The sequence below is a fragment of the Protopterus annectens genome, chromosome 10.part0 (genome assembly GCF_019279795.1).
Source record: "Protopterus annectens isolate FY-2018-M chromosome 10.part0, PAN1.0, whole genome shotgun sequence".
Lineage (NCBI taxonomy): Eukaryota > Metazoa > Chordata > Ceratodontiformes > Protopteridae > Protopterus > Protopterus annectens.
Genome location: NC_056744.1, coordinates 1,526,192,284 through 1,526,336,462, shown reverse-complemented (window position 1 = coordinate 1,526,336,462; position 144,179 = coordinate 1,526,192,284). Strand labels below are relative to the sequence as shown.

Sequence of the window (144,179 nt, the reverse complement as noted above, 5' to 3'; positions counted from 1 at the left end):
GTGAGAAGTTAAGGATATGGTATAGTAACAGAGATGTTAGGAGAGCCTTATGATACTGCAGACTGTGAGGGAGTGAAATGTGACAGAAGAGGAGGATGAGGCTAGTGTGGAAGAAGAAGAAGAAGAGCTGAGCATTACACAGGCTTTATGCAGGGACAAACATTTATTTTTGAGATTTTTTTTTTAAAGAGGTGTTGAAGTGGGTTAGGCCAGGTAAAGACCTGGTAGCTAGAGGTAGTGAATTCCAAACTATAGAGACAGAGCATGAATACAGAGAGTGATCAGGTTTTCTTATAAGTTTTGAGATAGCAAAGAGATTCTTGTCTTCTGATCACAGGGATCGATTTGGTGTGTAAGGTGTGACTACATTGGCTAGTGCAGGGCAGACAGTAGGCTTAAAAGTAAGGTTGTGCAAGGTGGATAGCTGAATGATGGGAAGTTGGTTGGGGAGTTCAAGCCAGTTTAATTCTAAGGGTGGTTTACAGTAGTGTGTGATATTTAGAGTTTGTGGCAAACTTTGCAACTTTGTTGTAGTACTGTTCCATCTTGCTTATGGTAGAAGTTTATAAGTTAGTTAGGATAGGGCCACCATAAAGAAGGGAGGGAAGTAAAAATGTTTTTGCAAGGGTAATTCTGGTTGCTGCATTAAATAAATGTTTATTTCTATATGAGTCCCAGTGTTTGATGAGTTTTCTTTTTATTTTACTGTATATGGGGGTCGAATGAAAGTTTATTGTCAATGATAACTCCTAGAAGTTTGGTTTCCTGCACTATTTTTATGACAGTGTTGTCAAATGCAAGGATGTTAAAATGATCAGTAACAGGGGAGGTGTTTTTGTGATGAAAAGAGTGCTCATTTAGTCTTCTTTGGATTAAGAAAAAGTTGGGCATTTCTTAGCCAGGATTCAACTGCAATAAAGGACTGTTGAGTTTTTGAAAGTAGATCTGGTAGTGATTGAGCGTTACAGATTATGGTGGAATCATCAGCATATTGAATGAGGGTCCTAGAGTGAGAGGCAGTGTGAAGGTTGTTTGTGAAAATGTTGAAGAGTAGGGGTCGTAGAATGGAGCCTTGAGGGACTCCAGTAGGATTGTGGAGAAAGGGTGAGAGTTTGTTGGACCATTTCACTGCTTTTTTATGATCCTCAAGATAGCTCTGAAACCATTTTTCTGTGTTATGTGAGAAGCCTAAGTTAGACAGTGTGTTCAACAGGAAAGGCTAAAACACTGTGTCAAAGGCCTTGGAGAGATCAAGGAATACTGATGCTGTATCTTACATCCTACATCTCTGGCCTTGTTCACAGTGTCTGTAAATGATAATAAGGTTGTAGCTGTGCTAGTTTGGAAGCCATGTTGGGTTTTGGTTAAGAAATTGTTTTGCAATAGATATTGCATTACCTGGTGATGGATACCTCTCTCAAGAATTTTGGCTATGGGTGACAAAATGGATATAGGATGGAAATTGGATGGATCAAAAGAGTTGCCTCCTCTGTGGATGGGGGTGATGTGAGAGTGCTTCCATATGGTAGGTACTTCTGATTTGGATAAAGACCTATTTATAAGTATACTGATAGGGTAGGTGATTGAGTTAGCAGCCAGTTTGAGGTAGTATGGTAGAAGAGTATCATCTGAGGTAGAACAGGATTTTAGTTTTTGTAGCAGTTTCCTAATGGTGTTAGTGGGTATGAGCTGAAATGAGAATGGGGTTTGTATGACATTATGTTGAGTGGGCAGGTTATTAATGACAGGGTTAGAAGTAGTTGATGGTCTAGGGTTGGTGTCTGAATAGGTTGAAGGGTGGGGGACTCCAGGATTAGGGGTGTTAGTTAGTAGGTCTGATATTGATTTTATGAAGTGCCAGTTAAAGTTTTCAGCTGTTTGTGATGGAGGGGTATCAGAAAATATTCTGTGCTCTCTATTTGTTCCAGGGTTAAGCAGAAAAGATATGGAGTGCCAAAATTTATTGGGGTTGATTTTATGCTTGAGTTAAAGCTTGGAATAATATGACTTCTTATCTCTGTCGATTAGTTTTGTCACTTTGTTAAGTAGTGTTTTGAAATGAACATGATTTTGTTCATTTTTGTTCTGTTTCTAGGTCATCCAGCCTAGGGCTGGTGTTTACATTCCTTCGAGAGCCATGGTGCTGAGTGTCTTTTTGATTCTTTTCATACGAATGTGAGCTAGGGTATTAAGTATGTGAAGGAAGGTGTTATTAAAGTATAGTACAGCATCTTTAAGGGGTAGTTGTTTAAGGGATGTCCAGTCTATTTCACATAGGAGATTGTTGAATTTATGCTGACAATAATATTTGAGTTTCTAACTGATTTTACAGTGTGTACTCTTAGTTGTTGGGAGTTTGTTCTAAGGGAATAAGCTGGCAGATGATCACTAAGGGAGCCAGACAGTGTACCAGAAGAGAGGTAATTGGTAAGGTGGAATACTAGAATCCAGTCTAGGGTGGATTGACAGCTATGATATTTGCTGTATCTTGTTGGAGTTTTGATAAGCTGAGAAAAAACATACAAATTTATACTATTTGTGGGGGAGTTGGAAGCTATGGTTTGTCAATATATATTTATGTCTTGTAGATTATTTTTTCAAGGTTTATTGTTTGGGATGTCCAGGATAAAGTATTTTCCAACACTGGTATGTTATTACCTGGTGGGATATATATTACTATTATGAAAATTCTATTTGATATGTTGAGGTTCAAAAAAGAGATTAGTACCCCAGCACTAGTAAACATGGGTATATTACTGGTGTAGGGTGTGATGTTGAGCATTAAGGGATATAGAAGGGCTATCTCCCCCCACTTTTTTTAGATCTATCTGTTCTGGTTATTGCAGAATGTGGAGGTATTATTTCTGAGTCTATTACATTGGGATGTAGCCATGTTCGGGAAGGGCTAGTATGTCAGGTTTATTTTGATCAATCCAGGCAAGCATGGGGCTATTTTATTACATATACTTTTAAGGTTCAGTGGAGGTATCATTAAACAGTTAGTGTTGCTCCTGTTGTTAGGATTAGAGAGTGGGCCAGGGTTAGGATGTATGTCTCCACATTTGAGTAGATAAAGGAATGAGTGCCATGGAAAGTGTTTTTTATTCCTAGGTGATGGTACTGGGGTCAAGTGTGGTATCATAGGAGGTGAGGAGGCCAATTTGTGGCTTGAATAAATATGAGAGGGTATAGGGAAAAAGCTGGGAAGAGATATGTGAGAAGCTGTGTTGTTTACTGGGGAGATGGTTGGAGGAGGTTGCTGATGTATATTGGTGTGTGAGGGTAAGCAAGGATATAGCTGTAGTGAGGTTGAGAATTAAGAGTAAAGAAGCTAGGCAGGTTTGGAGGGGCATGTGAACTGTGATACTGGGTTTAACAATAGTAAATGTGCTAGAATGTAATATCAGGTATAAATAGAGATTATGTTATATTGTGATATGTGTGCAGCTGAAGGTAAGGTTGGAAATGTTTTGACTTCATGGTGGGCTTTGACAATGTGGTTAGGTGTTTTGCCTTGTGGTTTATGATAAGGAGGGGTGGAAGTGATGTGATGGTCAGTAGTAAAATTATGGTGCAATGTTATTTTGTGTGTATATTAGAAGAGAAGGTGAGAGGCATGGAGTTAATATAAGACAGTTTGAGGTGGTGATTGTATTGTGATGGTGAAGTAGAGTAAGCTAAAAATAATTATATTGGGGGGATGAGAATTCAAGGTGATGGATGTAAGGGAAAGCAGATAAGTTTGGTTAAATAAAAGTAGGTAATGAGGTAGAGTAAGATTAAAAGAATTATAGTAGGAGGGATGAGAATTCAAGGTGATGGATGTAAGGGAAATCATATAAGTTTGGTTAAATAAACGTAGGTAAGGTGTGAATGAAATGTGGGTGTGGACAAGGTAGAGCTGTATATAATTGGATCATAGGAATGAGGGGGAGTGTTTTGTTTTGGATATGAGTAGAGGTGGTGGGGGTGGGTGGGGTATGGGGGAAGGGCAGAGGAGTGGACTAAGCGAAGCACCCCCCAGATGGTTTACCACCATAAACAATCAGTGTAACATATCCCTGGAAAGACATTGAAAAGGCCATAACTATAAAATTAGATGCTGTGACTCGAGTCAAGTATTTTGAGTTCAGACACCTTGTCTTTGTAGCATGAACATTCTCCGCTCACTGATTGTTTATGGCGGTAAATGATTGGAGGGGGGAGTAACTGCTTTCCACTGAAGGAACTGACAGGTCTTTCTTGCAGCTCAGCTTGGTCTCCCACTAGTTTAGCCTTTGTGGCTCCAGACTCAGTCACTTCTCTACCCCATGTCCCATATGTTCTCTCCGCCCAGCTGTTTCACTCTACAAGAAGGTACATTGGATTTTTGTATTTTCTTAATAGTTATTGTTTATTTCATTTTGGTTCAACCTTGCACTAGAAAAACACAACTAAGATTTCACTGTTTAATTCTGAGTAAGTGTTGTGTCTTTTGCTGTTAGCGTGCAGTAAATATATCAGCATGTTTCTACTGTCTTTTTACTCTAGGTTTCAGTAGTAGCAGCAGTTACGTGTTGTGTTTCTGCTGTTAATGTGTGGCAATTATATTAACAAGTTTCTACTGGCTGTTAGTTTCACTGAATCCTACTGAAAAACAATCAATTTTTGTATTTGCTGTTTCTACTGTAGTCATTTCAAGTAAGTCTGTTGCCATGTGGCTAAATGTTTTTCTATTTTTTCTCCCTTCTAATCTGAAGTGCACATGTTTATGTTATGTATATATATTTTTACTCACTCCTAATGAAGGCTTCTATTGTAATATCTGATTTTATGTTTGTATGAACAGCACAGTTACTGGATATTGTAAGCAATTTTTAATATATGAGAGTTTCTGTTTGTGAAGAGTTTTTGTCATTGGCTAGGGTTGCTTCTCTTTTTTCTTCATATATGCTACACATACTAGCTGGTTGCCTTTTTTAAGTGCTTAAATATCAGATTTGCAGACTGTATGTTGTGTAGCAAAGAGTGGGAACTAACAGATAGGTGTACTACCTGTCCCTCTAACATGTGTAAACCTACATCTCAGGTAACCCCACACTTACATGCAAACACATATCTCTTCTTAGTTTATTTATTATTCTTTCTCTCCTTCCATACTGTGGAGGCCAGTATTACTGTTTTTAGTAATCACAAACTTGCACGCCTACAAATATGTCCTGTATGCTTTCTTATTGTCCTGTTAAAGCCTAGAAAGCTGAAATGCACAACTGTGAAATATAATGCACTACTCTTGTTTGCCAGACATTATTTAATGTGGATGAGTATAGACAAACAGTACTGTAGCAATCTAGTTCAACCATCAAGAAATCCTTATTAACTTTTTTTTCTCTCTCTCTCTCTCCCAGTGAATCAGGCACATGTAAGTCTGACTACTGCTGCTGTAATAGTTATCATATCCCACTCCCTAAAAAAACTTGCACAGCTGAATTTCACATGCAGCTGCAAAACTTCACAAGGAACAAATACACTGAGTCAAATCTATGTAAGGCAATTTCCAAGACTCGAACTAATAACAATTTAAGTCATGCACTAGAGTGTTCTGTTTGTAGAGTTGAATTTGCTGGAAGGATATACTCACCCCCACCTACTAACCCACATTCACAGGCCTTTTACTGCTGAAGATGAAGCTACATTAACACTTCAGTATATTTTACTCTCATCAGTATAATACAGCCCTGGGAAGACATTGAAAAGCTCATAACTATAAAATTAGATGCTGTGACTCGAGTCAAGTATTTAGAGTTCAGATATCTTGTCTTTGTATCCATGATTTGTTCCTTGTGAACTTTTGCAACTGCAGGTGAAATTCAGCTGTGCAAGTTCTTTAGGTAGTGGGATATGATAACTTTTGCAGCAGCAGCAGTCAGACTTTACTATGTGCTAGTTTCACTTCTTGTAGAGTGAAGCAGCTAGCTGGATGGCTAGAACACTTGGGACGTGTGGTAGTGAAGTGACGTAAAATCCTTATTTACCTATGTAGGAAAACTAAAACAAAAATACCCTACATTGCTTAGAACATATAATGTCACCTCCTATTCTGACCCAATTAACATTTCCAATATTTTAGTTTACAAATGTTGTGCCAGTGTCACCCCAGGGACTTCTATTCAAAACACTGAAACATCTGGATGTCCTACTTTCCCAATTATCATCAAAGATCATTCGCTGAAAGAGTTAATTAAGATCAAAAATACTTCCTCCACGAGACCAGGCAATATAATTGGATGCTTAATTAATGGCATTAAATATGCCCTTTCAGACACACTTCTCAAACTGTTTAACTTAAAATTAGCTACTGGTTTGGTCCCTGACAAATGGTGCACAACAGTTGTGATGCCCCTCCATAAGTGTCACCTTATAGCCGGCATGGTTAATTATAGACCTATCATCCTTACAAGTCTCTTGTAAAATGTCATGAAACATATTATAACTGTCTTTATAAATAATGATATGAAGAATTTTCTTAGACTTGGCCCTCAACAATTTGATTATGTGAAGGGTAGATCCTGTTTATTTAATCTGATAAATATCTTCAAAAGGGCTACAGAGATTGTAGATGGTAGCCATGCAATGCACATGGCATATCTTATCTTGGTCAAGGCCTTTGACATCATTCATGACACATAATGCAAAATCTAAGTGCTTCAAAAGTTTACCCTTATGTGATAAGATGGATTGCAAACTGGCTGAAAGATAGAACCCACACAGTGTGATTTACAGGACGCTCATCAAAAAGTAAGAAAGTGACCTTCAGAATTCTGTCATGAGCCCCCTATCTTTACGACATCACCAAAACCTTTACTTTTCTGTTTATTTAAAACCATCCATATCACCCCTAGCACTCATTTGCATAAATTATTACTTCTTATACCCACATTTTGTTTTTCCCAATTATTATAATGTTATCTGCATATGTTAACATAACTGGAATTCTTAACCCCCAGGTGTTATATGACCCACTTGTTCATGTTGTAATTTAGTTAACATGCTATCACATTCATAAGCTTATTGAATATCCCTGTCTTACACCTCTCTTCATATGTACCTCTTGGATTAACCAGCCATTTGCAAGTATTTTTACTTAATTATTACTATGAACTTGCATACATAATTTCCTAACTTTCTCACTAATATTCTTTCATTACTACCCATAAGATTTAATGTCCAATTGTGTCAAATGCCTTATTAAGATCTCCTATCATACTTTTATCTTCATAATATCATCCACAATTTCTCCAATTATCATTAATAATCATTGACAACCCTTCCTCTTTATGCTATATACTATCTTCCATAATATTTTTCATTTTAGTTTCAAATCTCTTTTGTATTGTTTTCATAAAGATCTTATAATCATTATTATTCAATAATATAGGTCTCCAGTCTTTTAATTGCCTTCTATTTTCTTTCTTACATATGAATTTAAGTATTCCAATACATAACTCTTTATACATAAAACCTTCATTTAGCCATTCCTTCAAAATCTTTAAAAAATATATTTTTTTGCTAGTCCCTTAAATTTTTATTCATTTCTTGCCCTATCCCATCAGGTCTTGCAGCCAAATCTATATTTAGTTGTCCTAATACTTTATCTAGCTCATTTAAAGAAATCACTTTTTCTGTTTATTCTCTGTTTCCTTTTCTCTTGTGCGTATTGTATTACACTATTCATAATCTTTTCCTGACCTCTTTCTATTTCTCTTTTTACATTTTTTATTTATATTGTTCCTACTATCTTCCTTTACTAATCTGCTTAAGTAACTTAAAACTTCTTGACTTTTTCCTTATAAAAAATATCTGTGCTCATATAACAATTCTTGTATTTTTATTTACTTTTGTATATTTTTTCTCTGTTAAAGTATTTCTATCATGTTTAAAATATTCCATTATATCATTATATGTTCTTTTATATTTTTCCTTACTTTTCTCACATTATATTGCCATTGTAAAAACATATATATTTCCTTAAATATCATCCATCATTCAGACCAAGTTTTATAAAATGTTCTCATAGTAATATGATATTTGTATAACTGTATTACAGATCACTTTCCTTCTTCATTCCATTAATTCTCATTTATCCTTTTTACTCCTTTGCCTATTTCTGTATGTTCATTGTTTTCCTATATCTCTAGCCATATTGCAAGATAAGAAAATAATTTTTACCAACCTTCCCTTCTCCTACAGTTAACCTTCTGATACTATAAAATAATCTATTTCAGTTCTAAACATACCCCATTTGTAAGTTCATGATTTTTTGTCCCAAAATTTTTACTTACCACATTTTCTTGTAACGTCTAACATTTTCTTGTATCATTTTCTTTCTTTTTATGCATGCCTCTTAAATCCTAATTAAAGTCTTCCATTATTACAAAACTCATATTTATTACTACATAGTGTAAAATCTGATGAAATAAGCTTTCCCCTTCTTTACAATTTGCATAAGCATGTAATGTTATAATTCTATATACTTGTCATTTCCATTTAAAATCTGCAATGGTTAATCTTCATATAGTTACTTTTAGTATCTTTACTATATTTCTACAGAACATGACTGTCAGCAAAGTGGCATGTAGAAGCTGATACAATTTTCTAAACATGCACAGTGAAATAGCCATTAAGAGTTGTACAAGGTTAGAGTTATTAAAAAGCATTTTCAAAAAGTTATGAAAAATATATTTTTACTGCTTACATTAATAATGCAAAATTGGAAGATGTGATGCCATCAAGTCTCAGATAGTGTATGCAAGTAGCGAGTATAAGAATACACTAAAAAGGAGAAGTACCTTTAATCCCCCTCTCTAACATGATGTCCTGAATTTCGAGACATTTACTTTAAATATAATAAGGGAAGGTTTCAATAATAGAAAAGGTGTTTCTGAACACAACAATTTAACTATTGAGGAAATTAATATTCTTAAATTGTTGCAGAGCAATGAGAAAATTAGAATTATGAAACCTGACAAGGGGGGAGGGGTAGTTCTTATGGACCACTGGGACTACACCAAAAGAATGCTTGAGATTTTGAATATGGGTGAGAGATACCAGATAGTATCCAGAAATTAATTGAATATATTACAGGAAAATGAGCTCATCTTGGAAGACAATCTTATGCAAGGTTTAATAGATTTGGATTTATATAATTTTTTGAGGGTCCCGAAACCGACCATCCCTGAGATATTCGGGATCCCAAAAATACATAAACAGGTAGAAAATCCACCATTGAGGCCTATTGTTAAATCGCAATGTTCAAAAACCCAAACTTTAGCAATCTATGTGGACACAAAGTTGAAACACTTTCACCGTGAATACCCGCACATTTTAATAGATTCCTGGGACTTAAAATTCAACAAAATTTCATATCAAGAAAACTACTCATTTATAAAATTGATGTCAAGGACCTTTTCTCCGTTATGCCCCACGATATAGGTCTTGCATGGTTTGAACAGATGTTGATTGAATTTATATTTTTGGATGGTATTGAATTTAGATTGGTCCTCAAAAATATGGAATTAGTTTTGAAAAATAATTTTATATAATTTCAAGGGGACATCTGTCATCAAATGGATGGGGTGGCAATGGGTTTGGCATGCGCCCCCATTTACGCCAACATCATAATGCTTTTTTGGGAATTGAAGTATGTATTCATTTCACCCTTTAAACAATATATTATTAATTATTTTCAATTTTTAGATGACATTTTCATTGTTTGGAATGGAACAGCCACCAAGATAGGTGAATTTATTCAATATTTGAACAGTACAACTACATTTCTTCATTTTACCTTTCAACACACTTCTGACCAAGTCAACTATTTAGATGTCATGATTAGTAAGAACAAAGCTAATAGAAATTATAAATCCAGGATATACAGGAAAAGTTGTTTTTCTAACTCATATGTTCATTTTCAGAGTGACCACCCACTGTTTTTGAAAAGAAATGTTGTGAAGGGCCAAATGATTAGGGTCTCCAGAATGACTAGTGACACCAATGAATTTATGGAGGAAATGGAAGTGGTCCAAGAACTATTTAGAGAAAGAGGTTACCCCATTAAACTAATTAAAAATATAAAAAAGGAAGTAGCGAAAAAACGTAGTTCGAAGTATTGTCCACTTTTGACTAGCACTGGTGATGTTAACTTTTTAACACCAGAGAGGAATGAGGATGGTGGTTGTGGCCCACAAAAGGATACAGGTGTAAAAGTGGTTAATGTCGAACCACCATGTTTGACCCAAACATATTACAACGATATAGGCTGGTTACAAAAGGGTATCAACGAAGTTTGGAATATTTTTTCGAGAATGGTTAGTGGGTCAGCTGTATTTCAACAGCCCCTTAGGTTTTGTTACAGGAGGAATACAAACCTTAAAAAGATTTTTGAAAGAAAAAAGGGTGTACAAGATGCTGGAGGAGCACAACCAAAGATAGGTACCCACAAATGCGGCAGATGTGCACAATGCCCATTCCTAACAGGTGGCAAAGATTTATGATTGAAAAGTATTGGACATAAATTTAAGAGCAACAGCTATTATAGCTGTTACACAAGAGGGGTGGTATATCTCGCATACTGTATGGTATGCTGGGCATACTATGTGGGGAAAACCGAAAGGCAATTAAGATCACGAATATATGAACATATGAGAGATATAAACAAAAAGAATGAAAACAATGCCCTGTTTAGACATGTTTTGAAATGCAAGAATGCTAACATTAAGTTTTGGGTTTTAGAAGAAGTGAAATTAGGTGACAGGGGTGGAGATTGGGAAACTTTCCTTGAGTATAGAGAACTTATATGGCAAATGAGATTGGATGCATGTTGCCATATGGGTATGAATGATCATATTTCCATCAAACCAGCATTAAAACTTATGGCCAACAATCCCAAATAAAACCATAAGAATATATATAACCACCCCCAAATTACTTTACCAAACTATAAGATCTTGGTGATGTACAGTACATGGACACAAGGAATGAATTACTCACTTTTAGTTATTTGTTATTTGATCATGTGCCTTTTTACTTACTCTTGTTTATAACTACACCTACAATTATATTTACATTAGCTATTTTAACTATGTAAATTAATATTTATTTATATTTATTTTTATATGGATATTTCTATTTACATTTATTAATTGACATTTTATATTTACAAGTTTTACAAACATTAGGATGTATACATGACATAGCAGTTATCTCAGTTTTAACAATTTTTAGCACTTCACTTTATTATTATTTCTACCATTGGTATTTTTACTATTGGTATTTACATTCTGCTGTTTTAGTATTAAACATTCCCTCGAGATTTGCAGCATCTACCAATATGTATCTATCAACTTATGAGGTTGACAGGATAAATTAAATGTACATTTATTATTTTTCATACATTATCTTCATATATACGTATACATATACTTTTTAATGGATCTATCTATGTATTATAGGAATCTATAAAATAACATAATACAATACAATAACATATAACTAGAGTAATATGACCAACCTCCGTATAGTTGCTAATAAAAGCCAATATGTATAGATTTTAATAACAATACAGATATAAATTTTAGAGTTTTAGTGAAGCTTTTTGAAATGTGGTATTATTGTACGATTTAATGACTCTCAGAAGTTCATTATGATATGTACTCATGACAGCAGGTTACAGAAGTATGAAAAAGCTTCTAACTGCGAAGTTTTAACTGTGTTATTAGTTAGAAAGGTTTTGTTAGAAGTGTTAGTACATCACAATTTATTCTCTTGCATCTTGAAGCACTGGCTATGACTGCAATTAACAATTATGTACTTAGTTTTCAATTTTTCAATTTGTTAATTATTTTTTTAAAAAAGTATTTAAGGCATTAATTGAATGACTTTAGTGATTCTGAAGAAGTCTTGATTGGTAAGATGAAAGCGCGCTCAATCTACGTTTGTAAAGTTTATCTATGTGAGTAAAGTTGGTGTCATTTGGTGTCCGTCTTTCATTAAAACAATTATTTGTTTAAGCCATTATCAGAGTGTGGCTTTTTTGGAGGACAACCCTTTATTGTGCAGATCAGCGGATTCTGTGATTTTATTATAATTCTATATACTTGTCATTTCCATTTAAAATCTGCAATGGTTAATCTACATATAGCTACTTTTAATATCTTTACTATATTTCTACAGAACATGACTGACAGCAAAGTGGCATGTAGAAGCTGATACAATTTTCTAAACATGCACAGTGAAATGGCCATTAAGAGTTGTACAAGGTTAGAGTTATTAAAAAGCATTTTCAAAAAGTTATGAAAAATATATTTTTGCTGCTTACATTAATAATGCAAAATTGGAAGATGTGATGCCATCAAGTCAGAGATAGTGTATGCAAGTAGCGGGTATACGCAAAATGTAATACTAAAACATGGTGGGTAATTGGGCAATGCAAAGTCATCCTGAGATATAAATACATTTTTAAAGGAGCTTTGACTATTAGTTGTATTTTTTTATAACTACTTTTGTCTCATTCCCCTTCAATAAACACATCACACCAAATAACATTTGACAACCTTTATTAAACTTCCATAAACATAACTTGTTAACCAATATTTATCAATTACAACTTAAGCATAGAATAGTTTATACTTATCACAGTATAAACATCCATGTAATGTTAGCCAGGACAACGTGACCTCTCTCCTCCTGACACAGTAAGCAGCGTCCATACCTCCACTCGCTTACTTTACTTATGAAGCAGGGTCCCATCACTCACTTCTTTTACCACTTATTGAATTAACATCCAACTTAAAAAGCAGCATCCTTACCTCTGCTCACTTATTTTACTTATCAAGTAGTGTCCAGCTGCTCACTTTCCTTTCCCAGCTCACTGAAATGAACATCCAACACCAAAGGGGTTACCCGATATAAACAAGAAAACATTTAATGACATCATAGCATTTGCTGACCAACAAACCACCCTCATAATGACTTCAATACATCCATAAAAGAAAATGCCACAGAACTGTAGCCCAATAACCCTCCATTACTAAATCCAACCCTCACAACACAGGCTATCTGTCAATCTTCACACTGTCAAACCTACCCCAACCCTTCAAACCAATGAACCACCGATTGGATTAAGTTCACATACCCTTGTTACCCATGTAACTATACTACTCATAGCTAACTCCTCCTTGACTAACTGAACTGCTTTACCTTGTTCCCAAGCCAGAGAAATAACCAAATCTTCCCCACCAAACTCCTTCCTACAAGCAACTGCATAACAAATGTAACCACTATGGGGAAGCCCTATTGTATGCCTTCCTTAACAGGTGCCCCACAGTCCTACAATCCAAATGTAACCACTCTAGCAATCCCCTACCCCAACCCTACCTACCTACCCCACCCCTGCAAACCAATGAACCCCTGACTAAAATTTAGTAAGTTCACATTGTCTTGTCACCCATGCAACTGTTATACTCTCAACTAAATCATCTTCTTCCATATAACCTGTTAGCAAATTCCCAACATGGATTTCGGCCAAACCATAGTACCACCTCTGCCCCTATATATCCTTTACTGACCACGTCAACCAACAAAGAAATCTCGGTAACTTAGTATCTGTTGTCTTCCTAGACCTGTCAAAGGCATATGACATGGTATCCAACTGCAAATTACTATCGACTCTCTCTGAGCTCAGTCTGGATAACTCCTCTCTACTGTGGTTTAAAAATTATCCTTCCCTCCGGCAACAAGCTGTTAAATGTCATAACTCTCTCACCCCTCTCCTTCCAATGGGACAAGGTGTTCTGCAAGTATCCATTCTTGGTCCCTTACTATTTTCTGTCTTTATCAATAACCTCCCCTCGGCTACCCAACAAACTAAGTATGCTGATGACACACCCTTATTTGCTCATCCCCCTGTCTACAATTACTCCAAGACAGAACCCAGGAAGCCTTCACTACTATAGAAAAATGGCTAAATTCCTCCCAACTCATACTAAACCCATCTAAGATCCAACTCATGATCTTCCACCCATCTAAAACTTTTACCCCCTACCTCGCCATTCTCAATAACATCTTCCAACAATACCCTTCTCACACCAGTAATTCAAGCCAAGCTACTAAGTGTAACTATTGACCAAAACCTAAAATTAGATAAACATAAATCACAAACAATTGCCAAAGTTCATAAAAAAACTAAGTTCACTCTACCGCTGCAAGAGCTTCCTCACACAGGAATCCCGAATCACTATCTCTCATACCCATCTATCTCCACCTTACTATACACTTCCACAGTTCTAACTAACCTAAACAAATCTGACCTTCTGAAACTATCTACTTGCTACAATAAAAATCTCAAAATTTGCAACCAATGCTAAGTTTTGTTCTCACCATTGCATCTCCCTAAGACAACTAGGATGATTAGAACTCCCTAACTGACTAAAATACAATCAACTTCTCCTGACCCATCAACTGCCAAATAAAATACCTGCCCTCTCTGGTCTGCTCACCTTCCATAATACTGTGCAGCAGCTAAGATATTCCAATACCGACCTACTAACTGCTACCAATTGCTTACATAGCTCAGGCCAATCTCTTTCTTCCCAAGCTGTTGCTAAGGTCTGGAACTCTCTACCCCCTGACATTAGAAGTCTAAATAGTAAACATACGTTCAAATCCCTACTAAAAGATCTCCTATTCAAAACTTGGATATGTTCCTGTACAGAACCAGACTAATTTCCCCTTTTCCTGACTTTCATCATCCCTAGATCACAGGTATACTGTATAGTTTCCATAATGCATAGTACTATGAACCAGGTGTTTAGGCCACCTTTATGATTTCTAACTTTTGACCCTGTTTGCCTATGGAAACTTATTTTTGAATTTATGTTCAAGCAATTGTATATTTGTTGTATAATATCTTATTTAATTGTTTCTTAATATTCTAACCACTGTATGCTGCTTCATTTGTAAAAGTCTGATTTTACTCCTTTTATATGTTCCATGCTCTTTGTACAAAATAGCTATGTTTATATAATTTTTTACTATGTACCTGGAGCTTTTCTCACTGGGTCTCTGCTGAAAATGGTCACCTTGTGTCCCGTTGGACTAACCCAGAAAACAAATGGAAAATAAATAAATAAAATTCCTCCTTAACCAGGTGAGCTGCCTTACCTTGTTCCCAAGTCGAACAAATAATTATCTTTCCCACCAAACTCCTTCCCCAGAGACAACTGCAACACAAATGTAGCCAATATGGCAATACCCTACCCAACAAGCCACAAACCAACCCCCCATATTCTGCCCCCACCATAACACCTCCATTCACATTTGTAAGCCAATACAAATCCCTAAAAACAACCCTAACCATCTGTATAAAAGGCCATTCCCTCCAAAATGCACCAAAAGGCACCACAATAGTAAAACATTGCACCAGCTTATAAACCCTCCCCCAAAACAACCTGAGTAAACTGGCCGACATGCAACTCTGGTAGCCCAAGAAGCTGAACAACACCCTTAATTCCCTGCTTGTTCTTAGCCTTCTTCTCAAAGCTTACATCCCATGTGTTACCTTTGCATCTGGTAAAGTATTAAAACATGGCCTACATGTGCAAGGAATCCCAAAACAATGCCTTGCTTAAGCCTTCTAATGTCTGCATTGCCATTGAGGCACAGAGTTCCTCACATATTCCCAAAACACCCTCATACCTGGAATGGTCCATCAAACCCTACCTACTTTTAATAGTCATACATATACCTAACCACCTCCTATCAACCCAATGTACCAGTCAAATGGTACTCATGGTACTCGCTCTAAAGACCATAACCTGGTATATGACAGTAATAGAACCTGCATGATGGACAGATTTATCACCAAGAAAATACCACTCCTTTGGAACAACCTCCACTTCATGTGAAACAGAACACCTCTTGGCCTTTTTCAAACACAATTTGAACAACTGGATTGGTAGCCATAAATTCACCCTGGGGGTTCCACCCATGTCCCTCTTGGACAAGGGCAACAGATGCTGCATGTGAAAATAAGGGTTGAACTTGGCTAGGTTGTAAGACCCTAACAGCCTTTAGCCTAGTAACTTTCTATGATCATGTGTTTGCTGTGACTCCACACTAGCAGTGGTAACCCCAGACTCCCCATAAACAATCCCCAACCCTGCTTTACCCTGCCCCCCAACATACCTCCTCCTCCTCCTCCTCCTCACTTGCCCCTATACTACCCAAACTGCACCAACTCTGGTGTGCCATAATGAGAACTGAACAAAATAAGATAACCTGTGACCTTATTGTTTGCCACTCTAGCAACCAGACCTCCACCCCAGCAGAATCCATTACCTTTCAAATCCACTTCCTTTAGACCACTGAGTGTTGCACACTCTGTACTTCCCCATCTGTGAAATCATTGCACACCATTGTAGCGATCAGGACATCCACTGTAACAGCCTCCATCACCTTTCGAGTCCGCTTCCTTTAGGTCACTGACTGATGGCCATGCTGCGCTTCCCACCTGCAAAAGAAGGAAAAACTGTAAACTCTTAGCGCACACATAACCACTTTTTATTGACTTAATAAGTGCTGCTAGGGACCTACCCTGTTCATCAACTGCACAGCCGCTACACTAGCCCACAATCCCCACCCACAAGAGAATGCAGCCTTGGCACCCTTACCACTAATTATCACTTTGCCTACCTTTTACCCTCTGTATTAAGCTATCTATCAGGTCTGTGGACTCCACATCAAGAACCCTGCAAAGTTTGAGAAATGGACCTCAGATATGATGTAAAATTCTGTCCATTCTGTCACTTGTGGACAACACCTATGACCGCGTATTGCAACTAGCCGTAAAGTGCATGCAAATCATACCTCTCAATCTCTTAGAGGAAAAATTGTGAACAAAGGTGTAAATAAGAGTAGAACAAAAGCCCAAAACCAAAGGGGAGTCACAAGTCCCAGCAACTACCTCCTCCTCCAAAAAGTATAGTAATAAAGATTTCAGACACTGCAGTTAGAGGAAACCTGGGCATAGGTTCATAAATTAGTGCTGAGCTAACTGCCCTTGTGGGCCATTTTAAGCCTAGCCAAATTGGCTGTGTTAGAATCAAACCCTTCACCTTGTGTCTGTAAGCCAAATATCTTAACCATGATGCCAATCTACCTCTGGAAAACAAATCCTTATGCCAGGTGTTTTAAATAGAAGATGCAAAACAATCCCCTACATGGAAGTAATAGTGTAACACAAGTATCCTACAATGTCCATCATTACTTGCTAACCTCAGTCTTAAATGATTAGCCACTAATTTTCCAGAAAACCCAATATTATGACACATGGAGCAAAATATGGACATTCAGTGAAACTGAGGGGTACGGACACAGAAAACCACACACCCTACCTCAAAGCACACAACCATGCACACCCTTTTTTTTTTTTTTTTTTTTATTACAGCCAAGCAGAACTAGATACTAGAACACCACCTATTTAACAGGAGCATCAAGCTACAAAGAAATGAAAGGCAATGTACCCATGTTTTAAAGCTGTCCACCAGCACATTATCAGCCTCTCATACCACCAGACTGTACCCAGATCCATGCCATCCTGCAATGTAGGGAAAGAAATGGACAACAAAACACTATGCTGAAATTATTACGTTCCTCACCTTAAGACACAGGGCCTAACATGGACCTGAAGAATGGGAAGTCTGAAGCTCAAATATCTGACCTTGTTTAGTGACTTTTATCCTCAATGATATGTCAAAACCACCACTTTAAAAACACAAGGTCTGATCAGGACCTCAGGAATAGGAACTCTGAAACTCAAATGTCTGTCATTATTTAGTGACTTTATCCTCTATGAGATTCCAAAAAGTGCAGAATTATTAATGTAAAAATTATCAGGCGACAAACTGGATAGCTGAACGGCATGTTCGTAATATTCACACATGCCCTCTGAGCACATTCAACAGGCAAACATGCTTTCTCCCCTTGCTTCTGTTTTTTTTTTTTTTTTTTTTTTTTAATATATACAAATATAGACCAAGAACTGCCCCAAATCCAACATTATGTGAACCCCCCAAGAAAATGAAATCTGAGCAAAACCAAGCATAAAGTGGGATAAAGGTCCAAGTAGGGAGAATTGTAAGTGTTGCTTGCACAAACTTAGACAGATGTTAGAACCACCGGTTTTGTCTTGGTGTGAGTATTCTGAGGGGTATGAAATGTAGAATGCAAATATCTGTCATTTTGTAGCTATAATCATCAATGAGGAGTCATTAACTGCCAAAAACAACAACTGAATGAAAACTGGACCAAAATTGTGACACCTAATTCTACCAGTTGCAACACGCACAGGATTCTGAACACCTCCATTTAGGTCTCACATGCATGTGCAGTACCTGCCCATCAGGATAACTCCAGCTTTCTGGCTGCAATGGTCCCCCCCTTTACAGGAATGCTCATGACCCACTGAATGCGGGTGCTCCACAGTGTGGGAAAAGACCCAGTGATAGCTGTAAGCAACCCATGAGCTCAACACTATGATAAGCACCAAATGAACCCAGACAGCAGGAGGTGACAAAAAATACCTCAATGCTGCAGACCTAACCTAACTAGCAATCAGCACAGCATGTGAAAAGGCATACTGATAGCTGTAAGCCACCCACGAAGAGCCACCAATTAAACCCAGAACTTAATGAACAGTCATCACTGCAACAAACACTGTAGGAGAACAGAAGCCACGCTGGAGATGAAAAACAACTCTAAACCACCAATAAAAGAAGAAAACAACTAAAATAGGCACCCACTGAACCCAGGCAGCATGTGGTAACAAAAACATAGCATGACAAACAGTCATGACATATGACCCTAACCACCAACGAAAAGCGTAAAACATCAACCTCAACAACAACTGTCCAACTAATATCTATCTTAACAATAAATTCACCAACACCCTTTCCCTAAACACAATCTATGCCACTAACAACATTAACCCTCCCCCGAAAAACTACCTGCTCCAACACCGGGGACAACGCACCCAAAGAACCACCATTCATCATCGCAATTAAGGGCAACATACGGAATCTGAAACAGGCTACACTCCCTCTCCATGCCATTCAGCTTACCATAACCTAATGCTTACCAACATCAGCCTAGCCAGCAAGGAGCAGGCAGAAAAAAACACATATATGAATAAACCACCCACCTATTATCAACCCACTACAGTTAACCTGAGGCCTACCTGTTCTCCAAAATACCTAAAGGTTGTCTCGGATGAAGCACTTGCCTTAGCAAGTTCACTCCAAAAAGTGACTCCTTACCCAGTTACACTTGCATAAACCCCTTAAGCCCCTCCCTACCCTTACCTCATATCCTCCCAGTCCTCCTTCATTCCCATTTAACCCTTTCATCCCCCCTACCCTCTTAATTCTCATTACTATATTTATCTAACCCCCCTTCTGAAGATGTCCCTGGACAAACTGGTTTGTTACCAAACCTCATTAATTTCATGAAAGTTGTGTAACCTACATGGGAACAGATGTTGCCATCTTATACAAAATAGTAAGGCACACAATGTTATTACTGATTAATGCCATCTAACATGTATGGTTTTATAGATCAATTTAAATTTTAAATATTGTGAACATATTATATGCATAATTGACACAGTTTCTGCAGTATAATTAAACAGTAGCATGCTACCCTCTATTGTCATACATGATTAGAAAGCTTCTGAACAGGTCAGAAATTCACCTCTGACACCTTGGATATACCTTGCACACACAAAGAGATAGAACCCTTTAACCATAGCACTGGTCATTTTGGCAAATAAAATATGTTCTTTCACAAATCTGCAATACAGAATCAGAATATACTGATAGACCTTTGGTAATGAAACAAATGTACTAGTAGTGGTTGTGGGATGAAATGGATTTTTCATGTGATATGAAAAGAAATAGGTGAAGAGCTGATATATGCCAAGGGATTCAGAGAGAACCCACCAATGGTGTTAAGAGTGGTGGCCAAAAGGACCTTTTTACATGATATGGCAAATTGCGATTTACAAACATAACATCGGCAATAAGGAAAAACTCATTACAGGTAAATCTGCATGTCTGTGAATTGCCATTAACTACTGCTGGTACAAATCAGCCCTTTCCTGCTGCATTTAATACTGGTGGCCTGTGTATGGAGTCAGCACAGGAACCTCCCACTCACTCTCACACAAACATACAGAAATTCAGACACAAATGCACACATACATGCATGCACACACAACACACACACACGCACACACACATGCACACACACACACACACCCACACACACACACACACACACACACACACACACACACACACACACACACACACACACACACACACAAGCACACAAGTGCACACAAACATACCTCTTACCTGTCCCTGAGATGACAGAATGTCTTCAAAGTCTCATCTTTTATTTTGCTCCTGCCCTTGTACATCGTGGATCCTTACAATCAATCATTAATGGCAGACATTACAGTTTCATTAATTTTATTGTTTGTAAAGTGCATCATCATGCTATACCTTTTTATGTGAATCTACCTAATAGTTTAAAAAAGCTTCCCTGGCATCATCTAGCGTTCCTCCCATCTTATCCCCAAAGCTTATCTCCACATGAGCACACCACAACCCTCTTCATTTTCCCTGATTTTACATGATACTGCTGCTGATAGTGTTGCCTCTTACACTGCCCTGTTCTTTCATGACTTACGGACCATTGCAAGTAATGAATAATTGGCAGACCCTGAAGTTTTCACACTTTGTATAACAGAAAAATACCCCACTACATTAATGTCTCAGTTAGTGTGGAGGATTAAGGCTCATGTTACATAAGCTGCTTTTTGCTGTAAAGGGTTCAGGGTTTGAAACTTTTCTCTAGCTTTAACTTTATTTTTTAAAGACTTTAAAGTTAGATGTAGAAGCATCCCTGGTGTTTACTGGTGGTGTACAGTGCCAGTAAATTGGTGCTGTCTGCTGAGAATCCAGGGTTGGAATCTTTTTATTCAGATTTCCAAGATTCAAAGTGTGCAGCCTAAACAAAATGTTGTACATCAGCTCCTTCTTGAGATTACAAACAGAAAGTAAAACAAAACATGCAAGTAAAGAATGAACACAACTAACATATTCAATCCCACTCCCAGTACTCATACAAAATAGCAGAAAAATTCCAACACTTGAATACAGAATATGTATACCCTCCCCAAGTTATAATAACTGCCCCATTTAAATAAAAGACACATTACAATTGCACATTGCCTGAGTTGTCTGTCTAATATTGCACTTGACAGAGACAATATAAATAAATATTGCACTTAGAATATGTGTGGCGTGGAGTTGCGGAGTTACTATGTTATATTATACAACAGACTACAGGTATTTGTGAAAAAGAAAGAAGCTGACTTAGTTAATGTCCACTTCTCTGGGACATATGCCCAAGTTCAGAAGTCTGACCACTGCTGGGTAGAAACTGATGCTGAATCTGGTAGTCCTGCAGTGGATGCTGCAATATCTTCTACCTGATGCCAGATGCATAAAAAGTTCATGCACTGGATGCATGGTGTCTTGTAATATTTTGGTGGCCCTTCTGATGCTTCTTGCAGAGAAATGTTATATCTATATAAGACTGGTACACGTTATCTTTTTTGTGACCCTCACCACTGTCTGCAGTGCCTTCCATTCTATAGCTGTACAACTTCCAAACCACACTGCAAAGTTGATTGGTGAAGATACTCTCAAGAGCACCTCTATAGAATGTGGATAGGACATGAGCAGTAAAGTACAGTTTTGTACCTACCATAAATGTAGATGTCCGATAGGTATGCATCTGCAGTCATCCCATATGGGTTGTCCTGCCTCAGGCAGCCCTTCGGTCAGCTGGATTCCAAAGTCTGGGTCTGGCATCGTCTGATGTCGCCCTTTCCCCGACGTCAGAGCGCCCGGGGTATAAAAGCGCCAGCCGACGCCATCTTCCTCAGTTTTTCTTACCCCAGATGCCAGGTGCCCTCTAAGGAAGGCTAAATTTGGAGAAAAGCAATAAATTCCAAACATGCACAGAAATATATATATATATATATATATATATATATATATATATATATATATATATATATCAAACAAATACACCATAATAGATAACCCCAGCTAGCTATGAGAGGGATAAGTACCCAATAAATACCACAGAGGGGAAGGAGGGAGGGTAAACCTGACTGCAGATGCATACCTATCGGACATCTACATTTATGGTAGGTACAAAACTGTACTATGTCCTTCAAGGATGCATCTGCAGTCATCACATATGGGTAGAATACCATAGCCAATCTGGGGGTGGAGGATCTATGTAAAGGATGGTGTAGCTAAAATGCCCTGCAGGACTGCCGTAGCAAAGCCTGCTCTGGATCTGGAATATAAAGGTAAATTGTAATGCTTGGAAAATGTATGCAAGGAGCTCCATGTAGCAGCTTCTAAAATGTCCTTGGTAGCCACCCCTCTTAAGAAGGCTGTGGAGGTGGCTGTGGCTCTGGTGGAATGAGGTCTAATGTTAGCTGGCACAGTTTTTCCATGAAAGGAGTAACAAAAACAAATGCAATTCCCTATCAATTTTGAAACTGTCTGTTTGGAAATTGCTTTTCCTTGTGCACCAGCGGCATATGCTACAAACAGCTGATCAGTTTTTCTGTAACTTTTAGTTCTGTCCAAGTAGTAGTGCAACTGCCTGTGTATGTCCAGGGTGTGCAGCAGCTTTTCCCCTTTGTTTTGTGGATTCGGGAAAAAGGTAGGCAGGTGAATAGCTTGGTTTAATGAGACCCTGGAAAGCACCTTTGGCATAAATGAAGGATTGGTTCTCAATGAAACTCTGTCCTGATGAAAAATAAGAAATGGCTGTACTGCCATGAGGGCCTGTAACTCAGATACTCTTCTTGCTGAGGTTATGGCCAGAAGGAAGGCAGTCTTCCAAGACAGGAACTGTGGTTCTGCAGATGCTGCTGGTTCAAAGGGAGGCAGTGTTAGTTTTTCCAGCACGAAGTTAAGGTCCCAAGTAGGCACTGGTGGTTTCCTTGGAGGACTGTTTTTAATTCCTCTTAGAAACAGTCTTAGGAGAGGATGAGAGAAGACAGGTGGATCAGTATTGTACTCTGCTGAAATTGCTGAAGCATGAATTTTAATGGAGGAGTAAGACAGGCCATTGTGGAGCATTTCTGCCAAGTATTCCAGAATATGTGCCATGTTCATCACTGTCACATCTAGGCCCTTTGTGGTGTTCCAAGTGTGAAATCTTTTCCATTTTGCTGAATATGCCTTTCTTGTGGAAGGCCTGCGAGCTTCCATGATGATATCCTTCACTCTCTTGGATAGTTTATCCTGTGGAGGAATCAAGGTATTTTCCAGGCTGTTAGTTGCAAGGTTTTCAGGTTGGAATGTAGAGTCTTGTAATTGTCCTGTGTCAGGAGAAGTGGCCATTGTGGAAGAGGCCATGGTTTCGTGCATGACATGCTCTTTAACAGTGGGTACCAGTGCTGTCTTGGCCAGTCTGGAGCTATCAGAATCACTTTTGGCTGCTCTGTCCTGATCTTCAGTAAGACCTTGGTCATTAATGGAAGAGGTGGAAAAGCATACACTGTTAGAGTTCTCCAGCTGAAAGAGAGGGCGTCCACTTTCCATGCTTGTGGGTGGTATGTCCTTGAGCAGAATTTCTTCAGTTGATGATTGTGGGGGGAAGCAAAGAGATCTATGTCCGGCCTCCCCCATGATTGTGTTATCTGAAGGAAGATGTCTGGGTGCAGCATCCATTCGTGTGCATCCATGATGTTTCTGCTTAAGCTGTCCGCCAGTATATTGTCCTTTCCTGGCACAAACTGGGATTGTAGCTCTATATTGAGTTTCAAGGAAAGTTCCCATAGATTCATTGCCAGTCTGCAAAGAGGGTAGGAATGGGTGCCTCCTTGCTTGTTTATGTACCACATAACTGTGGTGTTGTCTGTCCTTATTAGCAGGTGGCCTTGATGCAGAAAGAGTTTGAAGGCCTCGATTGCATGTATCACTGCCAGCATTTCCTTTTGGTTTATGTGCATGCGTAGCTCTTTTCGTGACCATAGTCCTTGAATGCATCTGCCCTCCATGTGCACTCCCCATCCGTGGTCTGAAGCGTCAGTTGTAATGGTTTGGCTGGCTATAGGTTTGCTGAAGGGCAGACCCCTGTTTGACTGGCTTGCTTGAGCCCACCACAGAAATTCCTTTTGAAGGCATGGAATGAGTGGTATCAAAGCTTCCAAGCTGTGACTGTGCTGAGTCCATAAACTCCTTAGGTACTATTGTAGTTTCCTCATATGCAGCCTTGCTTGTGGAATCAGAAGAATGCAAGAAGCCATGTAACCCAGGGCCTGCAGGATATTCCTTGCAGTCAGCTGAGTTTGTCTTGACAGATTTTTGAAGTAATCTGGTAGTTGACTTTGTTTTTCTTCTGTGAGGAAAGCCATTTGGGTGGTTGTGTCTAGATTTGCACCCAGAAAAGTTATTCTTTGGGATGGAACAAGTCTTGACTTGTGAAAGTTGACTGTATATCCCAAGGCCTGAAGTAGGTGGATGGCATAATTCAAGTGTTTTGCCAAAGTTTGTTGACTGTCCGCTTGTATAAGGCAGTCGTCCAGATATGGGTAAATTTGAATCCCCTGAAGTCTGCAGTGTGTAATTACTGATGCCAGGCATTTCATGAATACTCTGGGTGCAGTAGATAAGCCAAAGGGCAATGCTGAGAATTGATAATGCTCTGAACCTGCAAGAAATCTGAGGTGTCTTCTGCAACATTGTCTGATAGGGACATGCAGGTATGCCTCCTTGAGGTCTAGAGTTACCAGCCAAGACCCCTTGCCCAGCATGGGAAGGAGTTGCTGTAGAGTCAGCATTTTGAATTTTGGCACAATGAGATAAGTATTCAGTGCGGACAAGTCGAGAATAGGCCTCCATTGTTTTTCTTTTCTTGGAACAAGGAATAGTCTGGAATAAAATCCTTGGCCTTGTTCTGAGCGAGGAACCTTTTCGATAGCTTTCATTTGCATTAAGTTGGAGATTTGTTTCAAAGCCTCTGCCCTTTGATTCGGTGGCAGGTCTGGCATGCCTTTTCTTTTTGGTAATGTGTGAAAATGGAACCTGTATCCTTTGTCTATTATTTGTAGTGTCCATTTGTTCCTTGTAATACTGTGCCAATTTTTTGAGTATAAAGAAAGCTTTCCACCCAAAGGTGCTTCCAATTGAGCCCTGGTTGGCGGTGTCAAAGTAGAGTTATTGAGTCTGTCCTTGTGCAGCAGTTGTAGGTCCTGCACTACCTCTCTGGTTGGGAGGCTGCCATTGACGTCCTCTGTAGGAGCCTCTAGCTTGCCCTGTACCTCTGGCATGCCTGTTCTTGCCTCTCTGAAATCTCTCTGTGTCTGGAAAGGACCAATTCTTGGAAGGCCAATTTCTGCTGAATCTTGGTGGTTGAACTTGGAGAAAATCTTTGACCGTTTGTACAGATTTTGCCTTTTCTTCAAATTTTTTTAAGACCTCCTGAGCAGTGGAGCCAAATAACTTTTGCTTTTCCACTGGAGCATCCAGAAGCTTTGCTTTAACATGGTCTGGCAGAGATTGTTCCTTCAGCCAAGCATGCCTACGTATGACTGCACCTGTCATAGCTGACCTACATGAAGCTTCCAATGCATCATAACCACACTGCAAGAAATGGTTGCTAACCTGTTAGGAGTTATGTACCAGATCCTGAAGTGATTTGCGATCTAGGGGTTCAGGTGAAAACAGTTTTTTATGCAATTCATCTAACAAATACTCTTGGTACTGTATCATATGGAATTGACAATTTAGAGCCCTCATAGAATAAGTAGCAGAAGTATACACTTTTTTACCCCATCTCTCTAAAGCCCTGGACTTCCTTTCAGAGGGGAGTGGATTTTTGGAAGTGGCAGCTGCAACCCCTTTAGGGTCCTGGGAAATAGTTTCTGGATCAGCAGAGTGGGCCTTGTAAAGGAAAAGATGTGAGTCCGGGACCCTGTAGTACCTGTTGGGTTTGACAGGAGCCGGAGGAAGAGTGTCAGGGGTTGTGCTAGGCTCAGAGTACACATCATCAATGACATTCAAAACAGGAGGAATAGCCAAAGGTCTATGCTGAGGCAAATGCAAGAAAGTCCTTAATCTCTTCCTGGAATCAGAAAATTCCTGGCTCTGCCATTGGAAATGCTCTCTCATAGTGTGAAGTGTCTCCCCAAAGGACAGCTCTTCAGGAGGGGAGGCCAAGGGGATAGATTCCTCTGCATCAGAATCCTCGTAGGCCAAAAAAACCTCCTCCTGGTAGTCCGAGAGAGTAGAGCCATCAGAGGCCTCATCTGAGGAGTGGGGATCAGAGGGTTCAACCCTGGGCCTTTTATCTGGAGGAGGTTGAGAACCTCTGTCCGGATGAGGTTGTGAGCCCCTAATCAAGGAAATAAGGTCCTCTGCTAAACTTAGGATCTGTGAACCTGTAGTGGATCCCTGAGGAATAACCCTGGGAGGCAAAGCTTTGGAGTGTTTAGCAGCTTTAGCCCTAGAGAATGCCTTTATGGACATAGATGCAGGAGGCCTGGCTGCACCACGTGCTGGTGTAGTCTTGTCTAGAGGGATGGTGTCGGAAGGTTCCAGGACACCAGCTTCTGATGGAGATACAATAACCGACTCCATAGGGGCCTCTGGGGCCGAGGTTGTTGGTTGAGCGGTTTCGGTGGTCGGACGTATCAAGGACTCAGTTTCAGTCGAGATCGAGACACTCGCGGTAGGCCTGGCCGTGGTTTCAGCCGAAACAGCGGCCCGTGTGTGTCGGTCCTTGTCCTTCCGTTTCTTAGTTAAATGTGAAGTCGGAGTCTCCGACGGCATGTAGTAAGCAAAACTAGCCCCCAAAAATTCCTCTGCAAACTCTGCCCGACGTCTAAGAGTGCGTCGGTTGAAGGAAGCACAGGCTGAACAGGCCGAGACATCGTGGTCTGAGCCTAGGCAGGGGAGGCAGTAAGAGTGGAAATCCTTATGAGGTATTTGTTTCCCACAATTTAAGCAATTACAAATTTTATCTGACATCGGCTGAGGCAAGAAAGAGTCCCCAATGGGGTACTTAGCTTTTGAAGTCTTCGGTAGCTGAATTACAGGAGCTGGCCGACCGGCACTTGCGAACTGCTTCTGCTTCGGGCACCACACGGCAAGAAAGACTGAGGAAGATGGCGTCGGCTGGCGCTTTTATACCCCGGGCGCTCTGATGTCGGGGAAAGGGCGACATCAGCCGACGCCGGACCCAGACTTTGGAATCCGGTCGACTGAAGGGCTGCCTGAGGCAGGACAACCCATATGTGATGACTGCAGATGCATCCTTGAAGGACATCATAGCTTTCTTCAGCCTTCTCAAGCAATGGAGGCATTGGTGTGCTTTCTTGATCAGTTGATTGGTGTTTCTCAATCAGGGTACCGTTTGGCTAGGCTTATATAGGCCCTAGGGCCAATAGCCTAGTACCTACCTATGAACCTATGAGAGACCTTCTGATATGTGTACGCCTAGGAATTTCATATGCTTAACCCTCTCTACACTATCACCATTGATCAAGTGTACTGTATGGGTTGTTTTAAGTTCCTGAATGGCATAATATGAAGAAAATTAAAAAAAAACACAACTCAAAAATTCACAAGATAAATCAGAAAAAAATAATTACCATTTAGCACTTTCATCTAAACAATAAAAAAGATTTCATCAGAATACAAATTGCAGTAAAAATCCACCTAATATACAAAAATTATGTCACATGGTAAAACACAACTTATTGTCTTAATTTATTTTGTCTACTATAATAGAATACTGTTAGTAGAAATAGACTTGTTTAATCCAGGTAACTTATTAGCTACTAACATTAGTTGCCAGTATAATTCCCTATTTAATAAATATTGAACAAATCACCACCCCATTCCTTTCATTCCAACCAAGAGGCACTATGCTCGACTAAGGCATTTTTTTTATCCTTTTTTCTTGATGGAATAATAACACTTACATATTCTATCCCTTAATCTCTACTTTGTCTTACCCACACAGAAACCCAAGTAAGACACATAGATTGCCAATTAAAGAAAGCCTTTGGTGGTCATAGCAATTTAAAACATTGTGGCCAGAACTAAAACAAATTTGTCATCATGTATATATCTGCATTTTTTTTTACAATGCACCATTAATGGTTCACTATGCCCAGCATAAAAACAGCCTTCTTGTTCAAGTTTTCTTTTTTTTTTATTTTAAAACCACACTTAAAAAATCTGTTTTTTCACTAAATGTTTCGGACAAGCCCTCAAAATTATTAAATATGCTCCGGTACTTGTTCATCATTTTTGTATTTCATTGTTGTGAGTGGGAGAGGATAAACATATAGCACTGTGGCAATCCTCCTGTGTTTATCTAATACTTGTACAAACTGCTTTAAAATAAGGCAAAAATATCCACCCATTTGTTTATAACTCCCATGATCACCCCAAACTGAGTGTATATTGTCTCTCCAAAATATTTTTTTTCAATTTAACACTTTCTTCATAAAACGGTGTAGTTAAGTGCCAAGTGGAAAAGTATGACAAACTGGCCTTTCACTACATTCTTTATCTAAAAGAGTGATTATTTTGAACTAGAAATAATAATTGCAAAAGGTGGGCTTTCTAAAAATATTAGACTTAAAACAACCACTGGAAAAAAATTTTGATTATAGTAACATCCCGATAATTAATTCAGCCTGATGAAATCTCATACATGAATCTTAAAAAAAAAAATCTGTACTGTTTTCCAAATATATAAAATATTACGGCAAGGAATTCAAATCACTTCTCCAGTATTAAAACAAAACCTTTTTCACATTTTCAAAGTGTTAAATTAGCAAACCTTTGAGCAGAATCAGCCCCCACTGTCACACCAGACTTTTTGGCAAAAAAAAATCACTCTCATACAAAAAAGGTATTTTAAGGACTATGTCCATGAATTCACATAACAAACAAGCTGTTGAGTTGACACACATTTCTTTTCCAATGAATTGCCCCTCAACCACTGTGTACCCAAATTCTGTGGAATTACCATAAAAGAGATCCCTAACATCAGCTGTAACAAAATAAAAATCAATAAAATTTACAGAACTTAAGATTTCCAGAAAAATGCCAAGAGTCCCGTAGGACATGTGGGAACAACCCTAAAATATCTGTTAACTTATTGTCGACAAATATAGCTAAAGGCTCAGTTTTACTACTAGATGCCAAAATTATAGGTTTCAGTTGAGGATACAGTTGGTCTTTATGAATTTTTGTAATTCATAAATGCATAGTACAAGAGCAGTCAAGACAAAACAAGAGAGTCTCAGATATTTGACCATTAATCAACATTTCAATAAGAAAAAAGTTCCATATTGCTGATTGCTGTAAACAAATCTAATTTTTGGAAACTGTGTTATAAAAATTGTCATAATTCAATAGACAAAACATTTTTGAAATGTAAAAGAAGATTGCATGATAACAATTTACTCTTGTCAGGTTTCATGATGCAAATTGACTTGAAAGAAATTTTGAGCAATAAATCTTGCTCAGATTGAGAATGGTAATAAAATCTATCAGTTATTTCACCCTTTAAAAGTTTAGTGTCCCACTGCTATTTTTCACTGTTTAAAACACATTTTTAGTGTTTCCCCACCTAAATTTGTGTAGCTAGTAGCTGTAGCATAGTCTAGATACATGTTTACTTCATCAGGGTGGCTGTTGTATTCTGAGCACATTTTTCTAGCCACAGCTCTGAGCTGAGATGATAGATGACTAGAGGCTTCCGAGCTTTCCAAAAACCATAAGTTGCCAGTTTTTGCTTGATTATACTATTTACTGCACATTTTATTGTTTTCTGCTTATTTAATACTGAATTCTAATACTGTAAACTAAACTGCACTATAGTATGTTTGTACTGCATTTCTAAGTCTTAATGTGCCGATTAGGTCATATTTCATAGCTTTTTTTCACTGTTTGCTTTTTCCACTGTTTGCAAAGCAATTGTTGCTACTTTTCATTGATTGCAAAGCATCTGTTCTGTTTGTTCTGCACCCCCCCCAATAAGTGTTTTAAATAACTGCTTGGCTTGCTGTTTAAAACATTCTTTAATGTCTCCTTCCTGTTTTCTGCTTTTTAAAAAATTTTAGTGCCTCACTGGTATTTTTCTGCTGTTTGAAACTTTTTTTTGTGTTCCCTGCCTAAATTAGTGTAGCTAGTAGCTGTGCTGTAGTTCAGATACAGGTTTGCTGCATCTGGGTCTGTTAGGAGTGGCTGTTGTATTCTGAGCATATTTTTCTAAGCCATCTTCGATTAGAAGAGCCCCTTATGCACCCTTGTGAGAGAAGTGTGCTGAGTGGAACCTGTCTGGTGAACAGTTATTGGTGTAAGGCCTGGAGTAAGCACCCTCTTAGGTTCTTTTGAGTTTTTTTAACATTTTAGCTTCTGGTGTTTAAGCCACACTTTTGAGTGGGCTTCTGCTTATTTGCATGTCATGCAGCACTGCAACCAGATAGACAATTTTTGGCAATTTTCCCCTTAAATACAGCGGTAGTACATTAGTGTAGTCCCTCATCTTTAGTACATTTCCAGTATATGAAGTATTGCTAGTGAGCTGTGACCTATTAAACCACCAGCCAAAACCCCTCAGAAATATCTATCTACAGAGAACCTCTTAGATCTGTTCTGAAAGAACCCCCTTTGTGATAACAGTTCTTCAAACCTAGCATTATGGACAGTTGGTCTACTCTTGTTTCTCCTGCCAGTCTTGTTGATGTGGGTCTCCTGAGGCAGTGTAGCAACTGCCTCATGTACACTGACAACCCTCTACTAATAATTCACTCTAGTACAGAGTGCAAGAGATGTACCTATACCAAGAATCTTGAATCCCCGCTCTCTCTCATACTCAAAACATAGAACCACAACTCATACATACAGTATTCATCCAACATAAATCAATATACCTCACCTACAAGCCCTTAAGATGTAACACTTAAAAAACAAATTTTTTTGTCATTGGAGACTCCATAGTAAGACACAAGGCTGTCCCATTCATCAGGTTAGACAAGGAGAAAGTCATGGTCAGATGCCCATCTGGGATCAGGAGTCATCATATTACACATGCACTCAGGTCTCTTGGCAACAAGTACCATTATGACTCTGTCATAGCTCATGTTGCAGTGAACGACCTGAGACATACCTCACTGGACTATATGAAGAGAGATATGATTGAGCTCTTTGAGTATGTGTCCCAGGCAGGTATGTCCCAAGCCTTGAACAGCATATTACCCTCACCTAACATGATGCAACAATATAAAAATATATATATTGTTTTTGATAATTGGCTTAGTTTTTGGTGTCATTCAAAGTTAGTTTCTGTCAGCCTGGGATAACATGGTTGACAAATCTCTCTGCTTTGCCATAGATGGTTTGCACCTGGCACCACTATGCTTTCAACTGTTGGCAAAGGGTCTTGCCTCCCCCATAGTGTCTTTTTAGGCATGGTCCAAAACCATAATTGCCGAAGTGAAAATTGCCAATAATTACAAAATAAGGCTTATGTTGATAAATGCTAGGAGCTTTAAACCAAAAACTGCACACTCTAGAAGCACTTCTGTCATTGGGGGATGTGGATGTCTGTGTAGTCACAGAAACCTGGTTCAAGGCCTTAGAAAGTACCCTGGCCTTGCAAAGCTACAATGCCTCATACACTGTCAGACTGCAAAGTGAATGTGTGAGAACCAAAGCATGTGATGTTTCATTTTATTAGAGATAAATACAACCCCCTACTAGTTAGACAGGACAATTCCATGGAGATACAAGTTTAGATTACTGTAGTAAGAACCCAATTCAAGTCACAGCTAGTTACAGATCCCCCTCCATGACACTTCAATTATCCCACCATCATCTGGGAAACATACTCCAGCTCTAACTCACTTGCGCAAAGGTTCCTTGACTTTAACTCAAATGCCCTAGAACAAATTGTTCAAACCCCAATAAGAGGAATAAACATACTAGATCTGATTCTCAATAATATGACAGACAGATGGACCCTCATTGGTTAAATCTAACCACAAGTCAGTCTCCTTCAAACCGGTACTAACATTAGAACCAGTAAAGGGTGAAGTCAGGCTAAAAAACTTCACCAAGGCTAACAATACTCTCCTAGAGGAAGGTATAAATGCATTCCAAGCCCCATCCCCAACAGGAAGTGGTAACTTCACGAAAGCTTACAATGAAGCCCAGTACAATCACTTGCATAAGTGCATAAACTCAGCTGTTTTACTGAGAATCAAAGCCAAAGGCCCCCCAAAAAACAAGCTACTCTGGTGGACATACATCATCAACAAACTCTACAAAAAAATGCAAACAGTGGCTGTCTAAGAAAACAAATTGAGGTCTCAACAATGGAAAAGCACCCTTCTCAGCCTCAAAAGACAAATAAGAAAACATGATAAATCCTCTAAGGCTATCTTTGAGAAAAGCCTGGCAATCACAGCAAGGATAACCACAAGGCCTTTTATAGCTACATACATAGCCTAAAAGGTAGGACTCAAGCGTGTGCCCAACTAGTGGCTAATGTTATCACACACGCTGATCCTGCAAAAAGAGCAAACCTGCTAGTGAACAGATTTGGTGGAAATTTCACCCCTTTAACCCCTAGGAACTTATCACAAATCCCCCCAGCTTCCCCCCACCCTACATAGCCAAAGAGCAGTTCATTAAAGCCTTGTCTAAGGCAAAAAACACAGTCTCTATGAGACCAGACAGCTTCCCAGGCTATCTTCTAAACAAACTAAAACATGAACTAGCATCACCATTAAGTACCCTATTCAATCATAGCCTAACCACAAGGCTTGATCCTGTGGAATGGAGAACAGCAACAGTTATTCCCCTCCACAAAGATGGCTTAGCAACAGACTCCAGGAATTATATTCCCATAAGTCTGACCAGACTCATCTGAAAGGCCACAGAACGTATCATCATTGTCCTCATAAATATAGACATAGGTGACCTACAAACCCTGGATCTGACCCAATTCGGCTTCATCAAGGACAGATTCTGCCTATTAATCCTGGTGAATTTCTTCAGAAATGTGACCAGGGCCATTGACAAGGGCAAATCTGTGCAGAGAGCATATCTCAACTTGGCAAAGGCCTTTGACAGAATCCCACACTCAGGCATTACTGATAAACTTAAACTGAATGTAAACCCATTAGTTGTAAAGTGGGTTGCCAGCTGGCTCACATACTGGTCACACACTATCCAGAGTTGGTGACTCCACATCAACCAGCAGACATGTCACCAGTGGGATGCCACAAGGGTCAGTGCTGGGCCCTCTACTGTTTAATATATACTTCTCAGAAGTTCAGGCCAAGACAAAGGGGCTGTGGCTGACCAACTTTGCTGACAACTGCAAAGTGGGCGCAATTATTGAATCCCCAAATGATGTCAGTGCACTTCAGGAGGGTCTTATGCTGATCAATGACTGGTGTCTTAGTCATGGTCTCAAAATGAATGCAAAGAAACACATCATCACTTCCTTCAGTAAATACAATGTCCCTTCAAACCAGCTTATAACAACAATACCCTATGTACCAACGAAGTGGTAAGGGCTTTGGGATCAAAAGTAAACTATGACCTTAATTTTGACCACCATGTATCTACTGTAGTAAGGAAGACTTTCTACATAGCACACTTGATTATCAAAAGCATTGCCTCTAGAGTAAAGGTTATAACCCCCCCCATACTCATCACTAATCAGGCCCATAACTGAGTATAATGCCCCTTTTGGCATGTACCATACAAAGCACCTGCAGCAATTGGAGAGACCTCAGAGTTTTCGAACAAAGAAGATCAAGGGGGTTCAGCACTTGGTTTACGCAGACCAACTAAAGTCCCTGTCACTCTACTACATATTGTATAGACTTCTTAGGGAAAATGTATGCCTGACTTACAGAGCAATCTCTGACCCAAACCTAATGAATTTGCTGCACATCTGAAAATCAAACAACTAGAACTACCCATTCCAGGGACTTAAGTATAGCCTGCGACATGAATAGGATGTGCTAGAGTGACAGATTTGTCTCCCAGAAACTGACGCATCTTTCGAACAGGCTGCCAATTCATGTGAAGCAGAGAACCTCTATGACACTATTCAAAAGGAAGCTTGACGAATGGATGGGGCACCATAAATTCTTACTGGGGACAGCACCCAAAACCCTCCTGGACATGTGCAGTTATTACTACATATATTCCTGTTATTGACTAGAGTGCCTCTGGTATTACACTGGGATAAAGTGGCTAAGCCTGAAATGACCTTCAGGTCTATTACCTAATACCTCCTATGATTCTATGATCATATATATCATTCTCAACCAGTCTTTCAAATAACCTCAAAAGAGGGGGTAGCAAGGATTTAACACAGTATATATTTGTAAATTAAGTGAGGGTAAAGTGTTTTTTTTTGTAACCATTATTTTAAAAAGCAGTTTTCTTGTAAAGTTTAAACTCAGTTAAAAAACAGGCTACATTGGCTCTAAAGGCAGTTGAATTTAAAAACCTTTTATAAACAGTAAAGTCAAAACAGCACACCACTGAATGCACCAGATAAATGCTGCCTGTCACCCAGTTTAAAAAGCATTTGAAAGTAAAATCAGGTTGGAAGTTGCAGGGGCAAGACAGGTCCAAAAAATGAAGAGTATCTCAAGGCCAACTGTATAAAATGAGAATCTATCACATAAGGAAGGGTTCACCTTATAATGCCCTAGCGAAACATGTCAATCTTGCAGGAAGATCGCACCACTTTCGTTTTAGAGTACTTGGAACTATAATTCCAGCAATAAGAGGTGGTGATATTAGGACGTACACAGAGAACAAGGAATATGACTGGATAGTTCGGCTTAGGGCAGATAAAGGATCTGGCCTCAATGATAGAGCCTCGATAAAACCGAGATTAAGAACACGTAGGAACATCAAATAGATTGTATCTGCTCTCTCCAATGATATTTGCACCAGTAATTTATCTCAGTCCCCCCCGCCTTCAATATTTATTTATTTGTGATATTTTTTACATAGGCTCATCATTTTAATGTAGTTGACCAGGACTTTTTGCATCTTTAGTGTTGTTTGAGCATTTAACATTTATTTGATTTGTGATTTTAGGACACATATTTTGTGTATTCAACTTGTTATTCATTATATGCATCTTTATTACATTCATTTGTTTGAGCACTAGAGGTGATCATACAATAGAACTATCTCATGTTTTTTATTGCAATTACTTGTTTGATCACTAGAGAACTTAGCTTTACCTTCCACCCTTCCTTCAACACCCATTTTTATTCAGGACATTTTTAAGTAGGTTACATATACTTTTCATGTTATTTTATTAGGAAATGTAGTTGACTGGGATTCTCTGTATTTTCAGGACAGGCATTTTCTGATACCATCTATTTGATTTGTGATTTTATGATGTATATTCAATCTGTTATTCATTCATCATATGCATCCTCATTGTAATCACTTGTTTGACCACTAGAGGTGATCATATGAAAGAATTAGTCTATGTTTTCATCATTGTAATTACTTGTTTGACCACTAGAGGTAATCATATAAAAGAACCATTTTAAGTTTTTATTTATTTTAACTTGGATCTGAAGAAGCTGTGTTTAACAGTGAAAGCGCTCATCTTTAAATAAATACTCATTTTATAGAGTTGGCCTTGAGATACTCTTCATCTTTTGGACCTGCCTTGCTCCTGCAACCTCCAACCTGATTTTACTTTTATAAACAGTGATTTATGAACATCTATAATAAAGTAAAAAAATTGAAAATCTTCTCTGTGTCACTATATGTAACAATAATGTTTGTAGTATCATCAAGCTTACCACCAATAATTTCTGCAAAACACTGTTCTTTCAAATCCAGCATGGAGCATATTTCAGTTAATAATTCCACCAAGGTCATGACCAATTTTAAGTTCGATTTCCCTGTTTTACTTGGTCTGATGGACTATTCACTCCAACCTCCAAGGTAGTACATCATCTAAAAAATTAGAAGTGGAAAAAGAACTTCCTGTTTAATTGTCATAACTATCTAAGTTATCCAGTAATGCAGAATTGGGCTGAAAATACTTCCTCCTATCATTGTCACTGTTTTTGTAATCTGAAAGACCCAGCATCACATCCCTTTGATTATTACCCCTGGAACCCTGGCCAAATGTATGCTTACTTTGTGTCAGTAGATAAGCAAGTTTGTCCTCAACTAATTTCTCAAGTTTCCTTTTTTTTTTTTGCCAGCCTTGACATCTGCATCCAATTTCTGAAAAATGCTACTATAATTATCCTTATGAGAAAAAAAACTCAGTGACAGAAACATTAATATAATCCAGTCCAAGCCTAAGATTGACAAGCTGGTTGGAATAATGTTTAACAAGGATCTCCAAATATTCTATACCAATTCTATAAAAAAGTGAAGTAGTTTGTCATGTCAAGGAGAACCTGATGTATTCCTATTGGGAAATTTAAACAACTGCAAACCTTTTTGAATAGTTTCTTGTTTCAAACTTTTTTTGATAAAATAATATATCCAATTGAAGAGACTTAAATCTTACTAAACACATCAGTCTTTTTCATTAACAAATCACCAGATGTGCTTGATTATAAAAGATCAAAACTGCAAATTACCCAAAACATTCCTCACATTAACAAAGCTTGAATCAGGGCATGGACCATAGGTGTTACTTCAACAAAGATTTTTTCACTGGAAACAGACTTGCTGGTTAATAAGTAACTGTATTGGTCTTAGAAGTTCAAGTAGTACAAATAACATACTGTGGCAAATGTAACAGTTAATTAATATGATCAACAGGTAAACCACAACCACTGCCAGTAATTACCTTGTAATTTCTGCCAACAGAAACACAATAATTTGTATTTCTAACTGTGTTTGGTGCAGAATTCATAATTCCAGTAAATAAATATTGCAATGACATGGAGCAATGACTCCACCAAAAGGATACAGATCAAAAAAATACAAGTGTTGTTACCACCCGAACTCTGTACACTCAGATGAAAAAAAAACATAGCTCAAAAACTCACAAGATAAATAAATCAGAAAATGTAACAATTTAATCAGTTTTTGCAGTATGTTATACCTTTGACTGTAATATCTAAGACCAACACAGTTGGAACTAATAACAACTATGTCTCTATTGGTAAATCTTTTGCTGAAGTGGTCAGTATGGTGCCTGTTAGCAATAATAGCCCATGTTCTGATTCCAGCTTCGGAGACATTTTGGATAATTTTTGAGTTTTAAATTAGTATACAGACTGGAAACTTTAATTCAAGATTATTGTTTATTTTATGCATTTATAACTGTCATGTAGTCCAGGTAGTTGCTGAAAAGGGTCATGTTCCAGCGAAGCATCCTAACAAGCTTAAAACAAAAATAAAATCCTTCAGTGTAACTCTTTGCAGCACATATACTGGTTGGAATTAGCACTAGTAATGATCCAGATAAAATTAGCCTACAATCTTTCAAATTATACATATTATCCCACACTCAAACCCATTTTTACAATAACACTTTCTTGCTAGCAGCCTTTTATCCTCAAGTGCAAACTTAATCCACACACCTAAAGCCTCAAATTAATATAACAACTCTTCTTTCTCTCCCTCTGTTTCAAAGTCACAGTTAATACTTCCTGTACACAGCAGGCAAATTCCAGCCAAGAAAGTTCCCAGATGTTCCCTAAAACCACATCTCTTGAGTAACTGTATTTGCAGTTATGGAATTAAAAATCTAACTTCAAGTGGATTTTCTCAGCCTCAAACAAATATAACTTGTATATCCCCTCATCCTTGTTTACTCCTACTCTCTGTTTTGCCACTAAAAATCTCCCCATGTCTATCCTTTCTTACTCCCTTCCATTCTCTATTAATTTCTTTATCTGTTCTTGTATCCCATCGTCCTGTTCCTATCCTACACTGACCCTCATCATATCAGTTTTACTTTACCATCATATCGAATGTCACCTTCACATAAATATATCTTAACTGATTATAGGACCTAGCTCAGCCATACATCACTTCGTGCTACATAAACCAATGTTACAACCCACCTACTAGGTGTAACAACTGATAACCGTCTCAGCTATGATGACCACATCAACTCCACCATAAAGTCTGTTAACAAAAAACTTGGTACCCTCTATAGAATTAAACCCTTCCTTACCCCCTTCTGCAAGGAAAACTATTGCCCAGACCCACCTCATTTCCACCATTTTCTATGCCTCTGTTATATATACTAACCTATCCAAAAACAACCTCTCTAAACTCTCCACCTGTTATAATAGCATAGCTAGATTCATCACATGCTCCCCCTTTAAAACTCACCACTGCCTCAACCTCAAACAACTTGAATGGCTAGAATTGCAAAACCACATACTCTGCCAACAACTACTTATTACTCAAAAGATCCTATACCACCCTAACAACACCCCTATCCTCACTAATCTAATTACACCATATAAAAATCTAGCAACACTACGCTCTGCTAATAAGCTTCTAATTTCCTCAATTAAAGCTAACAACACAGCCCGTGATTCACTTTTCTCAAACACAGCAGGGAAAAACTGGAATCAGCTTCCTTCTGAATTATCAACCCTTGCTTCTACTTCTCTATTCAAAAAACATCTTAAAGAACCTCTGAAAAATCATTGGCTTTGTCCATGTGCTAACCCAGACTGATATACTTTTCCACTTCCTGCTCTTACCGCTATCCCTACTACTCTAACCTATGCCTCCAAATCTAGTTACTACTCTTTTCTTCATAATATGAGGATAAAATATAAGCTCTTTCTCTCAACTGATTCTTGCTCATACCTTCTAGTGTGTTTTGTTTAATTGTTTAGTATATTTTTTACTAAAATTGTTATAGTTTATAATTTTATTATTATAATTTTTCTTTTGATCAATGCTACCTCTGTATTGTGATTTTTCATGTATTTTTACATTGTTAATTTTGTCACTGTTCATGCTTGGAGCTTTTCTCCCTGGGCCTCTACTGAAAATGGACATATATCCAGTTAGACTAGCCCGGTCAACAAATGTAAAATAAAATAAATAAATAAATAAACAAACAAATAAATAAATAAATAAATGACTACTTTGCTGCTGTCATATACAGGTATTATATCTTGCATCACTGTGTTTTTAAAGCTGTATTTATGTTATTTTCTGCAAGTCACTTGGCCATTTGTATTTCAGTGCTTTTTTTTTTGGCATCTTTTTTCCCTGAGCCACCAGTAAAAATTGGCCTTCTTATCCATATTTTCAGTCATTAAGTATAAATATATGCATTATATTACTTTTGACTGAAGTCAGAAAGACATTAAGCCTATCTAGCACTGAATAGGAGGGTCTATATTATATTCTCGAAAGCAGACAATGTCGAATCTGACATTGTCAGCATGAGAATATCGAAAGCTCAGAATCTTGAAAGTGTAAACAGAAATCTCCGTAAGGGGAGATTTCCGTTTACTGTAATGTAGTGTGGTCTCTGAGTTGGTATATTTAAGTAGCGGGGGTGTGACCCCCCCCCACCCATTAGGGTACTTTTTTCTTTTTTTTTGTCATTTTATAGGTTCGATGTTTGAAGACGTCGACCATATAGTGTCGACCATATGTTGTTCGATGTTTATAGGTTTAGGTTCATAGGTTCATACTAGGCTATCTGCCCTAGGGCATTTATAAGCCTAGCCAGAATGTGTGTGGCTTTCACCACCCCTTAGATTGAGAATACTATACCCATTAGTTTGCTGTACCTCTGTCCAGTAATGATACAGAGATGATCCCTGGGGTAAACCTACGATCTCCCATCCACTCGTCAAGATTCCTCTTGAACAGAGCCAGTGAGGGGCTCTGCATCACATGGACCGGGATTCTGTTCCATAGCGTAAGGAGTCTCTGGGTGATGAATCTGTCCCTCCAGCATGTCCTATTTATGTCTGTGTTGAGGTTTAAGTCTCTTGCTCTCGTGGCTCTTGTGGATTTGGATTTTTTGAGATGGAGCATGTCCATTAATTCAGTGTTGGACATGGCCTTGTATGTCAGGCACAGATCACCTCTGAGCAGACGGTATGCGACTGAATAGAGCTGGAGTTTCTTCAGTCGGGCAGCATATGACATATGTTTGAGCCCCTTTATCCTTTTGGTGAGGAACTTTTGGGGTCTTTCCAATTGCTGCAGGTGTTGGGTAAGATACATTCCGAATGGGGCATTGTACTCAATCATTGGTCTGACAAGTGAAGAGTACAGGGGTACAATGACTTCGCTTGATCTGGATGTGAATCCCTTCATGATCAGGTGGGCAATGTAGAAGGTCTTCCTAACCACTTTGGCAATGTGAGTGCCAAAAGAGAGGTTACTGTCAACTTGGGTCCCCAGGTCCCTGATAACCTCTTCCATGCTTAATGGATTGCCACCTATGTGGTAATTAAGGGTTACCTTGTTTTTCCCAAAGGGTATCACTATACATTTTTTGGCGTTTAGCTTAAGGCCATGGCTCTGGCACCAGTTATCCGTTTCTATGAGACCTCTCTGAAGGATGTCTGTGTCCGATGGAGTATCAATTATGGCGCCCAGTTTGCAGTCATGTGCAAACTTTGTCAGCCACAATCCTCCTATGTTTGCCTGCACTTCTGAAAAATAGATGCCGAACAAGAGGGGGCCCAGGACTGAGCCCTTTGGGACATCGCTTGTGACTGGCTTAGAGTCTGACATGGCACCAGCAAATCTAACCCTGTGTGTTCTGTCTTTGGGCCAGTTTGCAACCCATCTTGTGACATATGGCTTTACATTTAAGCTGGTAAGCTTTTCTATGATACCCAAGTGGGGTATTGTGTCAAAAGCTTTTGCAAGGTCCAGGTAGGCTGTGTGAACTGCCTTACCCTTATCAATGGCCTTGGTGACTGTTTCAAAAAAGTCGACCAAGTTCAAAAGGCAGGATCTGCCCTTGACAAAGCCAAATTGGGTAGGATCCAATGTCTGTAAGTCACCAATGTCTTTATTTATGAGTTCCATTATTATCTTCTCCATAGCTTTGCAGACCAGACTTGTTAAGCTTATGGGGCGGTAATTATCAGGGTCCGTAGAAGCACCACCTTTGTGGAGTGGGACCACAGTTGCCGTACGCCACTCTATGGGTACATATCCTGTGGTAAGGCTAAGATTAAACAGCAGCCTTATGTGTAGGTTTAGTTCCTCATTGAATTTGTGTAGCACACAGCCAAGGACACCGTCCGGTCCCATGTTTTCAAACATCGGTCTTATAATATAGACCTGAATAGAATATGGACACAGTAGCTGTAATTTCAATGGTCCAGGCTGATAATTAGCCAAAAAGTCTCCCTAGTGGTGTACCTATTTCTTTTTTGTCTCTTCTCAGTTCAATTTACTTACATATCTTATCTCTTTTCAAATAAGGTACTACCTTGCTAAGTATAGTATCTGCTTGAATAGCAGCTTGGGCTTCTGAGCTGGGCACAACACCCTCACAATTACTAGCTTGGTTTCTGAGCTGGACACAACACCCTCACAATTAGTAGCTTGGCTTCTGAGCTGGGCACAGTACCCTCACAATTACTAGCTTGGTTTCAGAGCTGGACACAACACCGTCACAATTAGTAGCTTGGCTTCTGAGCTGGTCAAGATACCCTCACAATTACTAGCTTGGTTTCAGAGCTGGACACAACACCCTCACAATTAGTAGCTTGGCTTCTGTGCTGGGCACAATACCCTCACAATTACTAGCTTGGTTTCTGAGCTGGACACAACACCCTCACAATTACTAGCTTGGTTTCAGAGCTGGACACAACACCCTCACAATTAGTAGCTTGGCTTCTGTGCTGGGCACAACACCCTCACAATTAGTAGCTTGGCTTCTGAGCTGGGCACAACACCCTCACAATTCTATTTCTGCTGTCTCAGAAAAGGAGTCATGAATTTTCTGTAAATGCATAGTGAAATGTCAGATGTTTTGATCCTTTCCCCATTGAACTTCATGTGTTGTGCAAAATTTAGAATATTTTGCAATTGTGGTCTATACTAAGGCTAATTCTGCTGTGGCATTTAAAGACATGACTCAAGAGCACAGCTACTGTCGAAACACACAAAATAAATGACCATTGCTTGGTCCAGTCCGATGGAGTAGCACTGCTGTCCAAGACATTACTTAGTGTCTGCAGTAGTAGTACAGAAATGTAATGTTTGGCAGGTTCTATCCCTCAGAGAAATCAATATAAAACACCATGCAAAATCCATCCAATGCAGTAACCTTTAATTAACAAAACTGAGCGCTTTTATCTATACAGAATAGAAACTTCTTCAGTATAAATAAATGCAAAAAGATTAACTTCTGTATATAGTGAACAGTTACACATGTTATGTAAATGCAGCTACTTAATATTAATTTGCTTATATTTCAACATAAATAAAAAAGACATGATAAGAATTATGCCTAAGACAGATATGGAAGTATGCCCTTATTTTAAAACGTTTGTCTTTTTTATACTGGATAAGGTTAAATGTAACCCCAGTGGTGGGGACTATATTAATTTGTTATTGAGGAGTCAGTTGTTCTGGCAAATGACTTTGAATGCCATTATCTCTATATCCTGTATGCTGAAATATAAGCAAATGCCCTTTTCAGCCATAAACTAGACCTCAAGGCAAATACAGAGACAGTTTCAGAACAGAATTAATAAGGCAAATACAATTATATGATGGTGTTAATATGGCAAAAATAGAATTAATAAGACAAATAGAGTTGTATGATAGTATTAATATGGCAAACTACTATGTCTAACAAACTACAAGTTAAACATATTTGAGAACTGTAAAGAGGTTAAACATATTTAACAAAATTAACAAAGGCAATAACAACTATATGTAAGGAAGACATTTTAAATACTTTCTTTTATAAGACAAGCAGCATTGTTTGATTTAAAATATAATTAAGAGAAAGACACAACATTTATTTATAAGAAACAGCATAATAAAAGGGAAAGCTGAAATTAAACATTGGGTCAGCCATGGATACATTTGTATAATGCAAAGTGATTTGACTTAAGTTTCAACCTAAAGCATTTGAGTGTATCTCATTTTGTTAGAATTCATAAAAGAATCATGCCTTAATTATTAGCAATTGATCTTGTTAATTGTTTTGACATCAGTTACAGCTGTCATGTCTATTTACTCTGCAGTTATACAATTTTCTTAGGATTTCCAGTTAATGCTAGTTTATAGTATACACAGACATATTTAAATAAACATCACAATGCTCAAACAAAGGTTTTCAGAGCAACTTGACCGTAGGAAGAGTGCAACTATTAGTTTGATGATAAAAAGCAAAGCAAAACTCTCAATGTGTACCAAACTTTCACCAGAAGAGTCTGAATAGATGGAAGGCATGTGCGTGTATTTATTTAGTTAGTTAGTTATTGTTATTATTATTATTATTATTATTGTTATTATTATTATTATTATTGTTATTATTATTATTATTATTATTATTATTATTATTATTATTATTATTATTATTATTATTATTATTGTTATTATTATTATTAGTAGTAGTAGTAGTAGTAGTTGTATTATGCACACTACACAAAAAAATTAAACAGAAACATAACTATACACAGTTCTAAGAATAGCAGTCTGTGGTTAAGATGGATTCATGTCATATGGACAAACGATTAAAACATCGAATCTCACTTCGCAAGACAAGAGCATCAAGTCTTAATCATGGAAAGATGACATCAGCGAATCTCACCACGCTGAATAACAATATTATCCAACGACTGCGTTATTAGCATCTTACGTTTGGTACGTATAACATGATGGGAGTAAATATGTATATTCTTTCCAAGCTATGTGCAGCTATTGGCCAACTATTACTAGTTGATATGGTGAGATTCGCTGATGTCGGTTTTCAATGATTCACATGTTCAATGCGCTCATTTCACTGAAGTGAGGTTTGATGTTTTAATCATTTGACCATATGACATGTATCCAGTTAAGACACCCTACTGGACCATTTATGCTCACAGTCAATGTATCATTATAAAAACAGAACTATAAATGTTAGTGTTGCACAGATAATGTGCCATTACATTTGATTTATAAGAATCATATAGTCATTAATTTATACATCAAAAAATTCTACCACTGTTGACTCATGTTTGTGGCCAACAACTTTACCACAGTTGATTGATGCTATATTACCTACAGTACAATCACAATAAAAAAGTGGTAAAATTTAAATTCATTGGCAAACTTCTGTTAGCATATCAAAATTCAGCTTCATGAAGACATCTCCAGTCCAGAAAACTTTACCCAAACATGTTGAGCTTAAATGGCAAATTGTGAAATTTCAGTATGAAGTTATACATTCTTCAGTCAAAAATCTCTGCTTTAATATAAATGTTAGTATTTATGACCAGCAGATTTCATACATTTCAGACTTTTAACTCTTAGGTTCTGTTTGTAGGCCAAATTTATAGATGTCATTTCCATTAAAAAATGCAGTTTGCATAGTATATCTATGATGTAGATCACCAATGCTTAGCATAATTTCTTTAAATGCTTTATTTATAAAGTTTGCAGCCATTTTATGGCAGCAGTATATCAGGAGAAGTCCAAGGAGGTTTAAATATGGAGTCCCATCCTGTGCTCACATAAAACCTTTTAGTGTGTGATGATTGTTTAATTTAAAGCAATGATAATAAATCTTATAGTGAAGAATATCCCAGAGCAAGATGCTTAACTTTTGGAAAAATTATAGCTTCAAGTGAAATAATTTTAGTGGTTTACTGCAGCAATGTACATAATTAGGGCTAAAGGAAGGGTAGAGACATTCCTTGAAGGTATCACTGAAGGTGTGAATGTGAGTCATGTTGTCAGCATTGTAAAATGATATCTGTCCTCCTTCATAATCGAGGTACACCCCAATCTTATGTGGGTTTATGCTGAGGCTAAGCAATTTTAGTACCTGTTCACATGTGAAGTATTTACTCCCTGCTTTCAAACAAATGGCCCAGTGACCAGAAGTGACAGACAGAGGGATACTTCCCTCCTTGATGACAGACTTTGCTGCTACTCCAAGAAACCACCATGCGTTGTCACCCACCTCTACTTCCCAATAGTGTCTTCCTGATGAGAACCCCTGGGATGCTAAAACAGCATTATATTTTTCCATCTCAAGCATCTCAGATATCTCGTCCAACTTAGCCATCATCTCAGCGTGAATCTGAAGCAACGGAGACATATTTTGATATGGATTAGCTTTCACCACGCTGGTCAGGTCCTGGGATAGAACAAAATCTCTGTGTGCTGTGTTGGAATCGAGGAACAGTGAGGCTGGAACTAAAACACAAACAAAGAAGCAGACAAACAAAAAATCTCATTTTGATTGTTAATTATAATTATTAGTAACACAAAGACAAAATATAGATTAAAACTATTAAAATTACAAATGAAAGTTCAAATAAGTCAACTGTAATCTGACAGCTCTTAATTATTGTTGCTTGTATATGGACCTCATGCTAAGCTTCACACATCAAAGATAAAAGTTTATGATGAGATGCATTGCTGTGGAACTTTTTTATTTGGGATGGATTAAATATGCAACATAATTTTTAGCTAATATCTCATATAACAAATTGGGAAAAATCATCAAGCACTATTTATGTCTTTGTTGCACTTCTCTTTCTAGATTCAATTGGGAGGTCTTAAAAGTTTAGCTCTTAATACATGCAGATCCGCTGAATGGGAAGCAGAGTGTTGTATGTAAGAGAAGCATCTTCAGCATTCTTAAATGGATAGTTAGTAATCACAATAAATGCACGTGCCCCTCAAATGTGCATAATCATACAAATATTAAAAATTAGAGTAATATTTGTGAAAAATCCATAAATATAAAATAAAGAATGGAACAACTTATTTCCTTATTTCATCAATACCAATTCTGCTGTGCAAATCACCCACTGTGCATTGAGAAGGAGGGAATGTATTGGCAATGCAGCCTCATTCTGCTGATACTGAAGAATATTAATGCTTGAACCAAAACAAGACAGCGGAAAGAACAGTGTTGAATGCAAGTCAAACAATGTTGAAAATACAAACATTCTCAACAGTTAACCAGACATTTGTAACCCTTTCTAACAGGGTGATCAGGGGCGCTTTATTGGCAGTTGTTTATAAGATGAGGGCTACAGGATTAAATTATACAACAGAGTTATATTAAATTTGGTAGGTGGGCTGTTGACATACTTACATTTGATGACAGTGTTCAACCCAACATCTGATGCTATATCAGATATAAATAAACATTTATGTTCATTCATCATTTTTATACACAGAAGTAGTACCCTTTAAGAATCTAAATCTTAACTGGTCCTGTCTACATACGTACAAATCATTTGTACATAATGAATGCATCGGATTATGCAATTCTATGTCTCCAGTCTATCCATGTGAGCACAATGCCTATTATATTATATTTTATCTTATCATACATGTTTCTTTATAGGGTGCAATGATAGCTGTAACAAATAGGAACATCTCAGTTGTCATTCCCTTAGAGTTCATCATGTTCTTACCCACATTCCTGTCCCAATGGTCGTCCTCATTAAGAAAAGCAAAGAGAAGGGCATTTCATTTTCCCTCCTCAAAATGTGATCTTATCTTGGTGGATGCATATGTCTGCCTTTGAGATGCTTAGAACTATGTTTTCTAGAACTTTATGCTACTGACAGGGTTATCCTTGTCAAACTGCTCCAACAGGAGAAGTGAGAAAACCAGAGTTCCAAAAAATATTCCCATTTAAGATGTTGAGAACCTTGCCAAAACATGGATTTATTTATTTTATTTTTATTTACATTTCTGTAACTGAAGTAGAGCACTGATCACTGAATAACCAATTGCAGCCACAGCCTGAGTTACAGTCTTATTTATAACAATGAAAAGCAGCAAATAATAAATATTAATAGAAACATAACAGAACATTGAGGTAAACTACAAATAACAACAAACAAATATTAAAAGAAGCATGATAGAACTGATATGTGACTAATAATACATAATTTAAAAAAAATGTTGACTCTCCCAAACAAGGCAGTGGGGAATTTCTTGGGCTCTTGTGGTACTTTCCCTTGCGAACACTGCAAAGTTTGTGGAAGAGTTAAGAATTTGTCTTATACTGAGATAAATGGTAGAGCATTCATCTTTAGGGGTAGGTTTTGTTTTGATTTTTGTGGGGTGGTTTACATTATAGGTTGTGGTTGTAAGAGGTGTGATGCCTGTGCAATGGCCCAGTAATCAAGGAGCCTCAATCCACACCACTAACACCAGTTAGGGACATGGACACAGTAAAGAACAATTTCCCTTAAGAGCACACAGAGATCACACTCAGTCTGGGCCTGATTTCTCCCTCTTTCTCCAGATCCCCAGTAAGACTCCTGCTGGCAGAGCTATAGAGTTAAGCCCTTAGCCAGTGTTCCAAGCCACGTCCTCCCAGCACTCTCTCTGTCCAACCAGTGCTTCGTATCCCTGCCAAAGTAGCTGTCACACACACACACACACACACACACACACACACACACACACACACACACACACACACACACACACACACACACACACACACACACACACACACACACACACACACACACACACACACACACACACACACACACACACACACACACACACACACACACACACACACTTTGGGATTTGATTTGTATACTAACATACACTTGGGAAAGGCTAGCATAGGTTTACTAGCTATGCCCCCTTCTGCCCAGATCATAAGGTAGCACTGACTGCCACCAGAACCCCTTATCAGCTACTTTAAGGCCCTTACCAAAGGGTGCCAAATTACAATGTGTAACGTTACTATTATCCAAATAGTAAGTGTGCAAAACAGCAAGACTACTTAGGATTGGCTTGTACAGTATCACCAAATACATGCAAGTACTTTAAGAGCTTAAATATCGCTAGACAAAACCAGCCACAATTAAAAGGTTTACATATATTTAATAATAAATAATAAAAACACAAGGCAATACTCAAGAACTCAATACAGTGACTAGAGTTCAAAAACACAGGAAATACTTTAAAACATTGTAGGACAGTATCCCATAAATATAGAAAACATGTAGACTGCTCTTGCTATATTCCTATCTATCTCTAACAGAAATACTTTACATAAATAACTCACAGAGTAAAAGGCAAAGTGCTGGTGAGTTGTTATCAGGTCCGGAATATGATACAAAATACACTGCTTTCCTCCTAAGAGAGTTTTTAAATTACTAACAAATATTTCTGCTTGGCCATCCCAGATTACATAATTCTTGTTACTTCTGCCTCAGTTCCCAGGCTAGCAGGACTTAACATTTAACATGTTTCTGTTAAAAATACTTATTTCTCAGAAACTGACAATTTTCTCTTTGAAGCTTGCCTGACTGGAAGTCCTAAAACTTTTAAACACCTTTTACCCCTGAAACCCATAGTTATCCCTGTCTCAAGCAACAGACATAAACTCCAGCTGCGAACATTCTGCCTTCTAGTTCTGGTAAACAAACTCATAAAACCTTTCTTACTTATCTTCTCAAAGTTTGCAAGTCAACGTTGTATATCCCAATCTCCACCATGAAACATACACTTACATAGGCATAGAGTCCATATACACATTACTGCTCTTTTTCAGCAGGGTGCATTGTGGTTACATTCTTATAGCTCAGCACAGAACATATAGCTTTAACATAGCACATAGTTTACTTACATTTTCAAGACAAGCCTATGGGTTATATTAATATTTGTAATGACATAGAATTATTTACAAAATTCTATCTAGCTTGGCTGGCAGCTTTCACAATCCCCCCCCCCCCCCAATGAGAACTCAAGCTAGTTTTCAAGTGTCCCTTGAGAAATGTTGCTTGAGAGGGTTGAACCTATTTAGGAATAAGTTACCTCATTCCCTGTCTTGAGAGCCCATCTGCCTTTGCATTACTAATTCCGCTGAGGTGCTGCACTGACATATCATATCCTTGCAACCCTAAGCTCCACCTTAGCAATTTGGCATTTTGCTGGCTGGCTCGATGTAACATTAGAGGATTGTGATCTGTAATTACAGTGAATTTTCTTCCATACAGATAAGGCTGAAGTTTCTACAGTGCCCACACTATGGCTAGACATTCCTTTTCTACATCTTTATAGCATTCCTCCATGGGTTGGAGCCTATGATTGAGATAAACCACTGGGTACCCTTCTCCCTCTGAATAAATCTGGATAAGTATAGTCCCCAACCATGGTTCAAATCATCCACCTGCACAACAAATTATTTGCTCTAGTCTGGACTGGCTAACACAGGGGGTCCTCCCAAAGCTTCCTTAAGCTTCTGGAATGTCTGCTCATGTGCTGAGGTCCACACTACCTTATCTGGCCTATTTTTCCTGGTCAGGTCTGTGAGGGGAGCAGCTATGGTATTATACTTGGGGATGAGCTTTCTGTAGTACCCTGCTGTCCCTAAAAATGCCCACACCTGCTTCTTGGAAATAGATGCAGGCCAAGCCTGAATGGCTTCCACTTTGGCCAGTTCTGGCCTGATTATACCACTCCTCACTCTGTGTCCTAGGTAGGAGACCTCTGCCATACGCACCTGACATTTTCTGGGCTTAGTGGTCAACCCTGCCCTCTGTAGTCTGCCCAGCACCTCCCTGACATGCTGAAGGTGCTCCTGCCAGGAATGGTTGTAGATGGCAATATCATCTAGGTAAGCAAGGGGAAAACCTCCTGCTCCTGATAGGATATGATCTACCAGCCTCTGGAAAGTCACTGGGGCATTTTCCATCCAAACGGGGAATTTTTGTGAACTCATACAAGCCAAACTGAGTCACAAAGGCTGACCTCTCTGTAGCACTGGGAGTCAAGGATACCTGCCAGTAACCCTTGGTAAGTTCAGTGGTGGTAAGATACTTAGCCCCACCCAGCTGCTCTAGTGCTTAATCTGTCCTAGGCATGGGTTAAGCATCTGATTCGGTGTGACTATTTAATTTCCTGTAGTCCACACAGAACCTGATGCCTTCCTTCTTTGGTCCGAGCACCACTGGGGAGGCCTAGGGGCTGCTGGTCTCCTGAATTACCCCTAGTTCCAACATTTCCTGTATTTCCTCCCTCAGAGTCTGTTTGACTCTCTCAGGCACCCTACAAGGGGCCTGCTTAATAGGCCTTTGGGGTCCTGTATCCACATGGTGCTGCACCAGGTCAGTGTACCCTGGTTTCCCAGTGAACATGTCCCCAAAATCCTGTAACAGTGCTCGGATTTCTCAAACCTGGGTAGGGGATAGCTGCTGGAACATTGCTACCCCCCTCCACTAAGGTGTCAGTCCAAACTTTACTGAGGAGATCAGTCACCAGATCTCCCTCAGACTCCTCATGCAATCCACTACAAATACTCAGCAAAAGGGCCTCCCTATCATGGTAAGGTCTCATCATGTTGACATGGTACAGTTTATGCTCCTGTGTCATGCCTAGCAGTTCTACCATGTAGTTAACATCACTGACCTTTTTTATCACCTTAAAGGGTCCCTCCCAAGCTGCTTGCACCTTGTTGTGTCTGACAGGAATGAGAACCATTATCTGCTGTCCTAAAGTATACTCTCTAGCTCTAGCATTCCTGTCATACCACACCTTTTTCTGCTGTTGAGCTTCTGCCAGGTTCACCTGGGCCAAGCCCATGAGTTCCCTGAGCCTTGTCCTGACGTTTAGGACATATGCCACAACAGACTCCTTGTGTGATTCACACTCACCCTCCCACTCATCTCGAATCAAAACTAGAGGTCCACTCACCCTATGACCATACAGCAACTCAAAGGGTGACAAACCTGTGGATTCCTGGGGACCCTCTCTGTAAGCAAACAACAGATGGGGCAAATATTTGTCCGACTCCCTCTTAAACTGGTCTGCAAATGCCTGTAACATCATCTAGAGTTTAACCTCTCAACAAGACCATTAGTCTGGGGATGGTAGGGGCTGGTCTTTAGGTGCTTCTCCCCACAGTACTTCCACAGATAAGCTAGCAGCTCTGACATGAAATTGGCACCTTTGTCAGTCAGGATTTCTTTTGGGAAACAGAGCCTGCTGAAAATCTCTAAAGAAGCATTTCCCACCTTTTCTGCCTCAATGGAGGACACAGCCACTGTCTCAGGGTATCTAGCAGCATTATCTACTACCACTAGGATATAGGTTTTCCCTGTGGAATGTGGGGTACTCAGAGACCCCACAATATCAATAGCTACCCTCTGAAATGGCTCCTCAATTACTGGCAAAGGCAACAAAGGAGCTTTCACCTTGTGTCCTGCCCTGCCTACTTTTTGGCACTGCTCACAGGTCCTGCAGTACCCTGTTATATCTCTGAAAATTCCAGGCCAATAGAAGTTCTGCATAATACATATCTTTGTACGTTTTATGCTCATATGACCTGCAAAGGGAATATCATGGGCTATGGCTGGAAGTGTCAGACAGTAGGCTCTGGGCACTACCAACTGCTGTATTCTGTTACCTTCTCGTCCTCCCTCAGGGGTCCACTCTCTGTACAATAACCCTTTGTCGCAGTATACAGATTTCCCCTTCCCTTGAGAATTAGGTGCTTCACTAGCTACCTCTCTCAGGCCATGTAATGTAGGGTCTGAGAGCTGAGCCTGCTTCAACTCTCTCTTTGTAAGCCTTCCCATCTCCCCTTCCACAGGAAGTCTGGAATCCTCTGACAGTGGTGCCTCACTATCAGCTTGGGTACTACTACTCATCTCTGTCCTTGCAGCCACTCTGTCCAAGGGAACAGCAGTACCCACAAGCAGCTGTGGCTCACCTTCAGTCTCACTACTACAGGGTAGCTCCATCCCTGTAGTAACCACCTCACCAGTCCTGGCTTGCAAGTGTGTGGTCTGTCTGGGTCTCACCCAGGCTACCAGACCAACATGCTTGTTTCCAAGCCAGACTGCCTGCAGCTGCATACACACATGGTACTGCATTACCAAAATCATTCCCTACCAGGATATCTACTACACAAATCAGACTTCAGACCAGTGACAAGTGGAGTACCACAGGGTTCAATTCTGGGTTCTCTACTGTTTGAAGTCTACTTCTCTGAAGTACAGGCTAACACAGAAGGCCTTTGGCTAACTAAGATTGCAGATTACTGCAAACTAGGAGCTATAATTGAAACTCCTAACAGTGTGGACTTCTGACAAAAGGGCCTTACTGAGACATATGCCAGGTGTCAAAGCCATGGCCTCAAGCTCAATGCCAAAAAGTGCATTGCCATCCCCTTTGGTAAAAACTCTGTACCCATGAACTACCACATAGGCGGTAGTCTACTTAACACCAAAAGTGTGAAGAGACTTTGGGACACAGGTGGACAGTAGCCTCAACTTTGATAATCACATAGCCACAGTGCCAAGGCACAAGGTTTGCTGTGAGAATCCAAATAAAGGTCTCAAACCACTGTAGATAAATTCCGTTTTAATGTATGAATAACGCCAGATAACAAAACATACGTTTTCGACCAAAAATAGCAGTCTTCATCAGAAAGCATTACAATTCAATAGAAACAGCTCAGCATTTAAATAGCTTAGCCAATTAAAATACATTCAATCAATCAATTAATGCAATATATGAGCACAGGTATGAAATTGGTAAAAAGAATAATAAAAATGCCCTATATAGGCACACTTTAATCTGTAATCAGGCTAGCTTTCTTTTTTTCATCCTTGAGGTAGTTCTGAAAGAAATAAGAGGTGGGTTGTGGGAAGCCAAACTCGAATATAGAGAGTTATTTTGGCAAATTTTATTGGATTCCACAAAACCACCAGGCTTAAATGATATGATTTGTATCTCCTCAGTTTTGAAATTAAGAGCTGCAAAACTGTAATTAAACTTAAAGACCACATGGTGGCAGTATCATACATGGTTTTAGTATTTGAACACACTAAACAGAGTTATATTTATGATTTTTTTATCACAAGCACTGTCATTACAACCAGCTTTTAAATTATTTATTTATTTGAATACAATTTTGACTATATGTGACTAATCAATTATTTCAATATATTGATTCAAGTAATTTTAACTGTTTTTTGTTTTATCTAAAATGCAAAGTTTATTTAAAGGTTTTTAGGAAGGAATATTAGCTACATTAATTGATTGAATGTATTTTAATTGGCTAAGCTATTTAAATGCTGAGCTGTTTCTATTGAATTGTAATGCTTTCTGATGAAGACTGCTATTTTTGGTCGAAAACGTATGTTTTGTTATCTGGCGTTATTCATACATTAAATCGGAATTTATCTACAGTGGTTTGGGACCTTTATTTGGATTCTCTCAGCAAACATTGTGCCTTGGTTTTGTGTTTGGTTTGCTCACATCGCTGTGGTTCACATAGCCACAGTGGTCAGGAAATCCTTCTATGTGGCACACCTCATCACAAAAGGTTTCTCATCCAGAAAAAAAAAGAGGTCATTGTTCCCCTCTACTCATCACTCAATAGACCCATTATAGAGTACAACACCCCTTTTGGTATGTACCTCACAAGACATCTACAACAACTGGAAAGGCCGCAGAAATACCTCACAAAGAAGATTACTGGCCTCAAACAGATGCCCTACGCAGACTGTCTCAAAAAACTCCATCTTTACTCCATCACATATCACCTACTCAGAGGCGATGTCTGCCTAACATACAAAGCTATGTCAAACCCAAAGCTGTTGGATATGCTCCACTTAAAGAAATCCCAATCCCTCTGAGCTACATGCTCTAGGGACCTAAACCTTGTTACCACAATAAACAGAACATGCTGGAGGGATAGATTCCTGTCCCACAGTCTTCCCAATCTCTGGAACAGACTACCTATCTATGTCAAACAGAGCTCCTCATTAACACTGTTCAAGAGAAATCTTGTTGATTGGATGGATAATTGGAAATTCACCCCGGGGATCACTTCTGTGGCTCTGCTTGACAGGGGCACACGAAAATAATTTTCTTGGGTGGCGTAAGCCTGGGTACCTTTTTAGCTAGGCTTGTATAGGCCCTAGGCCCAATAGTCTAGAGCCTACCAATGAACCTATGAACCTATGGATCTGCAGGATGGTAGTTTGGTACCCTTGTTCTCTGAAGACAACCTACTGTTGGCGTTTTGCCATTTCCACTTACTGGATCTCTCACCTTTTGTTCACCACCTTGCCTCCGTGGACATCTATATGTCACATGGCCCCGTTGGTTGCATTTAAAACATTTAACCCTACATCCTGGACATGCACCTGGGCTAGTGGCTTCCCCTGCTACTGGCAGATTCTGTTGGGGCAGTCTGGGCTGCCCACCATGGGTTCTCTTAGACCCATGAGCAGCACTGAGTGTCCCTTTCTTGTGCAGTGATGCTCTGCTTGCTAGGTATAGGTCTCTCTTCTTCCCCAACTCATTTATAGTAAGGCATTTTATATCAGTTAACCAGATTTCCATGCCCTCAGGCAAAGTGCTAAGGGCTTCTGCCCCCACCAAAACACCTGCCAGTCCTTCAGAAGTGGTGACGTGACATCCATTCTCCCACCTATGAAAATAAGTGCTTAGTTTGGCAACATATTCATACACACACTTTCAACTGCCTTGAGTTTATGCTCACAAAACTTTTTCCTATCTGCTTCAGGTGTTAGCTTAAAAATTCTATCAAACAGTTCTTTACAACATTATAATTTAAAACTTCATGATTAAACACTTTAGACAAAACAGTTACAGCTTTACCATGGAGTAAGGTGGTCAGGAACCATACCCAGAGCCTTTGGTCAATATCATACTGTTTACATACCCTCTCAAACATATGAATGAAACTATCAAAATTATCCCCCTCTTAAAATTATGGAAGAAATTTACTGACCTTTTGTGCTTCTGGGGTCTGGTTATTCCCTTCCCCATTACCTCCATGACTATGCCAAAGAGTCAGCATCGCCTTTTCATGTTGCCTCTGCCTCTCCTTCTCTTCAGTTTCTAGGTGTAGCAGGTTCTTGCAGCAGTTTCTCATTCTCCTCAGTCTCTCTGCTGCTTCCATTTCCAAATGCTTGACCTCCAACTCAAGTCTCTTTAACTCCAGTAGAAAGGTTGAGCTGTCCATTCTGTAAAAGTTGTACATCTCCACAGCCAGTCTGATCATCCTCCTGGTTGCTATTCTCTGATTCAGCTGTAACCAAAGCTGCAATAATTTCTGCCTTAGTCAGGTTTCCATGCACCAGTCCTTTAGCTTGGCACATCTCAGCCAATTGACTCCTTGTCAGCTTGCCATACTCCTCTGCTGACATGCTTGCCTGCTCTCCCTGACTAACTAAGCTAACAAAAGAAGTAAACAAGTTGTGATCTGAACTTTGAATGTTCACTCCATGGCTGATTTAGAGTACAAAAACACCTTCAGTGATCACTGTACACAAGCTACAGGAGTTAAATATCCATACCACCACAAGCTGATTAATATGTGATGTGGCTAACTCACCACTATCAACCAATTAATATGTGATGTGGCTATCTCACCACTGCCAAACAATTAATATGTGATGCCTGTGCACTGGGCAAGTAATCAAGGAGCCTCAATCCCCACCACTAACACCAGTTAGGGATGTGCACATTGAGAGGATGACAAGTACACACACAGTGTAGTACGATTTCCCTTAAGAGCACACAGAGATCACAGTCAGTCTGGGCCTGAATTCTCCCTGTCTGACCAGATCCCCAATAAGACTCCCCACTGGTACAGCTATATAGATGAGTCCTTAGCCAGGGTTCCAAGCCAAGTCCTCCCAGCACTCTCTCTGTCCAACCAGTGCTTTGTGTCCCTGCCCAAGTAGCTGACACATATACACACACACACACACACACACACACACACACACACACACACACACACACACACACACACACACACACACACACTTTGGGATTTGATTTATATACAAACACACACCTGGGAAAGGCTGGTACAGGATTACTAGCTATGCCCCCTTTTGCCAGGACCATAAGGTAGTACCGACTGCCATCAGAACCCCTTATCAGCTACCTTAAGGTCCTTACCAAAGGGTGCCCAATTCCACCGTGTAATGTTACTGTTATCCAAAACAGCAAGACTATTTAGGAGTGGCTTGCACAGTATCCCCAAATACATACAAGCAAGCTAAGAGCTTAAATATTTCTAGACAAAACCAGCCACAAATAAAGGATTTAAATATATTTAATAATAAATAATAAAAACACAAGACAAAACTCAAGAACTCAACACAGTGAATGCAGAGTTCAAAAATACAAGGAATACTTTAAGACAACATTGCAGGATAGTATCACATAAATATAGAAAACATTTAGACTACTCTTGCTATATTTCTGCCTATCTTCTTTTTCTTTCAGCTGTTCCCATTAGGGGTCACCACAGTGGATCATCTGTTTCCATTTCTTCCTGTCCTCTGCATCTTTCTCTATCACACAAACCACCTGCATGTCTTCTCCCACCACATCCATAAACCTTAACTTAGGCCTTCCTGTTTTCCTCTTACCTGGCAGCTTCATCCTTAGTATCCTTTTCCCAATATACTGAGCATCTCTACTCAGCATATGTCCAAACCAACATAATCTTGTCTCTCTGGCTTTGTCTCTAAACCGTCCAACCTGGGCTGACCCTCTAATATACTTATTCCTAATCCTGTTCACCCTTGTCACACCCAGTGCAAATCTTAACATCTTTAACTCTGCCACATCCAGCTCTGTCTCCTGCCTTTTTGTCAATGCCACTGCCTCCAACCCTTATAACATAGCTGGTCTCACTACCCTCTTGTAGACCTTCCCTTTCACTCTTACAGGTATTTGTCTGTCACAAATCACTCCTGACACTCTTCTCTACCCACTCCATCCTGCCTGTACTCTCTTCTTCAGCTCGCTTCCACACTTGCCATTACTCTGAACTGTTGATCCCAAGTATTTAAAGTCATCCACCTTTGCCAACTCTACTCCCTGTATCCTCACCATTCCTTTATCCTCCCTCTCATTCACATACACACATTCTGTCTTAGTCCTGCTGACCTTCATTCCTCTCCTCTCTCCTTATCTCCATCTCTCCAGGATCTCTTCAACCTGCTCCCTACTCTCACTACAGATCACAATGTCATCTGCAAACATCACAGTCCATGGGGACTCTTGTCTGATCTCGTCTGTCAACCTGTCCATTACTATTGCAAATAAGAAAGGGCTCAGAGGTGATCCTTGATTTAATCCCACCTCCACCTTAAACACATCTGTCATTCCCACCACAGACCTCACTGCTGTCACACTACCCTCGTACATATCCTGTACCATTCTTAAATACTTCTCTGTCACTCCCAACTTCCTCATACAATACCACAACTCCTCTCTGGGCACCCTGTCATATGCTTTCTCTAAGTCCACAAAGACACACTGCAACTCCTTCTGACCTTCTCTGTACTTCTCCATCAACACTCTCAGAGCAGACATCACAGCTGTAGTGCTCTTTCCTGGCATGAAACCATACTGCTGATAACTAATCATCACCTCCCTTCTTAACCTAGCTTCCACTACTCTTTCCCATAACTTCATGCTGTCACTGATCAGTTTTATCCTTCTGTAGTTACTGCAGCTCTGCACATCACCCTTATTCTTAAAAATTGCTACCAAATCACTTTTTCTCCGCTCCTTAGACATCCTCTTACTTCCCAACATTTTGTTACGCACTCTGGTTAAAAACTTCACTGCCATTTCTCTTAAACACCTCCATGCTTCCACAGGTATGTCATCTGGACCAACAGGCTTTCCGTTCTTCATCCTCTTCATAGTTATCCTTACTTCTTCCTTGCTAATCCATTGCACTTCCTGATTCACTATCATTACATCATCCAACCTTCTCTCGCTCTCATTCTCTTCATTCATCAGACCCTCAAAGTACTCTTTGCATCTGCTCAACACACTCTCCTTACTTGTGAGTACATTTCCCTCATTATCCTTTATCACCCTTGCCTGCTGCACATCTTTCCTAGCTCGGTCCCTCTATCTAGCCAATCGGTACACGTCCTTTTCTCCCTCCTTAGTGTCCTACCGTTCATATAACACTTCATATGCCTTATCCTTAGACCTCGCCACCTCACTCTTTGCCATGCACCTCATCTCCTTATATTCCTGTCTACTTTCTTCATCTCTCTGACAATCTCACTTCTTCTTCGCCAACCTCTTTCTCTGTATACTCTCCTGTACTTCCTCATTCCACCATCAGGTTTCCTTGTCCTCCTTTCTCTATCCAGATGTCACACCAAGCATCTTTCTAGCCATTTCCCTTACTAGCTCTGCTGTAGTTACTCAGCTATTCAGTAACTCTTCACTCCCACCCAGTGCCTGTCTTAACTCTTCCATGAACTCCACCTCACAATCACCCTTTTTCAGTTTCCACCATTTAATCATTGGTGTTGCCCTCACACTCCTCCTCTTCTTCTTGATCACCAACATCATCCTGCAGACCACCATTCTATGCTGCCTAACTACACTTTCCCCTTTCACCACTTTACAGTCCACAATCTCCTTCAAACTGACCTTCATGCATAGGATATAATCAACCTGTGTGCATCTTCCTCCACTTTTGTATGTCACCCTATGTGCCTCCCTCTTGTTAAAATATGTATTCACCACAGCCATGTCCATCCTTTTCAGAAAATCCACTACCATCTGACCTTCTGCATTCCTTTCCCTAACACCATACCTACCCATCACTTCCTCATCCCCATCTGTTCCCTTCACCAACATGCCCATTGAAATCTGCTCCAATTACCACTCTCTCACCCTTGGGTACACTCACCACCACTTCACCCAACTCCCTCCAAAATTTTTCTTTCTCTTCCATCACACACCCATCTTGTGCAGCATATGCACCAACAACATTCATCATTACACCATCAGTTTCCAGCATCATAAATATCAGTTCCTGTCTATCTCTGAGAGAAATACTATACCTAAAAAACTTACAGAGCAAAAGGCAAAGTGCTGGTGAGTTGTTATCAGGTCCAGAATAAGATACAAAATGCACTCTTTTCCTCCTGAGAGATAGGTTTTTAAATTACTAACAAACATTTCTGCCGGGTCATTCCCAGAGTACATCATTCTTGTCACTTCTGCCTCAGTTCCCAGGCTAGCAGGACTTAACATTTAACATGTTTCTGTTAAAAATACTTCTATCTCAGAAACTGACAATTTTCTCTTTGAAGCTTGCCTGACTGGAAGTCGTAAAACATTTAAACACCTTGTACCCCTGAAACCCATAGTTATCTCTCTCTCAAACAATAGACAGAAATTCCAGCTGCAGACATTCTGTCTTCTAGTTCTGGTAAACAAACTCGTAAAACTTTTCTTATTTATCTTCTTAGAGTTTCCAAGTCAACTCTATATATCCCAATCTCCACTACGAAACATAAACTTACATAGGCATAGAGTCCATATACACATTTCTGCTTTTTTTTCAGCAGGGCACATTGTGGTTACATTCCTGTAGCTCAGCAAAGAACATATAGCTTTAACATAATACATAGTTTGCGTACATTTTCAAGACAAGCATATGGATTATATCAATATTTACAATGACATAGAATTATTTACAAAATTCTATCTAGCTAGGCTGGCAGCCTTTACAAAAGGGGCAAATAGTACATGGGGCAAACCAAAAGAAGGTGAAGGTATGTATCATGGAACATTTGGGTAACATTAGGAACAATAACTTTAAAAGTGCAGTGGCTGATTTTTTCATACTGTTCACACAGGCTTGGATGCTAGTTTTCTTTTTTTCCTGTGCTAGCCCAGCCATCAACATGCAGAGGGGGTGATTTTGTGGGAAAGTTGAATGTGCTTGAAAGCAAGATGATATTTAATTGCAAGACATTTCATCCAAGGGGATTTAATTTGGAAGTTAATCTTACCTTTTAACTTGTAGGAATAAACTTTCTCTGTATTTTTTCTGGCATAGTTATTTATTTAATCACATTATGATTGTATGAATCATTATATTAAATGTTTTCTAATATGTATGTTTGCATTGGTACATGTAGCTGTTGTGATAACTGTGCAATTACAGGATTATTTAATTAGGAAGGGGTCAATCTGTATTCAAATGGTGAGTGGTGCATTTTTTAGCCTTTGAAGGTGAAAGTCGGAAGTACCAGATCAGATGTTTATTGTTGCAAATCATTAAACAGCTTTATTCTGCTCAGTTTCATTTCGGTGTTTTTTGGTTTTATTTCGTTTCGTTAGTGTTTTTATATATATATATATATATATATATATATATATATATATATATATATATATATATATATATGTATTTGGACCGAGCGGATGCTCTTTCAGGGGTACTTCAAATCCCTGAGGAGTTCTACTTAAGGAGCATGAGGCTAAGCTGGCCAGTAATGATCCCTGGCTTTCAGCTGGTGAATGGCTCATGGTAAAAGAAGTGACTTTATTTTATGATATTAAGCTCATTGAGAATTATTTAAGTCTTGGTATCACCCTGAGTGGCCTTCCTGTTGATAGGTTACTGGCCTGGGATTTCGAGGATGATAAACTTGAACTGTTGGAGGAATGGAAGCAGGTTTTGCTTGAGTGCACCCTTGGTTGGATTTGTATACTGAACAAGCATAATTTAAGTTCACACAAAATAATTCAAAATGAGATCATAGCATTACAGCAAAATTTGGGTGGTGAGGTGTCGGAAAATGAGGGAGATTAAGGCCAAAATTGAGAAAGTGGATTCATAAACCCTCATTAGGAAAAAGAAAAAACTTACTAAAGATATGGGTGATTTCCAGTGGAGTCTTGTTTATTCCTGACTACATAAGCCATGCCAGGGGAGGTCAAAGTTCAGACAGTCTGCAGGGCACTCTTCAGTTATACATGATTCATTGGTATCCTCATTTGAAATTGTTTCCAAGAAGAACATTTCATTTGACAATTTGCCTAGGGGAGATTCCCCGGATCTTTCTGATCATGTGGAACATTATGGTGGAGAAGTAGATCATTTTTAACAGAATGCTTGTGGAAAGGGGCAAAAGAATAGAGGGAGAGGTCAGAAGAATTGACATTCTGACATTCTTCTTGTAATTTGGACTCTTGGGACATTAGCTTTCATACAAAGGCCAGTAAGCTGAATTTGTTAAATATTGTGAATTTGTTGGATTTAAGCATTTCTTCTGATGCTGAAAGGCTTTCATTTAAAGGCTCTAAGTTTCTCCTCACTACATATCCAACTTTGGCAGACATACTTATTAAAGTCAAAAAGTTTTGTAAAAAGCTGCATTTAGTTGCATATTTTGGTAGTAAAGTTGAATATGTTTGGTCTACATTTATAGTCATTGTTTGAAGATGACTTTTTATTAAATTTGTCAGTTTATGATTTTGAAATTTTGGAAATGTTTAATAATGATGTCATTAATGAATCTGGTGGGGATGATAATGATTGATTTGTCACTACTTAGAGGAAGATGGTGGTTCTTGTTTTGCCCCATGATAGCACTTTTGTCCCTCCTAAAGGGTCATCCACTTTATGTATGTTTGAACATTTGGTTTGTAAAAGGTGAAATATGAATATGAGACATTTTCACGTAATGAAAAATCTTTCAATTTATCCAAGAATGAATGGCTAGCTTTAAAAGATTACGTGTATGAGTGGGGGAATATGTGTTTAGGTAGGCTGATAAGGGAGGTAATTGGGTTACTTTATCTAAGGATAAATATGTTAATATGGTGAAAGGTTTGTTGTTAAATGAGAAGGATTATGTTAAATTGGACTCTAATCCCATTGCTGTATTTAATGCTCAGTTATTAGAAATGTTAGAAAGGGGGAAAGAAACTTGTTTTTTGACTGCTAAAAATATTATGAAATTATTGATTTCTAAACCTAGGGATCCCACCTTTTATGCCATTCCAAAGATTCACAAAGACTTAAAATGTCCCCTGGCAGACCTATTATGTCAGGTGTGAATTCTTATTTACAGACTGTAGGATTATTTTTTATTTTCATTTAAAGGAATTCCTGATTAAAGTATTGTCTCATATTAAGAATACTATACAACTTAAATGGGATATTGAGGCAGTTGTTAACATTATCGGTGAGGGACTTCGTACTTATTTCCTTGTCAAGTTACTGGAATTCTGCCTAACACACAATTACTTCTGTTTTGGTAAGGAGATTTTTCTTCAAAAGAGTGGTACAGGTATGGGGCCCTTTTTACTCCTTCATATGCTGCTATATATGGGAGACTTTGAGAGAAAGTTTGTACATAATAGCAAATTTTTCACTGAACAGGTGATAACATATAAAAGATATATTGATGATTTGTTTTTGATTTGCAAAGGGTAGCCCACTCAGCTAGTTGAGTTCATGTATGAGTTGAACAGTAATGGTCATGGACTTTAGTTTTCAGTATAGTTAAAAATCCATACAATTTTTGGATATGGAGTTTTATTTTGACTCTCAGAAGAGGATTCAATTTAAACTTTTCAGAAAACCAAAAGCTGTGAATATTTTTTACATGTTTCGAGCATGCATCCCACCCAATTGATACGTCCCTTACCATATGGTGAGTTCAACAGAATTTTTTCCAATGTGCCAGAGGAAAGGTTTAAGGGAAATATTTGGAAGAAGTTCATGGTAGGTTACTTGATCAGGGTTTTTCTGCAGAGATATTACTTTAAGCTAAAAATAAGCTGGAGGGTACAGCTGTGTCTGAAAGGGTTCCCCATGGATATGAGTATACTCATAGATCTGGAAAAGGGGAATTGGATAGGATGAATAATGGCAAGAAAATATTTTTTGTCACTAAGTATACTCCTTTTTCAGAGATTTTGGGAGGTATAATCTCTGATTTGCAGTATTTGTTGCATGTGGATGAGAAAGTGGGTCATTTGTTTCATAACCATGTTACCTTTGCCTTTGGAAGATATTTTAACTTAAAAGAATTGCTGAACCTCCCATACAAGGCAGTGGGAAATTTATTGGGCTCTTGTGGTACTTTCCCCTGTGGACACTGCAATGTGTGTGGCAGAGATAGGAATTTGTCTTATACGAAGATAAATGGTAGGGCATTCATGTCTAGGAATAGTTTTGTTGTGATTCTTGTGGGGTGGTTTACATTATAGGTTGTGGTTGTAGGAGTGTTAAACTGTATGTGGGGCAAACTAAAAAGGAAGGTGAAGGTATGTTGCATACAGCCTTTGGGTGACATTAGGAACAATAATTTTACAAGTCCAGTGGCTGAATATTTTCACTGTTCACTAGGCTCTGATGCTAGTTTAGTCTTTGCTGTGCTAGCCCAGCCATCAGCGTTCAGAGGGGGTGATTTTGTGGGAAAGCTGAATGTGCTTGAAAGCAAGATGATATTTAATTATAAGACACTTCATCCAAGGGAGATTAATTTGGACGTCAATCTTAACTTTTTATCTTGTAGGAAAAAATTTCTCTGTATTGTTATTACATATTTATTTATATTTAAATTATGACGGTATGAATCATTATATTATATATAAAACATTTTCTCTCTCTTCAAACCCCCCTCTACTCTCTCTCAAACTATCCTAACCAGACTAACAAAACTAACCACCTGCAACAACCTTTAATATCATCAACATGCTATCTAGTAAACATAAGCTACTATCACCCTGTTGCACATATCTATCCTCAAATACCAACTATGTAAGAAGAAGAAGAAAAAAAACACTAATACTCTGTAAATAGTGCTTAGGATACCATATATATCAATTGACACTGTTCCTTGATCCTGTGATATTAATGAGATGCCACTGATATTAATGTACATTGTACTTGTCTTACTATATAAATGTACTTGTTAATATTATATCCATTCCTATGTATTTTACTTTTGGAGCTTTTCTCCCCAGGCCTCCACTGAAAATGAGCTTGCATCCAGATGGATTATCCTGGTAAACAAATATAAAATAAATAAAGAAAGAAATAAAATAAATTTTCACATATATTTGTTGTGATACTTGTGTAATTACTTGATTACTTAATTAGGAAGGGGTTCACCTGTATTTAAATGGTGAACAGTGCATTGTTTTTTTTTACTTTTGAAGGCGAAAGGCCAAGGCACTAGATCAGATGTTTATTGCTGTACATCATTAAAGAACTTTATTCGGCTTGGTTTCATTTTGGTGTTTTTTAGTTTTATTTGATTTCATTAGTGTTTTTTTTTTTTTTTACCTGAATGACATACCCTTCCTTATGAGTTTGGCAACATAGAATGATTTTCTTATTATCTTGGTTATGTGTTTGTTGAACACTACTGAACAATACTGTCTATGCATGTTCCCAGATCCCTACTGGGTCAACTTTTAGGGAGTGTTTTATTAGTGCACTAATTAGCCTGGGTGGATGATTTTCCAAAGGACACTATAATGCATTTCTTTGCACTGAGTTTTAATCTGTGGCTTGTATAAGATCCTCTTGTAGGACATTACTGTTGTGGGGGAAATCTATGATAGCTCTCAATGTGGGTCTATATTATATATTCGAAGCTTCAAAACTTTAAACCTCATATGTTCGACAACATATGAGCAAAACTTGAATCTTCGAATATATAATAGAAACGTAAAAAATAAAAACACTTGCCTTAATGCTCTGAGCAGGGGGGCAAGCCCCCCTGTACCCCCCACAACCCCCTACTTAAATATAGCAGCTCTGAGACCACACTTCAGAGCAGAATAGGGAAATTTTCCCAGAGTGCACATACAGAGCCATTGCCTTTCACCTTCAAACTTTTCAAAGTTTGATCATATGGTGTCGACCATATGACATTCGAACTTTGAAACATTCGATAATTTAATAGGGACCAACTCAATGTACAGTCATCTGCGAACTTGGTAAGCCAGAGGCCTTTAGCATTAGCTTTGACATCTGAGAAGTAAAGGACAAACAGGACCAGGCGCAACACAGGGTCCAGCAGTACTCCACTGGTCCCCTGGTGGAAGGCGTCTCACTGATCCTGTCTTCATGGATACAATCTTTGTCCCAGCTGGCAATCCAGTGTGTTATTTAGGGATTTATGCCCAGTTCTAAGAATTTGGCAGCAATTCCTGAGTGGGGTATTGTACTGAATGCCTTGGCCTGGTCACAGTAGGCAGTATGCACCATTTTCCTGTCATCCATAACTATGGTTTCCCACCCGAAGAAGTCTACCAGATTAAGTGGGAAAGACCTTCCATTAACAAAGCCAAACTGAGATGGGTCTAGTGTCTGTAGGTTGTCAATGTCCTTGTCGATCATTTCCATGATAATTAGTTCTATGGCTTTGCATATTAGACTTGCCAGACTGATGGTTCTATAGTTCCTGGGGTTGGCTGATGGTCCACATCTATGAAAAGGGATAACCAGTGTGGCTCTCCATTCACCTGGCAAGTAACCTGCACAGAGGCTGTAGTTGAAGACTGCCTCAAGTGTTCCTTCTGGGACATGTTGTACCTGACTTAGGAGGCAAATGGAGATATTGTAGGGGCCCATCGAAAAGTGCTTTTGGCCTTAGTGACTAACACCAGGACCTGCTCCCTGTTGATAGTTGGGAGGGATATGCTAGAGGAGATTTCATATAATTATAGGAAATTGCTAGGCTAATGGCCCTAGGGTCCTTACAAGCCTAGCCACAATATACCCTTCTTTCCTTATAGACCAGAAGATATAGTCAATATTTGCACACAAATCTGTGATCAGCACCTCTTGCCCCTATCAAGGAAGGACACAGGTGCAACCTCTGGGGTAAAATTGCAGTTTCCCATCCAGTTCTCCAAGTTACATTTAAATACGATCATAGAGGAGTTCTATTTAACATGAATTGGAAGTTTATTCCCGAGGAGTGTCATCCTCTGAGAGACATATCTGTCTCTCCAGCATGTCCTGTTTATGTCGCAAACTAGTTTAGGGTCCTTTGACTGAGTGAGTCTTGTTCTGTTAGACTTGTGGATATATAGCAATTCCATTAGGGTAGGGTCTGACACTGCTCTGTAGGCCAGGCACAGATTGCTTCTAAGCAGTCTATATGACACAGAGTAACAGTGACTGTGACTTCAGTCTGTCCAAATAGGATGTGCTGAAGACCCTGAATTTTCCTGGTGAGAAACTTCTGAGGTCTCTCCAGTTGCAGCAAGTGTCTGGTGAGGTACATACAAAAGGGAGAATTGTACTTTATTATTGGTCTGATGAGTGATGAGTATAGGTGTGTTATAACCTCTTGAACTCTGGATGGTATGTCTTTACTTATGATATGAGTAACATAGAAGGCTTTCCTCACCACTGTGGACTCATGTTGATCAAAGATAAGGCAACTATCAACCTGTTTTCCCAAATCTCTCAACAGTGAGTTTGTACTTAGGGTGTTATTGTTGATATTGTAATTTGCAGGACCATTCCCCCTTGCCAAATGGGATGATAATGCATTTTTTGCATTGAGTTTAAGGCCGTTGCTTTGGCACCAATCATTTGTCTAAATGAACCCTTTTGTCAGTATGTAGACATTGCATGGGGATTCAACAACTGTCCCCAGTCTGCAGTTGTCAACAAACTTTGTCAGCCACAGACCGTCAACTTTGGCCTGAACTTCTGAGAAATAGATCCCAGACAGTAGAGGACCCAGCACAGATCCTCGTGGAACACCACTGGTAACAGGTGTGCTGGTAGAGATGGAATCCCCAACTCTGACTGAGTGTGTTTGATTAGTCAGCCAGTTGGCTACCCACCTAATGATGTATGGTTTGATCCCCAGCTGGGTGAATTTGCCTATGATGCCAAAGTGGTGGATTGTATCAAAGGCTTTGGCTATGTCTAGCTAAGTAGTATACAATGATCTGCCTTCATCCTGGGCTTTGGTGACATTCTCGAATAAATTTAGCAGGCATGATCTTTTCTTGACAAAACCAAATTGAGTCAGGTCCAGAGTCAGAAGGTCTCCTATCTCTTTATTATTAAGGTCCATGATGTTTCTCTCCATGGCCTGGCAAATAAGGCTGGTTAGGCTTACGGGTCTAGAGTTCTGAGCCTGATTAGCCCAGAGGATTATGGCTAACAAAGTTTGCAGATGACTGCAAATTGGGCGCCATAATTGAAACACCAGCGGACACAGATATTCTTCAGAGAGGTCTCATGGAAACAGAAAACTGGTGCCAGAGCCATGGCCTTAAGCTAAATGCCAAAAAATGCATAGTCATACCCTTTGGGAAAAACAAGGTAACCCCAAATTACCACATAGGTGGCAATCCGTTAAGCACCGAAGAGGTTATCAGGGACCTGGTGACCCAAGTTGACAGTAACCTCTCGTTTAACACTCACATTGCCAAGGTAGTCAGGAAGTCTTTCTACATTGCCCACCTAATCATGAAGGGTTTCACATCCAGATCAGGAGAAGTCATTGTTCCCCTGTACTCTTCACTTATCAGGCCAATGATTGAGTACAATGCCACATTCGGAATGTATCTTCCCCGCCACCTGCAGCAACTGGAAAGACCCCAAAAGTTCCTCACCAAAAGGATAAAGGGGCTCAAACATATGTCATATGCTGCCCGACTGAAGAAACTTCAGCTTTACTCAGTCGCATACCGCCTGCTCAGAGGCGATCTGTGCCTGACATACAAGGCCATGTCCAACCCTGAGTTAATGGACATGCTCCACCTCAAAAAATCCAAATCCACCAGATCCATGAGAACAAGAGATTTAAACCTCAGCACGGACATGAACAGGACATGCTGGAGGGATAGATTCATCACCCAGAGACTCCCTATGCTATGGAGCAAAATTCCGGTCCATGTTAGGCAGAGCCCCTCACTGGCTCTGTTCAAGAGGAGTCTTGATGAGTGGATGGGAGATCGTAGGTTTACCCCGGGGATCACCTCTGTGTCTCTACTGGACAGAGGTATAGCAAACTAATGGGTATAGTATTCTCACCCTAAGGGGTGGCGTAAGCCACATGTATTCTGGCTAGGCTTATGAATGCCCTTGGGCAGATAGCCTAGTATGAACCTATGAACCTATGATGATGGACCCCTTTGTCTAAAGGAATAAATGGTTGATGTTTTCCATTCGGTTGGGACAAAGCTAATGCTTAGGCTGTGATTGAAGAGGATACCCAATGTTTCTGCCAGCTCATGTTTTAGGCCATTAAGGACACAGCCTGGAATGCTGTCAGGGCCCAAACAGGTTGTGCTCTTGGCCTTAGAGAGTGTGGTTATGACCTGCTCTTTGGAGATACTATCTGGAGGGCTGGTGATAGGTAAGCTATGGGATATGACTGGTGGGACGGGGGGATGAAATTTTTGCAGAACCTATCTGCTAGCAGGTTGGCTATTCCTTCAGGCTCAGTGAGCATTCTTTAGCTATGTCCAAAATCTAAATGAGAAGGCCCAGATTTGCACAGGGTTAGTAATGGACAGTACCACTCAGTGAGAGTGGTACTGTCCATTACTAACCCTGTGCAAATCTGGGCCTTCTCATTTAGATTTTGGACATAGCTAAAGAATGCTTTACTGTTGTTCTTGGCTTCTTCTTCTTTTTCTTTTGGCTGTTCCCGTTAGGGGTCGCCACAGCTAATCATCTGTTTTCATTTCTTCCTGTCCTCTACATCTAGTTCTGTGACACCAACTACCTACATGTCATCTCTCACCACATCCATAAACCTTACCTTAGGCATTCCTCTTTGCTTCTTATGAGGCAGCTCCGTCCTTAGCATCCTTTTTCCAATATACCCAACATCCTTCCTCAACACATGTCCAAAGCAAAGCAATCTTGCCTCTCTGGCTTTGTCTCCAAACCATCCAACCTGAGCTGACCCTCTAATATACTTATTCCTAATCCTGTTCATCCCTATCACAAATGGTGCAAATCTTAACATCTTTAAGTCTGCTACATCCAGCTCTGACTCCTCCCTTTTTGTCAATGCCACCATCTCCAACCCATATAACCTGTCACAAATCACTCCTGGCACTCTTCTCTTATTGTCAGTTGAAGCTATTAATGACTTGGCTTAGGAGGCTATAGTTTACTTTGGTGAAGTTTTTTAACCTGACTGCTCCTGATGGAGGGGTCAAGTATGATTGTTACTTCGAGCATGACTGATTTACGATCAGATTTTATCAGGGAAGGCCCCACACATAGCGTGGTGAAGCGATTTTCCATGTTAGTGAGTACTATGTTGAGGACCTTCTGTGCCCCTTGTGGGGGTGTGAACTATCTGGCCCAGGCCATTTGAGTTAACAAAGTCCAGGAACTTTTGAGCGAGCATGTTTGTACTTGTATATGATTCCCAATCAATGGAAGGGTAGTTGAAGTCGCTCATAACCAGAAAGTTTGGCTGTACTGTGAGTGACTCAAATAGGTCCAGATAGGTGGTGTGGTTATCATGGTTCGTGGTGGGGGACCTATAACTAGCAATGATGTGGAAGGGGTCTTGCTTACAGTTAGATGTACTTAGAGTAACTCTAGCGGGTTGTTCTGTCTAACCACTTTTGAGGTATATTTGTCTTTGATGAAGATTAATACTCTGCACCTTTGTTTCTTCCACATTCATTTTACGGTCTGAACGTGTGGAAAGTATTGTAGCCGCGTAAGCCTGAGGTACTTTATGAGGCCTCGAACCATGTCTCAGTAATTGCACAAACATCAACATCTTCCAGAGAAGCAGTGCTTCCAGTGAGTGCAGTTTCTGATTTAGACTCCTAGCTTTAAGCAGCAAAACCTTGAATTTGTATTTAGAGGATATTTTTACAATGGTAATTTTGTTCTTGTGACATTGCCTATAAAGGACACTATGGAGTAGGCTCGTACCTTTGCCAGTAACCAAAAGTCAAGAGGTGACAGGTGAAGGCCATCTCTGGCAAAGCAGCAAGGTTTATCTACCATATTATCTCAGGCCGACGGGTACTGAATCCCCCTGTACTAACACCAGAAGCTAAGCCAATTGTTAAAAATGTATCATTTTTTTCTGTATTCCAGCATCATCCTAGGTGAAGGTAGAATGCTGCTTAAGGCTAGGGGCATTCCTGCCTGGGACACATAATCAGAGAGCTCAGTCATGTCTCTCTTTATATAGTCCAGTGAAGTACATCTCAAGCCGTTCCATTCACCCAGCATGGACTATGATAGAGTCATAAAAGTACTTGCTGAGACACCTGAGTGCATGCGTGATTTGGTAGATCCTAGCACCTGACAGGCAGATAACTGTGACCTTCTCCTTGTACAGCCTGTGTGTCTCATGATGGAGTCACTTATGACCAAGACATTAGGTTTAGAGGTGTTTTGCCTTAGGGGCTCATTTGGTGAGGCACTAATGCATCTGTTATTATGTGTAAGGGGATTTTGTTGTGGATGTATTGTGTGTAGACTGCTTGCACTTGGGAGGTCTCTGCTCTTTAGGTATACTTCTGGAGAGTACCTGCGCATATGTGGGTTTATGTGCTGTGCGCATGGTTGGATGAAGAGTTGATGTGTGTGTGCCTGTGTGTGTCTCTGTGAGTGTGTCTGTGTGTGTCTCTGTGTGTGTCTCTGTGTGTGTCTGTCTGTGTGTGTGTCTCTGTGTGTGCCTCTGTGTGTGTCTCTGTGTGTGTCTCTGTGTCTGTCTCTGTGTGTGTGTGTGTGTGTGTGTGTGTGTGTGTGTGTGTGTGTGTGTGTGTGTGTGTGTGTGTGTGTGTGTGTGTGTGTGCTGACAACCTCTCCAGAGTCTGTTTTAACATGTGAGTGCAACAGCATAGATTCTAGATTCAAAGTGCAGCTACATCTCTCACATGTTGAATTAGAATGTTTTAGGAGTAATAGGTTAGCAATTGCTACATTGCCTCAGAATGCTCATGTCAACCAGGCTTGCTGGAGAAACATTGGGACACTGACCGTCCATTATCTTAGGAGTATTCAGGGTCAAGTGGTGGGGAGTGAGCTAGATGGATCAGATTCAGTTGTAGGACTAATACTGTTGAACAATACTATGGGGGATGAAAAATACTATGGGGGATAGTTTGGGTGGATACTTACAACTCCACAAAATGCGCAGCTAAATTGCTCTCCGAGCAGCAAATTGCAACTAGGTTGCATGCAGACAACCAGCAAAGCCTTCAAAGGTACAAAAGTAGTTCCCTGGGGGAAATTTGTCTTTTGAACTTTTTTCATCTATAACTGGTGGTATTAACTTCTGCTGTCTGGGACACGGCTGTGGACAAAGGCGGGGCTTAAATATTAGTGAAGTTAAGTACTTTTTAAACAACCTAGTCAATAGTAATGCTCACTACTGAGCCTTTCTCCTTCAAACTCCGCTCAAAATGGATCCCTGACTTCACCCTTCTGCCACAAGGATGCAGGAGGGCCCTCCTCTGTGAAGGACAGCTGGATTTAGTGCTCAGATGGTGCCAAACAGACTGGTTTCAGCAAGTCTGAATCAAGTCTATGCTAAGTTAAAAACAACAGAAAGAACTAGTATAAACATTACAAAATAGCAGGAATACAGTTAGACAGCTGACTAAGGGAAAATTATCAAAAAATAACTATCTAGGTGGTGCAGCTATTCTCTCTCTCCAGAGCTCTGCCAAAATAAGCACAGACCTACACAAACAAGGGCAATAAGTAGCAAAGAGATTTAACTGAATTAAACCATACTAACCAATGGAAAAACACGAGAATGGGCCCTGGGCTAACAATCACCACTCAGAAGGCACTTCAGCTACTCTCACTGGGGAACAAGGAGAGGCTCTCTTTAGTGGCAGAAAGCTGGTTTTGTGCTCAGTGACTGCAAAACACAGACTGTATCTAGCAAATCTGGACCAAGTCTGTGCTATTCTAAAAGTACAGGAAACAGCAAAACTGCACATACATACAGTAGATAATCACAGCTCACTATAAAAAAAAACAGTTCTGAAGTGCAAAACAGATGAAAGTGGTACTCATTATTCAGCAGGAAGCACTGGATGCCTCAGATTTCACAAGAGATTAATTGCAAGTAGGTAACCTCTCTAGAGCTCTGCTAAAATGAGGAGGGGGGAGTTGGGGGGGTGAAGTTAGAGCTAAATTTGTCAGCCATTAGATTTGCTAGGTCATTCTGGTCAGTGAAGGTTGTGCCATTTACCACAATTTCTGCACACTGATGAGTATTAACTTTAAGGCCCAGAAATTAGTAGTTTATTGGCCATTTTGGGCTAATTTCTATCTCTATAAAACCCGCATTTGCAACGTTTTTGTGCTAGTATACAGCTCAGCAAGCTCCTGCCTGGTGCCCTGCAGAGTTCTACAGCAGCAGCAGAGAGACAAAAGAGAGACTTTGGAGTGATTAAGTATCATTTTCTGCATTTTCTTGCTGCCTTTAGCTAATTCCGCCTAAAACACCGATTTTCTAGAATTTCAGCTACATATTGTACTTATTTTACTGCCTGCACTTTAACAAAGTTGTTTTTGTGTTTAAACTACCCGTTTAACTGTTGTAGGCTACACGCTCAAGTGTGATAGCCATTTCTGTGCATTTAAAGTGATTTTTTGATTTTATCTGCTTTATTTTCTGAAAAAAAACAAAAAAACAAAAAAAAAATCCCACCTTTCTAAGCTAGTTTAGTCCAGTTTTCAGGTTAGTGCTGAATTCAGGGCTGTGTTACAAGTTTCTGTGTTTGCCCATACCTTACTAGGATAGAAGGAAGTTTCTCTGTTCACTGTGAGAGACGGAGCTTTGAGCAGCCTGTCAGTCCCTGGAGAAGTGGTTTCAGCCCAGTAATTAGTAGTTTATTGGCCATTTTGGGCTAATTTTTATTGCTTTAATTTCCCTGCTATAAAACCCGCATTTGCATGGTTTTGCATGCTGGGCAGCACCGGTTAGCTAGGGTATAACTATTCCCGGTTCCACAAAGTCTACTCTTTTTCCCTTAAAACTAGACAAACTTTCAACTTAAGCACTCAAATCATTCACTTCTCATCCCTGCACTTGCCCAAAACTCATAGCAAGCACTAATAAACGTTAGCACTAGACCCCCCCTATACTGTAAGGACAAGGCTCTCTATTCGACCTTACCAGCCAATCAGTAAAACAGTTCACTGTACCTATTCAGGCATGTCCAAAGGGCAGTTTCAGGTGTACCCTCCAGTCCAACTGGTGAATCTGGGCTTTTTGAGGCAATGTTACAATTGCCTCATGTACACAGACAACCCTCTCCTCCTTCCACCAAACACTAATACATGCAAGAGATGCAATTATACAGCCAAACTGGAGGCCAAGCTCTATCAACCCAAGATTGGACCAGGCAGTCAAGAGGAGAAGGGAATTACTTGCATCACACCACCAGTATCACACAGACCTATGAAACCAGCACTGGCAAAAAACACACATAAATACACAAAAACATACTCAGAGGCTCTAAATAAAAATCTGCAAAAGCAACAGAGACCTCCAAAGCAGACAGCCAAGCAACCTCCACCCCCCAACACAAACCATGAAACACATACTTCACAAAACCGGTGTGCCACACAATCACAGCCCTTAAGGTAAAATAACATACCCAACACACTAGTAATAGGTGACGCTATAGTCAGACACACTGATGTCCCACTCACTAGGCTGAACAAGGAGAAGGTTACTGTTAGTTGCCTGTCGGGTGCCAGGATCTGCCACATAACACAAGCACTCACGTCACTCCAGAACAAGTACAAATATGACTCTGTCATTGTCCATGTTGATGTGAATGACCTGAGCTGTACCTCCCTGGACTACATGAAAAGAGATATGGAGGAGCTCTTTGATCACGTATCCCAGGCTGGTATGACCTTGACCCTGAGTAGCATCCTGCCATCACCAAGAATGATAACACGGAATAGAGAAAAAATTATCAATTTCAACAATTGGCTAAGCTTCTGGTGTCATTCAAAGGGGATCCAGTGTCTGTCAGCCTGGGATGACATGCTCGACAAGCCACACTGCTTTGCTAGAGACTGCTTGCACCTGTCACCCTTAGGCTTTCAAATACTGGCCAAGGCTTTTGCCACCCCCATAGTGCCTTTTTAGGCAAGGCTCAAAAGACAAACCCATCACCGTAAATAGCACAAGTAACAAAAAACTGAGGGTATTGCAGCTCAATGCCAGAAGTCTAAACCTCAAAATGTATGCACTCGAGGCACTCCTCAGTATGGAGAAAATCGATATATGTGCAGTAACAGAATTAGAAGTTATGTACTCACCATAACTTTCCATCTGAGTAGGTACTTCATTTGTCTGCAACCTGTGGGGTCTCAGATCCGACCGGCAGCTTTCCAAGCTTTAAGATCCGAGCTCCTAGCTCCTCCCCTCTACCCACAATCCCCTGTCACCACCACACTACCTCAGATCGGTTTTGCTGTATCACCTGAAAAAAACCTGTAAAAAACAGGTTCAGATATTCTCAAGAATCATAAAGATCCTAGAAACCCGATACAAGTTAGGGGGATGGCAGGGGGGGATGGTTGCAGACAAATGAAGTACCTACTTAGATGGAACGTTATGGTGAGTACATAACTTCTAAATCTGAAGTAGTTACTTAATTTGTTCTGCAAACTGTGGGACAGAGTCCCCAGCTACCTAAACAAGAAACCTGGGTGGTCTATGGGAGGATATTCCGAAGCACCGCAGAGCCAAAGGACACCCTGCTTCTAGATATCATGTCCAGCTTATAATGAGAAATAAACATATGAGCAGAGGACCAAGTGGCTGCTGAACATATGTCGTCCAACAGCATCCTGGACCAGAAGGCTGCAGAAGTTGCGATGGACCTTGTGGAATGTGCATGGATTATGAATGGGGTTGTTTTGCCTGATGCCTTATAAGCCTGAGAAATACATTGACAAATCCAATTATCCAGTGTCACTTTGGATATAGGTTTTCCCATGAATGAGGGAGCAAATGACACAAAAAGTTGATTAGCCTTACGAACATATTTGGTCCTGTGCAGGTAAAAACGTAACTGTCTATGTATGTCTAGTGCATGCAACATGTATTCTCCCTTATTTTGAAGATTTTTGAAAAACACTGGCAGATTGATAGTCTGATTGATATTTGCCACAGATGCCACTTTTGGTAAGAAAGACGGGTTAGTCCTGAGAGACACTCTGTCATTGTGGAAAATAAGATAGGGAGGTTTCATGCACAAAGCTTGGAGCTCTGAAACCCTTTTAGCAGAAGTCATGGCTACCAAGAATGCTGTTTTCCAGGGCAGAACTTTAAGGGGTACAGAAGCTACAGGTTCAAACCGAGGTTTCATTAAGGCTTGCAGAACAAAGGTTAAGTCCCAAGGGGGAGTCACGGATTTCACTGGTGGCTTGAGAAGGAAAACGCCACACAAGAATGTCTTACACAATTTTGTAGATGCTAGAGATTCTAATCCGTCTCCCACATGAAAATGGGATATTGCTGCCAACTGTACTTTGACTGTTGATGCACTGGCTCCTTGTTCAAAAATCATGGACAAAAAATCCAAGACTGTAGGAATCAGAACAGTAAATGGGTTGAGACCTTGGCTGTTAGCCCAGGTAGAAAATCGTTTCCACTTACTATTACAGATTTTCCTGGTGGACGGTTTATGAGCCGCTACCAGAACAGTTTTCACTGGTGACGAGATACCGGGAGTCCTTGCCATTAGTGGAACTGGATCAACCAAGCCGCGAGCTTGAGGTTGACCAGGTTCGGTGTTGGGCACCCCATTGGGTGCGATATTAGATCTGGAATGGGATTCAGGATTAAAGGGGGGGAGAGACTGTGAGACCGCAGGTATGGAAACCAGATTTGACGAGGCCAGAATGGGGCTATGAAGAAAATTTTGCTCCCCAACTGTGGCGGCTTTCTGAATGAACTTCGCCATGCATGAGCAGAAGTGGGGGGTAAGCATAGAGTAGACCGGGAGGCCAAGCATGAATCAGAGCGTCTCTGGGGCTCTCCCCTTCTGGGGGAAGAATTGCGAAGAACTCGCTGCATTTTGTGTTTTGGGGAGTAGCAAAGAGATTGCAGCGAGGCCAACCCCACTTGTGGAAAATTTCCTTTGCAATTTTCGGATTGAGACACCACTCATAAGGACTGAGAATTACTCGACTCAGTTTGTCCGCCAGAATGTTGGATCGTCCCGGAATGTGCGTTGCTATCAGAAAGCGGTTGGTGGATATCGCCCATTCCCAAACTCTCATGGCTTCTCGTCAAAGAGGGTAGGATCTGGTTCCCCCTTGTTTGTTTATATACCAGACCACTGACATATTGTCCGTCTGTATTGCAATCGTTCCTAGAGGTAGAAGGTCTTGGAGAGCCTGCAACGCTAGAAGCACCGCCCTTATCTCCAGAACATTTATGTGCAAAGTGGCCTCTGACGAGGTTTACGTACCTTGGACGTTTCTGCCCAAACAATGCCCCCCTCCCCAGGCAAGAAGCATCCATGGTTAACGTGACCTGGGGGGGGGTCATAAAGGGTCTCCCTTGCCTGAGTTCTGGGGAGTGAAGCCACCAAAGGAGGGATTCCATGCAAACTCTGCTCAGGGGGATAGGAGTGTTCAATGGGTGGAGTAACAGTGACCATTGAACTTGGAGTGTCCACTGTAATATACGCATCCTTAGGTAAGCATGGAGGCAGAGGCCAATAGCTGCTGCCATTGAGCCTAGTGCCCTCAGGACTAACTCCGCCGGTGGAGCCTTGGTGCGAAGAAGAGCCAAAACTTGGAGTGAGAGGCTGGACAGCCTGTCCGAGGTCAAGAAGGCCCAAGAAGATCGGGAATCTAGCCTGGCTCCTATGAAATCTAATGCTTGCACAGGATGAAGAAAAGACTTCGGTATCTTGACTGAGATGCCCAAGCTGTCGGCAAGAGACAGCACATAGTCTCTCGCGATACAAAGTTGATGCCTGTTGGTTGCTGTGAGGAGCCAGTCGTCTAAGTACGGAAAGACCCTTATGCCCTGAAGCCTCAGGTGGGCCGCAACTACTGCCATGACTTTGGTGAACACCCTGGGGGCTGAGGTGAGTCTGAATGGAAGGACCCTGAACTGGTAATGACTGGCCCCTAGCCGGAAGCGGAGGAACTTCCTGGACCGTCTGTCCATTAGAATGTGGTAGTATGCGTCCTTCAGGTCTATAGAGCACATCCAGTCATTCTCCTGCATTAAGGGGAGAATAGATTGTAGAGTGACCATCCAGAATTTTTCTTTGGGAACAAACATGTTTAGGGCCTGAGGTCACCCCTCTTTTTTGGCACTAAAAAGAACCTTGAGTAGTAGCCCAATCCGGATTGGTCTGGGGGGACCCGCTGGATGGCTCTTTTTTCTAACAAATTTGAAATCTCTACGGTTGCCGCCTCTCTTTGATTGGGTGGGACATCAGGGAGGTGACCACCTGAGGGAGGATGAAATAGGAAGGGAATATTGTAACCTCTGGATATAATTCGGAGCACCCATCGATCATTCGTGATGGACTCCCACATTGACAGGTGCTTGGTTAAACTCCCCCGACTGTCTCCAGAGCTGGACAGTCGGGTAAGCCCACAGAGCTGCTGCACGTGTCTCTCGGAAAAAGGCTCCCTAGACCTGAAGTTACGTGGTCCCCCTCTGCCTCTGGGCCGGCGTCCACCCTGCCCTCCTCTGCCTTTGGAGGGCGTGGAGTCCGAAGCTGGATAGGATTGCTGAGACTTGCGGAACCACAGTTTCTTTTGCCCCCTGTGATTCTTTGAGAAGGAACGTTGGGGGCTCGGGAAGCGGACTCCCACGGCAGACAGCATCTTCCCATCCTTCTCGCTTTGGACTAGTGTATCGCGTACGGTCTTGCCAAAAAGCGAAGAACCATCAAAGGGTGCATTTGCGAAGGATGCCTTGAAAGGTTCTGCGAAATTACAAAGACGGAGCCAGGCATGACATCTCAAGACAACACCTGCTCCGTTGGCCCTTGCGGCTCCTTCCGTAGCATAAGACAGTAGCCGCATGGACGTATTTGAAATGGACTTGAGAGTGGCCATGTGTGTCGAGAACACGGTTTTGTCCTCGACCGACATGGACTCAGCAAGAGCTGCAGTGTATTCCTTGATCAAATCCCATTGCAGCCTAATGATATGCGCCATATAATTCAGCGCCCTCACGGAGAAGGTTGCCGAAGCAAAGATCCACTTCCCTATATGGTCCAGCGCCCGGGACTCCTTGTCCAGCGGGTGTACCGTGGAGCTCTCCTGGGAGAGTTCTCTTTTAGTGGCAGCAGCCACCAACATGGCATCAACTGGAGACCCTTTGGCCCAAGCCTGCCTGTCTAAAGGGAGCTAAGGATTTTATCCGGTTGATGTGGGATAGGCTCCAAGGTGTCGGGTTCCTGCCAAGCCCTGGTAGTCAGGAGTTCTACCAGGGGATCTGCCGGTGGGGACACCCAGGAGTTAGATGGGCCCGCTTCAACCGCCTCCAGAAATACGGACTCATCCGAGGAAGGTTTTTGGGCAGACCGCCCTCCCCTAATACGCAACATTTCCATGATGTCTCCAAAGAAGACATCCTCGGGGGGTGACCTTGGGGAACCTTCCCTTTCCTCTAAGTCCGTATCTGTGGTGACGGACTCGGGGGAGTCCATGTGCCTCCTTTTACATGTCCGTTTACAAGGCACCTCCTCTGTGGGACTATCAGAAGAGGGCTCATCAACGGCCTCTTGTTCCTCCGAGGGAACCAACTGGAGGGACTGAGCAGGCTGTCCCGATGGAAGGATGATGGAAGTTAGGCCAGTATGCAGTGGGGGGGGGGTGGAGGGATCCAAAGCCCGAGTCGGGGACCGGGAAGACCTCGACAGTACCCTCTCCACTACCTTGAACGCCGAGGGAGAACTACTCTCTTCCAGCCCCGAAAGCAGTCTCCTCGGCTCCGAGATAGGGATCGGGGTCGGAGCCGAAGCCATCGGATCTGAAAGGGAGGTGCTCTCCGACATAGGCGGTGCCGAAGATGCACCTGCTCCCACGGATCCGAAACCCAGCCCACGGCCCCGAGAGCTCGGATCCCAGATACTCAAGGGTATGGTCGGCGTCGAGAAGGCTTGGGCCACCGGTGCCGACAAAACCCCGGCTCCAAAAGGGCCTGGATCCGAAGACTCCAAAACCCGGATCCAGGTTGAAGAAGGAGAAATCAGGGCAAATATTGAAGCTGCACCTCTCCCCCTGTGGAGGGGGGGGGCAGGAGCACCCCCATCTGCATTTGGGTCTGCAAATCTGACGCATCATCCTATCCATGTCAGCATCGGAGAGAGACCTAGTAGATCTAGAGGAGGTCGTAGAGGCGGGTCTGGAGGGCCGCCTCGACGACCTCGAGGGTGATAGGAGTTCCTCTTCCAGCTCCGGTGAGAAGGAAGGAGATCGGAGCTGAGAAGGAGAAGGTCCGGACACCCTCGGAGGTGATTTAACAATTTTTGAAGGCGGAGCCGAGGGATGAGGCTCTTCTCGTCTCTTGTGTCTGTGCTTCTCCCTGTGCTTATCCCTAGAAGGAGAAGACTGAACTTCCTTCATACTCAAGGCAGTAGTGGGAGGTTGAGTCCCAGCCTGAGTCGAGGGAATCAGGGGTGTCGAAGCTACCTGAGTAGCCTGCACCTTGGAGGGAGAGGAGGAAGAGACCTCCTCTGGGGGAAGCAATCCCGCCAGAATAAGCCTGTTCCTTCTGTCCCTCACAGCCTGGGGGTTGAAGGCTGCACAAACCTGGCAGCCTGAAGACAAATGGACAACCCCCAGGCATATAACACACTGAGTGTGGCCATCAGCTGGGTAAAGCTTATGGCCACACCCAGTGCACTTTGAAAAAATAGCTTTATGGCCTTTGGCCATTTTTCTGACACACACACACACTCACACGCCCAAACACCTAGGGGAAGGATATGAAAAAAGAAAACGCAATCCCGAAAACAAAAAAGGGCAGCAAAACACTCACAATACTCTCCTTTTTAAGTTTTAAAGATTTAGAAACATTTCTGAAAGAAAATTATTCACTTCCCTGTCTAAGCTCAGGAGCTCTTCTCAAGATGCTTGTTATTCAAGCCGCGGCAAAAACGATCTGAGGTAGTGTGGTGGTGATAGGGGACTGTGGGTAGAGGGGAGGAGCTAGGAGCTCAGATCTTGAATCTTGGAAAGCTGCCAGTCGGATCCAAGGTCAGATCTGAGACCCCACAGGTTGCAGAACAAATGAAGTAACTACTTCCGATACCTGGTTTAAGGCTCCAGAGAGCACCACAGCATTACCAGGCAAGGATACCCACACCTCCATGTTAGTGGCACAGCACGATGCTTCAGAGATCATCCACGTGCAACTAACAAAGGGCAAAACTGCTATTCAAATTATAGCTTGCTACAGATCAACCACCATGTCCCAGGACCCCCACTCCACATTCCTGGAAACACTGGGAAACATAAAGGTCCTACCAAACACCCTGATATTGGGTGAATTTAATTATCCAAACATTAACTGGGAGAACTACTAAAGTACGAACTCCCTGGCCCAACATTTCCTCGAATTTATAAACTCAAACTCCCTGGATCAACTGGTTAACACCCCCACCAGAGGTGACAACATATTGGACCTGGTCATCACCAACATGGGCGACCGGTGTTCCACACTGAAGGTGAACCCCTCGCTGGTTAGATCTGACCATAAACTAATCACTCTGGATATCCACATTCCGCCACCACCCCGGTCAAAGAAACCACCATGAAAAACTGTTCAAAATCAAACTTCACGTTACTTAAGACCAAGTTGGGAAGTTTCAAAGACCCATGCTAAAGGATAATGCTGTCGAAGCTGCAAAATCCTTTACTAGTGCACTCTACGGGCACTTACAAGAGTGCATGGATCGTGCTATCCCAAATAAAACCAAGACTCACTTCTCCTAGAAAATTAAACCAGTCTGGTGGACCCCTGCCATAAACAAGCTATACAATAGAAGGATGAAACTAATCAAGAAAAGAGTAAAATCCCAAGAAGGGAAGACATCCCTGATCAGTATCAACAAGAAACTACATTCCCTCATAAAATCATCCAAGGCTATCTTCAAAAGAAAAATTGCCATGGACTCCAAAGATAACCACAAGGCATTCTTTAGCTATGTCAAGAATCTAAGTGGCAATTCTCAGATCTGCTCGGAGTTAGTGCAGAATGGTACAAAATACACTGAACCGACCAATATCGCCAACATCCTGGCAGACAGGTTCAGTGCAAACTTCACCCTCCCTCTCACCCCCAAAATGGCCCGTAACTATACCAGAAGAATGCAGTGCCCCTAAAATCACGGACACTCAAGTTAAAACAGCCCTCTCCAAAGCCAAAAACACAGCATCAATGGGACAGGACGGTGTCCCAGGCTGTGTCCTACACGAGCTCAAAGATGAACTAACCCCTCACCTAAACACACTGCTTAAACTCAGCCTCTCCACAAGCTATGTGCTCACAAAGTGGCGCACAGCAACGGTTATTCTGCTCCACAAAGGTGGAGCCACAACGGACCTCGGGAACTATCGCCCTATAAGCCTGACTAGCTTGGTCTGCAAAGCTATGGAGCACATCATGATGGATCTCACTAACAGAGACATTGGAAAACTCCAAACACTGGACCCAACCCAGTTCGGCTTTGATAAGGGCAGATTATTCCTCCTAAACCTGGTGGACTTCTTTGAGACAGTTACCAAGGCTATAGACGAGGGAAAGGTGGTCCACACAGCCTACCTAGACCTTGCAAATGCCTTCAACACCATTCCCCACTCAGGTATTATAGACAAACTCACCAGCCTGAACATAAACCCCTACGTCACGAGATGGGTTGCCAACTGGCTCACGGACAGAACCCACATGGTAAGAGTTGCAGGAGCTAGGTCTGACTCTAAACTGGTTACAAGTGGCGTTCCCCAGGGCTCAGTCCTAGGACCCCTCCTGTTCGGCATATACTTCTCAGAGGTACAGGCAAGCACAGGAGGACTATGGACTCACCAAATTCGCAGACGACTGCAAACTAGGGGCTATAATTGACTCTCCGGCTGACACAGACTTCCTACAAAAGGGTCTCACTGAGACAGATACCTGGTGTCAAAACCATGGACTCAAGCTAAATGCCAAAAAGTGCATAGTCATCCCCTTTGGAAAAAACTACCACATAGGTGGTAGCCCCCTAAATACGGAAGACATAATAAGGGATCTGGGGACCCAAGTAAATAGTAACCTCTCCTTTGATAATCACATTGCCAAAGTGGTTAGAAAATCCTTCTATGTGGCCCACCTAATCACAAAAGGGTTTGCATCCGGATCGAAAGAGGTCATTGGGCCCCTCTACACATCACTCATCAGACCCATCATAGAGTACAATGTCCCATTTGGGATGTTACAAGACACCTGCAACAACTGGAAAGACCACAGAAGTTCCTCACCAAGAGGATCTCTGGCCTCAAGCAGATGCTCTATGCAGCTCGACTGAAGAAACTCCAGCTGTACTCGATTGCATATCGCCTACTCAGAGGTGACATACAAGGCCATGTCCAACCCAGAATTGATGGACATGCTCCACCTTAAGAAAACCATATCTCCTCAAGCCAAATGCGCCAGGGATCTAAACCTCACCACAGCAATAAATAGGATGTGCTGAAGGGATAGATTCCTGTCCCAGAGACTTCCCATGCTCTGGAACAAGATTCCAATCTACATTAGGCAGAGCTCCTCGTTAACCCTCTTCAAAAGAAACCTTGACAAGTGGATGGGAAACAAAGTTTACCTCGGGGATCACTTCAATGGCTCTGCTGGATAGAGGCACAGGGAACTAATCTAAGGGGGCGGCGAAAGCCAACACATTCTGGCTAGGCTTATAAATGCCTTCGGGCAGATAGCCTAGTACCTACCAATGAACATAGCTGAAGAAGCTCTTGTTATTGTCCTTAGCCTGGGAGACTATCCTGACCTTGAAAATGGCCTTGTTGGACATTATTAGAACTCTTAGTTTCTTACTTAGTTGAATCAGAGAGCTCTTGTCTCTATGAGAGTTGCTCATTGTGATTTTGGACATTACTTTTTTCTTTTGTTATATGCATACCTCTCAACTGTACTGAATTTCTTGGTATTTGCCAGTTTTGAGGGCAAAGTAATGGGGTACCATGAATTTCTGAGTGGCCCCTTTCATTTCCGATTTCTTTTTGTTTTTTTCATGATACAACTTTAAATTTATGGCTTATGTCACCATGCATCACCAGTCTATAGGGGCATGCTCGTGATGACATCAGCTTCATTGGAGTCAGTCAGACGGGACAGAATATGCAGTAGCAACTGTGCAATTTCAGTCCGTGTCCACTCGCCCAACACCCACCCACATGTCACAGCATTAGAAATGGGCTCGGGCTCCAAGGTAAGAAAAAAAAATGAAAACAGGCTGCTGCCGCTCCTTTGTTCTAATTCAAATCTGCTAAGCTTTCAAGCATGCCTGGTTCCTTATTGTCAGCAGCAATTTTATTTAAGCAGCGTGCTAAACTTTGTTACACTCGGTGTATGTTCATTATTTTATTTTAAGCAGAGGGGTTCATTATTTATTTAAGCAGACTGGGTAACTTATTGGCAGCAAAGTGGTCCATTATTAGCTGCAGCTCCTCTCCGGTAGTGGTCCATTACTGGCAATAGCTCTGCTCCGGTGTATTAAGCAACTCGTGTTAATTTTTTTATTTACATTTGTGTTCATTATCATTATTTTATTTTAAGCAGAGTGATTATTGGCAGCAGAGTGGTGGTTCGTTATTGGCAGCAGCAGCTCCACTGTATTATTGGCAGCAATGAACATACACAGAGCTGCTTAAATAACAAGCCTCTCTGCTTAAAACAGAATAATGAATAGAGCCACTCTGCTTAAAATAATGAACATACACCAAGCTGCTGCCAATAAGGAACCATGCGTGCTACATACCAACGAAGAAAGCTGCTTAATACACTGAATCTGGAGCATAGCTGGTTTGAATTATTAGAAAGGTTCATTATTGGCTTAACTTTGTTACACTCAGTGTATGTTCAATATTTTATTTTAAGCAGAGTAGTTAACTTATTGGCAGCAGCTCCTCTCTGGTAGTGGTCTGTTATTGGCAGCAGCTCCACTCCAGTATATTAGACAACTTGTGTTCATTATTTTATTTACAATCGTGTTCATTATCATTATTTTATTTTAAGCAGAGTGGTGGTTTGTTTTTGGCAGCAGAGTAGTTTATTATTGGCAACAGCAGGTCCTCTGTAATAAGCAGCTTTCAGTTTTCTAATAATTAAAACCAGCTACACTCCAGATCCAGTGTATTAAGCAGCTTTCTTCGTCGGTATGTAGCATGCATGGTTCCTTATTGGCAGCAGCTTGGTGTATGTTCATTATTTTAAGCAGAGTGGCTCTATCCATTATTCTATTTTAAGCAGAGAGGGTCGTTATTTAAGCATCTCTGTGTATGTTCATTATTCTATTTCAAGCAGAGTGGTTCATTATTTAATTAGATTATTGGCAGCAGAGTATTCTGTTTTAAGCAGAGTAGTTTGCTTTCTACTGCGTGGTGGTGCTGCGATAGCGTTGTCGCCTCACAGTTAGACCGTCTTCTGTGTGGCCACATGCATGAATGGGCGTTCCTTCGTTGAAGGTTGTGCATTAGGCCTGGCAAATCACCATGTAAAAATCTACTGCCAATCATTAGCGGACCGGATTTCCGCTGTGGCGACCCCTAACCAGGAAAAGCCAAAAGACACAACAAGTTTGCTTTCTATTTTAAGCAGAGTGATCCATTACTGGCAGCAGCTCCTCTCCAGTGTATTAAGCAATATGCATTGCTAAGCACACACTGGTGTAAGTAAGCAGTGCAGCTTTCTTTTAAGACAAGGTTACACTCATCTTTTTTGTGTATAAGCAGAGCAGTTTGTTATTTAAGCAGACTAGTGGCAGTAGCAGAGTGCAATTAAGGGTGTGTGTGTGTACAGCTAAGGGTGTGTGTGTGTGTGTGTGTGTGTGTGTGTGTGTGTGTGTGTGTGTGTGTGTGTGTGTGTGTGTGTGTGTGTGTATACAGCTAAGGGTGTGTGTGTGTGTGTGTAAAATGCCCCACACAGGTATAACTGGGGGTTAGGGTTACTAAAATCCCGTACCTTAGGTACAAGGAGCAAGAGCCTAAATTTTCTACCCATACCACCACCACTTGTGATAGCTTTACAGAATATACTTTTGGTCTGTTCCTCTCTCCCTATCTTTCAGGAAAGGCATGGTAACACAAAACATTTTATTCTAGCAACCTTTCTAAGTTTATACAAGCAATGTTTAAAATGTGTCCCTGGTTTTTGGCCTTTGTCTCCCCTTCACCAATAAATTTTGGCTTTTTCCAGATTTCTTGTGCTGCATAGTTCTTCAGGGGGAGAGACGTTTAATGCTGCTTGTGCTGCTAACAACACAAATGGGCTTGGCATAACAGGTAGAACACTTGCTTTTGATGCAGAAGGCTGTGGGTTCAATTCCCACAGTACGTAAATGGATTGCTGATACTGTACTGAGTTGTTCTTTTAAAGGGGGTGGATGCTGCAGTCCCGAGAATGTTCTCTTTGGCGGAGATACCTTGTAACTATAAAACTGTTATTAATTTGCCATCCATTTCCCTTTTGCAGTATTCCTAGCTTATTATTTTTTAATGTAAGATAGGCAATTTATTCCTCATGGGCAACAGGCACTCCATTTGTAGATGAAACAATGAAATATCAAGTTGTTTGCTAGCAGCAACCTCTTCATTAGTTACTGATTATATAGATCTCTTTAATGTGGAATTATTTAGATGACTTTTCCTTCTGCACAGATTGTGCATATTTACTGATGCTGGTGGATTGTAGAGATTTGAGTAGACTTTTAGGATGGAAATGTTTTGAATTGGGCAGTTTTGTCATTATTGGTTCATGTATTTTGTTTCATTGCTTACTGGACAAATGTTCAAATCAATAAATCTAAAATGCACTCTAACAAGTACACTGTATTATATAAGAAATGTAATCTAATACAATCAGGAAGGTGTATCAAAGAACACATGTATGTTTCGTGTGCAAGGGGCCTATGATTTGAAAATATCCCAAAGGTAATCTTTATTTTTATTTATTTAAATTTGTTGACCAGGAGTGTCCGACTGGACGTAGGTCCATTTTCAGTGGAGGCCCGGGTAGAAAAGCTCCACAGTTAAAATAAACAGAAAGTATTTACATTGGATACATAATGATTAACAATTTACATAGCAATTACTTACAACATATTTACAGATGAAGAACATAGTACATCAGTAGACAACTAGAATCTTTATCTGTGAAGTGCATAACAGACATTAACAAATGTTACAAGAAGAAGAAGTTCCTGCTGTATAATAAGTACTGGCTTATGAGCATCTGAGCTTGCTATAATCAAGGTAGTTAGTGGAGTGGAAAGAAAGGTAGTGGTTGGATGAGGTGGATGACATTACAGTGGGATTTGCAAGGGCAACCACCACTATCCACCACTGGCAAGATGCATTTTCCTTGAATGTGGGTTTCAATGCTGTTTCAAGGGCAGAGAAGTTTTAATGCTAAGTCTACTTTAATTGTGAGACTGTATTGCTTTGTTTAGCAAATGTCTATTAGTGTTTGTGCTATAAAATGTAAAATAAAAGTTTTAAATGAAATCCAAATAATCATCATTGAAGTAAAGCAGTACGCACATTACAGTGTTTATGGTAAATGGGGCAAAATAGCCAAGTAATGGGGCACTGGAATGGCTGCAGGGGGGGAGGGCTGTGCATAAGGGGCCCCCATTCTACCATGATTTTGTGAGGGGAAGGGAGGCAAACTCAAAGACAGCCCCAGGTGGCAAAAACTCAAGCTATGCCACTGATCAGTAGGCCATGGAGAATGACTTTTGGAGGTCCTAGCAAACTATAACATTCTTTTGCTAAGATTAGAATATTACCTACCATTAAATGCCCTACTTTTACCACAAAATCCACATACTGCAAGTTACAGAAAACAAAATCCTGAGTTTTATCATCTTCTCCATTCCCAGTGAACATCATTGCTACACATTTAAAAAATGGTTACCATTTACTACAGGGTCTAGGCTGGGGCCATATTTTGGTTGTCTGTTCTTTAGTTTGCATTTGAAAGTTGATACCCCACAATTCCATTGCAAAGGGTGAGGTTACATAATTATGTATGCACATTTTATGTTAACCAGCATATAGATTTGTACCTATTTTTCATGGGCCTTTGTTCAGATGTTTGACGTTTCCAGGTTGAGAGGTATGGTTATACAGCATGTTAAGATAAGGATTCCACCAGTCTAGTTTGTTTTTGATGTTAGATCTGGGCTATCTTCTGGTAGGTATGTTAGCCTCAATGCAGCCATTTACAAGTTGTACAGAGTTTCTGTAAATAACTCTACATTGGTAGCTGTGTTCTCAGGGTTGGGGGAGCTATGAATTTTTGACAAACTGTTGCTTAACAGGATGTAGTTTGCTTTAGAATAGTAACTGTTATGGGTTTAGTTGGGTTTTCTAAGCTGATTTTTATTTTGAGGGAAACAGCTTTGTGGTGTGACTGCACTAATGGGAACACAACATGGATGTGGTGGGGTGCATTGCTCTCCCATGTTGGTGAGTTCTAGGTCCAATATGGTTGATCCTGTAGTTAGAGTTTGCACTATCTGGTCAAGGGTGTTTATGTTGATAAATTCTACGAAATTTTGTGCCTGGCAGCTAAAGACAGTATACATTTTCCAGCCTATAGAGGGGTAGTTAAAGTCTCACATGAATATTGTATTTGGATGAATGGTGAGTGCCTCTAATAGGTCTAGTTGAGAGTTGCGGGCCTCGTATGGTAAGAAATCTTGCCTTTGGAGACTTGGACATGGATGATCTCTAGGGCATCATCATGTTTAACCAATCTAGAGCTGTATGTGTTCCTAATGTAGATTGTGACACATCCACATTTAGCCAGTGCCAGTGCTGCTGTTGTATAAATGTGTAAAAGGCACTGTAGCCTTCCACTGCCGAAATACTGTGGCTTTAAACCAAGTATCAGTAAGAGCACAGCTGTCTACATTTTCCAGAGTGAGGAGAGCTTGGAGGGTGTGGAGTTTCTTGTTTAGGCTCCTAATATCGAACAGTAACACCTTAAATTTGCTTTGAGGAGTTTTTTTTTTGTTTTTGGGTTTTTTTTGTTGCTATGTTGGTAGTTTTGTCATTTTGACACTGCCTAAAAATGTCTCTAAGGGGATGGATAAAGTTAGGTCAATATGTGAAAGTCAGGGGTGGGGGTCGGGGGTAAATGCAGACCATCTTTGGCAAAGCAAACTGGTCTGTTAAGCATGTCCTCCATGCTTACAGATATCAGATTCCCATGCAGTGGCACCAGAAACTAAGGCAATTAGTAAAATCAATCATTTTCTGTTGATACTGTGACATCAACCTTAGTGAAGGTAGAAGGTACTCATTGCAAGGCATGAACCTGTCCGAGACACATATTCAGCAAAAGATTTATAGTGTCTCTTTTCATATGCTACAGTGAGGTACACCTCAGGTCATTTACACACACACGTGGATTATAACATAATAATACTGGTGCCTGCGGTGCAGTGACTTAAGTGCATGCATGATATTGTGGATCCTAGCTACAGATAGGCAACTAACCATTATCTTCTCCTTGTCCATCCTGGTGAGAGGGAGATCTGTGTGTTGTACAACAGAATCCCCCATGACAAGAGTACTAGGTAAAGTGTTTGCTTGTCTTATGGGCTTTGTTCTTAGGGTATCACTGGTTGTAGGCTTATGTGTGGTGTTAGGTGTTTCTCTTTGTGTGTGCTTTAATTATTGCTGAGGGTAGGTATTGCTGTTGGATGGCTTAGGAGCTCTTTGAGGTTTAGAAAGGTTTCTTTTAAGTGTCTCTGCTTAAGAAGGTCTATGTGTGGAGAGCAGTATGTGTGAAGGATGTATTGTGTGTTTTTGACAACTTTGTTCGTAAGTAAACTTTTTGTCTGTAAATAAGTCATATATGTACATTTCTCACATACTGTGTTACTGTCTTTAAGGATTAAAAGGTTGTCTTGAATACATGACACAAATGCTATACTGTCTCGGGATGCCCATATCTACTAAGCTGATCACAGAGTCATTAGGAAATTGAAAAAAAATTATTTATGTACTCACCGTAAAGTTCCATCTGTGTTGTCAATCTTCATTCATTTCTGATGAATAGGTTCTGGTTTTGATCCTCGTAACTGGCTCAGCCTTAATACAGCTTGCACCAGCCAAAAAACTCTTGAGCTAAGACCATACCCACAATGCCCCTCTTTTCATTACCTCAGATTGAGTTTGCATAAACAGCAGGCATTGAGTGTAAATATAATCAGAAGCAATGCCCAAGGTAAACACCCTATGACAACCCAGGACAAGGATTCGATCCTCCAGGACATCTTCGGGAGGGGGAAGGTGGGTGGGATGTCAAGAATTATTGAGGATCAACAGCACAGATGGAACATTATGGTGAGTACATAACTTCTTCATCTGATGTTGTCAATCCTAATTCACTGTTGATGAATGGGACAGAGTCCCCAGCTACTTAGTTTCAGGGTGGCCTTATTGAAGGATATTCCTGAGAACCATACAGCCAAAGGATGCTCTTTGCCTGGAGACCATATCCACTTTGTAATGAGTGATAAAAGTATGGGGTGTAGCCCAAGTTGCAGTTGCACATATTTCATCCATAGAAGCTCTGGAATGGAAAGCAGCTGAAGTGGCAACTGATCTGATTGAATGCACTTTAACATGCACAGGTAACTTATGGTTAGTATATGTATAAACAAAGGTAACACAATCTTTCAGCTATTTTGACAAGGACACCTTTGCTGCAGCTTGATTCATTTTGAAAAGGACATTTTTGCTGCAGCTTGATCTAACATTGGGCCAGAAAAGGAAATGAACAATTGATCTGATTTCCTCAGCTTTTTTGTTCTGTTTAGGTAAAAATAGAATTGCCTGTGAATGTCTAGTAAATGTAAGCAATAACTGCCTTTGTTGGTAAACTTGGGAAATAAAACTGGTAATTCAATGGTTTCATTAATATTAGTTTGAGAGACCACATTTGGAAGAAAAGAAGGATTAGTTCTTAATGATACTCTATTTTTATGAAAGCCTATCTACCACAAGAGTGGTTTCTGGCCCAGAAATTGTAGTTTATTGGCTGTTTGGGCAGTTTTTTCATCTTTTTCAACTTTCTGGTTTAAAAGACAGTGTTTACACTCTTGTTTCCCGCCTTTCCTGTAACTAGTCAAGTCCAGACACAGATTTTCTGTATCGAAGACTGTTTGTAAGCTTCTGAGTCCCCCTAGTCTTTCTGTGTTGGAGGGAAGCCTTCTAGCTTATCAGTGGGAGTGGTAAGGATCTAGGTAGCCTATCTACCACAAGAGGAGTGCTTTCTGGCCTGGAAATTCTAGTTTATTGGGAATTTGGGTAGTGTTTTTCCATCTCTTTCAACTTTCTGATTTAAAAGCCCACATTTGCCCTTGTTTGCCACCTTTCCTATAACTAGTCTAGTCCAGATACAGATTAGCTGTATCCAGGACTGTTTGTAAGCTTCTGAGCCCCCCCCAAGCTTTTCTGTGTCAGAGGGAAGCCTTCTCGCTTGTCAGTGAGAGTGATAATCACTAGGTAGCCTATCTACCACAAGAGGAGTGGTTTCTGGACCAGAAATTGTAGTTTATTGGCTATTTGAGCAGTTTTCTATCTCTTTCAACTTTCTGGTCTAAAAGCCTGCGTTTGCGCTCTTGTGTCCTGCCTTTCCTGTAACTAGTCTAGTCCAGATACAGATTTGCTGTATCCAAGACTCTTTGTAAGCTTCTGAGTCCCCAAGCCTTTCTGTGTCGGAGGGAAGCCTTCTAGCTTATCAGTGGGAGTGGTAAGCACTAGGTATCCTATCTACTACAAGAGGGGTGGTTTCTGTCCCAGAAATTGTAGTTCATTGGCCATGTGGGCAGATTTTTCCATCTCTTTCAACTTTCTGATTTAAAAGCCCACATTTGCGCTTGTTTCTCATCTTTCCTATAACTAGTCTAGTCCAGATACAGATTTTCTGTATCCGGGACCATTTGTAAGCTTCTGAGCCCCCCAACCTTTCTGTGTCAGAGGGAAGCCTTCTAGCTTGTAAGTGAGAGTGGTAAGCACTAGGTAGCCTATCTGCCACAAGAGGAGTGGTTTCTTGCCCAGTAATTGTAGTTTATTGGCTGTTTGGGCAGTTTTCCATCTCCTTCAACTTTCTGGTCTAAAAGCCCACGTTTGTGCTTTTACCACCTTTCCTGTAACCAGACTAGTCCAGATACAGATTTGCTGTATCCAGGACTGTATGTAAGCTTCTGAGCAGTGCCAAAGTCTACTCTTCAATTTTTCCCTTAGATCAGCTAGTTCTCCCCTCTCCTGCACTTTTACTAGCTTATTAGTCTAGCACTTTACCAGACTTCTTGTATCAATTATTGTAGTACACAAAAGTGCTATCAGCACTACATGCTCTACAAGGAAACAGCTCCATTACATATTATTAATGCCCACCCCTCCAGGCATGTCTAAAGGTCGGTTCACTGTGCTTTCTCCTGTTAACCTGGTGAACTTGGGCATACTGAGGCAATGTAGCAACTGCCTCATGTAAACTGACAACCCTCTCCTCTTACCTCCCAAAACTCAGACTTGCGAGAGATGCACTTATATATCCAAATTGGAAGCCACACACTCTCCAGCCAAGACCAAAATAGCTGGTCAAGAGTAGAAGGTCAATACTTGCACCACACCACATGGAGCACGTAGCCCACCAGAACACACACCAGCACTGCCTTCACATAAAAACACAAACCACATCCACCTTCGTGGAGGCTCTCAATAAAAATCTACCCAAACAGCACAGACCTCCAAGGTAGAAATGTACTCAACCACCACAACACAACACTAATCATGAGACACATAACTCTTCTAAACAGTGTGCCACTCAACCCAAGCCCCTAAGGCAAAACAGCATGCCCAACACGCTAGGCATAGGTGACTCAATAGTGATGCACACTGATGTCCCACTCACTAGGTTGAATGTGCATAAAATAACAGTCAGCTGCCTGTCAAGTGCCAGGATCCACCACTTAACGCATGCAATCAGGTCCCTCAACAACAGGTAAAAATATGACTCTGTCATTGTACATGTGGGTGTGAATGACTTGAGATATGCCTCCCTGGACTACATGAAGAGATATATGCAGGAGCTCTCAGATTATGTAGCCCAGGTGGATATGACCCTAGCCCTGAGCAGCATCCTACCATCACCCAGAATAATACCACAGTACAAGCAGAAAATGATTGATTTCAACAATTGGCTAAGTTTCTGGTTTCAGTCTAAGGGGATCCATTATCTGTCTGCCTGGGATGACATGATTGATGGACCTCAATGCTTTGCCAGAGATGGCCTGCATCTGTCACCCCTGGGCTTCCGGATACTGGCCAAGGTTCTTGCCACCCCTTTAGTGCCTTTTTAGGCAGTGTTCTGAAGACCAAATTACCACTTTAACAGCTACAAACAAATGTAGTTTGAGGGTCATGCTGCTCATCACTAGAAGTCTAAATCTCAAAATGCACTTGCTCGAAGCACTCCTTAAAATGGAGAGCATCGACATTTGTGCTGTAATAGAGACCTGGTTCAAGGCAGCAGAAAGCACCCCTGCATTACCAGGCTATAACTCATTCCACACCTTTCTGCCCCAGAACCTGGACCAAAGCTCCAAAGGCAGTTGCGTTTCCATATTCATAAAGGATGTGCACACCTCCAGACTGGTAGCTCAACAAAATGCATCGGAGATACTACAGGTGCAGCTAACATTGGGTAAGGCAGTGATTCAGGTCATAGCCTGCTACAGGTCCACAACCATGTCCCAAGACTCAGATTCCATGTTCCTATGCACCCTGGAGAGTATTAGGGTCCAACCTAACACTCTCATATTGGGTGACTTCAACTACCCCTTCATTAACTGAGAAAACTACTCATATACCAATACACTTGGCCAACATTTCCTGGAATTCATTAATTCCAATGCTCAGGACCAGCTCATTCTTACCCCACTAGAGGCAGCAACATCCTTGACCTGGTCAGTACTAACATGGGCAACCATTGCTGTACACCAATAGTCAACTCCTCCCTGGTTAGATCCAACCACAAACTAATCACCTTGGAAATCCAAATTCATCCCACCCCCACCCCACCACCCCCTGCAAAGGTAACCACCATGAAAAACTTCTCCAAAGCTAACTTTGGGCTCCTAAAAACAAAGGTGGCTAACTTCACAGCACCCATGCAAATGGAGAATAGTTGCATGGCTGCCAAATCATATACCAATGCACTGTACGGACATGTACACAAATGCATGGATCTCGCCATACCTAACAGAACCAAGATGCTCTCCTACACAAAAAGGAAGCCAATATGATGGTCCCCTGCCATAAACAAACTCTACTACAGAAGGAGGAAACTGATACAGAATAAGGTGACAGAAGGAGGAAACTGATGCAGAATAAGGTGAAGTCCCAAGACTGGAAAACTCCCTTATCAGCCTCAACAAAAAGTTCACATCCCTCATCAAATCCTCTAAAGCTAGCTATGAAAACAGAACAGCAGCAGATAGTAAAGATAACCACAAGGCCTTCTATAGTTATGTAAAGAATCTCCACGGCAATACCCAAATTTGCTCTGAGCTACTGCACAATGGTACCTCCTATACCAAGCCAACAGATACTGTCAATATACTGGCCAATTGGCACCCCACCTGTGTGCCCTGTTCAATCACAGCCTCATTTCAGGCTTTATCCCTACCGAATGGTGTACTGCTGCAGTCATCCCTCTCCACAAAGAAGAAGAGACTACAGATCCTTGGAACTATCACCTCATTAGCCTGGTGAGTCTGATGTGCAAAGCTATGGAACCCATCATGATGGACCTAATAAACAAGGATATAGGGAATCTCCAGACTCTGGATCCCACACAGTTTGGTTCTGTGAAGGGTAGATCATGCCTGCTCAACTTGGTTGACTGCTTTGAGTCAGTCACCGGAGCAGTGGATGAAGGCAAGGTGGTTCATACAGTCTACCTTGATCTGGCTAAGGCCTTTGAGACCATTCCCCACTCAGGAATCATAGAAAAACTCAGTAAGCTAGGCATCAACCCCTATATCACTAGGTGGGTTGCAAATTGGCTCACAGATAAAACCCACAGTGTGAAAGTAGCTGACTCCAAGTCAGACTGCTGACCAGTCATGAGTGGAGTCCCACAGGGTTCGGTCCTGGGTCCTCTCCTGTTTGGTACGTACTTCTCTGAAGTCCAGGCCAACACGAAGGGACTCTGCCTGACAAAGTTCACAGACAATTGCAAGTTGGGAGCTATTATTAACTCCCCAAGTGATGTTGACATCCTACAGAAAGGCCTCACCGAGACCAATGACTGGTGTCAGAGCCATGGCCTTAAGCTCAATGCCAAAAAATGTGTCATCATCCCCTTTGGGAAAAACCCGGTTACCATGAATTACCACATCGATGGTACTCCACTGAGCACAGAAGGCGTTATAAGAGATCTGGGAACACAGGATGACAGCAACCTCTCTTCTGATCACAACGTTGCCACTGTGGTCAGAAAGTCCTTCTATGTTGCACATCTCATTACTAAGGGTTTTGCATCCAAGAAGAAAGAGGTCATTGTCTCCCCCTACTCTTTCTTCATTAGGCCAGTCATCGAGTACAATGCCCCATTTGGCATGTATCTCACTAGACACCTGCAACAACTGGAGAGGGCATAAAAGTACCTCACAAAGAGGATCCTAGGCCTTAAACATTTGTCCTATATGGACAGACTAAAAAAAATCCAACTATTCTCTGTCTCATATCACTTGCTTAGAGGCGATCTCTGTTTGACTTACAAAGCTATGTCTGACCCAGCCCTGTTAGAAATACTACATCTGAAGAAATCCCAATCCCTCCGAACCACACATTCCAGAAACCTCAACCTCTTTACCACAATAAACAGAACATGCTGGGGGTACAGGTTCATAACCCTAGAGACTGCCCATGGTATGGAATAGACTTCCCATTCAAGTCAAACAGAGCACCTCAGTGGCCCTCTTCAACAGAAATCTTAATGAGTGGATGGGAAATAGAAAATTCACCCCGGGGATCATTCCAGTGGATCTACTCGACAGAGGCACTGGGAATTAAGGTCAGGTGGCATGATGCCAGGGTAATCCTATGGGCTAGGTTATAAAGGCTCCAGGGCCATTAGCCTAGTACACACCTATGAACCTGTACAATTCCTGGATCTCAGAGACTCTAATGGCGGAAGTGACGGCTACTAGAAAAAGAGTTTTCCATGAAAGAAATTTAAGGTAGCAGGTAGCTGCTGCTTTAAATGGTAGCAGCACTAGGGTCTGCAAAACCAAGGTGATATCCCAAGAGGCCACTGGATCTTTGAATGAGGGTTTTAATTGTAAGGGACCTTTGAGAAAAACTTTGCACATGTGATGGGAAATTAGAGGATAGTCATCAACGCCATTCTGAAAATTTGAGATGTCTGCCAACTGGACTTTAATGGTAGAGGCTGAAGCTCCTTGGTCGAACAGAGTAGCCAAAAAGAGCAAAACTTTCGCAACAGGCACCGGAAATGGATCTAAATTGTTTACAGAGGCCCAAACTGAAAATCTCTTCCATTTACTATAGTACAGTCTCCTGGCAGAAGGCCTATGGGAGGCCAGAAGAATATTTTGTACTGGGGGAGATATGTTATTCTGCCTAGCAATTAATGGAATTGGAGGTAACAAGCTGTGTGTTTGAGAGCATGGAGATCAGGGTGCTCCATCCCTTGCAGGTGAGAGAACAGGTCTGAAAATGGGTCCAGAGTCCATGGTTGGTGAATCAAGTGAGGCCATGGGAAGGAAAACCAAATCTGCCTGGTCCAAAGGAGAGCAATGAGAATCACCTTGCTTTGCAACCTTTGTTTTTTTTTTTTTAGGAACACAGGTATGAAGGGATAAGGAGGAAAGGCATATAAAGGAGACCCGAGGGCCAATCGAGAAGGAGAGCATCTCTCAAGGACTCCTCCTTTGGGGGATAAGGCAAAGTAGCTGCTGCACTTGTATTTCATTGGAGAGGCAAAGAGGTTGCAGCAAGGCTGGCCCTATTGGCAAAAGATTTCTTTTGACCCTTTGAAATTGAAAGACCACTCATGAGGCAAAAGAATATGTCTGCACAATTTGTCTGCTATCATATGGGAACTCTCCAGAATATGAGTTGCCACAAGAAAACAGTTGGAAGATCTCACCCACTGCCACATACTAAGAGTGTCCTGGCAAAGGGGGTAGGATTTGGTTCCCCCTTGTTTGTTGATATACCATACCACTGACATGTTGTCTGACTGGATTGCAACTGTTCCCAGAGGAAGAGCAGATTAAAAGGCTTGCAACTCTAGAAGCACTGCTCTCATTTCCAGGACCCTGATGTGTAAGTTGGCCTCTTGTGGGGACTAAGTGCCATGGACTGGTCTTCCCAGATAATACCCTCCCCACCCCATTGGTCAGACATCCATGGTCACTATGGCCTTGGGTTGTGAGAAAACAAAGGGACAGCCCATCAGAATTTCTTTTGACTGCATCCACCAAGATAGATCCTTTTTGCAACATCCTGTTATTAAGATCGGGTGAGTCATCGGATGAGAAAGAATCCAGTGGGAGGCCAGAAGCCATTGAAGTATCCTCATGTGAAATCAAGCCAAGAGGACAATGGTGATGGCCACCACCATAGATCTTAGGGCTTAGAGAACAAATCGAGTGGGCACTCTGTTTTCTACCAGAATGGGCTGCACTTAAGACCTTAACTGCTGCAGACTGTGAAATGGTAGAGAAGTTACACATGAAACTGTGTTGAGATAGGCTCCTATGAATTCTAGGTCCTGAGTTGGAGATAGCTGAAATTTTTAATAGTTGACCATTATGCCTAGGGTTCTGATCAAATGTGGAATAAAATCTGTGGCTTGCAGCAGTAGATGCCCGGTAGGGGCAGTGAGGAGCCAGTCATCTAAATAAGGAAACACCCAAAATTTGTGCAGTCTCATGTGAGCATTGACTGCTGCCATGCATTTGATGAACACCTGCGGTGCTGTGGCAAGGCCAAAGGGTAGATCATTGAACTGGTAATGACTGGCTCCAAGCTGAAAGTGGAGAAACCTTCTTGAGCGTTTGTCCATCTTTATGTGGTAATACACGTCTTGAAGGTCTATAGAGCACATCCAATCATTCTCCCCTAAAAGGGAAGAATAAACTGAACAATGAGCATCCAGAATTTTGTGTGCTGAACAAAATTGTTCAGAAGGCTGAGGTCTAGTATTGGCCTCCAGTCCCTTGTCTTCTTTGGCACTAAAAAGAACCTGGAGTAATATCTGGATCTTATCTGGTCTCTTTTTTTCTAGCAACTTTTTAACCTCTATGGCTGCTTGATCCCTCTGCCTGGGTGGAACATCTGGGATTTTTTTTCAGTGATCTCAGAAGAAGAGTGAAGGAAATATAATAGCCTCTGGTAATGATTTTTCTGCACTCAAGTATCAGAGGTTATTTGTAGCCAGGCTGTCAATTCAAAGAAAGTCTCCTCCTGACTCCTTCCAGAGGCAAGCAATCAGGCCTCCTTTCAGGAGTGCTGGTAGCTTTGTCCAGAAAAGGAGTCTCTGGAACCCCTGTTTCACAAGCCACCTCTACCTCGCAGATGACGTCTTCCATATGAGCTTCTCCTTCTGCTCCTATGGGAGCCTCTGCCACGTGTGCCATGGAAATGCCCCTGGAACTTTTTGAACCACATCACTCAGCTCCTCTGATTCCTGTAGTAGGGTTGTTAAGGAATAGAAAAATGAATGCCCACAGCAGACAGGGTCTCATCATCCTTTTCACACCTGGTGAGTGTGTCCTTTACTTTGGGTGAGAACAGGGATGATCTGTCAAAGGGAACATTGATGAACGAAGACTTGAAAGGCTCCATGAATTCACACAAGCACACTGAGGAGTGACACCTTATGGCAATGCCAGAACCCGCTGCTCTAGTCATCCCCTTCGGCTGCATGTGCAATAAGCCACATGGACGAGTTGGAAATAGACTCCAGGGTAGCTAGCTGAGAGGCGACCTTGTCTTACACCTTGTTAGACACAGCTGCAGCGAGAGTATCCGACAACCTCCTAATCAGATCTCTATGGAGTCTAGTAAAATGCGCCATATAATTCAAGGACCTGAGAGCAAAGGTCATTGAAGTGTATATCTACTTTCCAAGTCTGTCTGTCATCCTAGACTTTTGGTTTATGAGGATGTACAAGGACTCTCATCGGCAAGTTTTTTCTTGGTGGGAGCTGCCACTACCATGGCATCTACTGCTAAGCCCTTGGCCCAATACTGGTGATGGTCCAGCAGAGAAAGAATTTTGTCTGGTCTCCAGGGAATAGGTGCTATGAAATCAGGGGCCTTCCAAGCCCACTGTATGATCAGCTTAATAAGATCATCACTGGAAGGGGTCACCCAGGAAGTAGATGGTTGAGTACCGAATGCTTGCAAGTACAAAGATTACTCTGAGGTCGGGTTTTGGGGTTTCCAGTTACCCCTCTGCTTAAGGATCTTCAGAATGTCTCTAAAGGAGACATCATAGGGGGGGTGACTGGGGGGAACCTACCCCTTCATCGAAATCCGTGACCTCAGTAACAGATTCCTCCTGGGAATCTAGGTGCTTCCTCTTGCATGTCTTTTTATGGGGGAGTTCCTCAGCGGGAATGTCTGAGGAAGACTGAAGAAGAGGGGGCCCTGTGCAGGGGTGACTTGAAGTTTCAGTGCTCACTGTCCTGTCATGAAGATTGGAATCAACTCTGGACCAGAAGATATAGTAACCAGACACACCGATACAGGAGAAACTAGCTGACAGCCTCCAGAGGTTAAAGATCTCTTCATAACCAGGAAGTTAGGGCCCCCCAAAAGAGAAGTGGAAACCCAGAAATGAGAACAACCACCTCAGAACTGGGGTCACACCCTGCTTCAAGAGTTCGCCTCCCAAGGGTGCAACTGAGGAAGGACCTGGAACAGATAAGGTCCCAACACCCAAGGTTGGTTCTGTATAAAAACTAGGAGCCAAACCAGAACCCTCGGAACCTGTAGCCGAATCTTGGCCCTGAAAATCTATCACTTCCAAGGAGGGAACCAAAGAAGTCAGAGCGACCTTCAGTACCAAGGATAGGATGCCTGATGGCACCAGAATAGATGGTACCAGAGGGATCAAAGTGTTGGGCTCTGAAGCTCAAGTAGAAGTTGGAGGAGAAGGTAGTGTAGGAGTCCTTGGAGAAGAGACCCCAACTCCAGAAGGGAGAGTGGCAGGAGCAGCAGGGATACCTCAGGCCACTAACAGCTGATCTACCAATCTTAAGACATCTACCTCAGACAGACTCCTGGAGGATCCAAAAGAAAAGGCTAAGGGAGACTCAGGCTTTATGTTTGGAAACCATCAGTGCCATGGGAGATGCAGGCACTGAGTGGCTCATCTTTTTTGGTAGTGTGAGTTTTTAGAGAATCAGTCTTGGACAAGAGCTCAGAAAAATAAGTCTTTAATGAGCCCTTTAAAATGAGCTTATTTCGATGCTCCACTAAGGTTTGGTGACTAAAGAACTTAGTGATGTCACACTCTGTTTCCAGGTGGGGAGCTCCTAGACAATAAACACATGAAAGATGCCCATAAGAATTGGGCATTTTTCTTCCACAGTCTTGGCACTTCAAAAAACCAGAAGTACCTTTTGTTTTTTTGTTTTTTTAATTTAAAAAGAAAGTGGTAAAGACACATTTTCATACACACACACACTAATAGGAAAAAGGAAAAAGGAAACTACAAACTATGGTAGGCAAGAACACCACACAGTAAAACAGGAAGAAAGGGAAAAGAGGTACCAACAATGGTGTAAAGAAATATCTCGAGAGGTAAGAAGGGCAGAGGGTTATATAAAAATATCAATAAAGGGTAAAAGAAGGCATCAGATACTACTCAAACAACAATTACTGGAAAAGAAATATCTAAAGACTAAACTAGAAAGAAAATTGATCGACTTAGCTGAGAGCAATTGCTGACGCATCTTGCTAACAGAGCAGCACATGAGACCTGAGGTAATGAAAAGAGAGGCATTGTGGGTAAGGTCTTAACTCAAAAGTTTTGGGCTGGCGCAAAATGTATAATGGCCGAGATGGTTCCAAGGATCAGAACAGGAACCCATTCATTAAGAATGAACAAAAATTGACAACATCAAATCTCTTGTTGCCAGGACCAGTATTAGGGTTGGGCTATTATGGGTTAGGGTCTTGGTTTTCCTACGGTCACCTGAGTGGTGTCTAGGCTGAAGCTAGATGTTGGTTAGTGTACTGTCCTGATATTATTGCTGTCTGATGCTCAAACTAGCTTACCTAAGCTGAGCACCATACAAAGCCTTTCTGTGTTATGGTTTAAAGTCCCTGGTGCTTGCTTTATAGGTTTGCTACTATATAGGGTATTTCTAACTGCCACTGAACAATCGACAGCTCTGCTAAAACAGGCCCAATTTATAGCAGATAGAAAGAAGCTGAAAACTAGCTCCCTTCCCTCTGGCCAATAAACAACTACATTTTGAGTTTCCTGGAGTGCGTCCCAACTCAGAAAGACCAGATAAACACTTTTTGCAACAAGATGGATGATCCTGGAACTTCATAATGTAAAAGTACAGCAAAAGTACCTCTCAAACACAGATTAATGCTAACAACTAAGTTCTTAAAAAGCCCTCTGACTGATGAAACAATATCACTTGAAGCCTCCTTGTGTGCTTTCCAACTCAAACTGACCAGACTACTTTACTACTACCACTAGAATAGCAGTCCAAGTCTTCTGAATGTAAAAATGCAATTTAGCTAGCCAGGGGGTGGGGGGTGGGTTTGGCATAACAGTTAAGGTCTTTACCTAATAAACACAAAGTACAGGGATTGATTCTTACCTCAAGTTATTGGCTAGGCTTAAAATGGCCCTTCAGGGCAGTTAGCTAGTATTCACCTATAAAACTATGAACCTAGAAGAGAAAATCTACCAGGAACAAATCCATCAACTGGCTAAAAGTAATTACAATGCAATCCAAGCCAGCAATGAGGATCACTCACTCTTTAAGGCAATTTCAAAGTACACTAATAGTGCCTTCCTAGTTTCTTCTAACAGTAAACAGTAAGACAAGTACAGGAGGTAAGACTGGGTCTGTAAGGAGCTTCTAGGGCCAGGTATACAGAAGATGAGAATGAGATGAGCTTTCAAGGCCAGATCTATCCAAAACTGGTTTTAGTTTCATTAAGAGAGTTATCGATATTGAATATATTAAAAAGGGAGGGCAGCAGAAACGCTTTTATTATTACTAAGGATCATACATTTGGTCTTTTTAGGAGAAGGTTTTTGTTGACAAGTCACCCATTTAGAGCCAAGAGATTATCTTGAAATTGAGTTGGAATGGCTTGATAGGAGGAATTGGCTCTATAAATAACGAAAGAATTGATGTGTATTCCATCCTGGCAATGGAACTGTGAATCAGCTTTATGTCACTGCAGAGGCAGTGTAGGGGTCATGGGAGTTTGCTATGTGTGCTTAAGACTTGGAGGAAACACATGACTGGGTACCCAGTAGGAGGTGCAAGATATATTGCTGCCTGGCATTAAGTCCCTTTATCTGAGGATAACATGTGTCCAATTTCTTGGCATTAAGTCAAACACATTCAAGCTAGACACAGGACTCTATAAAAGGTGTGTTTTTTGCCCCGTCTTGTTTGCAATTTTCATGGACAGGATATGACGGCACCAGCACAGTCTGGAAAGTACCCAGTCTGGGGACATGGGGGTTGGACATTTGTCATGTGCAAATGACGAAGATGTGTCCTCTTAACTTCAAGTGGCTGTAATTTCCATCTGGCACTGGAGTAGCTGGCTGCTAAGTATGAAGTAGTTGGGATGAAAATTAGTAGCTCTCAGTACATAGTCACTGTTCTCTCCAAGAACAACAAATCAGGGGAAAACAGTTAGTAGATACGGATGAATTTATGTGTCTTTATCTTTTGCTCTCATATGAGGGTAAAGGGGATCAGAAGCCTGACTGGAGGATGACTGTAGTGGTGACAGTACTACAGATGTTCCAAACTTTAATGATGAAGCAGGAGATGAGATATAGGATAAAACTATTAAATTACCAGTCAGCCTCTGTCTCCATCCTCACATCTGATCATAAGATTTGGGTACTGACTGAAACAATGAGGTCATGGACAGACACCAGATTCAAGTTTCCTTTAGAGGGTAGCTGAACTTACTTCCTACAACAGGGGAGGATTTCAGAGTACGGTTACTGTTCCTCCATTTTGAAAGGAGTCAGTTGAGGTAAACTGTGTACCTTGTGAAGATGCACCTAGTTACTTTCCACTGGCCATATATCCAGCAGTCCACTGTCAAAATGTCACAAGTTATAGTGTGAACTTGCTGGAGGAATTTCATCTCTTAGCTTCTTGGAAAATGCCTGTCTGATGATCTTACAGGATATATAGAGACTGGTATATGGGCTGGGGAAGTGCTAAATGGTAATGATATTCCTTTTACTTGAAATGTTTGTTTGTTTAATACCTCTGTCCCAGTTAACATAAACTTTTAATGATAGCCCACTGTCAAACTACATCTGTCTGGGGGGGCAGGGCACCTGCATGGTGATTACGTTCAATTCACCGAACACCATACCTGTCAAGTACTGCCACTGATATCACATATCACAGTCACTGAGCTGTACTGTTTCACCATTTGTTTGCTGACATGGACATCATGGAAGCATGAAGAAGAGGAAAAGTACAGTTTTGTACTTACCATAAATGTAGACGTCCGATAGATATGCAACTGCAGTCATAACATATGGGTTGTCCTGCCTCAGGCAGCCCTCGGTCGGCCGGATTCCAAAGTCTGGTTCCGACGTCGGCTGATGTCGCATTTCTCTCCGACGTCAGAGCGGCTGGAGTATATAAGCATCAGCCGACGCCATCTTCTTCAGTGTTTCTTGCCCCAGATGCCAGGTGCCCTCCAAGGAAGGCTGTAATCAAATTGGAAGACAAAAACAGGTTTCCAGACAAATAAATAAGCAATAAACAGATACACCATAACAGATATCCCCAGCTAAGAATACAGGGAGAGGAGTGGACCCAAGGCATAAAGGGAAAGGAGGGAGGGAAAACCCGACTGCAGTTGCATATCTATCGGACATCTACATTTATGATAGGTACAAAACTGTACTATGTCCTTCAAGAATGCAACTGCAGTCATAACATATGGGTTGAATACCATAGCTTAGCTGGGGGAGGTGGAATGCTCTATGAAAGGGATGGTGTAGCTATCAATCCCTGCAGGACTGCTGAAGCAAAGCCTGCTCTGGATCTGGAATATAAGGGGAGGTTGCAGTGTTTGGAAAATGTATGCATGGAGCTCCATGTAGCAGCTTCTAGAATGTCCTTTGTAGGCACCCCTCTCAAGAATGCTGTAGAGGTGGCTGTAGCTCTGGTGGAGTGTGGTCTGACATTGGCTGGCACACTCTTTCCATGGAAGGAATAACAGAATCTGATGCAATGTCCAATCCATTTTGAAATTGTCTGTTTGGAAATTGCTTTTCCTTGTACTCCAGGGGCGTAAGCTACAAAAAGCTGATCAGACTTCCTACTGGTCTTGGTTCTATCCAGGTAGTAGCGAAGTTGTCTGTGAATGTCCAAGGTATGCAACAGTCTTTCCCCTTTGTTCTCAGGATTGGGAAAGAAAGTAGGCAGGTGAATTGCTTGATTTAAAGAAACCCTAGATACCACTTTTGGCAGAAAGGTAGGGTTGGTTCGTAAGGAGACCCTGTCTCTGTGAAAGGTTATGAACGGTGGTATTGCCATTAGGGCCTGTAATTCCGAAACCCTTCTTGCTGAGGTAATGGCCAACAGGAAAGCTGTCTTCCAGGAAAGAAATTGTAAGTCCACAGAAGCTGCTGGCTCAAAGGGAGGTAGAGTCAGTTTTTCTAGGACAAAGTTGAGGTCCCAAGCTGGTACTGGTGCCTTTCTTGGAGGCTTTATATTCTTGATTCCTCTAAGTAATTGCCTTAACAAAGGATGTGAAAACACAGGTGGATCAGTGTTGTATCTAGCTGAGATAGCTGAAGCATGTATTTTTATGGAAGAGTATGAGAGTCCATTATGTAGCATATCTGCCAAATATTCCAGAATGAGTGGAATGCTCAAAAGTGATGCATCATGACCTTTGCTGGTATTCCAAATGCTGAATCTCTTCCATTTGGCCGAGTAAACCTTTCTGGTGGATGGTCTGCGGGCTTCTGTTAGTATCCTCTGAACTTCCTTGGAGAGAGGTAGATTGAGGTTCTTTATGGAATCTCCCAAGCTGTTAGCTGTAGCGTCTGGATGTTGGGATGAACTGTCCTGAAGTTGTGTTGAGTCAGAAGTTGGGGCCATTGGGGGAGGGCCCACTTTTTGTTGTGACATACGCTCCGTAGTAGTGGGTACCAGTGTTGTCTTGGCCAGTCTGGAGCTATTAGGATCCCCTTGGGCTGCTCTGCTTTGATCTTTAGTAATACTGTGGTCATCAGTGGCAGAGGTGGAAGTGCATAGATTTTTAGGGAGCTCCAGTTGAATGAGAGAGCATCTATCTTCCATGCTTGTGGATGATATGTCCTTGAACAGAACTTTTGTAGGTGATGATTGAGGTGGGAGGCAAATAGGTCTATGTCTGGCCTGCCCCATGTCGAGATGAGTCGTATAAAGATTTCTGGATGTAGCCTCCATTTGTGGGGATCTAGGAAATTCCTGCTTAGACTGTCCGCCAGAACATTCTCTTTGCCTGGAACAAACTGGGATTGTAACTGTATGTTTAGGCTCAGTGATTTTTCCCAAAGATTCATTGTCAGTCTGCAAAGGGGGTAAGAATGAGTGCCCCCCTGCTTGTTTATGTACCACATCACAGTGGTGTTGTCTGTCCGTATTAGCAGGTGGCCTTGTTGAACTTGTTGTCCAAAAGCCTCGATGGCACGCATTACTGCCAGCATTTCTTTTTGGTTGATATGCAGATGTGTTTCCTTTGGAGACCATTGTCCTTGAATACATCTGCCCTCCATGTGCGCCCCCCATCCAAGGTCTGAGGCGTCTGTGGTCATGGTCTGTGTTATCTGAGGTTTTTTGAATGACATACCTGTGTTTGACTGGCTTACTGAGGCCCACCATAGAAATTCCTTTTGAAGACATGGAATGAGCGGTATGGTTGCCTCTAGGTTGTTGCTGTGTTGAGACCATAAGCTTTTTAGGTACCATTGAAGCTTTTTCATGTGTAGTCTTGCTAGTGGAACCAGGAGAATGCAAGATGCCATGTAACCCAGGGCGTGTAGGAATCTCCTTGCAGTCATCTGGGTGAGCTTTGCTAAACTTTTGAAGTAATGAGTTAACTTTTTTTGCTTGTCTTCTGTCAGGTAAGCCATTTGAGAGGCTGTGTCTAGTTTGGCTCCTAAGAAGGTTATTTGCTGGGATGGCTGAAGTCTTGACTTTTGAAAGTTGACTGTGTATCCCAGAGCCTGTAGCAATTGTATGACATAATTCAAGTTTTTTGTCAAAATTAGTTTGTCGTCCGCTTGTATGAGGCAGTCGTCCAGGTACAGGTAAATTTGAATCCCCTGGAGCCTGCAATGAGCAATTACTGAAGCCAGGCATTTCGTGAATACTCTGGGTGCAGTAGATAAGCCAAATGGCAATGCTGAGAACTGATAATGCTCTGGCCCTGCAAGAAATCTGAGGTATCTTTTGCAGCTGTGTCTGATAGGGACATGCAGGTATGCCTCCTTGAGGTCCAGAGTAATCAGCCAGGACCCCTTGCCCAGCATGGGAAGGAGTTGCTGTTGAGTCAGCATTTTGAACTTTGGTACTATGAGAAAAGTGTTTAAAGCGGACAAGTCCAGTATTGGTCTCCATTGAGTTTCTTTTCTTGGAACAAGGAACAGTCTTGAGTAAAACCCCTGACCTTGTTCTTGTTGTGGTACTTTTTCTATTGCTTTGATCTGAGCAAGCAGAGAAATTTGCTTGATAGCCTCTGCCCTCTGATTTTGTGGAAGGTTTGGCATGCCTTGTTTTCTTGGCAAAGTATGAAAATGGAACCTGTAACCGTGGTCTATAATGTTCAAAATCCATTTGTCCTTTGTCAGTTTGTGCCAATTGTTTGAAAACAGAGATAATTTTCCGCCCAAAGGAGCTTCTGCTTGCTCTTTGGTCAGCAGAACTAGAGGAAAGTCATTGAGATTGTCCCTGTGGGGCAGGAGAAACCCCTGTGTCACTTCTTTGGTTTGCTGGTTGCCATTGTCGTCCCCTGTAGGATCCTCTGTATTGTCCTCTTCCTCGGGCACACCTGTTTTTGCCCCTTTGAAATCTTTCAGGATTAGGAAAGGACCAGTTCTTAGAAGGCCAATTCCTGCTGAATCTGGGTGGCTGAACCTGGAGGAAATCTTTGACTGTCTGAACTGACTTGGCTTTTTCCTCAATGGACTTTAACACATCTTTAGCATTAGCACCAAAAAGCTTGTTCTTTTCCAAAGGTGCATCAAGAAGTTTTGCCTTAACATGATCTGATAAAGGTTGTTCTTTTAACCATGCATGTCTACGAATGACTGCCCCTGTCATAGCTGCCGTACATGAAGCTTCCAATGCATCATATCCACACTGCAGAAAGTGATTGCTAACTTGCTGAGAATTATGCACAGCCTCCTGCAAAGACTTCCTATCTAAAGGTTCAGGAGAGGCCAAAGTTTTCTGTAAATCATCTAACAGGAAATCCTGATATTGAAACATATGAAAGAGACAATTGAGAGCTCTCATAGATAAAGTAGTGGAGGTGTAAACCTTCTTCCCCCATCTCTCTAAGGACCTTGCTTCCCTGTTGGAAGGCAAAGGGTTTTTGGAGGTGGTAGCTGAAACCCCTTTAGGCCCCTGAGAAATTGTTTCTAAATCAACAGCATGGGCCCTAAAGAAATGAGAATGGGTTTCTGGGACCCTATAGTATCTGTCAGGCTTGACAGGAGCAGGAGGAAGAGTATCAGGGGTAACACTGGAGTCAGAGTACAAATCATCCAAAACATCAAGCACAGGAGGTATAGCTAAGGGTCTGTGTTGTGGCTTTTTAAGGAAGGTTCGAAGGCGCTTTCTGGAATCTGAATATTCCTGGCCTTGCCACTTAAAATGTTCCCTCATGGAATGCAGAACTTCCCCAAAAGAAATATCCTCAGGAGGAGAGGCCAAGGGGATGGAGTCCTCTGCATCTGAATCCTCGTAGGTCTGAAAGGGCTCTTCCTGGTTTTCGGAGTGAACAGAGTCCTCAGAATCTTCATCTGAAGGAAGAGGGTCAGAGGGTTCAACCCTGGGCCTCTTATCAGGAGGAGGCTGGGATCCTCTCTCAGGATGGGCCTGGGAACCTCTGATCATGGAAATTAAATCAGCGGCCATAGTCATGATTTGAGTTTCAGGAGTAGGCTGAGGTAAGGTTTTAGCAGTAAGATGCTTGGACTTGCTGGCTGCCTTAGCACGTGTGTAGGCCTTGATAGACATGGACATGGGAGGCCTAGCAGCTCCACGTGCAGGAGTGACCTTATCAATAGCAATGGTCTCGGGCATTTCCTCGGTTTCAGTATCCGGGGGAAAGTCAATAACTGGCGTCGGAGTGGCCTCCGGTATCGGAGGTATCGGTAATGCGGTGTCTTCGGTTCAGAGTGGTGGAATAACCGCCTCAGAGGGAACCGGAGCACTCGCGGTTAGTTTTGGCATGGTGTCGGTGGAAGACGCGGGCCGAGGATGTCGGTCCTGGTCTTTTCGTTTCTTAGGAGTCTGCATTGTCAGTAGTTCCGACGGCATTGTATAATCAAATTTTTTGCCGAAAAAGTCTTCAGCGAACTCCACCCGGCGCCTGAGAGTGCGCTTATTGAAGCGAGCACAGGCGGCACAGGCCGAGACGTCGTGGTCCGGGCCAAGGCAAGGGAGGCAGTAAGAGTGGAAATCCTTATGAGGTATTTGTTTACCACAAGACAAACAATTATTTACTGTTTCAGTAATTTCTGACATCGGCTGAGGCAAGAAAAGGTCCCCAATGGGGTACTTAGCTTTTTTGATGACTTCAGTTTCGAAGAATACAGGAGCTGACCGACCGGCACTTGCGAACTGCTTCTGCTTCGGGCACCGCGTGGCAAGAAAGACTGAAGAAGATGGCGTCGGCTGATGCTTATATACTCCAGCCGCTCTGAAGTCGGAGAGAAATGCGACATTAGCCGACGTCGGACCCAGACTTTGGAATCCGGCCGACCAAGGGCTGCCTGAGGCAGGACAACCCATATGTTATGACTGCAGTTGCATTCTTGAAGGACATCAAACTCCTACTGTGTATCATCAACTACTTCCATGCCTGTGCGACATCAGAGACATTTCATATCAATAGCAGGGGATGTAGGGAAGCATTCCCCACATGGGGTGGAGGAGGACTTGCCCCCTACAAAAATATTTTTTTTTTATTTGTGAAGTTTCAGAAGATGTGTACTTTCACAGTGTGTAGTCATTTCCTGTCATCTGATCACCTGGGCTTGCATAGTTTATGATTTTTTCGCAGATAGCCTGTGATTTATTGACTAGTGATCCCATGATAACTTATACTGTAGCTGTGTGGGAACATTTCATTATATAGTACAGTGTAGTACACAAACTATACATGTAATGATGGGGTGGATAAAAGAAACACATTATCTGTGTCTCAGAAAATAAATCCACAGTTTATATAACCCAAAAAACATTTTGGTTTCAAAATGTTAACATTATCTGCAATAACAATATGTTAAAGATTTAATTAAGTTTATTCCACTGCAGTCTATAAATCAAAATATATTATACTTTTTATTTACATAAAGAATAAACTATATGAAGCATCTTACCAGGGGTAATGATAGACTTCATTTCTTTCCAGACACTGTATTGTAACGGTCCTGTGAAATGCCAAAAGCTAAGGTTACCAGAAATCAAATTGGGTTTGCATCTGCTACCAGTTTGTTCCACACTGTTACACCTAGGAACACAAGTCACCAGGTTACTTTCTGATAAAATATTACCTAGAGAAATTCAAGCCATATTCAGCAACAATGTAGTATTAAGTGTATACTTACAGTTGTGATATATTACTCACTGCCTGTGTTAAACAGAAAAAGAAAGTATTGTTAGAATACAGGCAAACACAAGGCATGTATACAGTAATCTTAAATGTTTTATTCCCACAGTAACAGCAAGACTATGATGGATTATTTTAATTGTGTGTGGGGGAGGGTGGGTGTGTTTGAATTTGTACATGTGTGTGTATGTGTGTCCGAGTGTCAGTATGCCTGTGTGTCAGCCTGTCTGTTGGTTGTATTGCTGTAGATCTTTCTGGTTGGATGGTTGAGATGGCATAGTCCTCTTGAATGTGGACGTGAAATATGTTTCTGCAACAGTTTATTTTTTAGGGGAGTCAGTAGTATGTTTATTACGTAACTATTTTTATTTCACTTTTCTTAGCACTGCTCTGGGGCCCCCTGAACTTTTCATATATTGTGGCTTCCAATTTGTTCAGGATGACACTCTTTGGGTAGGTAGGTAGGGGACACAGTGACAAGTTTAGCCTGTAAAAGAGCAAATATTCATAGAAAACATCATAGGATAAGCAATACGGTAAATTATGCCATATTAAAATAGTTGCAAATACAGCAAATTTAGAAATCTAGGCCAACATCCATTAGCAAGCGATACCTCACTCTGTGGTTACACTTTTTAAATTTTAATTAAGACTTCAGCTTAAGTCTGGCACTTCCAAGTATGAAACATAACTGTTTTTCAAGTTATAACATCATCAATAGTATTAAGTGTAGTAAACCTGCGTACTGCATAGCAGTACTCACAGCTACAAAGGTGCAAGTATACAGCACACTGAAAGGACAGCACCACTGAAATGTTTCTGTAGGATTCAGTGTAGGCTGACAAATACATTAATGAAATCCTGTATACAACAAAATTATTTAAAAAGGATGAGAAGCATTTTTTAGAAAAGTCCTTTGTATAATACTAGCATTTATCATCTACCCATGAGTAGTTCAAGGTCTACCCAACCTCAACACATGGGTTGGTTATGATATAATGAGTAAGTTCTTCATCTTATAAATACAACTTACAGGGTTCAATTCTGACCTTTGGGTTATACTGGTATTTTAATACAGAAAGGTTGGCATAAAGATCACAAACAAGAGGTACAGGGTTTTTATTCTCACCAAGGGGAAATTGCCTAGGCTTTAAATGGCCCACAGGGACAGTTAGTCTAGTACTTACCTTTTGGGGGAGGTGTTGGTGTAATGTGTTTGCTTCCCAAATAAGAAGTACATGGTTTGGCTCTCACTAAGGGAAGTTGGCTAGGCTTAAAAAGTCCCAAAAGGGCAGCAAGCCTAGTACTTACCTAAGAAAAGTAACATTTACAATGTTTAGACTTTGTCCTTTTGCATAAATCCCTCCTCCTTTGGGTCAGTCAAATTATTCATAGGTGCTGCAGTATTTATTGGTAGAATAATATGTCTTACTTTATCATGCTTGGGTGAAGGATTACCTTTAAAGGCTTCCACAGAAGGCAAACAACCCTGAAGATGGCAGTGACTGTAACATTGCTTAAGACTTCAGGAATTTCTACGCTGTTTCAAATTAAAAAAAAAAAAAAAGAATGAGTTCATGAAGATTCAGTGTAGTATTTCTGGATAGTAAAGGTTTCTGCAGCTGGAAGAATGCTAGTACAAAACTGTAAAACAAAATATTCTACTGTGTAGTATGCTTGGTTCTGGGATCCCTCACCCAGGTGTACATCAGAACGACGAATGTTTAGAAGTGAGAACCCTGACAAGATCGAAACCACCGGACCTCAAAGTGCTTTTTGTGAAATTGCAGTACAGTGAAGATTGGAATATTTGCCCTTTCCTCACTGTAGTGTGATCTCGGAGTTGGTAAATATATTCAGCAGGGGGTGTGGGGGACACAGCCCTCCACAACAACGAGTTTGAGGTCCAGTGGTTTCGATCTTGTCAGCGTTTGCATTTCTCAACATTCGTCTTTCTCATATACAGCCTCCCTCCCAACTTTGTACACCAATTACCTGTAATGTTGTAAATATAAAGAAGTTTCTGTGGCACTCAGTCATAATCATTGTTTTTAATACTGCTGCTGTCACTCTTAGCGTTACACTTGTTAAATCACTTTTTTTTTAAATAAAGTGACCTTCATTAATCGTTCAGTTACCAGATGTATTATCATTTGCAACATCAAATATTGAGAATATATATATATATATATATATATATATATATATATATATATATATATATATATATATGGTTCCTATTAGAAGACTGAAGATGCATTCTTTCTTTAAAAGACTGGAAAGGCAAAATATCGAAGTGGCTTTTAAGCAAATTCTTTCCCTGGGAAAGAATTTGCTTGGCCGCTTCGTTACTTTGCTGTTTTCGGCACTGTAGTGCGGTCTCGGAGTTGGTATATTTAAGTAGGGGGCATGTGGGGGTGCACTTAATGTAATGTCTAAAGTGTTTTCTTATTTATTTATTTTTTTGTTGGAACAGCGTTTGGTGATGTAATATAGATTTTATATATATATATATATATATATATATATATATATATACACACACACACACACACACACACACACACACACACACACACACACACACACACACACACAGAATATATATATTTGGGGGACAGAGATATTACAACTGCTTAAGCCTAAATGAAAGCTATTTGTTTTATGCAGTTTTTGAACTAGTCCATGATTAAAGTTCTTGTGGGTTGCTAGATATTGGCAAAATGTGTTGTATGTGGGGTTTGAAATTTTATAAAGGAGAATTTGTTCATAAGTTAGAATAGGACCATGATGGTGGACTGTGCCCAAGTGGTAATGAGCCACAAAATCTATAACAAGTTAATATTGTTGAAGTAACTAGCAGGTTGGATGTCATATAATTTGAGCTGGATAAATGTGAATGATGTGTTTGATGTTTATATGCCATGACAGTGAATGGTCATGCCTAATGAGGTGGTGTATTTATATGATCAGTTAGAAATGGTAGGACTTTCCAAAATACTGATGTGTAAGATTCAAGATAAAGCAGAAGACATGGTGAAACAATGGGGACAAATGGAGGACTTATTAACAATGATGGGAAAAAAAAGAATGTGTGTGGTCGCCACGTGTGATAGAAGAAACTTCTGCAAGGAAGTGTGAAGGAAATCCCATACATCTATTATGAGCAGCTAACCATTTCACAAAGTTTGATGCACCACTGAGTAAACACTAAGCAAGCAATAATGCCTGACAGTGTGTGTGTGTGTGTGTGTGTGTGTGTGTGTGTGTGTGTGTGTGTGTGTGTGTGTGTGTGTGTGTGTGTGTTAATGTGCAATTAACATCTGCACAGGCCTGTACACCCCTGGAAGGGCATTAATTACACATTAACACACACCCTGGAGGGCATTATTACACTTAGAGAATGGGATCTCTATAAATTTGTTGTGCTTTACTTACTTATATTTTTTACTATATTCTTTTTATTATACTATTTTTATATATTTTTTGATGTAAAATATTTTCTCCGCCGAATGTTTCAAATTTTCTGTACTATATGTAAATGTTGTTGTAGGAAGCATTTTACAGCTAAAATATAGCATTTAAAAAAATAACCAGGTATGTACTTTATTTTTTTGGTCCCTTAATCCTAAAACGTTTGGTTCACTGACAGTCATCAGAGACTGAAGTTACTAAACAATGACATACATTTGAGTTTCAGGCTTCTATTTTCTTCAGAAAATTCATGCTAACAGAAATCCTTTGCTTAAGCAAGTTTGTAATTTTATAAGAGCGATAATTAAAATATTCTTCTATTTTTGAGCCTTTGTTCCCCCCTTATTTTAGGGCTTTATCCGGATTTCTTCAGCTTTCAGGTCCAGAGCTATGCAAAGCTCTTTACTGCTGCTGCTGTGACTCACTCACTCACAGGGTTTATATCACATAATCGAACTTCCAAAACATCGAACACCATAAGCTCAAACTTGGAAGTTCGAAATGTTTTAACATCGAAAGCTCAGAACAGCAAATTTTTTTCCAAGGGAAAAAATTTGCTGTTCCAAGAAACACACACACAACACAAGCACACCAATTTCTAATGTGGGGGGTTTCACCCCCCCTAGTTAAATATACCAACTCTGAGATTGCACCACAGTGGAGGTAATAGTGATGCCACGGAAATGGCCCACCGGATTCTTGCCCTGGGTAAGAATTCAATGATCAGCGGCTTTGATATTGTCAGTGTTCGAGGTTTTGGATTCAATGTAATAATGTTTGAGATTGTGAGGCTTCGACGTTATGATATAAACCCCACTCACATGCACACTCCTGCTTCAGAAAATGCATGCTAAAGGAAACCCTGTCATTTTAGCAACTTGCAAGTTTATAAGAACAATATTTAAGACCCATCCCTATTTTTGGCCCTTTGTTCCCCTGTTATTTGTGACTGTCCAGATTTCTTGTGTTAAGAGTTTGAGAAGTATGGTCGAGAGGTATGGAAACCTTTCAACTGATGCTAATGTTGCCAGGGGATCGCTCTCCATGAGTGTGTGTGTGTGTGTGTGTGTGTGTGTGTGTGTGTGTGTGTGTGTGTGTGTGTGTGTGTGTGTGTGTGTGTAACTGAAAATCTAAAGTAGAATACAGAAGTCAAACTCCACCCTTAGTGGGCAGAGTTTGACTTCCATACTTCCATTTCAATTTCAGCTGTCACACCGTCCCATAAGAAGTTTCACTTCAAAACTGAGGTAAAAGGTGAAACCTAACGTTATATAGAGTTTGGAAGGAATATAAAAAAGGGACAGTGTTGGACTATGTACAAGACAAGATGATAGAGTGGGCTGGCATTGCAAGAGATTCTTTGGCTGCCATGTATGTCAGTGTTTGTCACCGTGAGAGACTGTAGCTAACTATGGGAAGCCAAGGTCAATTCTGATTGAATTTTTAACTTGTGACAAAAAGAATAATAAGTACTGTGGGGGATGTAGCAGCTGGGGAGAAAGTTATCTGAGGAAGAGAGGCTTTTACTTGTAAAACATGACAATTCTGATGTGATTCTGAAATATTATTTGTGATTTGTCGATGAGATGTGGAAATGCAAACACAGAAGGCAGAAACTTAGTCTGCCGTTTATAGTTAAACTGATTTTTTGGGGGGAAGGAAAGTGTGAATGCTCCAGCAATCAGATGAAGGAACAGAGAAAAATAAAAAAGGTACTGGAGATGTGCCAATGTCAGTCAAGCCAACAGCAAAACAGACTGGCTGGAAGGAGATGATGAAGAAGTGCAGTAAAAAGATGATCAAAGGAAAATAAATACATTTCAGTATGAATGTAATCCCTGGAACAAAATTGCTGTATTGACTAGAGAACACTATGTAAATGCGGTTAAACGATTATATGTACAACAAAATGGACAATGACTGTTTATTACAGGTAAAGGCTGTGTACCTTTACATAGTATAGTTTATTTGTATCTGGCTCCACTGAAGTTAGTCATGCTGAGACAAGTACATTTATTAATTTATGCTAATATTTTGTTACAATAAGACAACAATCAGAGAATACAGGTGAAGGCTTTCTGCCTTTGCATAATACAGTCTATTTGTATCAGGCTTCATTTAAGTTCTTTAAGTGCCAAGACAACTATGTCAACTAATTTATGCTTCATGGTTTTGTAACAGCAATGAAGAAAGTGGTTTGTTGACCATAAATAAAATTCAGCAGCCCAGTAGGACAAGGTATGTGTAGGTTATACATACATTCTAACTATTTGATTATATGCTCAATAATCTTTGGCAAATGTTTGCTATTAAAGTTATCATTAATATAAGCATTTAGTTTCTTGAGAAGTAAGATATGTATATGAAAAGCAAGTGCTATGAAAAAAAAAACAGAAAATTAATTAGATCTGTACATTTTGGACACTGGGCAGGAGGTACCTTTAGTACTACTAAAAGTATAGGTGGTATTCAGAAACAATTAGCTTGATGTGTTATGTGAAACAGTGAGGTGACTAGCAATGGAGGGGTGATTCGGGCACACATAATATGATTGCAGTACTGGGAAAATAGAGTGGTAGGCATTGCATGCAAATAATCCTATGATTACATGCAAATGAGTGGCAATATGCAAATGAAAGCCTTTCCTATACATGTTAGAGTAATTCAGAAATGTATAAGATTAGCACAGTGAGCCGTGACAATCAATTATTCTGAACACCAGGATTTTTCAGTGTACAGGATTAGCTACTGTGATAAGATGATAGAAGGAGCAGCTATATTAGCTATCTAAGTGGCCACCATCAGATCCATTGTCCATGATATTGCATAACTTCACCTTCCCGAATCACAGATGGGTGTACTAAAGGCTAATTTACCATCACTTTCACTAATGGGACACTGTCAACTACTAATATAAAAAGAGACACCATACTGGGGTTTGTAGACATGAGCATCCTTACAAGGACCCATAGAAGATGAGTGGAATACTTATCCCGGTGACATTAAGGTCTGTGTAGTGTTAACTGTTTGCTCTAGGAGGACTTTCCTGTTTCCAGCAGTGGAAGTGTTAGGAAATACCCTGAAAGTATGGTCAATGAGACAATTAGATATGTACAAGATGGATGGGGTAACATCTACAAACCACTATTAGGTGAATACAGTCCAGATTTGAGGAAGGGGGGACATACCGAGTCCTTAGGTAAAGTATGTATACTTATGTACACACCAAATTCCTATATTATCAAGGATATCTTAGAAAGGCACTGGCTAACCCTTACGACTATGGGCATGGAAGAGAGCTTGGGGGCAAAACCCAGATTCGTTTATAGGACAGCACCCAATTTGAAAAAGCTCCTAGAAAGAGGGGCCACCAACAAGTCATTTCATGAGAATAGCAAAGGTACAGTGAGATGTGGCAATTGTAAACAATGCCAATACATTAATTTGAACAAAATCATTAAACTCAATGACTCATGCCACACCACCATTACCAGCAGGAAGGGTAATTGTAGATCTAAACAGGTAGTCTACCTGGCAACATGCTCCATATGCAATGCACATTACATAGGAAAAACAGAGAGACAGTTAAACAGACGATTTATGAACATATTTATAAAATAGGTAAACAGGATTCCAAAACGCATTATACAGACACATCTCGGAGAAGGGTAATGATCATAAATTTTATTCTCCATTATAGATCAGGTAGAGACAGTACCCTTTGGTGGGGACTGGAAAATGAGACTGTGTTTAAGTGAGAGTAAGTGGCAGATTTTAACAGATGCTACGAGATCCCCGGGTCTCAATGATTTTATTAGCATCAAACCTTTTCTAGTTTTGGAATAATTTTTTGATGCCAATAACCTTTGAATTTGAATGAACACTACACTCTGTTTTTAATGTTCGTACTGATTATAGATACTGATTTTTGTCTACAAAGAATGAAATACATACAACATTGTTCATGGATTTTATTACTTGCTTAAATAACTTTTATATTTATTTTTATTTTCAGCAACAACTTTACATGTAAACATAGTATAGTAACCAGTATTGTAGTGTGATCACACTAAGTGCTTCTTTAGAAGACAAAAGTTCCATGATGTTCTTTACTTTAGTATTTACAGCTATACATTCATTTGCTGTGCTAATATGGATATAGGTCACATTGTTGAGGTTGTACTTGTGGCTTTAAGAATTTTGGTGGACTTTTCTTCACTAATTAATTAATTAACATACTGCTACCAGCATATAAATGTAACAATCAACTTTACTGACATTGTTCTGAAGAAGACTGGGTAACAGTCGAAAGCGCTTAACTTGTAAACTGCTGTTGAATTTTAACATCATTTTTTATTAAATATATTTGGAATTACTGTCCTGTCGTACGAGCAATTACTCTGCTTTCTACCATCCCAACTGTTCCTGAGTTGTCGTGCTACTATTTTTTGAAATTTGGTTATTCAAGGATGGCTGAAATTGTGGAGATCCCTGCTTCATTGTCGAAGGACAGTATCATGGATTTAAGAGCCGACCTGACGGCTTTGCAAGGAGAAGTTCATAAATTACTATCTTTAATCAGTGACTTGGTTGCAAATAACAAAACAGCTGCTAACAAAGAGGAAACTAACTCTTGTACTTCTACTGACATTGTCAGAGCACATTTAGTTTCCGTACACTCAGATGAGGAAACGGAAGTCAATTCTACCTATAAGGGAACATATGCGCAGGCGCGCATTCTCAGAAACAAACCACGGGGATGTGGTAACGTCAGCACACCGGATTGTGGGTTCCCAAAAGTTTTAGCTGACACAGACGATGTCCTAGACCCTGCACTTGGCCAGAACACAACCGGAGTTGTATCGGAAGGCTTCAGAGTGGAAGACGAGAACGGCTTGGATCTTTTACAAACGGATGACGAAAATCTGCTAAGTGAGCATTTCGAAGGCATTGAACATGATTTTACTTTCGATTACAGTATATGCAAAAAACGTATGGAGAGTCAGTATGGTGGGGCACGGCCTAAACTGCAGAGGGATGCGAAGAAAAGAAATAAATGTACAACGGAAAAACCAGGTACTGTTTTTGTAAACTTTGAGCACAAATTGACAAGTCCCACCAGAATGAAACATAGTGAGAAAAATGGTTTGGTGTTGAACAATACCAATCACTCTAAGGACAAAGTATATAAAGGTGATACAGTATTTGAACAGTTCTTAGAGGACAATAGAGATTATTTTGCAAATGACAATAATCAATTGAAAGGGAAAACATGTATCAATGAAAGTAATCATACTTCATTGAAGGAATATATACTTGATTATGGTAGAAAACTAACACATTTTAAAAATACTAAAGTTGACAGTTGTTACTTGTCTAAATGTTTAACGTTGAATATTGTACCCAAAGGCCTCAGGTTCTTCAAATTGCCTTTAGGAATAAGTTACACAAATGGGGTTATGAAGGACTTCAATGGGTTATTTGACAGATTTGGGTTTGAGTTTATGAAATTACTCATTAAATTTCAAGATGAAAAATTATGTTCAATATCAGAAGAGTTAGAGCACATGAACCATTTTATCATTCATCACAAAGATTATGACTGCTTTAAAGATTTGTATATGAAGCAATTTGATTATGCTGACAAAAATGTGCACAACACAGTTGAGAGAAAAAATAGAAAAATGCAGCGTGACATTGAGGCACATAATAACAATAGGGCATACATTTGGCCTAGTAATAGAGTGACAGAGGTTCAGAACCTAAACCATCCCAGAATGAACGAACCAAAAAACACACACAAGGGAGAAAATTTTCAGGGGGGAAGATACTTTCCAGCTTGGAAAGTCCAAAAGCAGTGGCACAGAACATAAGACAGGAAGACACTCTTACTATTGAAAATTTAGCCTCAATGATGGAGCTGTCTACCACAAAGACAGAAATTGATACTTGTACAGGGATTGATTTGACTGATTTAAATGTAAATTTGACTGGAGGATTGGAGAGTATTACCAAACCCAAAATTACCACTTGTGAAGGTTTTAAAGTATACAATTTTACCAACATTGAGATAGACGATTCCTGTGCCAAATTATTGGGAAAAGGAATGAAATTCATTCCCATGAGAAGATGGGGAATTCTGGATACCATTAAAGAGGTCAAAAAATATTGCAGAAAGTTGAATTTGGCACTAACATTTGATAAAAACAAGGATGAAACAACAACAGTCAAAGGTATAGCAGGCACTGACCTGAACAAAAAAAGTTCTTTCATACCACCCTCCAACCCACATGTTCAACACTTTGAACAGTCAGTATGCAATGACATCTATTGGGCACACAACAGAACGCGCAATCAAAGGGACCAACCACGTGACAATCTTACATGTAAGGAAAGAAAAATGCTTCTGGATATTACGAAGAACAGAGACATCAGGGTCATGAAACCCGACAAGGGAGGGGGAGTTGTGATTTTCCCGACTGATTTGTACAACCATGAGATTCAAAACATCCTACATCACTCAGGTAACTATGAGAGCATCTCATTAAATCAGGTGAACATTGGGCACCAGCGGATCGACCTTATCATAGAGGAATATCTCATAGATAACAGGATATCCAACGACACATATTCATACATTAAAGTCGACAACCCAGTGTTAGCCAAGATTTTTGGAATTCCCAAGTTACACAAATCCATTACACAGCCCCCCTTTAGACCCATTGTGTCCGGATCCAGATCCAAAACATACAACATTGGGAAATTGATTGACGGATGGTGTAAGAATCTATACAACAACATCCCCCACATCATCAAAGATTCCTGGAGATTTTTAGGTACACTCACTAAAGACCATTGGAATTCCGATATGATTTTTCTAACAGTAGATGTCACGGACCTTTTTTCCAGCATCCCCAAGACCGAAGGGTTAGAGTTCTTTGAAAGAAGTCTCATTCGTTACTCTGAGTTCTCATGGGAAAAAGTCAGCCTCATTTGTGACATGATGTCACTAGTTTTGGATTATAACTTCATTTCCTTCCAAGGAGAATACTTTAGGCAGACCAAGGGAGTAGCTATGGGGGCATCCTGTGCCCCCATATTTGCTAACCTAGTCATGGCGGAGTGGGAACATGAACACGTGTTCAAGAGTGTATTTTTTCAAGACATTGAATTGTATGTGAGATATTTGGATGACATCTTTATTTTATGGAAGTCATCTGAAGACAGATTAACAGAATTCATGTTATACCTCAACGACACAGTGGAGTTTTTAAAATTTACCCACCAATACAGTTGCAAGGAAATTTCATTTTTGGATGTGTTAGTAAGTCACGATACCACAGGATTTACTTCAAGTATATACAGAAAACCCACATTTTCTAATGACTATGTACACTACAGTAGTAACCATCCCCCTTACGTATTCAAAAATGTGGTTAAAGGACAAACCATCCGTGCAGCAAGAATGTCATCCAACCAATACATCTTGGAGAAAGAACTCCACATCATTAAAGGAATGTTCTTGAGCAGAGCCTACCCTGAAAGTATGGTCAATGAGACAATTAGATATGTACAAGACGGATGGGGTAACATCTACAAACCACTATTAGGTGAATACAGTCCAGATTTGAGGAAGGGGGGACATACCGAGTCCTTAGGTAAAGTATGTATACTTATGTACACACCAAATTCCTATATTATCAAGGATATCTTAGAAAGGCACTGGCTAACCCTTACGACTATGGGCATGGAAGAGAGCTTGGGGGCAAAACCCAGATTCGTTTATAGGACAGCACCCAATTTGAAAAAGCTCCTAGAAAGAGGGGCCACCAACAAGTCATTTCATGAGAATAGCAAAGGTACAGTGAGATGTGGCAATTGTAAACAATGCCAATACATTAATTTGAACAAAATCATTAAACTCAATGACTCATGCCACACCACCATTACCAGCAGGAAGGGTAATTGTAGATCTAAACAGGTAGTCTACCTGGCAACATGCTCCATATGCAATGCACATTACATAGGAAAAACAGAGAGACAGTTAAACAGACGCATTTATGAACATATTTATAAAATAGGTAAACAGGATTCCAAAAACGCATTATACAGACACATCTCGGAGAAGGGTAATGATCATAAATTTTTATTCTCCATTATAGATCAGGTAGAGACAGTACCCTTTGGTGGGGACTGGAAAATGAGACTGTGTTTAAGTGAGAGTAAGTGGCAGATTTTAACAGATGCTACGAGATCCCCGGGTCTCAATGATTTTATTAGCATCAAACCTTTTCTAGTTTTGGAATAATTTTTTGATGCCAATAACCTTTGAATTTGAATGAACACTACACTCTGTTTTTAATGTTCGTACTGATTATAGATACTGATTTTTGTCTACAAAGAATGAAATACATACAACATTGTTCATGGATTTTATTACTTGCTTAAATAACTTTTATATTTATTTTTATTTTCAGCAACAACTTTACATGTAAACATAGTATAGTAACCAGTATTGTAGTGTGATCACACTAAGTGCTTCTTTAGAAGACAAAAGTTCCATGATGTTCTTTACTTTAGTATTTACAGCTATACATTCATTTGCTGTGCTAATATGGATATAGGTCACATTGTTGAGGTTGTACTTGTGGCTTTAAGAATTTTGGCGGACTTTTCTTCACTAATTAATTAATTAACATACTGCTACCAGCATATAAATGTAACAATCAACTTTACTGACATTGTTCTGAAGAAGACTGGGTAACAGTCGAAAGCGCTTAACTTGTAAACTGCTGTTGAATTTTAACATCATTTTTTATTAAATATATTTGGAATTACTGTCCTGTCGTACGAGCAATTACTCTGCTTTCTACCATCCCAACTGTTCCTGAGTTGTCGTGCTACTATTTTTTGAAATTTACTAATATAAAAAGAGACACCATACTGGGGTTTGTAGACATGAGCATCCTTACAAGGACCCATAGAAGATGAGTGGAATACTTATCCCGGTGACATTAAGGTCTGTGTAGTGTTAACTGTTTGCTCTAGGAGGACTTTCCTGTTTCCAGCAGTGGAAGTGTTAGGAATTTCATAGTTAAATATCTCACAGATCCTACAGTAGTTCCTTGAGGTGATGCTGCAGCATGTAGAGAAGCACATTTGGTTCTGTGAACAACATGGGAGACAAGCACCACTATGTGGTCATTCTACAATGTAAGCCATTTCCTGAGGCTCTGTTGATTGTATCCATATCACTTTCAAGGCAATATCTGCTCCAAATGGCACCTCAACTGAAAGAGCTTCTATTCAGTCAACTAGTGTGTGGTGTGCTGTATACATCGTATTATTTATAATATGTCTCTGCACCACCTAGGCAGTTCCAATATTAAGTGTATCTAGCACATGTAAGACTTATCCCAGTGGTTTATGTGGGGTGACTTTCCACAAGGTCATTTAGTCAGTAGGTGTACACATTGTAACCACACAGACTGTGATAGACACTTGAATCAATGTAGGTTACATGCCACTCATAATGGTCTCCACTGTGGTGTATTGCAGATGATGCAAGATACACCTTATAGCCATGGCTCATGACCCCCATCTGCAAGCCTCAGACCACTGTGGAGATGGCATACATCATTAAACTGTCACAGCCAAGGTAAGTCATTGAGCATGTGTTCAGATTAATGAAGGCCCACATCTACTACCTAGACAGAGCCAGTGGTGGACTGGAGCATGCCTGGGAGATCTGCAATAAGATGTATGTGGTCTGCGGCATGCTACAAAGCATATTGTTATACAAATGACTAAAACATCAGGACACCATTGGACAATCATACAGACAGACAGAGAGACAGGGGTCAGCAGCTGAGGAGTCAGATGAGGAGTCACTGGAGGAATTGGTTGCAGTGGCTCCTCAGTAACATTGAGGTAGACAAAGTGCACTGCAGCACTGGCACAGAGGCAGCATCTGGTTCACAACTATCTACTCTACCCAATACACCAATGTGACTGACATCATGGTGGGCTCATCTCAGTACCAGGTTGACAGACCTCTATACTCCTTGTCCCTCATCATATTGTTTCCATTCCTTATATGCTGCTGCACCTCCCCTGTTTGTCATACAATCCTCCCCATTACTAGTTGCCCACCCTTTGTTAGTCTATGTCAGTTCTTCATTGCCCCCATTGTCAGTCTTTATCTGAGGTCTAGGTTTGTGTGTCTCTGCCACATTCCATATACTCTCTTCCCACACTTGTCCCTTACTAACATCTCCTACTACTCTTCTTTGTAACCAGAAATGTCACATGTTCGCAAAAGAAAGAATATTCTTCTTCAGTCTCCACCTATCTAATCATTGTGCTGCTTTTCTTTGTGTTCCACTGCTTTCTCTTCTCCTCCTTTCTTTTTTTTTTCCTTTTATCACTTTGCATTTTCTAGTACTTGTGTATTTTATAATATAGGCTAGATTCAGACTTGCTGAATCAACACTGTTTGGCATTATATGAGCACTAAAACCATCCCCCTTACATTGAGGCGACCTGCATCCTTGTGGCAGAAGAGTGCATCAAAGGACCCACTTGGGTTGGAGATTGTTGGAATAAGGCTCAGTATTGAGCATTTGCATTGGCCAGCTTGTGTGAAAATTGCTTAACTTGGCTTGTACTTAGGTAACACATTTGCAAGCACCTGTGTTCAGTTTACAGGAGCTGCTGTAGGATTGGTGTGCTCATGTCTGGACTGAATCCAAATGAAATCAAAGGCATTCTTTGAAATCTACAGAAAAATAAGTATATTTATTCACTGTACTTTACTTTCAAACTATATATTACTGAATTGCCACATACGTTTAAGTATTTTAGCCACTTTAACTGTTTTGCTGTTTCACTGTTTCAACTGTTTGCTGTTTCAGACTGTTTTTTCCTGCACTTTGTATTTTCTAGTGCTTGTGCATTTTATAGCATAAGCTAGATTCAGATTTACTGAATCTAGTTTGTTTGGATTACCTGAGCACTAAAACCAGTCATCTTACATTATGAGGGCATCCTGCACCCTTGTGGCAGAAAAGTGCAGCAAAGGACCCATCTGAATTGAGGATTGTTGGAATAAGGCTCAGCATTGAGCATTTCCATTGGCCATCTTGTTTGAAAATTGCTTAACTTGTTTTAAGAAAGGGTTCTCACAGTTCCTATATAAGCCCCATGTTTGTGTGGATTTGCACCTATTTTAACACATCTCCACAGAGTTTGGCAACCAGCAACTGTTCTACCACCTTCATCTGAGCAACATGAGGCATCTGCTTGTGAGTAGCGCACCTTCAAGCAGCACCACTCAGTAGAGGTAACCACTGGTGGTTATAGATGCAAAAGCTAAAATAGATTTATTTTCCCTTAGAAGCTGCCCGTATTCCAACTGAGGAGTCCTTTAAATTGCGCTTAGCTGCTTGGACAGCACCTCAGCTGGGCTTTCTACAGAGTTTGCCGCTTTAACTGAAATCTCCTAGTCCCTCATTGTCTCTTACCCGTTGAGAGCTGCAATAGTACAGACCCAGCATTAGCCCCCCCCCTCCCAATTAAACCACATCCTTTCTCATTAAAGTTATCAAATTTACACCTAGTATTATGGATGGTCAGTTCTCCTCTGTTTCTCCTGCCAGCCTGATAGATAAGGATATCGTGAGGCGGAGCAGCAATTGCCTCATGTACACTGACAACCCACTACTCCTAAACCACTTGAGCTCAATTTGTGAGAGATGCATAAACACAAAGAATTTGGAATCCTTGCTCACTCATTCACACAACAGTGACACTGAACAGGTTGTCAGCCCATATACTACACCTCCTGCACAAACCACCCTCTCAACACATGAACCATCATACACAGAGGTACTCACCAGAAATTTAGCTAAACACCAGAGATCTTTCAAACATAGACATGCTACACCTAATACAACACCTACAGCACTCATTACAGATAAAACCACAAGCACCAGTGTCTCACCAAATAAGCCCCTAGGGCAAAGCCCATCTAAACCATTTTTTTGGTCATAGGTAACTCCATATTGAGACATACAGATGTCCCATTCAACAGGCTGGACACAGAGAAGGTTATGGTCAGTTATCTGTTGGGTGCCGGGATCCACCAGATCACACATGCACTCAGTTCTCTCCACAACAAGTACTGTTATGACTCCATCATAGTTCATGTTGGTGTGAATGACTTGAGACATAACTCACTAGACTATATGAAGAGAGACATGACTGAGATCTCTGAATATGTGTCTCAGGCAGGTATGTCCCTAGCCTTGAGCAGCATACTTCCTTCACCTAAGATGATACCACACTAACTAAATAACAAATAATTGACTTTAACAATTGGCTTAGTTTCTGGTGTCATTCTGTCATCCTAAGATGATGTTTTGATGCCACACTGCTTTACCAGAGATGGTCTTCATCTTTCTCTCATGGGATTTTGGTTACTGGCTAAAACTCTTGCCTCTTTCACAGTGCCTTTTTTAGGTGGTGTCGCAACAACAAAATTCCCGACGTAAAAATATCTTCAAAAATCAACCTCAAGGTTATGCTGCTAAACGTTCGGAGTCTAAACCTAAAACTACACTCACTGGAAGCAGCCCTCACCTTAGAAGTGCAGTCACAGAGACTTAGTTTAAGGTCATGGAAGGTACCCTAGCCATACCAGGTTATAATGCCTTCCAGACATTCAGACCACAAACTGAAACTGCATGAACTAAAGGTGGTGGAGTATCAATATTCATCAAAGATAAAGGCCCCTCTCCAAGTAATTGCCAGTTATAGGACCCCCTCCATGAACCAACATACCCACACTGCATACATGGATCTACCTGAATCACTCAAGATACAACCAAGCACCCTGGCTTTAGGTGACTTTAACTACCCATATATACATTGAGTAAAGTATACATGTACTAACACACTTGCCTAACGGTTCTTGGACTTGTCAACTCCAATGCCCTGGATCAGTTGGTTGAAACTCCCACAAGGGGCCCAAACATTCTGGATCTGGTGCTCAATAACATGTGTGGTCCATGCACCACCACATGTGTGCAGCCCTCATTAGAAGTAGCAATAACATCTGACCTCCCATTAGCAGCAACTAGACTAAAAAATGTCTCCAAACCCAATTACAACCTAATATATGATGTCATTAATAGCTTTATACCCCCATGCCCTCACTGATGGCATGGACACCTATACTAGCATTTACACCAATGTTTCGCATAAGTATCTATACAAATGTATTGACTCAGACATACCTGATAGGAGGAAAACAAGATCCTCAAGAAAGAACAATCCTGCCTGGTGGACATCCACCAATAACAGGTTATACAATAAGAGAAAACATTGTTGTTCAAGAGCAAGAAGGGACAGTCTCTGAATTGGAAGCATTCTGTCCTCGTCTTAAACAAGTAAATAGGACAACCTTGTAAGGCATTCTAAAGCTAACTATGTTAAGGATAACCATAAGGCTATGTTAGAAAACTTGAAGGAAAAACCCAGATCTGTGCAAAGCTGGTTGTTAATGGCACCACATATACTGAACCCGTAGAAACAGCCAACCTGCTAGCTGGACAGGCTCAGTGAAAACTTCTCCCTCTGTCCCCACCTCATATCCCCCAAAGCATCCCTACCACCTGCCCTCCATCTAGTATCTCCAAGGAGCAGGTCATAAATGATCTCTCCAAAGCCAAAAGCACAGCCTCTATGGGACCTGATAATATCCCAGGCTGCAATCTAAATGGACTAAAACAGGAACTAGCTGCATTACTGGGTACTATTTTTAACCAGTCTAAGCACTGGTTTTGTACCTGCTGAATGGAAACTGTCATCCTTTTACATAAAGGAGGTGCCTCCACTGACCTTGGGAAAAATAGAACCATAAGCCTGACCAGCCTAATCTGCAAGGCTATGCAAAGTATAATCATGGACCCTATCAACAAAGATACAGGAGACCTCCAAAACCTTGGCCTGACCCAGTCTGGCTTTGTTAAAGGGAGATCCTGCCTCTTGAAGTTGCTTGACTTCTCTGAGATGGTCATCAAAGCCCTGGACAAAGGCAAATCTATGCATATGGCCTATCTGGAATTGGCTAAGACCTTTGACACTATTACCCACTCAGGCATCATTGATAAACTCACCATACCCCTCAACCTCTTAGAGCAGGAAATCTGGATAAAGCCACAAATAAAAGGGGGGGAAGGCCCCAAAATAGGGACACTCTTTAAATATTGCTCTTATAAAATTATAAAGTTGATAGAATAACAGGTGTTGCATTAGCATGAATTTTCTGAAGGATATGAAGACTGAAATTCAAATGTGGTACATTATTTTATGATTTCATTTTTCAATGATTTGTCATTGATTTTCCAGAAAACTACAATTTTGTAAGAAACAGACAAAAATATGAGTGAAAAATCTGGACAATCTGTTAAAATCTGGACAGTTGAGAGGTATGAAACTCACCCATATAGAGATCAACAATATACTATCAGGTGGGCTGCAAAGGGGCTCACCAGTAGAATGCACACAGTCAAAACATGTGACTCTACCTCCACCAACAGAACCGTAACCAGTGGTGTTCCACAGAGATCGGTGCTGGGGCCACTGTTGTTTGGAATCTACTTCTCAAATATACAGGCTAAAATAAAAGACCTATGGCTGACAAAGCCTGCTGAAGATTGCAAACTGAGTGCAGTCATCAAGTCCCCAAATTATGTCAACATCCTACAAGAAGTAATTACACAGACAAATAACTGGTGCCAAAGTCATGGGCTAAAACTCGATGTACAAAAATGCACTGTCATTCCCTTCAGCAAAGCCAATATCCTTGCAGATTACAACAGTAATAACAACACCCTAAGCACGCAATCAGTGGTGAGATATTTGAGCACACAGGATGACAGTAACCTTTCCTTTGATCACCACATCTCCACAGTGGTAAGAAAGGCTTTCCTACATAACCCACCTCATAAGTAAGGACATTGCATCCGAATAAAAGAGTTTATAACCCCCTGTACTCCTCACTTATCAGGCCAATAATAGAGTGCAATGCTACCTTTGTTATGTACCTGACCAGGTAGCAACTGGAAAGACCTCAAAGGCTTCTTACAAAGAAAATTCAGGGTCTTCAGCATATGTCATATGTTGACAGACTGAAATCACTCACTATACTATGTGCCTTACAGACTACTCAGAGGTGACCTCTGCCTTGTGTATAAAGCAATCTCAGATCCTGTTCTAATGGAAATGCTGCACATTCACAAATCAAATGGTACAAGATGCACTCGCTTTAGGAAACTCAGCCTAGTAGGTGATATTAACAGGACTTGTTGGACAGACAGATATGTCTCACAGAGGTTACCTCTCCTCAGGAACAAACTTCCAATTCAGGTGAAGCAGAGCCGCTTGCTGACCCTATTTAAGTGTAATTTGGATGACCATAATTTAGATGTTGGATGGGAAACTGCAAATCCACCACGGGAGTTTCAACATTGTTCCTCTTGGATAGGGGCAGTAGTTGTTGACTTAGTTCTGGTTAATACCTTGATATTCTTGGGAACAGGGGTTGTACTTGGCTAAGCTTGTAAGGGCCCTAGGGCCATTAGCCTAGTAAGCCCTATGATCCAATTATTATTTATATAATGACAGTGTCCTGTGGTTCCCTTACATGGATCACAGACATTGTACATGTTGCAGTTCTGAGCAGCTTTTTATTTGTATAAGTGAGCATAGCATTAGACTTGTAACTTCCATGCTACTTTTATTGTAGGCCACATGACATCCATAGTATGGTCACTGTAGCAGCAGGGTTGCTGCTATTAGTGAATGTGTGACTGTCTCTTCTAGCTCCACCTCCCAGCCTGAGAGTGTTATGCTTTACTAATTAGCATATAATTATATAATGTACATTATTTGTCTCTGGGCAGTGGCATCACGTATCTTTTTGAATACCACCTATATATCTACCTGTACAATTGCATGGAGAATGTAAGACACTGATTTCAAAATGTGTATCACATTACCTAGGTTCAGGTGAAACTGAAAAATTTTCTTTCTGTGTTATTTAGTATGAGCAGAATATATAAGTAAATTTAAAAAGGGCAAGTATGAGTAATGTTAATAATTGCTTTGTCTATACTTTGAAGTCCATTAAATGATAAATGATACTTGTAAATAATTGTTTCATTTTAGACTGTTGCCTCTTCCTGGTGAGTTGCTGTATGATTACAGTTACCTAGAAAAAGAAAATGAAATTCTGAGGGATAAAAGCTGGATAAGGACAAGCTGAATAAAAGGAATGGGATGTGCATGTTTAGAAGGCCAAAGCAGAACAGAACAAGAGAGCGTTAGTAGGTGGTAGCAAAGGGTATATTACCAAACAAATAATCTTTCTATGTTATATGTAATTTAAAACTGCTCCTAGTGTCGGAGTGAGGGCTTTCCAAACCAAGTGTGGTCATGCTACCCTGGGACCAACAAATGAAACTAAGGAAGGACAAGCCAATTAAGCTGGTGTCAAATTCTTGATCAGTATGCAGCGGAACTCTCATAAACCAAATCATTTCCAAAGGATTCTGTCTAAAAGCTTGAAATAAAAATAAAGGACAATCTGATTTTACTTATTTTTTTTGGGGTACTGAATTTCCTTATGAGCCCTTTCATCCATAACACTTCATCAAATATTTTTTAAGTGAATGAGATTGCATTTACTTGACATATTTAAATGTTTCTGAAAAGAGGGTGTGGTGGAGATGAGCTGTTGATATTGGTTGTTAGTTTAACTGACTCTGTAGAATGATTGGTCCAGACTAGCTCTTAGCCTCATTGGAGGGAAAGGCAAGTTTACAATTTGCATAGGTGTTCTTACTGGTTCAGACTAGCTCTCAGCCTGACTGGATGGAAAGCCTATTCTTAAGTTCCACAGGTGGTCTGATTGCACCAACTGTTATTCTCCAGAAACCCCTTTAACAAAGGAGAATCTACCACAGTCATATTATTATTATAATTCTTATGTCTGTTTGTTCATTTAAAAAATAAAAGTGAGAGGTGGCACAAGAGAAATCAGTAAATAACTGCTACCACTGAATAAGCTAAACAGCATCATACATGGGAACCTTTGGGCTGTGAGTCTATTATCCAAGACAAAGGGCACCTTCAGCCTGTGACCCTGTTTTTCTGGGAGATGGGGCTTAATTGATGTGTTTTTCTCATGAGATGATCTTACACTTCTGATGTGCAGCTTTGCACTCCATGCATAGTTCAACGGGTCACAATAGAGTATGACCTAGAGAATAACCCTTCACAGAAGGAAAATAGCAATATATATATAGCATAGTATATAGGAAACCTTGTTGGAGGAACAGCATTCTACATTGCAGTAGTATGCATCCCCAACATATCTATCATAACATTGTAGAAAGTCAGACAGTCAGAATGTCACGACTTACCACTGACGATGAAACTTATAAAATGAAGCAAGATATGTTAGCTGGAAACTTTTCATCAAGAGGATACAGCAAGAAAGAAATTGCAGGCGTATATCAAGTAAATATGCCCATGAGACAGGGAAGAGGGAAGCCTTTCCTGTATAGGAATCGAGAGAATATAGAAAGTATTAATAATAGTGATCAACGAATTAAGAGAAATATGATGGTAATTCCCTACTCTAATAAAAATTTGAAGAACAAAGATGTCATTAGTAAAAACTGGGGTATTTTAACCACTGATGACAGGATTGCAGAGTTAGTGGGTCCCCAACCTAGTTTTTCATATAAGAATACAAAGTCACTGAAGAGGTTATTGTGTTATGAAAATAACAAAAAAAGGACCTGTTCCATCTAATAGACAAGGTACTTTCCCATGCAGAGGATGCAGTCAATGTGTCTACATGTCTGGTAATAATTATTTTATACATCCAGACACAGACTATGAACACAGATTTCATTTTTATGCTGATTGCAAATCCAGGGATTTAGTATATCTGTCTGTCTGTCAGACATGTCAGTCTTTTTACACAGGCAAAACTAACAGAAGCCGTCCTGAACGTGTAAGAGAGCATGCATATGTGATCAGTAGAGAGGATGATCGCAATGCATTAGCTCGGCATGTCCTAGATGTAGGAGCACTACATAAGTTTAAATTTAATGTTTTAGAATTAATAAATAAGACAGACAGACTTGGTGATATTAGAAATTTTACTGACGAATGTGAGAACAGGTGAATATTAAAACTTCAGAGTCACAGGGGACATGGACTTAATGAGAAGGTGACTCTGAAGCCTTTTCTAGCAGCATGTCCCTACTCACATTGATTTTAGCTTTTTATTTTTTAGTCATATATTTTTTTAGACATCCTTGCCGGATATATATGTAGAAATACATAGAAATTCTTCATTGTTGGTTTTAAAGTGTATATGTTTTTAAATGTTTTAAATGAATTTCATTAATTTGTAATTGAACTTAATGTGATTGGATTAAATTTTTAGGCAGTACTATTTTAATGGATGTACCAGCCACGGTGGTACAGCGGTTGCATTGTTGCCTCACAGCAAGAGGTTCTCCCATTCGATTCTCCGCTAGTGTGCGGGGAGTGCCTTCTTTGTGGAGTCTGCATGTCCTCCTCGCAGTCGAGTGGCCTCCGAAAGACATGCATGAATGGGCGTGCCTTCGCTGAAGGTTGGGCGTTGGGCTGGCAACTCAGCACCATAAAAATCGACTGCCAATCGTTAGACTGGAGTTCCGCTGTGGCAACCCCTTACCGGAAAAAGCCGAAAAGGCAAACAGACTATTTAAATGGATATGTTTTAGTGCAAGTATTAAAGTCTGAAGAAGCGTTATGTGGACGTGAATGTGCTTACTATAAACTGCAGTTATTAAAGGATTTATTTTTATACTTCTGCTGTGGCAAGCCTCATCTGTGTTTTTTAGACATACTTAAAACAATGGCAAACAATGCATAACAAATTAATTAATTAACTAATTAATTAACAAGTCAAAGTGCCATACTTGCTTTTATGTGGGCTAATGGTCACCAGAATTAAACTTGTTTTGTAGAATATGTATGATTGATTAGGGTATCCCAGTAATGGTGAGATTAATGGGTTTTAGAAAAATTAATAAGAGAAGAAATAATAAAAAATATAAACTCACACGAAAGAGGACAATAAAATGACAAGTGGTTCATTTTTTCAACCATAGGACACTCTAGATGGAGGATCCCAATTTCAAAACAGGTTTATTATATGCATTAAGTCTTATTTGCTATTCTAGTTCTTTTTTTTTTCTAAGAATGCCTGTTTATTACTATCAAGAGGATTGTTCATGTTTTTCCAAGATATATAATTTAAAGCTGGAGTTGCCTGTGACCTCCAAAGACTGTTTTGCATGGACAGTCCCTTAAAATATATATTTTATGTTGAAAAAATTGAATCATCAGTTCCTTTATAGCTTTGCCCATGTAGAATGCTTCACACTTTGTGAATTTGGCCCTTCAAGCTGCAGTCTGCTCTGCATTTCCTGACATATTTCTTTCTTGTATTATGGCACATGAAGAGGCTTAACTTGCTTATGTGTGTACAAAATGAGCAGTTCTGGGATTTGCATTCAAGTGTTCCATTTGAGCTGGAATTGTTCAAGTATGTATTTGAGCAGGATTCAATTAAGTCTCTCAGACTTATTCCTCTTGTAAAGATGAACTGGGGCCCATTTCCAATATCTTTGCAATTTGCTTATTGCCATTGTTGATGCCCAGTTCTCGTTCATGATTTTTCAAATATTTACATACATAGTGTAGATAAAAGTTATTGCCATGCTGTAATTCCTTCATTCATTGTTCGGATTCTTGTACAAGTTCCTATATCCATGCAGCAGTCTGTTTACAGTTTCCACACTTTCCAGATTTCCTTGGATGTTTATGTCCTTAATAAGGTCTAGTAAGGAATGCAGTAGTTTTAATTTCTAACCTCTAGCAAGAACGTCTATTTTCTAAATGCATATTACATATAAATACATATGTGTGTGTGTGTGTGTGTGTATCTATCTATCTATACAAACATTTGCACTTTTTTTGTGCTTGTATCAGCTCAGCAGAATCCTGCTCAGGTGTCCTGCAGAGTCATACAGCAGCAGAAGGAGAAAAGAGAGACTTTGGATTGATTAAGTACGTTTTTGGCTCGTTTCTTGCGAATTATTACTAATTCCGCCTAAACGCTCGGTTTCTAGCATTTATTTGATACTAAAAAGCCTATTTCACTTGTCTATTGTTCTTACTTACTGTTTGCACTTTTAAAATCGTTTCTTTGAGCATTTAAACTGTTTTAACTGTTATAGGCTACACACTCAAGCGCGATAGCCGTTTTACTGTGCTTCAAAGTGCTTATTTTGTTGTGTTTGCCTTAACTTCTTGATAAAACAAAAACATAACCTATATCTACACTTGTTTCCCACCTTTCTGAAGCTAGCAGAGTCCAGTTTTCAAAGTTTGCTGAATCCAGGGCTGTATTGTAGTTTCTGTGTTGCCCATACCTTACTGGGATAGAAGGAAGTTTCTCTGTTCACCAGTGTGAGTAGGGACCTTTGAGCAGCCTATCTGTCTCTGGAGGAGTGGTTTTCAGCTCAGAATTTGTAGTTTACTGGCCATTTTGGGCTAATTTCTATCCCTTTCATCTTTCTGCTATAAAAACCCGAATTTGCACGGTTTTACTCACCACGCAGCGCCGGTTAGCTAGGGTTAACTATCCCAGACTACAAAAAGTCTGCTCTTCAATTTTTCCCTTATAACTAGTCAGTCTCAGCTAAGCACTTAATCCCGCATCTTCTAGCCCAGCACTTGTTCCAAATCTGCTGTAACACTAAATATCCCCCAGCACTCAACCCCCTCACTAGCCAGGAGGGAATAGTCTATATACTTCCCTACTTGACAAAAAGTCTTTACCACCTAACAAAAGAGAACAGTCTTTACTGATTATTCAGGCATGTCCAAGAGACAGATCCCTCTGTACTCTCCAGACTACCTGATGAACCTGGGAATCTTGAGGCACTGTTACAACTGCCTCATGTACACAGATAACCTTCTCCTCCTGCCACTAAACACTAATACCTGCGACAGATGCACATATACAGCCAATCTAGAGGCAAAGCTCTCTCCAACCAAGACTGGAACAGACAGTCAAGAGGAGAAGGTAAAAACTCAGAGCACCCCACTCGTGACACATAGACCTACCAAACCAGCACCTCCAATTCCCACACATAGAAACACCAAGACATATACGGAGGCTCTGAATAAAAATCTAAATTTGTCTAGGCAAAAGAGACCTCTGAAACAAACATACAAGCAACCTCCTCCCTCCAGCACATCCCAAACAACACATAGCCCACAAACTAGGTGTGCTACACAACCACAGCCCATAAGGTAAAACATAATACCCAACACACTAGTCATAGGTGACTCTATAGTCAGGCACACTGATGTCCTGCTCACCAGGTTGGACAAAGAGAAGGTTACTGTTAGCTGCTTGTCAGGTGCCAGAATCCACCACATAACACATGCACTCAGGTCACTACAAAGCAAGTACAAATATGACTCTGTCATTGTACATGTTGGTGTGAATGACCTGAGACATACCTCTTTGGACTACATGAAAAGAGACATGGAAGAGTTCTCTGATCTTGTAGCCCAGGCAGGTATGACCCTAGCCCTGAGTAGCATCTGGCCTTCACCAAGAATGATACCACTGTACAAGGATAAAATGATCAACTTCAACAATTGGCTAAGCCTCTGGTGTCATTCAAAGGGGATCCAGTATCTGTCTGCTGGGATGATATGCTTGACAGGCCATGATGCTTCGCCAAAGATGGCCTGCACCTGTTACCCCTGGGATTCCAGATATTGGCCAAAGCTCTTGCCGCCCTCATAGTGGCTTTTTTAGATAAGGCTCAAAAGACAAACCCACCACCATAAGAACTACAAGTGACAAAAAAACTGAGGGCAATGCTGCTCAATGCTAGGAATCTAAACCTCAAAATGCACTCATTCGAGACACTCCTCAAAATGGAGAACACTGACATCTGTGCAGTGACTGAGACCTGGTTCAAGGCTCCCGAGAGCACCACAGCACTACCAGGCTTTAATTCATTCTACATGTTTCGGCTACAAAACCCAGACCAAAACACTAAGGGAGGAGGGGTGTCCATTGTCCATAGTCATCAAGGATACCCACACCTTCAGGCATTGATAAACTCACCATACCCCTTAACCTCTTAGAGCAGGAAATCTGGATAAAGCCACAAATAAAAGGGGGGCAAAGGCCCCAAAATAGGGACACTCTTTAAATATTGCTCTTATAAAATTATAAAGTTGATAGAATAACAGGTGTTGCATTAGCATGAATTTTCTGAAGGATATGAAGACTGAAATTCAAATGTGGTACATTATTTTATGATTTCATTTTTCAATGATTTGTCATGGATTTTCCAGAAAACTACAATTTTGTAAGAAACAGACAAAAATATGAGTGAAAAATCTGGACAATCTGTGAAAATCTGGACAGTTGAGAGGTATGAAACTCACCCATATAGAGATCAACAATATACTATCAGGTGGGCTGCAAAGTGGCTCACCAGTAGAATGCACACAGTCAAAACATGTGACTCTGCCTCCAACCAACAGAACCATAACCAGTGGTGTTCCACAGAGATCGGTGCTGGGGCCACTGTTGTTTGAAATCTACTTCTCATATATACAGGCTAAAATAAAAGACCTATGGCTGACAAAGCCTGCTGAAGATTGCAAACTGAGTGCAGTCATCAAGTCCCCAAATGATGTCAACATCCTACAAGAGGTAATTACACAGACAAATAACTGGCGCCAAAGTCATGGGCTAAAACTCGATGTATAAAAATGCACTGTCATTCCCTTCAGCAAGGACAATATCCTTGCAGATTACCACAGTAATAACAACACCCTAAGCACGCAATCAGTGGTGAGAGATTTGAGCACACAGGATGACAGTAACCTTTCCTTTGATCACCACATCTCCACAGTGGTAAGAAAGGCTTTCCTACATCACCCACCTCATAAGTAAGGACATTGCATCCAGAATAAAAGAGTTTATAACCCCCCTGTACTCCTCACTTATCAGGCCAATAATAGAGTACAACGCTACCTTTGTTATGTACCTGACCAGGCACCTGCAGCAACTGGAAAGACCTCAAAGGCTCCTTACAAAGAAAATTCAGGGTCTTCAGCATATGTCATATGTTGACAGACTGAAATCACTCACTATACTATGTGCCTTACAGACTACTCAGAGGTGACCTCTGCCTTGTGTATAAAGCAATCTCAGATCCTGTTCTAATGGAAATGCTGCACATTCACAAATCAAATGGTACAAGATGCACTCGCTTTAGGAAATTCAACCTAGTAGGTGATATTAACAGGACTTGTTGGACAGACAGATATGTCTCACAGAGGTTACCTCTCCTCAGGAACAAACTTCCAATTCAGGTGAAGCAGAGCCCCTCACTGACCCTATTTAAGTGTAATTTGGATGACCATAATTTAGATGTTGGATGGGAAACTGCAAATCCACCATGGGAGTTTCACCTTTGTTTCTCTTGGATAGGGGCAGTAGTTGTTGACTTAGTTCTGGTTAATACCTTGATATTCTTGGGAACAGGGGTTGTACTTGGCTAAGCTTGTAAGGGCTCTAGGGCCATTAGTCTAGTAAGCCCTATGATCCAATTATTATTTATATAATGACAGTGTCCTGTGGTTCCCTTACATGGATCACAGACATTGTACATGTTGCAGTTCTGAGCAGCTTTTTATTTGTATGAGTGAGCATATCATTAGGCTTGTAACTTCCATGCTACTTTTATTGTAGGCCACATGACATCCATAGTATGGCCACTGTAGCAGCAAGGTTACTGCTATTAGTGAATGTGTGACTGTCTCTTCTAGCTCCACCTCCCAGCCTGAGAGTGTTATGCATTACTAATTAGCATCTAATTATATAATGTACATTATTTATCTCTGGGCAGTGGCATCACGTATCTTTTTGAATACCACCTATATATCTACCTGTACAATTGCATGGAGAATGTAAGACACTGATTTCAAAATGTGTATCACATTACCTAGGTTCAGGTGAAACTGGAAACATTTTCTTTCTGTGTTATTTAGTATGAGCAGAGTATATAAGTAAATTTAAAAAGGGCAAGTATGAGTAATGAAATAATTGCTTTGTCTAAACTTTGAAGTCCATTAAACAATAAATGATATCTGTAAATAATTGCTTAATTTTAGACTGTTGCCTCTTCCTGGTGAGTTGCTGTATGATTACAGTTACCTAGGAAAAGAAAATGAAATTCTGAGGGATAAAAGCTGGATAAGGACAAGCTGAATAAAAGGAATAGGATGTGCATGTTTAGAAGGCCAAAGCAGGTAATAATGAGAACAAGAGAGCGTTAGTAGGTGGTAGTAAAGGGCATATTACCAAACAAATAATCGTTCTATGTTATATGTAATCTAAAACTGCTCCTAGTGTCGGAGTGAGGGCTTTCCAAACCCAGGGTGGTCATGCTACCCTGGGACCAACAAATGAAACTAAGGAAGGACAAACCAATTAAGCTGGTGTCAAATTCTTGATCAGTATGCAGCGGAACTCTCATAAACCAAATTATTTCCAAAGGATTCTGTCTAAAAGCTTGAAATAAAAATAAAGGACAATCTGATTTTACTTATTTTTTTCTGGGTACTGAATTTCCTTATGAGCCCTTTCATCCATAACACTTCATCAAATAGTTTTTTAGTGAATGAGATTGCATTTACTTGACATATTTAAATGTTTCTGAAAAGAGGGTGTGGTGGAGATGAGCTGTTGATATTGGTTGTTAGTTTAACTGAGTCTATAGAATGATTGGTCCAGACTAGCTCTTAGCCTCATTGGAGGGAAAGGCAAGTTTACAATTTGCATAGGTGTTCTTACTGGTTCAGACTAGCTCTCAGCCTGACTGGATGGAAAGCCTACTCTTAAGTTCCACAGGTGATCTGATTGCACCAACTGTTATTCTCCAGAAACCCCTTTAACAAAGGAGAATCTACCACAGTCATATTATTATTATAATTCTTATGTCTGTTTGTTCATTTAAAAAATAAAAGTGAGAGGTGGCACAAGAGAAATCAGTAAATAACTGCTACCACTGAATAAGCTAAACAGCATCATACATGGGAACCTTTGGGCTGTGAGTCTATTATCCAAGACAAAGGGCACCTTCAGCCTGTGACCCTGTTTTTCTGGGAGATAGGGCTTAATTGATGTGTTTTTCTCATGAGATGATCTTACACTCCTGATGTGCAGCTTTGCACTCCATGCATAGTTCAACGGGTCACAATAGAGTATGACCTAGAGAATAACCCTTCACAGAAGGAAAATAGCAATATATATATAGCATAGTATATAGGAAACCTTGTTGGAGGAACAGCATTCTACATCGTAGTAGTATGCATCCCCAACATATCTATCATAACATTGTAGAAAGTCAGACAGTCAGAATGTCACGACTTACCACTGATGATGAAAGTTATAAAATGAAGCAAGATATGTTAGCTGGAAACTTTTCATCAAGAGGATAAAGCAAGAAAGAAATTGCAGGCGTATATCAAGTAAATATGCCCATGAGACAGGGAAGAGGGAAGCCTTTCCTGTATAGGAATCGAGAGAATATAGAAAGTATTAATAATAGTGATCAACGAATTAAGAGAAATATGATGGTAATTCCCTACTCTTATAAAAATTTGAAGATCAAAGATGTCATTAGTAAAAACTGGGGTATTTTAACCACTGATGACAGGATTGCAGAGTTAGTGGGTCCCCAACCTAGTTTTTCATATAAGAATACAAAGTCACTGAAGAGGTTATTGTGTTATGAAAATAACAAAAAAAGGACCTGTTCCATCTAATAGACAAGGTACTTTCCCATGCAGAGGATGCAGTCAATGTGTCTATATGTATGGTAATAATTATTTTATACATCCAGACACAGGCTATGAACACAGATTTCATTTTTATGCTGATTACAAATCCAGGGATTTAGTATATCTGTCTGTCTGTCAGACATGTCAGTCTTTTTACACAGGCAAAACTAACAGAAGCCTTCCTGAATGTGTAAGAGAGCATGCATATGTGATCAATAGAGAGGATGATCGCAATGCATTAGCTTGGCATGTCCTAGATGTAGGAGCACTACATAAGTTTAAATTTAATGTTTTAGAATTAATAAATAAGACAGACAGACTTGGTGATATTAGAAATTTTACTGACGAATGTGAGAACAGGTGGGTATTAAAACTTCAGAGTCACAGGGGACATGGACTTAATGAGAAGGTGACTCTGAAGCCTTTTCTAGCAGCACGTCCCTACTCACATTGATTTTAGCTTTTTATTTTTTAGTCATATATTTTTTAGACATCCTTGCCGGATATATATGTACGAATACATAGAAATTCATCATTGTTGGTTTTTAAGTGTATATGTTTTAAATGTTTTAAATGAATTTCATTAATTTGTAGTTGAACTTAATGTGATTGGATTAAATTTTTAGGCAGTACTATTTAAATAGATGTACCAGCCGCGGTGGTACAGCGGTTGCATTGTTGCCTCACAGCAAGAGGTTCTCCCATTCGATTCTCAGCTAGTGTGCGGGGAGTGCCTTCTTTGTGGAGTCTGCATGTCCTCCCCGCAGTCGAGTGGCCTCCGAAAGACATGCGTGAATGGGCGTGCCTTCGCTGAAGGTTGGGCTGGCAACTCGGCACCATAAAAATCGACTGCCAATCATTAGCAGACTGGAGTTCCGCTGTGGCAACCCCTTACCGGAAAAAGCCGAAAAGGCAAACAGACTATTTAAATGGATATGTTTTAGTGCAAGTATTAAAGTCTGAAGAAGCGTTATGTGGACGTGAATGTGCTTACTATAAACTGCAGTTATTAAAGGATTTATTTTTATACTTCTGCTGTGGCAAGCCTCATCTGTGTTTTTTTGGCATACTTAAAACATTGGCAAACAATGCATAACAAATTAATTAATTAACAAGTCAAAGTGCCATACTTGCTTTTATGTGGGCTAATGGTCACCAGAATTAAACTTGTTTTGTAGAATATGTATGATTGATTAGGTTATCCCAGTAAAGGTGTGATTAATGGGTTTTAGAAAAATTAATAAGAGAAGAAATAATAAAAAATGAAAACTCACACGAAAGAGGACAATAAAATGACAAGTGGTTCATTTTTTCAACCATAGGACACTCCAGATGGAGGATCCCAATTTCAAAACAGGTTTATTATATGCATTAAGTCTTATTTGCTATTCTAGTTCTTTTTTTTTCTAAGAATGCCTGTTTATTACTATCAAGAGGATTGTTCATGTTTTTCCAAGATATGTAATTTAAAGCTGGAGTTGCCTGTGGCCTCCAAAGACTGTTTTGCATGGACAGTCCCTTAAAATATATATTTTATGTTGAAAACATTGAATAATCAGTTCCTTTATAGCTTTGCCCATGTAGAATGCTTCACACTTTGTGAATTTGGCCCTTCAAGCTGCAGTCTGCTCTGCATTTCCTGACATATTTCTTTCTTGTATTATGGCATATGAAGAGGCTTAACTTGCTTATGTGTGTACAAAATGAGCAGTTCTGGGATTTGCATTCAAGTGTTCCATTTGAGCTGGAATTGTTCAAGTATGTATTTGAGCAGGATTCAATTAAGTCTTTCAGACTTATTCCTCTTGTAAAGATGAACTGGGGCCCATTTCCAATATCTTTGCAATTTGCTTATTGCCATTGTTGTTGCCCAGTTCTCGTTCATGATTTTTCAAATATTTACATACATAGTGTAGATAAAAGTTATTGCCATGCTGTAATTCCTTCATTCATTGTTCGGATTCTTGTAGAAGTTCCTATATCCATGCAGCAGTCTGTTTACAGTTTCCACACTTTCCAGGTTTCCTTGGATGTTTATGTCCTTAATAAGGTCAAGTAAGGAATGCAGTAGTTTTTCTGTCTAACCTCTAGCAAGAAAGTCTATTTTCTAAATGCATATTATATATAAATACATATGTGTGTGTATCTATCTATCTATACAAACATTTGCACTTTTTGTGCTTGTATCAGCTCAGCAGAATCCTGCTCAGGTGTCCTGCAGAGTCATACAGCAGCAGAAGGAGAAAAGAGAGACTTTGGATTGATTAAGTACGTTTTTGGCTCGTTTCTTGCGAATTATTACTAATTCCGCCTAAACGCACGGTTTCTAGCATTTATTTGATACTAAAAAGCCTATTTCACTTGTCTATTGTACTTACTGTTTGCACTTTTAAAATCGTTTCCTTGAGCATTTAAACTGTTTTAACTGTTGTAGGCTACACACTGAAGTGCGGTAGCCGTTTTACTGTGCTTTAAAGTGCTTATTTTGTTGTGTTTGCCTTAACTTCTTGATAAAACAAAAACATAACCTATATCTACACTTGTTTCCCACCTTTCTGAAGCTAGCAGAGTCCAGTTTTCAGAGTTTGCTGAATCCAGGGCTGTATTGTAGTTTCTGTTTTGCCCATACCTTACTTGGATAGAAGGAAGTTTCTCTGTTCACCAGTGAGAGTGGGGACGTTTGAGCAGCCTATCTGTCTCTGGAGGAGTGGTTTTCAGCTCAGAATTTGTAGTTTACTGGCCATTTTGGGCTAATTTCTATCCCTTTCATCTTTCTGCTATAAAAACCCGAATTTGCACGGTTTTACTCACCACGCAGCGCCGGTTAGCTAGGGTTAACTATCCCAGACTACAAAAAGTCTGCTCTTCAATTTTTCCCATATAACTAGTCAGTCTCAGCCTAAGCACTTAGACCCGTATCTTCTAGCCCAGCACTTGTTCCAAATCTGCTGTAACACTAAATAACCCCCAGCCCTCAACCCCCTCACAAGCCAGGAGGGAATAGTCTATATACTTCCCTACTTGACAAAAATAAAAGTCTTTATCACCTCCCAACAAAACAAAAGAGAACAGTCTTTACTGATTATTCAGGCATGTCCAAGAGACAGATCCCTCTATACTCTCCAGACTACCTGATGAACCTGGGAATCTTGAGGCAATGTTACAACTGCCTCATGTACACAGACAACCCTCTCCTCCTGCCACTAAACACTAATACCTGCAACAGATGCACATATACAGCCAATCTAGATGCAAAGCTCTCTCCAACCAAGACTGGAACAGACAGTCAAGAGGAGAAGGTAAAATCTCAGAGCACCCCACTCATCACACATAGACCTACCAAACCATCACCTCCAATACCCACACATAGAAACACCAAGACATATACGGAGGCTCTGAGTAAAAATCTAAATTTGTCTAGGCAAAAGAGACCTCTGAAACAGACATACAAGCAACCTCCTCCCTCCAGCGCATCCCAAACAACACATAGCCCACAAACTAGGTGTGCTACACAACCACAGCCCATAAGGTAAAACATAATACCCAACACACTAGTCATAGGTGACTCTATAGTCAGGCACACTGATGTCCTGCTCACCAGGTTGGACAAAGAGAAGGTTACTGCCAGCTGCTTGTCAGGTGCCAGAATCCACCACATAACGCATGCACTCAGGTCACTACAAAGCAAGTACAAATATGACTCTGTCATTGTACATGTTGGTGTGAATGACCTGAGACATACCTTTTTGGACTACATGAAAAGAGACATGGAAGAGTTCTCCAATCTTGTAGCCCAGGCAGGTATGACCCTAGACCTGAGTAGCATCTGGCCTTCACCAAGAATGATACCACTGTACAAGGATAAAATGATCAACTTCAACAATTGGCTAAGCCTCTGGTGTCATTCAAAGGGGATCCAGTATCTGTCTGCTGGGATGACATGCTTGACAGGCCACGATGCTTCACCAAAGATGGCCTGCACCTGTTACCCCTGGGATTCCGGATATTGGCCAAAGCTCTTGCTGCCCTCATAGTGCCTTTTTTAGACAAGGCTCAAAAGACAAACCCACCACCATAAGAACTACAAGTGACAAAAAACTGAGGGTAATGCTGCTCAATGCTAGGAATCTAAACCTCAAAATGCACTCATTCGAGGCATTCCTCAAAATGGAGAACATTGACATCTGTGCGGTGACTGAGACCTGGTTCAAGGCTCCCAAGAGCACCACAGCACTACCAGGCTATAATTCATACTACATGTTTCGGGTACAAAACCCGGACCAAAACACTAAGGGCGGAGGTGTGTCCATAGTCATCAAGGATACCCACACCTTCAGGCTAGTTGCACAAAACAATACCTCTGAGATCATCCAAGTGCAACTAACCCAGGGCAAAAATGCATTCCAAACTGTAGCTTGTTACAGATCCCCCACAATGACCCAAGACCTACACTCCTCGTTCCTGGAGACATTGGAAAAAATGAGGGTCCAACCAAATACCCTAATAATGGGAAATTTCAATTACCTGAACATAAACTGGGAAAACTACTTTTGTACTAATCCCCTTGCTAAATGATTCCTGGACTTTATAAAGTAATGCCATGGTTCATCTTGTCAACACCCTCACCAGGGGGAACAATATTCTGGACCTGGTCATTACCAACATGGGTGACCGGTGCTCAACACCCGAGATCAACTCCTCGCTGGTTAGATCAGACCATAAACTAATCACCCTAGATATCCACATCCCGACCCCACCCCCACACAAGGAAACCATAGAAAAATATTCTCCAAAGCGAACGTCACACTATTCAAAACAGAAGTGGCTAACTTCGCAATGCCCCTGCAGATGGATAATACAGTCACGACTGCTGACTCCTATACAAAAGCACTCTACAAATACCTGCATGAGTGCATGGATCGTGCTATCCCTAACAAAACCATGATGCTATTATCCAAAAAAAGGAAGCCAATCTGGTGGTCCCCTGCCATTAACAAACTCTACAACAGAAGGAAGAAACTGTTGTAAAAGAAAGTAAAAACCCACAAATGGAGGAACTCCCAGACGGCTTCAGTAAGAAGCTAAGATCGCTCTTAAAATCCTCCAAAGTGATTTTGGAAAAACAAATTGCCACAGATCCAAAAGACAACCACAAGGCATTC

General features: G+C 40.6%; 1 protein-coding gene across 1 annotated transcript; it reads right to left on the bottom strand.

Annotated features, from left to right (window-relative positions):
- Nucleotides 1-43,753: 43,753 nt before the first annotated feature.
- LOC122813709 (zinc-binding protein A33-like) lies at nucleotides 43,754-109,636 on the bottom strand. Its single transcript, XM_044086172.1, has 3 exons — nucleotides 109,529-109,636; nucleotides 109,301-109,431; nucleotides 43,754-45,551 (listed from the first exon to the last, which is right to left on the bottom strand). Exons 1-3 carry the CDS (start codon nucleotides 109,603-109,605, stop codon nucleotides 44,965-44,967), a joined length of 795 nt encoding a protein of 264 aa, XP_043942107.1. The 5' UTR covers nucleotides 109,606-109,636; the 3' UTR covers nucleotides 43,754-44,964.
- Between the last annotated feature and the right edge of the window lie 34,543 nt (nucleotides 109,637-144,179).

Coding starts and splice junctions, on each gene's coding strand:
- LOC122813709 (XM_044086172.1), bottom strand. CDS start 109,605: ATGCCTTGTGTTTGCCTGTATTCTAACAATACTTTCTTTTTCTGTTTA. Junction 109,432..109,528: donor GTGAGTAATATATCACAACT/GTAAGTATACAC, acceptor TTGTGTTCCTAG/GTGTAACAGTGTGGAACAAA. Junction 45,552..109,300: donor GAAGTCTATCATTACCCCTG/GTAAGATGCTTC, acceptor TTTGTGTTTTAG/TTCCAGCCTCACTGTTCCTC.